Raw genomic sequence first — 144,179 nt, forward strand, 5'->3', positions numbered from 1 at the left:
ATTTCCAACACAGTGTTTTTGTTCAGAAGAGTACACGTATAGCGTCAGTCACAAGGTTTTGTCATTGAGACGATTCTAATAACCAGCGAACAAATAATCATTTAAAATCTGTATGGACGAATTATATTCGTCTGTTTTGTCCTGAAAGCACGAATGCATTCGTTCGTGAGTAAATATCAGGTTAACCCGCGCATGCTTTTGAGCACATCGTCAAAACGCACCATTACCTGAAAAGACTGGATCAACGATATCCCCTTATAAATAGAGGAGGGTCTATACAAATAAAGGTGTCCCGGATGAATATTAAGACTGAGCCAAGGCTTTGGATAAAATGTTTTCACTCCGGAAAATATGTTTGTAGTTTACTTATTTAATATACTGATATTGTTTACGTATGTTTGACACGTATCTCAAAGATTGACAATCTTTAAAGCCGTTTAATCTTTATCGCCAAAGCCCTTAGCTGTCAGTTTTTAGCGGATAAGTAAGAGCACAGTTGCGTCTGCCCGGTAGTATAGTCAATGTTGTTCTATGAACGGATTGTATGAATACTTTAACACTTGATAACCCACTATCTAAGTCGATGGGAACATACATACCTACACTCGTTGGTGCGGAGCAAGAAGTAAACAAGACCCGACTCGCGGCGTTCATTTCATTCAAAGTCAACCTTGGTTTTATTACTTTTTACTACAGTACTGCCTACACGTACCCCAGTGTCCGGGTAGAGTTCCTGATTGCAATACGTTATGTCGCGGGACAAATATCCTTCTTTTGTAGTCGTCTACGTTTGTCAGAGCGTGCTTTGAAACCGGCTGGTCCTGTAACTGTGAGCAGAGAACATGAATTGAAGGAAGCACCCTGTAAATCATCAAAACGTTTCATGGGGCCCATTTCACAAAGCGATCGTCGACTGTCGTAAGTCTATATTAAAGTATGAGAGTTACGATCATTTTAGCGCTTCGACTGTCGTGAGTCTATGTTAAAGTATGAGAGTTACGATCATTTTAGCGCTTCGACTGTCGTGAGTCTATGTTAAAGTATGAGAGTTACGATCATCTTAGCGCTACGACTGTCGTAAGTCTATGTTAAAGTATGAGAATTACGATCATCTTAGCACTACGACTGTCGTAAGTCTATGTTAAAGTATGGGAATGAGGGTCATCTTAGCATTACGATCGTTTTGTGGAACGGGGCCCTGGTCAAGTTTCTGTCGATTGTAAAATGCGTTTCTAAATCAATTAGTTTACCCAAAAGGAAGCATTGGGAGTAATACACGTGTAGATGATAAACACTGTACACATGTTTGTTTGTTGTTTAACGCCGCACTCAGAAATATTCCAGCTAAATGACAGCGGTCTGTAAATAATCGAGTCTAGAATAGATAATCGTGAGTGAGTGAGTGAGTGAGTGAGTGAGTATGGTTTTACGCCGCTTTTAGCAATATTCAAGCAATATCACGGCGGGGGACACCAGAAATGGGCTTCACACATTGTACCCATGTCGGGAATCGATCCCGGGTCTTCGGCGTGACGAGCGAACGCTTAAACCACTAGGCTACCCAATCGCCCCACCAGATAATCACGTGATTGACATCATGAGCAAGGATCAACGCAATTGGGATACGATGACATGCATCAACCAAATCACCAAATCAGCAAGCCTGACCACCCGATCCCGTTAGTCGCCTCTTACGACAAGCATAGTCGCCTTCTACGAGAAGCATGGGTTGCTGAGGACCGGGGCCTAGTCTACCCCGGATCTTCGCTGGTGTTGTACACATATAGATAAGACTTGAATCTGTATGCATAAGGGTCGAACATATGTATATGACAAGAGTTGTGTAGGTGTAGATGATAAGAGGTGTATACGTCTAGAAGAGAGCTGTATACGTCTAGACGAGACCTACATACGTCTAGACGAGACCTGTATACGTGTGGGCGATAAGAGTCACATACGTTGATGATAAGATGGATACGTGTATGCTTGATACTATGTTTACTTTCATTAAGAAGTGTAAACGCATGCACATAACCAGTGTCCATGTACGAGCGAATCAAATTATATCCCCTGGTACCATTGAATTCATCTGTGATAACGTTTAATTACAGTTGTATATGTAGAATTCTACTTCGGTGTTCAGTAATTAAAACGAAGCATTTTAACAGACTCCAGATACGCCACAGTCGCCTGCCATGGGCGAATACCTGAGTCAGCAATATTACCATGGTCTGATTTATCTTCCATTGGTGGACACTGGTCACCATTGGGATATAATGACACGTAGTCAAGACGATGACGTCCGGTCACATGGTCCCTGTCCAAGGTCAAAAGTCATAATTATCCCTCATGGTAACGGGAACCCGGGATACCATGGGAAGGCATATCATGTTCCTTAAGAGGTGTTCCCTTTCACGTTTTTTTTATTACATCGAGAACAAACAATCGATTTGGAGTTATGTTTTTTATTATCAAAAACGTTTCTACAAAGAGATGATCTACAAACAGAATACCCAACACGTGGAAACCCTATACAAGATCTGATTGCAGTAGTAGAAATGAGTATGTCACTGTTCTTGGTTTCGCAGTCACGTGGTGTTGAACAGGTAAATATCGGTCACAACAAAATGTATATGAAAATAATCAATGTAACATATGGAAATAACTGAAATGTTCCAAGTTTTAAAAAGAAGTCTGGAATTATCTAAGCAAAGTTTATTTGGTCATGCAATACTTGTTCCAGGAGAACCTGTGAAAATACAACACGGACAAAATCATAATAAGAACAAAAGGATTCATAACGTATCTTGAATAATCAAATTATAAACAAATCAATGTGTGACATAATATTAATATGCAAAAAACACGGGATATTATCCTTGATTTAAAAATAAGGACCACATGGTTTGAGGCTCAGTATTGATTCTTTGTTATTTTAAACGATCGCCTTGTTGGCAGGTGAAAATGGAACTGATTCAGAAATAACGCAGACAGAGCTTGGACATTAAACCAATAAACATGGTATGCCATTTTCGAAAACGTTCATACCTAATATGCATATATACTACTCAAGACAAGTTAAGAACACCCGATTTTATCACATAACTATAGTTAATCTGTTATGGCAAGACATACAAACTTTAGTAATATGAAAAAATCGGATAGCCCTTAACTTATTTTTAATAGTATATTACTGAAAATCATAAATGCTGAATAGTGAGTTGTGTTTTACGCCGCTTTTAGCAGAATTACATCCGTGTCAGGGCGCGGTCACCATGGACTTCTAACGCTGTACCCATTTGGGTATCGATCCTTGGGATTTGGCGAGTCCAGCCAACGTTTCAACAACTGAGCTACTCCATGGGCAATTGGCTGAAAGGATTTAGCTTTGTTATTGTAAGTAAACGTAACACAAACGTTTCATGTGAACACATGCATAGATGTTCCATTTGCACATAATCCAAAATACAAATCAAATTATTATCTCATTGTGCCAGTTATATCAATGACACCAACGTGCATTAATGCATTTTCAGCTGAGTCAAGGTCAAGGCCGTTTGAGATGAGAGATCAACGGGACATTTACAATGAAAATCAACTGGTCCTGGGTTTTATCTGAGCAGGTACATGACGCAATGTAGTATAATGCAGGTACAAAACATGATTTTCCGATGGTGTAAATTCAAAGACACCCTACCCACGTACAAAGTATTTGGTACTCGAGGTTGAAAAATATTGACAGACCCGCACAATATCGATGGAAGAAGCATTGCTTGTTATGTGGAAGAAGCATTGCTTGTTATGATGTTAGTCGAGCCATTCAGTGGCCGTGTTAACTTTCTACACTAGCTACAGGGAAACATTCAGTGATACTGGTAGGTCATGGAAGGTGAGCTACACGTGTAGAGGCTGCGTTTCGGCGATTTGGTCAGAAATGATTGTTTATGTTCATTGATATCATAATCTTCCATCATGGAGTTGTTGAGAACACAAGTTGAGGGACCTAGTCTTTAATATCCGTGACGTCGAAATGTCCTAAACCCTAAAAGCGATTACAATTTGGTAATTAGTTATGATGAACATTTGTTCTTGTCAATATTTTATTACTTCGCGCGAACGCACCTATACACGCTGTAATACTACCAGTGTATTGGAAGTCAAACGTGAATAGTAGCACCGTATCCACAAAATGGCAGCTGGATTTACATGATTTGAGCAAACAGTAAAAGACAATTCAGAAACACGCACAGACATAACAAAACGATAAATTTTCCAAGTCACTTAACAGACCAACCTTCACAATTTTAAAGGGGCTCATTTCTGCAGATAGAACCACAGCCTAAATGTGTTTAAAAAAATAATAATTCAAACGACTGCCATACCTTTTGCGAGGCATAAGATTAAAATCATAAACGAGACCCTTCTAAGATTACGCAAACCTATATGGCTATTGGTAAGCGATGCTCATTCTACTCGATGTTACGTATGTATGTACGTATGTGTGGTCAATACGTATATAAACTAGCTACTGTCATGGATATAAGTATCCAACCCTGTTAGAGCTTGACCTCAGCTGCCTAAACAAAATATTTAAAAAATAACCAGCTAAACAGGCCTTTCCTAAATGAAATGTTCTCAAAGAAAGCGTCAACTTGCAAAACCAGAAATGTTATGGCAGTATCAGCACACTAACAGAACACGTGAACACAATAACGCAGCCAGTACAGACCACTGGCTGACGGAATCCAAAAAATATGTTGTCTTTCCCTCTATTACACGTTCATAAAGATCTATAACTACAAAGGAGTTTGTGTGTTCACGTCAACCAGTGTGGCCGTTTTGTTCATATTTCAAGCAGCTGCCATTGAGAGAGAGGAAGTAAAGCGACACCTAGAGCAAAAAACCAGCGCCCTCTAGCGGTGACATTAACCGGAAGTACTGGTCCATCCAGCCACATAGAAATGCAAAATCTGCGCCCGACTCCACATCGAAATAAATTGACACAAATCCGTTGTGACGATTGTTTACATTTGTTTCGTTGTGGAATGAGGCAGTTAGGTGTCCAGGACCACATTTTGATTTCAGATATCCTCGATAAGGTGCACGTTGTTTACAGGCCCGGATGTAGGAAATGCCAGCCTTGTCTTCATGTCAAGGTCGGTTAAACTGACAGTAGGGGCAGTCACGTGACGGCCACTGACCCTCATCAATCAAAGACGTGTCCATCGTGTGTCCCAGGTGGTTATAGCATCATTATAGGGCATTTACAAACGGCTTTTCCTCCCTTCAATGCAATACACGATTGAGGTTAAGATCGCCCATACAGGGGCTGCGATGCCGAGCCAGAAGGACCAACTAAATATTTTTTTCACGTTATCGTGTTCGTCCCAACTGACAACAGCTTTAAAGTTTTGATCCGAGTGGGCGTTGATGCCGAATGTGACCACACCGCCTCCCATCGACAGAGCTGAAACACAAAAGAGCATTTAACATGTTTTGTTTGTCTAGACCAGACAATCCAGTGATTGACAACATGAGCATCGATACATGCAATTGGGATGCGATGACATGCATCAACCATGTCAGCGAGCCTGACCACCCGATCCCGTTAGTCGCCCCTTACGACAAGCACAGTCGCCCTTTACGGCAAGCATGGGTTGCTGAACGCCTATTCTATCCCGGATCTTCACGGGTCGATATTGCACGCACACACCGTAAACAGTGTAATGAGATATCCCTGTTCGTATAGCATGACGGCCATTCTGAAGACTTGTTATTCTCTACTTGACGTAACCACTAGATCAATACTATCAGTTTCATGACTGCTGTCAGATGGTGTTGTGTCATGTGATAGTCACGTGCACGCATTCCAGCTGGTCTTGGTTGAGGTCCTACTGGGCGAGAACAAGCCGCGTGGACACGTAAAAAGTCTAATTACTGGAGAGGTGCGCAACCCAGGCGCCACCTAACATACCACTTCTCAATGGAGCGGGTATTTCCTGAGCGAGTGAGGGTGACACGTTTCTTATGAACCTCTGATGACGTCACACTACAGTAACGGAAGGTTCTTCTAAATGTTGGTAAACTTCCAAGGCCGGCAATATCAACAATGAATACATCTCAATTGCAATACCTAGGTTTTACAATTAGCGTTTTATAAACGTGTCTCTTGATGATTGGTTAAAAGTTAAAAAACCTAATTTAACATGAAAATTCCATGACGTAAATCGAACATGCAACCTCACATATCGTATTATATTTTGTGACCCACTGAGCTTCCGAGGCAGGTGATGAAAAGTTGTTCAGTTTATCATGTTATGACTCCAGCTAGGCCATGCTGCACGTGGTTTTTCTCTTGCACGCTTTGAACAAATTCCTTCAATACCACGATACACTGTATTGTTTCACTGAAGGTATGTCGATGTCTTCTTAGTTTTTCTGGTACTTCTTGCATTTAGACGCTTCATAGGATGGATAAAGCATGCCTCCTAGGTTTTGGTTGAAAATTTTAAAAACCTGACCTCGGGAAAAGCCCGGCCCGGTTGCTTTTCCCTCGCTCGCGGTTTTACATTTTCAACCCAAACCTCTAAGGCGTGTCTCATCCTATACATACAGCCGTGGATACCCGAGGTCTGTGCAGATACCTACCAGCGAGGACTAGAAGTATGGAAACTGCAAGACTGGCGTTGCACCCTTTACATCCACAGCACAGTGCCATTGTCGCCAACATCAGTGACAGCAATCCCAACGCCAGACCACATGACATCAGGGCCTGAGTTGCTTTCCACCAAACTGAAAAATGCAAACGATCAATTAACATGGCGTTTATAAAACACATAGAGACCAAACGGCAACTGATACAAACCTAGGTACAACTACGACGGACAATCTAATGCGAAAGAAGTGGATCAACTAAAAAGATACTAATAAATTAATATAATTAAATCAACTATCGGTTTCACCTACTTAGGCTGTCTGTCCAGATTTGAAGATATCATGTCATGCCACGACGATGTCGTATTGGAAGTACCAGATATACAGCTAGACTAACATTTATTTTCTGAAATCTAATATTACACAATATCCTTCTTGACTCTAAAAAATAATAAATCCCTATGCTGATTTCAGAATAGAGCTAGCTTGAGCTGGCTAGACTTGGTTTTGTATGCATTTGTAGATTATTTTTTTTCTCATAAAATAAATCTATTTCACGGTCATGGTGCAGGACTAACATACAGTTGAATATTACTGAAAGGTGAGTATGCTCCAGTATGTATCCCTTGTGATGAGAGAATCACCGCTACGCATGTCGTACTGTGTTGATGTTTCCATGACAAGCGATACATATTTTTTTAAGTTTTGACTCTTAGGATCTTTTGAATGATATAAGCACTAATTTTTGAAAAAAGTTTTTTTTAAAAGAAGAAGAAAAGAAATACATTTTGATTTACAAAGTCAGCTAATATATAATTCGGAAGTATATACTTATATAGTGAGTGGTTGTGCCGTCGATGTGGGTTGAAGTAGTGTAAATCATAGTCCGCCTGAGGGGAATTATATGACCAAGTCATTCAGAGAATTTATTATATTGTCATAGTTGTAAAATTGGTCATGTTTTCCTCAATATTTATGTAATAGTTAACTGTGGTAATAGTCTTTATTGTGTTATATTAAGTTAAATGTAAGGTGCTGTTTTCAATCAGTCTCACATGTGAAGGTCGCAGCTATCTAGAAAATTACATAACATCCTTGGAGCATGGTCAGTATTATCTATCTGTACGTGTCTCAGCCTCTATTGCAATGAGCGCTTGTCACACGTTTGCTGATACGTCCAACTCATATCAATATTTTCGGACTACTTCATCAATTATTATTCAACTTATGTGGACATCACTTGGTCAAACTTCTTAGGCAAGCCTTAATCCCTATTCTCGGCGCACGAACTCAAATTTTCTTATCAAGCTGATAATTGAACATGCAGTAAATTCGTGACCATTCAAGGTGTCTAGAGTATATATACTGGCTAGCCCCGGGGGTACCTCACTGTCGAGAAATCCCCAATAAAGGAGCTGGCCATAGACACTTTGTTTGGTTTCTTTGAAGGTAAGTCATGTTCACCTTACTATTTCTCTAAAGTTATAAGTTAAATTGTTTTATAATTTGTATCGTATATGGAGCAATATTACCAGCTGTAAAGGTGTTTAATCTTATGTTATTGACCGTGTATAAGTGCAAATATATTAAGTGAGTTGTATCTATTTAACGGACTTATCTGTCAAATGTACGTGCGTTAGGTTTAGACAAAACTATCGTTTAAGTATTAACTCCACAGTATAGCATATATTGAATATCAAACATGTTCCGAGTCGGAAATAAGATGTTAACATTCGGGTGTCGTGGTAGCAAGCTGTGTATTTTATCTGCGTGTTGATATTTTAGTGTGATTCAGTTATTTTGTATATGTGAAAATGTCGCGTAAATGCAGACGAACTATTTCACTTTGATCAGACCTTTCATATCACACGAGGTATGTACATTATCTTTTAATGTAAGGATTCTATGATGAACCATACATTGCATGTATTACTTGTTCATAAACAGAATCCAGACTGTTTTAAATAATTTTTATATGAGTTATTTGATGGATCTAGCCTGGCAGAAAACGTTAATTTCTGTAGCTAATATATGATGTATTCACATCACAAATATTTATGCTAATAGCACAACTAAGCCAGAGCTAAAATCAGTAATAATATCCATGTAATCATTTAGCTAATCTGTTAGCGATGTACAAATAAGATAGGTAACTCTCTTGTACTTACATAGGGCTGAGCATAATACATTTGTAACACAGCTTCAGCAAACATGTCTACGTTACGAGCAATGCCTAAAATGTACATATATCCATATATTATACCATTCAGTAATGTGAATGGACATTTGTTAATGGGCCCGTTAACTCAGTGTATGTGGATGCTATCAGATATAGTTTGTTTGTTCCGGTAGTTTAGATGAATTATAGATATGGCCTTCAAGTATAACATATACCAGCATAAAACAATGAATGATATTTGCTCAGAAGTACAGCCAACGCATGTTGTTATTTATATTTAAATCTGCGTACATTCGATACCGATATTGGGTTTAACTAGGTTTATACGTAAATAAGACATACCTTATGGCAGTCCCATTTAGCAAGGCGTAATCATAATTAGGAGTGGCTGAAAATAAGTATCACATAAGATCATGTAAGCTTTGTTCACAGGTATCTTTGTAGACTGACTTTAATATTGTTATTTGTAATTGGTTGTTTTATCACTAAGCCCATGATACATTTGTATATCATGACATTTACATTCTTATATATAATCATTGTTTAATATCACGCACTATTGTGATAACTGCTTCTTTTATGGAAACTGTAAATGTTCTATATGACTTTGTACTTTATATGTAAAAATATTTCTTATTTTAAATGTGAAATGACTGTCGAGAAATTCCCAATAAAGGAGCTGGCCATAGACACTTTATTTGGTTTCTTTGAAGGTGGTGCCCGATCCCGAGCTAATTCCCCAAGGCTAATTCTAGATATTGTGACGGTTTGCATACGAAAGTGTCAAACCATCATAATATCTACTGTTTTATTAGTAAACTATCTTGATGTCTCTTGATGATTGGTTAAAAGTTAAAAGAGCTTTAACGTGAAAAGTCCATGAATCAAACATACAACCTCCTATATCGTATTATGTTTTTAACCAACTGTTTTCCCACTGAGCTTCCGGGGCAGGTGATGAAAAGTTGTTCAGTTTATCATGTTATGGCTCCAGCTAGTTGATGCTGCACGTGTCTTTTTCCTCTTGCACGCTTTGAACAAATTCCGCTAAAACCGCGATACACTATATTGTTTCACTTAAGGTATGTCGATATCTTCTTAGTTTTTCTGGTACTTCTTGCATTTAGACGCTTCATAGGATGGATAGAGCATGTCTCCTCTTTTTCTTTTATAATTTTCGGTTAGTTTGTTTATATTTAAATGTAGATGTTACCAGTTATTTTCCTGTCCTTTGATGCCAGACTTTTAGAAAATATAAATGCATTACTTTGTCTAGTCGCAATATGGCTGAAATATTTTCGACGTGACCATTAATTTTAACTCACTCATTATAGAGCTCTCGAAAACACCAATGTCCCCATGACCCTCATGCACAATACCAAAACTAGTATGACAGAAAAAATCCCATTCAAAAACAGGCATTTGTTACCAGTTACATTTGAGGGCCAGTGAAATTAAATAATTCGCGAAGCAATTACATGTATTGTCTTGTAATGTTACGCCTGTTGATGAATTGATCATGGTGTTGAGATGCGTTAACACGGACGTATGACCGGTCGCCGTAAAAATGTATTAGTGTTAGAAAGCTTCGAAAAGGCGAGATCCTCTCGATCCACGTATGTACTGAAAACAAGCAAATGAGGTTTCAGATTTTTCACAGATCCATTCAAAAATGGCATATCCGAGGCAGAAACATATTGAATAATAAAGTCTGTATAAAGTGACTATGGCAATTACGCTTTTCCATCTCTGGAAAAGATCACAGGTTACAAAGATGACGTTATTGGAGGCAGATGAGGCCATAGTTCTAAATGTGAGAGTTTTTGACGAGTCTTGTCAAAGCTATACGTTATCACTGTACCGTCCACGTCGTTGGCGACAAGGGAGTAATCCTGTGTTGGTATTAATAGTTCTCTGGATCATTTGACAGCTGCCATAGCTTGATTCTAATAATTACATCTGGCAAATTCGTGAAGGTGACGCAATCATAATTGCTTGTGCCTGGCAGAGGTCTAAATTGACAAGTCTGCTGAGAACGACATTTTGGCTTCATAGATCGTGACCCAATTCATAAATCGTGATTTTGATGTCCACAGTTCCGCCCCTTAGTCGCACCAGGATCCGCTGATCATGGGTTCAAAGTCCAGATTCGTACTGATACTGATTCATGATCTGCCAATGGTTTCACCAAGTGGTAAATGGGTAAAGAGGTAAAAATACCAAAATGACAATAATCGTAATCAAGTCAGGAATGCAAATGCCAAATCCACTGAATCATCCGTCACCTATTGACGGACTGCCGCTTTGAAATGGGAGAGACCCGTAGTCGCAAACACCAAAGAATCAGGTATTTGACGTTTACTACGTTTGTGAAGCCCAGCAGATTGGGTCGGGTGCTAGTTTACACATTCACGATTATATGCTGGTCGAGCCTGGATTCGAACTGCCACCATGCACCCTGGTGGTGGTGAATTGGCCACGTGACACGGCCACGTGATGGGGGCAATAATAAATCGCTCCGCCAGAACTGCCTTTCGAAATATAAAACTTTTAAAGCAGGTAGTTACGAACCCTAGTCTGTATAAAGCCTGAAACAAACATACCCAATACAGCCCATGCAAGTCTAGCTTACTGCAGTATCTGGAAATGACGAGAGTCTCCGGGCTCCTTTTTATTATATTTCATTACAATTATGTAACAACTGTTATAATCTGTAAAATATGGTCATTTTGAACAGAGACTATATGTTAGTCTACCGCAACCCTTTCTCGAACTGATACAACCGTTTTGACTTCACAAGGTACACGTTTAAGGTAATTTCCCTATGTTAATAATGTTTTTTTGTGGCAAGATCGACTTACGAATACAGGGTGGGTGGCTTCAATGTGTGATCCGGTTTCATAGAGCCAGATGCAGCGCTGTTCATTTTTTCCTGATCTGATTGTACACAGGTTAATTGCCGCTACGTAGCTGTAACCTGGTTATTGTGTAAAACAGCATTCACTCACTCACCCATCGCTTCCCTTAAAAGTGAGTGAGTGAGTTGGGTTTAACTCCGCTTTAAACAGTATTCCAGTTATATCGCGGCGTATCAGCTTAATGTGGGAGGAAAGCCCGAAGTGATGCAGGTCTCAGACGTTTACCACTTCGGTGAAACCAACGAGCATGGGTATGGTGCTGACAAACCTAGAAACATAATGGGGGCGAACCGGGATTCGAACCCACAATCATAGGTTTCTGGCGTGCCCAAGGGACGCAACTCTGCACAGCGAATTGCGGCGCCTTAGACGACTGGGCCACCCGTGCCCCCGCTTCCCTTAAAAGACGAATTCAACATTTCCATACTTTCTAGAACAACCAATGTCCAATCCCACTAACAATCAATCAAATTTTTGTTTAATATTGAACTCTAATAACAGTAAACTACGGTTATAACGAACACGCTTATAACGAACTGACCGAAATAACGAACTGATTTTTTAATCCCGGCCATTTGTTGTATATATGCTGTATATATGCTTATAACCAACTACGGTTATAACGAACTAAAATAAGTGGTCCCTTTGAGTTCGTTATAACCGTAGTTTACTGTAATGTCATCAGTAATGATTATGCGTCCAAAATATTCATACAACCGATGCGTAGTTCAGATGCAGCATACCACATACCACCATTACAGAATACCACGCCCCGATTATGCGTCTATGTTTGAGAGCACCACACCCGTGCTCGTGGGTTTCACCGAAGTAGTAAACGTAGACCTGCATCACTTCGGTCTTCCCTCCCACAGAAAGCAGACATATAACAGACGTGGTATAACTGGAATACTGTTCAAAGCGGTGTCAAAACGCATCTCACTAACTCTCATAATTGCTATGCGTGTGTGTGCTCGTGTCCGACGTTTCAATGCCCTGGCATTAATTTTTCCACAGGGGATGACGCCCGTTTGGCATTTAGAAATACGCCAGATATGAGGAGAGTAAAATAAGGAAAAATTCTCGTCGCGAAGCCTCCAAACATTAGTTGACATTTCTCTTGAGCGAGTTTTTGTTTTATCTAAGTGGTTGCTACCGGTTACCGATAATTACTTGACATAGCTTCTCATAAATGTCGGCAAAAACGTCGACATGTTTTGAAGAGCTTTCGAATTACACGTTTCCGACGGATTGAACTCCGCACTAGTTGGATAATTCATGATTTTAACATTTAAAATAATATGAGTACAACTTGTCAACCCACTGAACAATAAAGAATCCATTCCTCTGGTGTAAACAAGTCGTTATGTGTGATGGTCCGTATGTAGTAGTGCTGTGTGTGTGTGTGGATGTGTGTGTGTGTGTGTGTGTGTGTGTGTGTCACTGCGTGTGTGTGTGTGTCACTTTGTTCGCGCGCGCGTGTGTGTCACTGTGCGTGTGTGTCACTGTGTGTGTGTGTGTGTGTCACTGTGTTCGCGCGCGCGTGTGTCACTGTGTGTGTGTGTGTCACTGTGTGTGTGTGTGTGTGTGTGTGTGTGTGTGTGTGTGTGTGTGTGTGTGTGTGTGTGTTTGAACAAGTCCGGACTGATTCCGATTTATAGTGCCAGCCCACTAAGATACTTTGCCGCAGTTCAACATGAATACCCAACTCAGACACAGCATACTGACTCCGAGCCGACCAGTCCTTGTGTTAGCGCCTTAATGCCGAGCGCCTTTTACAACTTTGCTGAAACTCGCGAGCACGGGTATGATGCTTGCAAACCGAGAAACATAATCACGGCGACGCGGGGATGTGAAGCAAGGATGGTAAGTTTCAGGCCTGAGGGACGCACAGCGAATTACGGCCAGTTAGACGACTGGGACGTCTCTGTTCCCCTAATGACGGAGGTAAACGAGACACGGGTGTTGGGAACGTGTATGTGCGTTTAAATTGAAGATTAGACACGCCGCCTTTTGCTAGCAATAAACCATCATATCTATGTGGCGAGGATGGACCAATGTGGGAATCGATTTGGGTCTCATGTTTAACGGGCGAACACTTTCCCTCTGGGCTAACCTGAAGTGGTCAAGAATCGCCTTTTGAGTCTTCACAGGTGATCGATCCCATTATCTGCTTGGCTCCATGAACGTGAGGACCCGGATAAGAATAGATCCTCAAAACTCTATTGGGGGGTCTCCGCGTGGGTTAAGGATCGCCCCCACCCCCCCCACCAACACACAAAGCGCAATTGCTTGTTGTACGAGGCGATTATATTTTTGGATTCGTAGTCAGGTTCAGTGACTTGGTTTATGGCGGCTCATTGTGCGTCGACAGCGTGGAACGTTGATAATTATGTCAAACCATGGGTTTGTCTGTCCCGGCTCGATAATACACTGGATGGCGTGACTGCGGTGTAGAACAACAACGTAACATCTGTCCGCATATATCTAAATCATGAACAATACAAAACAAGTGATGCTTATCCGGTGACCTCACAGATAACGATGGGCGGTCGGGTAGCCTAGTTGTTAAAACGTTCGCTCGTCACGCCGAAAACCCGGGTTCGATTACCCACATGGGTACAATGTGTAAAGCCAATTTCTGGTGTCCCCCGCCGTGATATTGCTGGAATATTGCCCAATATTAAGCCATACTCACTCACTGATAACGAACAGAGTGAGAAAAGTGAGTTACGATCAGCGTAGTGAGTGAGCGAGTAGGGTTTTATGCCGCTTCACACATTGTGCCCATGTCGGGAATCGAACCCGGGTCTTCGGCGTGACGAGCAAACGCTTTAACCACTAGGCTACCCGACCGCCCCTACGATCAGCGGAACCAGGCAAAGCGAAGCTACTCAGTGGGTATCAAGTTGTTTTCATTTGGAGTTCGCCTGCATCGTCGCAACATCAATGACATCCACACGCAACATTCTGGAGGTCGTATCTGAGACAACCAAACCACACGCTGAATACAAGTCGACTTTTCAAAGTGCATACACCTCATCGAATGCTTTACTGAAACTCTCAATTCACAAAAGAATTATTTGGCACATGTCAAAGACAGTTAAAACAAACATTGCATTCATATGGCTATGCAATTAGCTCGCTTGGGCAACCCGGTTTAACATTCCTTTGAAGCATGTAATTATCATGCAAGCAAGTCGAGTTAAATGTTCAGAGAAATTTAAATAAGTTACTTTTAATTATTATGAATGAGGATATGATTTTCCCTTAGGAGCTAATCTACATTTACATAACCAATGTCCATTCTGTAGGATATCCCTGCGCACCAGGCCTCGAAGATTAAACGAACGCTTGACTTTAACAACCCAACAATTACCGTAATAGTTTTTGAGCTTTACTTTGATCGTGTTTTATAGGGTTTGCGTCCTTGATTGCAATTGCTTGCGACCAAATTTGAAGAAAGAATAGAAAAAGCTTCTAAACCCTGAAACATATTTCAATTTGGTTTGTCAACGCGCCATGTTTCAGATGAGTTCGTTATTAACCGCGAAGCAGTCAAAAACGTTTCTTAGGCTTTCAAAGACGTCTCTATTGTCCAAATAGAAAATTTTCTGTTGGTTAATATCTTTAAACACAGATACTTCAAGACTTATTTACTCATCCCGCGAGTCAGATTCGATCCTTAGTAAACTGACGACAAAAGAAACTGCTGACTTGGTTGAAGCAAGTCATCGAACCCAAATGCGTGGATCGATGCTCATGATATCAATCGCTGGATTGTCTGGACCAGCCTCGATTATTTACAGACCGCCGTCATATAGCTGGAATACTGCCGTGCCGAGTGCGACGTAAAACAAGAAACCAACCAACCAACCAATCAACCAACAAAAGAAACGTTAACATAGTTTTAAATCGCTCTAGTTTAAAAACCACAAAAGATGGACGAAGTAAAATGTATTGAAAACATCAACATCCCAACGAAATCAACATTGGGGGTGAGGTAAGGGTGAAACGATGCACCGATATTCCGATGCATGGCGATACTTGACCCACGATACGATATACGATAAACGTGGGCCCATTTATCGATACGCCACGATACGGAACGCAAATCTCAAGTACAGCGTTTCCTCGGTATTGTGCCTTTCAATAAACCGCTAACTTGGTTATAACGCGCGCTAACGCATGGCTCTCAAAAACGTACTTACATTTTTAATAATATTTGTTTAATAATATTAATATTTTTAATTTAGTGTTTGTAATATATTTTATTAATTTTATTCAAAATTTCATTTAATACTGTTTTCATTAAGTTATGTGAAATCGTGTGTGAAGAGATACAGCAACCACGGTAAGATTACTGCTTTTGACGCATTGAAACGAACTTCAGTTGCCCGAGAATGGATACATATATCAAAAATGCCATACTTTGACTCGTTAAAAGACATATTTGTGGCAATTTGGCTAATATATGTCAACATAACGTTATCGCAATCGAAATACATGTAGCACGGGAAGTCCCTCAGTACCAAAATGCTACACTTGTGGTTCTTATAATTATAAATATATAATTATAGAGTAAAAGCTGCAACTAAGGTAACACGATATTGGAATCAATTATTCCTGATAAAACAATAATTTCAGATACAATTTCTTCGACCATTGCATCAAAATTCTTTGAAGTTGTATCACTGGTGGAGTACATTAATTATTTTCTGGTGTTTGAACTTTGAATTGTTTTGAAGGAAAGTTGAACAACTTCTGTAGTCTTGTTATTATAAAATAATTTGGACTGTTCCAAAATCATGAAAGTTTCAATCTTTACATGCTTTAAGTCTTGTCTTTTTTATCATTGCGTATCGAGATACGTATCGTATCGTGACCAGAATATCGAGATGCGTATCGTATCGTGACCTCCCTGTATCGTTGCAGCCCTAGGGTGAGGTAGCAAAAACAAGCCGTCAAAGTAATGGACAGTGGGCACACACATGTAAAATGTCGCAAGTTGAATGACGACGATCAATGACATTGCAGGGGTGTTCTATGGGGGCCATGTCATCAAATTTCCGTTTACGATGACCGGTGGTGTTCTCTCCTGCCCATATATTCCTCCCCACACCACAGTACCCCATTTACCATACGGCGCGACCTTCTGAACGCAACATGCCGCCGTTTGTTCTCCCCTTCGGCGGTAAACACGCTGTTTTCCATTAGCTCTGAACAGACAAAACCGGCTTTCATTAGTGAATACGACCCTCTGCCATTCACGTCGCTGCCAACGAGGTACAGTCAATAACTGACCTATGTAAGGTTTGTAAGCCTTGAGTCACCTGGCCACTTTCTGTCGACTAACCATATGCCCTGAGGCATTCGTTGCTGAAGACGTCATTCTCAGAATTCGATTCCGGAGACGGAAAGTACGCAAGTATCGGTCTTCATTGGGCGTAGTTACCCTTGGTCTGTCTGTAGCGTTGCATCAGGTTAGTTACAGCAAAATGGGAGCAACCATATGTTCTAGCAATGCAGACACGGGTGGCTCCCATCTATATCCATACCCATGGCCCACTCACGTTGTTCCAGTGTCAGTCGTGACATTTCTGTGGTGTTTTTTTTTATGAGTGTTAGTATCTGAAATGCGTCCCGTTTCATTCATATAAGCTTCTTGCACGTGTAGTTTCGGCTCCTCAAGCGACACGTGTTTTTCACTTCAAGAAAAAACAAGAATGTCGTGAACATGTATCACTTTCTGCATAGAGCATTCTTGTGTTTGTACGATGTGTTTTGCATTGATTTAGTTGAACTTGCTTTTTAATTTTTTTGCAGTTTCATTTTAAAGTGTTAAATCTTCTTTTGGCCGTCAGTTTATATAACGATCTCTCCAAGGGTTTTGTATGGAGACTGGATATTTCTTCTTATTTTTAATTAACACTATGTGTCTAATATATACTTTTCAACATAGACTAATATAATTTTTTTAACAGTCTGAAACATTATTATCATTTTCAGGCATTTTATGTGACAGTTTTAGTCAGCTCTTACTAAAGCATGGCATACTGGTGACCTTATGCAGTCCTCACAGGGACATTCACTAACTGCCTATTCATTTGATTGAAATAGGGAACACACAAAATACAAGAAACTCATTGATACTTTTAAATTTCGGCTAATCCGAAATCCGAAGGTAGGTAACAGGAAGAGACTGGCGCACAACAATGCTGGCCTCATAGTACAGGAAAGTAATATATAAGAATACAGTACCCTGTTTGACTGGGTTGTTGGGTCTGAAACATATATCTTTGAGTGACTAGAGTTTGCTTCAATGAAAGGTTAGACATAGTATTTAGCTGAGGATTTCTTTGACATGTACTCCAGCTTCCCATGATTTGACTTCATGTTGAGGACCGATGTGTGCCTTTCGGTCCTATACTTCCGTCAGCCATTGTTAAAGATGGTTACTGTGAAGTCTAGATGGCGGATCCAGGCTGATATTTTTCGGGTTATTATAATAAGTGGCACCTTAGTCAGTATGCAACAGGAACATGTGTGGGCTGTCACTGGAGGTAGCAAAGAAAGAATATATTTGAGAACTGATGCCTTCTGGGTAACCGTAAGTAACTGCTGCGCATTTATTCCAGGTAACCGGAAGTGACTGCTGCGCACCTATTCAAGGTAACCGGAAGTGACCATATTTGCTAGTTTCTAGTTTTAACGCGTCAGGCAAGAAAAGTCCAATCTTATCACAGCTACCTGCAAATAATCTGGGCACGGCAAATCAAACAAAGGAACGACATTAATTCAAAACAACCATGAAATGTTCAACTGGCTGACCACCAGTCTTAGAAAAAGAAAACCAATTTTGATAAAACTCCCCACAAATATACCAACGTTGCGACGTGTCAGACAATCACGAGACACACCAGGCAAGGTATTCACGACCGATGTATTACAAAGTATAATTACGTATTCAGCATTTACTTCATATCATAAAATAATTGAATGATGGGTGGGCAAAAGGTCAGTTGCTTTATTAAGTGCTGATCCGGCAGAATATCAATGAAATACCATCACATTTGCGTTCAACGTACATGTAGTCCGCTGCATAATAACTTCGTCTAAATAAGAGGTTTGCTTTCATCGGATTTGGGGAGAATTTGAAACGTCAATAAACTGCACGAAATGGCTCGCAAATCTTGTTCGACTGCTAATTAATTATGTATAGCGCGACCCCCGGCTACTCTAACTGTAATTTAAAAACAGACATAAGCGTTGGATTATGACCCTTCTTCTCTCCGTTCGATTTTCTCAGAATGTCACCGTTTTCAGCTGTTAACAACATATTTGAATGAGAGCTAAGTGGTCCATACAGTGCGGTAGAGTGCGTCATTGGAATCATACAGTATTAAACAGAAGCGCTGTAGGGAGCTTGCGCGTTGCTTTGCGTTCGTCAACCTAACAACAGAGGCGCTCTGGAGACTTACTATTGGCTGAGTGTGAAAGTGGTTATTACTTCCAAGCTAGAAACACGACATAACGAACCTAAGTTTTAAGCAGCTAATAGTCGGAAAATGACTTCATCCGACCGGAATTAAGAGACAAGTGTTCACCTCAATACAATGGCATTATTAAATAAAGCTAAGTAAAAATGTATACTTCTTCTGTGGTATACATATCGCACAAGTAGCATCAATATGGGTGGTTGGAGGGGACATTTTGGGTGAGGTGAGGTGAGGTGAAGATTATTGCATTTATAGAGCGACGTTCATGCACGCGCTTGCTTGTACTAGCCCAGACTAATGTCGTCTTATAGTTCTAGTCCACTTATATATACCAAACAGCGGTTTTAATATGAATTCCCCTGACAGTATACTGACTCCGAACCGAGCAGTCCTTGTCCCCCCCCCCCCCCCCCCCCTCCCCGATGCCAAGTGCAAGACGGGGAACGTTTTTTTGGGGAGGATCGAACCACCAACCTTTCGCCCTCAGGGTAGACGCTCTATCCACTAGACAACGGTGGCGGTCGGCCATTTTGGGAGTGCTACACATTTTCTAAGGATGATCATTTATCTTTGGACACAATCTTTAACTCCTCCCTCATATTATCAGACAGTGAGGAAATTGTCAAGAGTCGCCAAGCATGTTTCGCCCTCCCAATACAAGCGGGGGTCTCTCAGACGCACTCCCCCGGCATCTCGACGCACTGTTACAGCGAAACAACCGGCACAACGCTGTTTCATATAGCTTGACCACGGCCCATGGTGTTGGGGCACGATGACACATCAGCCAGGTGACATTTAGACCAACCAATCCTCTTACGACAGAGGGGGCACGGGTGGCCCAGTTGACTAAGGCGCCGCGATTCGCTGTGCAGAGTTGCGTCCCTTGGGCACGCCAGAAACCTATGATTGTGGGTTCGAATCCCGGTTCGCCCCGATTATGTTTCTAGGTTTGTCAGCACCATACCCGTGCTCGTGGGTTTCACCGAAGTTGTAAACGTCTTAGACCTGCATCACTTCGGGCTTTCCTCCCACATTAAGCTGACACGCCGTGATATAACTGGAATAATGTTAAAAGCGGCGTTAAACCCAACTCACTCACTCACTCACTCTTACGACAGGCATGAGTCGCTGGGGGCTTTTCTGACCTAGGCCCACTTGCACAAAGCGATCTTAGCGCTAAGACTATTGTAAGCCTATGTTAAAATATGGGCGTTACAATCATCTTAGCGCTAAGATGGCTTTGTGTAAGTGGGCCCTGGAATTTCTTTTCTGCAAACGATATGACGGATCACCATTTTCGCTACAGAACGGCACATGACTACATTGGGTTATTATTTTACCTTTCGAACAGCCATTAATGTGAGTAGTGATATTGCACGATTTCACCGTTAACTGCAGTGCCAGCCGATCCCTCCGCATATAGTTCGTACAACGTAGCTTTTGATGATTAATAGAAATTAGGTGTGTAACCTGATATCGACCAACAGGTTTATAAGGGTCACGGCGATCTGATAGCCACGTGAATCAGTGAAACTAGTGAATACAGATCCAATATGGATTTCTCCTTCTAGGAACAAATACGAAGAACCGAGTTTTCGTGTTTTCCTACACAGCAAACAAACTCCTTAAAAGTATTAAAGTTTGTAATTTGTCGTCTCCGCCTTTTATACAAACGTGCTCATTTGACAGTTAATCTGATTTCTGAAGTTGAAGATTTCTTTGCTTTTAAAAGTTCCAGCCACAACGATTATTTTGATACAAAAAGATTGTTCAATTTCCTACTAGTCTCACGGGACTACGTTTCACAGCCCATCACGGCATGCTGACGTTTAGTCTGTGTTGGACGGATCTTCAAACAGACATAGGCGTCAGGTAAACCGATAACAACATTTACAGGAATAAATACACTACTAGCTGATTTGTGTGGAACCACATTCAACATCAACAATGTTTCAAAGACATCTGCGATACTTGGACCTTAACTGAAACGTCCATTGAAGCAAGCTAAAACAACAAAACACAAACAATAAAAAACAAACAACACAAATGATTGAAAAACCCTCGTCCCCTCCAAAGAATAGGTTCCGAATAACCATGATTAAGTTGATTCAAATGATGAGTAGGGGGTCAGAAGCTGCTGATGGCGGAACTTGGTGGGGCATGGGGATGGCCCAGTCGTACAAGGCGCCGCGATTCGCTGGGCATGCCGGAAATCTATGATTATGGGTTCGAATCCCAGTTCGCCCCGATTATGTTTTAAGGTTTGTCTGCACCATACCCATGCTCATGGCTTACACCAAAGTGGTAAACGTCTGAGACCTGCATCACTTCGTGCTTTCTTCCCGAATTAAGCTGACACGCCGTGATATAACTGGAATACTGTTAAAAGCGGCCTTAAAACCAACTCACTCACTCACTACTACAGCCGGGCCGCAATTTGTTGTTTAACGCTGCACTCTGCAATATTCCAGCTAAATGAGGCGGTCTGTAAATAATCTCGACCAGACAATCCAGTGATTGACATCTTGAGCATCGATCCTCGCAACTGGGAAACGATGACATGCATCAGCCAAGTCAGCGAGCCTGACCACCCGATCCCATTAGTCGCCTCTTACGACAAGCACAGTCGCTTCTTACGACAAGCATTGACTGCTGAAGACAAATTCTAACCTGGAATCTTCACGGGACCCAGGCCGCAGTATTCGAGATTTTAGCCATCATTGAAATATTTCTCCCCTGACTGCGTGCATCCCACTCGGCCCGACATGACCCAGGGTTTTGCTGCTGGCCGAGAAGGTATCCAACTTGTTAGAATATGCGTTTGTGCCTTGTGTCTTTTAAATCATTGATTCTGTACGAGAAAGACTCAGTCAGTTAGTATTTAATCGCGCCAGTTGTTGCAGAGAAGAAAGTTTAGAATATTCCCTTGACCCCAAAAAACCAAACCACAAACGCGGCGTGGAATTGTCATTGTTGGCAAAATCTTTTTATCGGCATTAACCTGAAATTATTAGCGAGCGAGTTTTCAGAAACGTGTCACTGCATGTTGAAAGCCCGAAATGTCATTTACCACTTCGGTGAAACTCACGAGCACATGTATGGTGCTGACAAACCAATTTGGCGAATTTTGGATTCAAACCCATGATACGAATCTGGCACTTTGGCGACTGGGCCATCCGTATCCTCTTTGAATTATACATCTAACTCCCCACATTAGGGAAACGAGTGAGTGAGTGAGTTGGGTTCAACGCCGCTTTTAACAGTATTCCAGTTATATCACGGCGTGTCAGCTTAATGTGGGAGGGAAGCCCGAAGTGATGCAGGTCTCAGACGTTTACCACTTTGGTGAATCCTACGAACACGGGTATGGTGCTGACAAACCTAAAAACATAATCGGGGCGAACCGGGATTCGAACCCACAATCAAATATTTCTGGCGTGCCCAGGGGACGCAACTCTGCACAGCGAATTGTGGCGCCTCAGACGACTGGGCCACCCGTGCCCCCTCATAAAGGAAAGGAACAGTGATATTATGTCCAATAGCAATTACCTTCAATATACTGTCAGTGATCATAATATCTCCAAATATCTATTCCAGGTAACAATTACTTTAAATAGTCTCTCCGCGGAACCTTCTCTGCCTACGCTCTGTTAAGAAAACACCAATAGCATCCCAAATGGAATTTATACTACTCAAAAGAAGTTAAAGAACACTCAATCTTTTCATATGCCTCTAGTTAATCTGTCATGGGTTGTGGGTATTGCAACACACAACCTTCCACTTGAGGGTGTTCTTCTACTTGTTTTGAGTAGTATACATATGTCAGAATTAGATCTAGAAGTATGTGACCCTTGAGATTCAACGAATCACTGTATGATGATCGTGGCTTCTCAGCTATTGTCAGATTCCGAGTGAAACTCGGGCACTGTTAAGCAATTTGTCTTCGTGAATCGCCTGGAGAGCTGTAGCGGGACCTCGTCAGTGATGCGCAACTGCCTCAGTTGAAACGCCAATCCCGCCATACACTAATGTAATATAGATAATTCTCTCGATCGGGGATCGGTCAGAACTGATTCCAACTACATTGCTATCCAGCAATTAGATACTTCTCTACCGATACTTTACAAGGCAATAAACCCTTGTTAAGGGCCCTGACTGGGAAAACCATCGCCCGGGTCGAGGCTACATTAAAAGTACTACCTCGGCCCAGTCGCCTTATCAGAAGGTTGGTAATAGGTGTTCTACAGAGCAATGTCTACTGTGAACTACATAATCTTGTAACCACAATCGCCCTTCGGGGACGCCCCAGTCCTTACCAAAATTGGAACACTGGATATGAAAAAGGGGGCATTTCCTTGACGTGCAGGAAGGATCCCTTCTGATAGACATATTTACGATCTATTATCATTCAGAATAAGTATAGTTTCTATTGCAAAATATGTGCTGAAGCTCAGTATGATGGATCCGACACTGTCTTGATATGTAACTTTGAAGGTCGTAACATCAGTTGGAATAGTTTAGTCACGAGTGAACTCCATTTTCTTGCTGTAGGTCCCGGGGGTCCTCCTTCACAAACTACATAAAAAGCCAAACTGCATGGCACATGGGTAAATATGACCGGCCCTTGATCTAGGTCATCATCAAGGTTGTTTAAAAAAACCCCAAAGGTTTGTTCTTGACTGTTAATTGTATTAATGAATAAGACTTTTCAATACAGAGTAGTTTGTGCCAGACGATGTAGGTTTGCAAGTACCAAATATCACCAGGAACAGTACCCATACCATACATCAGGGAAATGGAGAGACATCTTCATCCTCGCCCGCGCTGTGATCTGCAGCGTTCACGTCGCTATCGTCGGTGTTGGTATTGATCGCCGCGACCGGGCAAGTCACATCTGAGAGCTATCTTTGAGCGAACAGGGAGGGCAGTGAGCCTGGCATTAACTGCTATTAGCGATAACAGATTCCTCGTCATTTCATTACAGAATCGGTATGTTGAAACGTACACGAGAAGAGGGGTGTAGGTGTGAGTGGCCCTGACGCATATATGTTGTCAACAGTGACGAGGTGTAGGTGTGAGTGGCCCTGACGCATATATGTTGTCAACAGTGACGAGGTGTAGGTGTGAGTGGGCCTTGACGCATATATGTTGTCAACAGTGACAATGTGAAGGTGTGAGGGAGTGAGGTTTTACGCCGCTTTTAGCAATATTCCAGCAATATCACGACGCGGGACACCAGAAATGGGCTTCACACATTGTCCTCATGTCGGGAATCGAACCCGGGTCTTCGGCGTGACGAGCTAACGCTTTAACCACTAGGCTACCCGACCGCCCTGTGAAGGTGTGTGTGGGCCTTGACGCATATATGTCAACATCACGGTGTCTCTGCTTGATGCATGAGGAAGGACCGAAAGTGGTGCAATAACTTCGGAGCACAATGAGCACAGTGACACTGCCCACAAACCTAGGATCACAATTAGGACGAAGCATGGTTCCAGCTCACAGTCAAGGATTCTGGCAGGACTGATTGTCGCAAATACCACCCTGACCTTGAGCGTTTGTCAGTATGTCTTTCCGTGATATAAGGTTTTCGTTGACAATCAACGGCCGACAAAAAGGGGTAGAGGTAACTGTTTGCAAGCGGACATCTTCTTGATCACGTAACCAAAACAACGTGGACTCCAGGATCATGATTTCCGTTTTACTTGCATGAAGCAGCTGTGATATATCTAACCAATCGGATTAACTGTTGGTAGTCGCTTTGAGCACTTCCGGTTAATAGTGTCATTCGGAGCAACTCGGTCGAATAAGAACAACGCACGGGAAGACACGAGTGGCGACGAATGACGACGACGGCGGAGGCTCCATCTCAGTTTGAAGTGGGGAACAATCCCAATATTAAAACGGAATTGCGATCAAACACTGCAGGATTGCGTTCCTCGGAACAAGACATCTCTGATAAACCAAGTCAATATTTGCATTTTGTTTGATTAAGGCCCTGCTTGTTCAAACGTCGTTGAATTCAAGCACAGAAAAGAGACAAGTACATTCTAGTCGAAAATCCATAGAACCTGCCACAGCGACTGATACGCCGCATTAGTGTCGGTTACTATGGAGGAACTAAACCAGGAAAAATCCCCATGCGGTCATTTGGGAATATGTCGTGTTTCTAATAAAAGCGGTAAAATTATTATAAGGGAAAAAGTGCGCAGGGCTCGCTAATACCCCCGACTTGACTCCAACATATTTCTAACATGAAATAATCATTTTTCTTCTTCAGAAAATACACATATCAAAATCAAACTTTGCAATGCCCCTCTCCGATAGGTAGAGAAACTGTACCTCCAATTGGAAACGAATCCATGACATTGTTCCCGAGTTGTACGTCGCACAAATATTGAAGATTTTTTTTTGAAAGTTCAAAAAATGAAACAAAACATATTTTAAAAAGACAATACACTTATCAAAATAAAAAATTGCACTGCACCTCTTCTATTAGTATAGAACTTCCCTAACTTTGAAAGAATCCTTACAGTAGATTTCAACTTATTTCGCACAAATGTTGATTTGAACAAAATCTAAGAAAAATAATTTTAAATGAAAAAATCTGTAAAATACGCATATCAAATCAAACTTTGCAATGCACCTCTCCTATTGGTATAGAAAGTGTTCAAGTTTGAAAAGTATCTATTTTGCAAATATTAAGTTATTAATACTCAGAAGGACGGAAGGAATTCCTTGTATAACTATAAACCCGCCCTTATAAGTACACTATGCATACAATGGGGACTAAATGAGTTGTGTTTACGCCGCATTTAGCACTGCTCCAGCAGCACAACAGTGGGGACTACCAGGACGGGCTTTGTAACCATGTGGAGAATCGCAACCGGATCATGATGAACGAGAAGCACTTAAATAAATGCGTTACCCCACCATCCATTGTTTAAACAGGGAAGTAAATATGCCAGCAAAATAACCCGGAAAAAGCACAGCCACAACCACAAAATCAGAAATGTTGCAGTCAGAGTAATGATTCTGAACATGCAATGTGGGCACTCTTCAAGAAGGTGCCATGTGTTTTACTCTCTGAAAATAAATTCGTAAATTTGTCTTATAATGTATAGGAGCCTTGAGAACCGCTTCGATTTCAGATACAGAAGAAATCGCGATTTGCCCAACTATATAGATTTGAAGGGATTGTTAATTTTTGTTGTTGTTTTGATTTGGTGTCTGTGTGAGAGGTAAGGGACCGAGTACATACATTTCGTCAAATATTCTGGAAGCAAGGCGTCTTAGAAAAAAACCTTCGTGGTGATTCCAGGGCAGAATGAATTGAACCATGAGGATCCGGCGGTTGCATCTCCACGTTCTCCTGCCAGCAACCGACCCGTGAAGATCCGGGTTAGAATAGGTCTTCAGCAACCCGTGCTTGCCGTAAAGGGCGACTATGCTTGTCGTAAGAGGCGACTAACGAGGTTGGGGGGGTCAGGCTCGCTGACTTGGTTGATGCATGTCATCGATCCCAATTGCATGGATCGATGGTCATGTTGTCAATCACTGGATTTTCTGGTCCAGACTCGATTACTTACCGACCGCCATCATATAGCTGTAATATTGCTGAGTGCGGCGTTAAACAACAAACAAACAAACAAACAAACAAACAAATCATGCCAGCAACCACTGGTTGACCTGGCTCAGGCAATACGTACAGACCGCCTTGACATAGCTAGAATATCACTCACTACGCCACAAAACAATATTTACATTCAGAAAACAGTTTGATAAGGATAACCCACTTACCACAGATTTATAGAAGATATTTGACTGGAATGAATCACGAACTATACATGAACGTGCTCTTGAATAAAATAGAAGGTAAACGTTGATACATGACTAATGCCTTGCCAGAACGCCATTACCTACAGTACGGTGTAAGCAGTCAGTTTCCCACCACAGCGTGTAATTAGCGTTCACCTTCCGTGTATCTATCTTTGACTTATGTTAAACCTACATGGTGATAGACGACTAGGCAGAAACTGCCAAAAAACCACGAAAACATATTTACGGGAAGAACTTCGTTAACTCTTTTGAAAAGAACACTGGGTCGGTTGTCTGGGGTGGGCTTGCTCAGTCTCTAAAGTAAGAGAGCTAAGGGCAACAGCTACTTTAGCTGAAGACCGAACTGCAGGACAAGATTGACATACATGAAACCATGGTGTGGATTGGTTGGACAAAATGTGTGCTTTGAATGTAGGCGGAATGTAGATGGTTGATAAAACTCTTGAATTTGGTCGCAGGACCGGTCACTGGTCTTTTCTGCGGGCATATATGCTTGGGTTAATTTGCATTCTAAGTTTGATTCAAGCATTTGAGCAACTTCGACAATGAAATTTCTTATTACACAGACATGTCAGGTCCTGAAATAAATATATTCAATAGAGTCCATGTAAGTCTATTTATAGTTGGCAAGTCTAGATTACTGCTGTTTCCGAACAATGAAGAGTCTCTGGTCTCGTGGTTATAATATTTCATAAAAATATTTGAACATCTGCATCTTTTGTTTCAACTATTTTCTTTCGGGTCTAGATGTCTCCATTATTGCAACGTCTGGACCTGGGTCGTTGATTATCACGGAAAGACATGGCACCAGATAGTGGACGGGACTACACTGCATTATGCATACACAACCTACCATGACACTTTCTCTACGCATAAAAGGCCGTGTCTGAGTCGTGTCTAATCGTATTCCGTCCCCGAGGTTCTGACAACCTGGTATGACTTTGATACTGCACTGACAGAAGACGCCGACGATAACGTGGCTGGGGAAAAGAATATACACTTTAGCTATCGGCTTTCAGCTTTAGCCAGAATCGCAAGACAACTTCTAAAATACATGCACTCTGGAGGCTCATCTCCTGTCTTGTACAATTTTATCCAAACAGTTTTAAATATGTTGTGATGTTGAACACATGGCAGGCATTCCAGACATCAAAGCAATACAGAGTGAGTGAGTGAGTGGAGGGTGAGTGAGTTGAGTTATAAGGCCTCCTTGCGAGTATTTCATGGCGTGGAAGTTCAGTTGGTGGGTAAACGAAACTGACGAAACTGAAGGTCGCAGACGTAATCGGATCCTGGCGGACAAGGGACACAACTGCCTATACGGTAACATATGTGGTCCAAAAGTTGAAAGTAAAAAATCACTTCATATATGCAAACACCGCCTCCGTGGTCTTGTGGTGGAGCGTCAGACCGGAGAACGGGAGGTCCGGGGTCTGATCCCCGGTCACGTCATACCAAAAGACGTTAAAAGTGTACTTGTTGTTACCCTGTCTGGCGCTCGGGGCTAAAACAAGGACTGGTCGGCTCGGAGTCAGTATACTGTGTCTGAGTGGGGTATTCATGTTAAACTGCGGCATGGTATCTCAGTGGGCTGGCACTATTAAACTGCCATTAGTCCGGACTAGCACAAGCACATGCACGCGCGTACATACGTGCATGCACGTCGCTACATCAGTGCAATAATCTTGTACGCGATGTAAAACCCCATTTCACCTCACCTCATATATGCAAACCTATAGAATAGAAGTTTTGACAAACGATGTTCAAGTTTGCAGAATCTTTTTAAGTCAGCATCAAAGGCTAACAGATTTTGTTCTGTTTGGAGCCGTTCAATTCCCCATGACACATAATGACAGAACGAGCCATTTGGAACAATGAAAGTTTATGAGTCTGAAATTGATAAATGTTAATGCTAAGACCTGCCTTCAGAGATCAGAGACAAAATCAGTTAAATGAGGAAGTGGAAAGGATTGTCGTGTTTTTCACGGAATTTTACATTGAAATATCTCTGATATGACCTGACCTCTAGCGGCTCTTGCTGACTAACGCCGAATGGAGAGAGCCGCAATTACTTCCCTGGAATATTCGATATTTACACAAAGTTGAAAATCAAACCGTACAGTGACATCAATTAGTGCGGGAAAAATAACGAGTGATATCATCTGCTCCCAAGCAATCTAAATACCGATTTCACAATGACACATTAATGGACGTTCTGTTTTTTAAAGATATAACAAACATCAACGCAACATTTACGCTGGGGCGAAACATCAAAGGGGGCGTTAATTAGCAGGCCGTTGTAACAATTCCTCTCCATCACTTTCGGATGGTGAGCGTGGACATAATTCAAAACTGTAATCTTAATCACTCAAACATAAAAAAATATTTCTTCATAACGGAACTTGATTGTTTGTTGGATGATGAGTCTTACAGGCACTGCCTAATGAGCCCCGTGGTGCATCTCACAACATTCGTGTGTGTGTGTGTGTGTGTGTGAGAGAGAGAGAGAGAGAGAGAGAGAGAGAGAGAGAGAGAGAGAGAGAGAGAGAGAGAGAGAGAGAGAGAGAGAGAGAGAGAGAGAGAGAGAGAGAGAGAGAGAGAGAGAGAGAGAGAGAGAGGAGAGAGAGAGGGAGAGAGAGAGGGAGTGAGAAAGAGGGAGAGAGAGAGAGAGGGAGATAGAGAGGGAGAGAGAGAGAGAGAGGGAGAGAGAGGGGGGAGAGAGAGAGGGAGAGAGAGAGAGAGAGGGAGGGAGAGAGGGAGAGAGAGAGAGGGAGAGAGAGGGAGAGAGAGAGAGGGGGAGAGAGAGAGGGAGAGAGAGAGAGAGGGAGAGAGAGAGGGAGAGGATTGAGAGAGAGAGAGAGAGAGAGAGAGAGAGAGAGAGAGAGAGAGAGAGAGAGAGAGAGAGTAACATGTGTATCTATCTTTCATGCATGTTTTGACAATCCTCTTCACGGAAACATTGGCATCAGACGCTGAAAGCGTGCATGATACACGGTTGAGATAGCGATTCGTCAGACAGTGTAAACAGGAGAACGGCCACATTGTTTTTGTGACGCCTACATAGTGAGTTCGCGGTTGGTTGTCTTGGAAAACGAAGAAAAAGACCAACCATCTATATAACACGAAAGCATGTATCTGCAGCTGATTTCAAAACACCAACACCAGAGAATAGCCAGTGTCGAATATCTGCCGAAACACATCCCATGGCGTAACAAGAAAAATAGTGCTGCAAATCCTATGAATGGATCACTGAAAATAAGAGAGGACACCAGGTATTCTTGAAAAGGGAAAACACACTTCCTTTGTAAGCTTTGAATTGATATAAGTTTGTCCTTGGTTAACACGTAATCAGGTAATCCTGGTAGTATAGTTCCCCACCCGGGTTGGGCTAGATCTCAAGGCCCCATGCTGGTACTTGGAACCCGGATTACGTCTCCAATACTAATTCTACCACCATATTTTAGAACCCTGAATTCTGATTGGTTCGCCATTTACCCTATAGAATCTGCGTTAACCAAGATTTAGACGATGACCGCATCAAGGCGGGAAAATATTTATTTGAAAGCAGTCAACTCACAAACCAGAACGATATACAAATAATGATTTTACTTAATCAATGCTTCGAAATATGTTGTTGTTGGTCTCAGAATATATTAAACAAGCGACATTCAAACATTAAAACAGACGAACTTGTTTTACGAAATTCAGTGATATCAACACAACTTTGAATTTGGTGCCACTCGATCACGTGCTGTGAAATGCTCACAGTGCATGAGTTGGTACTCGAGACGGACAAGGTCCAAAGTTCTTAATGTTGATGGCCCGTGGACACCCATCTTCCCGAGGCAAAGGAGTTAACTCTGGCTCTTGAATTGATTCATTCGTGACCAACTCGTGTTATTCCGGGACTCGTGGCCGTTTTTGAGACTAGGTTCCGTCTTAGCGCAAACGGGCATACCTAAAACAATTGTCAACTCGTTGCGTAATGGTTCACATATATTTCGCCATATATTATATATATTTTAGATGCAATTTAAAGGACACCGGGACGTGCGGAATTATACAGTATGATTGAACACATTTAACTGTGTCTTTGGTATATTTTTAGATGCAAGACATAAGTAAAATAAAAAAATATTTCTGAGGGATTATTTGACAAAGAACTAGAAATTATACGCGCATTCTGATTGGTGTGTCGTATTTTCGCACATACCATTCATCGAGAGGGGGGCGAGTCTTCTTGCAGGTTACGGAAAGGGGCTAGTGGTGACGAATGGCATTGATTGTTCATACAAGAATAGTAAGTAAGGAACAGCAGCTGGGACTCCGCCCCCTCAGAGATTCCCTTGTGTCAGCCACTATGTCCACAAAGATGCAGCGCTTCTACTATCGCCAGTACATGGGTCCTAATTGCTTTATGGAATTAGCCTGGATGCAGCTGATGTAGGACATCGGTTAAAGCCTGCTACGTTTATTCAACATCAGATGTACACTGGACACGGAATTCAGATGGAGACTTTTCACACATAGCATGTATTTCAAATCTGACAAAAAGGTTACAAAAATACTCTGATAGGACATGCCTTACGTTTTCCGAAGCGCCCCGATGAAGCTTCAGCAATAACCTGAATTCATTCTTCACCGATTTCACACGGCCGTTTATTCCACAATAAATGCAAATTTAATGCAACGCGTGTGCAAAATTACCTTAAACACGCTGATTATGATTGGCTAAGTTGATGCGCCAGCTTTAAAGTAGCGTTAAGAGTGGAGTATTTGCATTATTCAACAACTCCGCCGTCGCAGTGGTCGCTTGCACTTGTAGTTGATGCACCGTGGAGCCCCGGGGAGGGAGGGTTCGGGGTCATAATAATAATCATCTTAAGCTGGTCGTAAGAGAGGATTTTGTGAATCGGGAGGCCAGGCTAAATGATTGGTCGATGGGCATGGAACGTTGGTAGATCAATCACTGGATTGTCTGGTCCTTACAATCATGCAAACAAACTATGTACTGATTGACAAACCACGTAGACTTACTTCCTGCGCCAACAATATAATGGCCAAGCAGGAAAAGCAACAGTAGGAAGTCAATAGTACCCAGTAGTAACGGAAACGACATTCATTGTTCACAGCTGTAGCAAGCATTCCCCGGATCACCATTATCGCCCAGGGCGTGCCAGGTAGTCACGAGACTAGGTCACGTGGCATAGGGTTCAACGCTGCGTTCAAAATTGAGACGTTTATGTACGTGTGTGTGTGGCTGTTTGTACTTGTCCGTACTGGTTTTATCGTGCTAGCCCACTGATATACAATGCCACAGTTTAACATGTTATACTAAAACCGCCAAGCTTTGTTTTATTTTTATTCCCTTAATACCGAGCGCCAGGCAGTTTAACATCAAGTTCAATCTTTTAACGTCTTTTGGTATGTCGCGGCCGGGGGATCGAACACCGAATACCGATTCACCCCGATTATGTTTCTAGGTTTGTCAGGACCATAGCCGTGCTCTTGGGTTTCACCGAAGTGGTAAACGTCGGAGACCTGCATCACTTCGGGCTTTCCTCCCACATTAAGCTGACACGCCGTGATATGACGGGAATACTGTTGGAAGAGGCGTTAAACACAGCAGACTCACTTACTCAATGTAGTCCTGCACAATGATTGTAGAATATACATATTATTTGAATAAAACCTCAACAATCTAGATATGTATAGAAAAGCAAGTCTAGCCAGCTCTAGCTAGATCTATTCCAGAGCATCAGGAAAATTACTTGTTTAATTTTAGGGGAGAGAAGAGTATTGTGTAATATAAGATTTCAAAGACTACATAAATATTCGTCTAATCTCACTGCTATTACTAGCGACTCAATGGTCTTGTGGTACAGCGTCCGCCCGGAGAGCGGAAAGTCCGAGGCTCGATCCCCGGCCGCGTCATACCAAAAGACGTTTCAATAGGGTGCTTTTTGTTACACTGCCTGGCGCTCGGCATTGAGGGGATAAAACAAGGATTGCTTGGCTCGGAGTCACCATAATGAGTGTAATCTCACTGCTTTTGCCATCGTATGCGTCCGATCTAACTGTTGTTGCATCATATGATATCATTTCTGAGATGGCTTGGATATCAATGCTCTGTTTGGTCTCCATGTGGCTTGGGTCTCACTGCTTTGGTCTCCATGTGGCTTGGGTCTCACTGCTTTGGTCTCCATGTGGCTTGGGTCTCACTGCTTTGGTCTCCATGTGGCTTGGGTCTCACTGCTTTGGTCTCCATGTGGCTTGGGTCTCACTGCTTTGGTCTCCATGTGGCTTGGGTCTCACTGCTTTGGTCTTCATTTGGCTTTGGTCTCACTGCTTTGGTCTCCATGTGGCTTGGGTCTCACTGCTTTGGTCTCCATGTGGCTTGGGTCTCACTGCTTTGGTCTCCATGTGGCTTGGGTCTCACTACTTTGGTCTCCATGTGGCTTGGGTCTCACTGCGTTTGTTACCATATGTTTGTGATCGTGTGACTATGTTTTTTGCGCATGAAGGTTTAACAGTGATAACAGAATGCCATCTCCTAAATACCCCCGTCATGGTCAACACTTCATATGATAAAAGTCTTAAAACAAAAATATCAGTGGACTAGCATCTCTCATTTCTGAAAACCTGCTTGACCAGGGTAATTCCGTATTCGGCAGCCGGAGTTAAATTCCTGTGTAATCAACCTGACCACATTAACAGGATTCGTCTAGACAGATTGGTATTAATGAGATCTCGCCCCCGACTGACGTGGCCAGTCCCCTGTCTGTCCGCCGTGTGCACCCTGCAGGTGGGTTACACGGAGCGCGTGTCGCTACAAGCCTCATCTGCGTCGAACCCCGTGGCACATGTATACCATTGCGACAGACTGCGATTACTCAGGAACAAACGATTATATAAACCAGTCATCGGAGATTTGCAACTTATTTGGTGTTAATAAGATTATTGTAAATCAATACTCCTTTCCTATCACGTCAGCCTCTGGTAACGTAGTTACGGTTTATTATTTCTTCGTCAAATGTAATTAGACACGTAGCAAGCGTGTTCAAGTCGATAAATATGGCCTCGGCAGGAAGCGATCGATTGTTTTATTAAATGGCAGATTAGATTTATCATATGCATATTTCACTGCTTGAAAGAATCAATGCAAATTGAATACATAGAGCAATATATAGGAACTTGTGCCAATACCTCGTTAATCCAGTCGGCGTGGACGAAAATCAGCGACTGGTCTGCCCACGGAGTTACACTGATGCTGGTCTCATACAAAAGATGGCCGTGGACAATGCTACGTTACAAGGGGTCATACAATAGCTGGCAGTGGATAGTTCTACGTTACAAGGGGTCATACAATAGCTGGAAGTGGATAGTTCTAAGTTACAAGGGCCTTATACAATAGCTGGAAGTGGATAGTTCTACGTTACAAGGAGTCATACAAAAGCTGGCAGGGGATAGTTCTATGTTACAAGGGGTCATACAAAATATGGCCGTGGATAGTTCTACTATTGTTCCCAGAAGGACTGACAAGAAGTATGAACATCAACAAATACAAGGTAGTCGAACATATCAAGTGTTAACTACCTGTCAGTTGCATTTTTTGAATGCCGAACTACAACGTGTATATATGGTGTTACATAGGCTTTACCGACATGTACTTCACTACGTGAGAAATGTCAATCATTGAAGCTTTTCGGGTGGCTCAAATTACAAATTAGGCACACACGTTCATGGCAATTTCAACTCACAAAAATAGAATCCTCGACACATGTTTCCAAAGGTGCTATGAATGTACGGTTATGTTGTCATGGTGTAGATAACTCCACTAATACACTGTAAAGTAGATAGGCTATAAATACCACTGTGACGAATCACTGGGAGATCGGTTTAGAGAATGTCTAATCACCTAGGTGAGTTTACTGAGTGGGTTAGCTCGGAGTGGTTTAAACAGAACCGGCTCATAAAGGGGTCGGTACACTGAGAGAGTTGCGCCGATCAGTTTGGACAGAGTCGTGACACAGAGGTCGTTTAGACAGAGTCGGCTCACTGAGAGGTCGTACAGACAGAGTCGGCTCATTGAGAGGTCGTATAGACAGAGTCGGCTCACTGAGAGGTCGTATAGACAGAGTCGGCTCACTGAGAGGTCGTTAAGACAGAGTCGGCTCACTGAGAGGTCATATAGACAGAGTCTGCTCACTGAGAGGTCGTTTAGACAGAGTCGGCTCACTGAGAGGTCGTATAGACAAGAGTCGGCTCATTGAGAGGTCGTTTAGACAGAGTCGGCTCACTGAGAGGTCGTATAGACAAGAGTCGGCTCATTGAGAGGTCGTTTAGACAGAGTCGGCTCACTGAGAGGTCGTATAGACAGAGTCGGCTCACTGAGAGGTCGTATAGACAAGAGTCGGCTCACTGAGAGGTCGTATAGACAGAGTCGGCTCATTGAGAGGTCGTATAGACAAGAGTCGGCTCACTGAGAGGTCGTATAGACAGAGTCGGCTCACTGAGAGGTCGTATAGACAGAGTCGGCTCACTGAGAGGTCGTTTAGACAGAGTCGGCTCATTGAGAGGTCGTATAGACAGAGTCGGCTCACTGAGAGGTCGTATAGACAGAGTCGGCTCATCGAGAGGTCGTTTAGACAGAAACGGATCACTGAGAGTTCGTTTAGACAGAGTCAGCTCATTGAGAGGTCGTTTAGACAGAGTCGGCTCACTGAGAGGTCGTATAGACAGAGTCGGCTCATTGAGAGGTCGTTTAGACAGAAACGGATCACTGAGAGTTCGTTTAGACAGAGTCAGCTCATTGAGAGGTCGTATAGACAGAGTCGGCTCACTGAGAGGTCCTATAGACAGAGTCGGCTCATTGAGAGGTCGTTTAGACAGAAACGGATCACTGAGAGGTCGTTTAGACAGAGTCGGCTCACTGAGAGGTCCTATAGACAGAGTCGGCTCATTGAGAGGTCAATTAGACAGAAACGGATCACTGAGAGGTCGTTTAGACAGAGTCGGCTCACTGAAAGGTCGTTTAGACAGAGTCGGCTCACTGAAAGGTCGTTTAGACAGAGTCGGCTCACTGAGAGGTCGTATAGACAGAGTCGGCTCACTGAGAGGTCGTTTAGACAGAGTCGGCTCATTGAGAGGTCGTATAGACAGAGTCGGCTCACTGAGAGGTCGTTTAGACAGAGGTCGTTAAGACAGAGTCGGCTCACTGAGAGGTCGTTTAATTTAATGCAATCGGCCAAAAATGCAGTCGTCCTGAAGCTTGGTTTCTCTGAATCTTCGCAAGTCTTGACATAACGCCAGTATCGATATAAAAATGTTGGATCAACGTTTTGGGGGAGCCTATAGGTAACCTATACCTAACAAGTATGCCACAAGACGTGCTACTCCATGTATTACTCCGTAATGTCATATACTGAATTGAATAAAAAATATCTAAAAACAAAAAACAAAAACGTTTTGAGGGAGCCGTTTATCAGACACAAGGAAACGCAAGTGCATTTTGATTTTCACGGAAAGCTTTCGGGACCTAATACCTTCGTCGTTTGTTACGATGCGTTTTGGCGACCCACATATCCATATTTGTGGCATGTTTTGGTCGTTAACATTAAATTTGGAAACGGACTAATGTCAAAAACGAGGTACCTTAAAAATGGGCAACTTTCATCAATTATTTCCACGAAGTGACGTTTCTTTTGCGGTTCAGGCTATGTTAGGCAGCTAACGGGAGGTGCCGCACTTTGAGGAGTCGAGGTTTCATAGTAATACTAACGTCTGTCTTCCAGGGTCGACTGTTTTTTACATCTACCGTAGTGTAATGTCTGCAAGGCTATAAAATCTCGAAGAATCTGGATGACTCATGTTCCAACAAAATAGTCCCCCGCATCACAACCTCCCCATAGACTGTGTTATCCATTGTGCTAGGATTACGACCTCTTGAATACATCGTTAGTTACGCTACATCCCCACTACGAAGGCGCAGCTGTTGGGAACATCTCCAGGCTGTTCGCCAGCATAACCGACAGTCCCACCTCCAGACAGTGTAACAAACAGTCCAACCTCCAGACAGTGTAACCAACAGTCTTACGTTCAGACAGTGTAACCAACAGTCCCACCTCCAGACAGTGTAACCAACAGTCTTACGTCCAGACAGTGTAACCAACAGTCCCACCTCCAGACAGTGTAACCAACAGTCTTACGTCCAGACAGTGTAACCAACAGTCCCATCTCCAGACAGTGTAACCGACAGTCTTACGTCCAGACAGTGTAACCGACAGTCTTACGTCCAGACAGTGTAACCGACAGTCTTACGTCCAGACAGTGTAACCGACAGTCCCACCTCCAGACGGTGTAACCGACAGTCCCACCTCCAGACAGTGTAACCAACAGTCTTACGTTTAGACAGTGTAACCAACAGTCTTACGTCCAGACAGTGTAACCGACAGTCCCACCTCGGGACAGTGTAACCGACAGTCCCACCTCCAGACAGTGTAACCAACAGTCCCACCTCCAGACAGTGTAACCAACAGTCTTACGTCCAGACAGTGTAACCAACAGTCCCACCTCCAGACAGTGTAACCAACAGTCTTACGTCCAGACAGTGTAACCAACAGTCCCACCTCCAGACAGTGTAACCGACAGTCTTACGTCCAGACAGTGTAACCGACAGTCCCACCTCCAGACAGTGTAACCGACAGTCTTATGTCCAGACAGTGTAACCGACAGTCTTACGTCCAGACAGTGTAACCGACAGTCCCACCTCCAGACAGTGTAACCAACAGTCTTACGTCCAGACAGTGTAACCAACAGTCCCACCTCCAGACAGTGTAACCAACAGTCTTACGTCCAGACAGTGTAACCGACAGTCCCACCTCCAGACAGTGTAACCGACAGTCTTATGTCCAGACAGTGTAACCGACAGTCTTACGTCCAGACAGTGTAACCGACAGTCCCACCTCCAGACAGTGTAACCGACAGTCCCACCTCCAGACAGTGTAACCAACAGTCCCACCGACAGTCTTACGTCCAGACAGTGTTACCAACAGTCCCACCTCCAGACAGTGTAACCGACAGTCGTACTTCCAGACAGTGTAACCAACAGTCGTACCTCCGGACAGTGTAAACGACAGTTGTACTTCCAGACAGTGTAACCAACATACCTGCCGTCAGTATTCTCACTTTGTGTGTCTGTGTGCGAGTTCGTGCGCGTGTGTTTGAGTGTGTAAATCGTCACACATCTGTGTGTCTACTCATCGCCTCCACTGCCGGGTTGGATGGAGCGAATGGAGGAAGGAGATCACTTGACTGACAAGACACGCGGATATCTCTGCACTTGGACGCTCTATCTGATAACCTACTCGCCTCTCGTCAAAACAGGTCAGCGAGTAGACACATCAAATTAGCTCAACTGTCAAAGATAATGTGTTCTCCTTCTGGGACGGACTCAAACGCCCTGAATAGCCCATGGTGCTGCTAAAAAAGCCCGTCAGCTTTTTGTAGGGGTAAAACCAGTCGGGACACAGATCAAAGTTAACTGCCACTTTCAAGAAAGCACGGGTCTACTCTGACAAGCCAAGGGTTCGTTTACGGCGAATCTGGGATTCGAACACGCGAGAGAGGTATGATTAGAAAAAAGATCTGGTCAACCAGTTGCAGCTGCTTATGCCCAAGGGCCAATCCGTCAACTGTTTCGTGTGAACCCCGGTTTCGTGTTCTCGTGATATCACGCTTTATCTCGCGCTAGGCACGCCTTGCGTCTCCACCTGTTGGGTGTTATTGAGGCTGCCGTGTTTATAACGAATGTAAATGTTCCAGTTTCCATCATCTCTCTGAGCGTATCAACGCAAATAAACATATGTTAAATCACAATCTCGGCCCACGGCACCTTTCAGTTCTTCAAAACAAATATCAAGAGACAAAACTCCGAGTGATGTGTTAATGTGTTTGGCGTCTGCAAGTTGAGATTCCCACCTACATACCTGACTGTATGTCAGTTCTGTATAGCCCGTGGATATAGCACGTCATCTCTTATATATACTACTCAAAACACGTTAAGGATCACGCGATTCCTTCATATTACTATAGTGTATCTGTCATGCTACGACAAATTAACTATAGTAATATGAAAGAATCTCGTGGTCCTCAACTTGTTTTGAATAGTATAGTTTTGATGTTTCCCAGACTTGCTAGAAGTGCCTGTCCTATATACATGTATGTGAAAGTATCTTGTATTCTAATTTTGCTGATTTGCATTTGAGCATACGGGTCCTCTCGCGTTTGAAGAATGCCTCACCCGTATGGGACCGGATTCACAAAACGATCTTTGTGCCTTACCATTCGTAAATCCTACACTTTCCATAGAATTACATTATCCGTTGCGCAAAGAAGGGTTTGTGGACCAGCGCCCGGAGAAATACGTGAATAGCGGTTTTGCATAGCATAACTAAAGCGATTGCAACTATTCGTTATCGTATCTGAACATCGCAATTGACCCTCACAGCGACCCAATATTTGCATTTCTGCCCCGGAAGAACTAAATACACAGCTAAACGTGTGGTTCCTGCAAAACATAATCAACTTTCTTTCCTGTTTCAAAAACACGCCCAAAGGGACGCATCATGCCCGGTCAGTCAAACCAAATTTCCGATCAACTCGACCAGTACAAACACGGACCTTTCCTGGGCACCACGAACCGAGATGCACCGAAATCAATATACGTGGCACACAATGTGACCGTGTCTACTCGCACGTGCACATCGTTTGTGAGTTGGAGCCAGGAAAGAAAAGTATATGGCTTGAGAGTGCTCACTAGGTCAATTGCATGGAAGTAAGGATTCCTAGAGATACGAAAAATCGATATCTATATCTTCAGTGGACACCGGGACGTCGTTAGCTACAGATATTTCTACATTCATCCCTAATTAAAGTTCATCATCCCTTGATCCGATGGACGCTGCACTTACGGGTCGGGATATGAGGTTTGTCCAACTATAGGACCTATTTTATAGTTGCTTAATAGCTGTCATCAGAGGTAGTCACACCATAAAGGAGTTATTACTGCAGCTGCTAAATTGCTCGGCGAGATTCGTCCAACGTTCTGGTTCGCTTATAGCTGTGCAGCGAGGACCATTCACATTGTCCCTTACTAGGCGGACATATTGTTCCTGTTTTCAGATGGCGAACAGGCTCACTTACGAGCAACACATGTTCAACGAAAGTAAATAGAGAACAACTGACAATTCACGATAATTGAACACTAAAAGCCCTTAAAAGTGTGAAGGATCACCAGAATGTGACAGGTTTATGGTTACAGAATTTACTGATTATATGTGAACATGGGATTTTCATGTTGTATGATAGTCAACGTTGTCACTTGGTAGGGCTAGGAATACAACGGCCAAGGACCATTTAGATTGTGAAAACAAACGCTGCGACGAAAAGGTCAGTCGTTCATTGTTGCGGAAGTTTGACATGATTGGCCCAAGTTCAAGAGGGAGTCTCGATGTCTCTGTAATGGACGTGTCAGTGACAGCTCCTCTGAGGACAGTTTCCTGGGGTTACTCATCGTCTCTGTTACCGCAATTACTGGAGTACATCTAAGGGCCTTCATATCATTTCTAATGAAGGAGGACCGCCTCCGTGGTCTAGTGGTAGAGCGTCCGCCGGTTTTATCCCGACTGCGTCATACCAAAAGACGATAAAAGATGGTACTTGTTGTTACCCTGTCTGGCGCTCGGTATTAAGGGGCTAAAAGAAGGACTCTTCGGCTTGGAGTCAGTATACTGTGTCTGAGTGGGGTATTCATGTTAAACTGCGGCATGGTATCTCAGTAGGCTAGCACTATAAATCGGCATCAGTCCGGACTAGTACAAGCAGCCACACACACACACACACACACACACACACACGTGCATGTACGTCGCTATATAAGCGCAATAATCTTGGACGCGACGTTAAACCCCATTCCGCCCAACCTCACCTCGAATGAAGGATTCTGGCTATATAAATGTGCAAGATTTAACAACGTTGAAATGAATACACATGGAACATCCCAATCAAGGTCAAAATAATCAAAATGTCATAACTGCACGCAAACCCAAGTCAAAGAGCCGAGGTCAGGCTCTTAGAGAGCACGGATACAACACGTTATTATCTTATAAAAAAAAAATCCATCACCTTTTTTTTTATTCTCTCAAATTTCTTCAGGATCATATGACCTTATCAATACACAATTCGCCTAAATCCTCGATTTCCAACAAGGGTTATTCGTTACAAGGTTCATCATGAATTCAAATTCCTCAAAGGCCTGCCGCACCTAAGGACCACGTAAGGTGAGGGCCTTCTTTCAAAGCCCACAGACCAACCAATCATCTTTGTACAAGAAGCCCGCAGGCCAACCAATCAACGATGTACAAGAAGCCTGCAGACCAACCAATCAACGATGTACAAGAAGCCTGCAGACCAACCAATCATCGATGTGCAAGAAGCCCGCACATCAAAACATTATCGACATACAAGAAGGCCGATCTACCTACCACACCCTATCTTCCCGAGGCAAGGGAGTTAACTGACTATAAAAGTCCAGTTTCCACCCTTGCCGAACTAGGCTGCAATTATGGAGTCATATTTTTGCTAGACTAACGAGTTCATGCACATGGACGTCCAATCAAATCGCGCAGCGAAATCAACATCAAATTCGTAAACTGCTGTGCAGCTTTCGGTCGATTGCAGCAAAGACGTCTATGTCTTCGATTGCAGGATTTTCAAAGCATGTGTACTGTCAACTTAAGATTCAAAATATATTTTCGAAATCTATTCATGTTTTTAATCAAAATGGTAACGTGATTTGATGCACTTCGCGAAGTAAGAATCGTTTTTATTACATATAGATCTTGATTATCGATCAGATAGTCTTGACTGGGCGCCGCCATTTTGTTTGAAGCAAATGCAAGTTATATGAGAGGTGGAATCTGATTGGTTAAAAGGAGGATCATAGAAGGGACACAACTCACAATATCCACTGGTGGCGCTACGATCGAACCCAGAAATTCCAGGCTAGTTCGGCAAGGGTGGAAACTTGAGTTTTACAGTCAGTTAACTCCCTTGCCTCGGGAAGATGTGCCACACCTCAATTTCTGACACATAAAGACAGGGTGAATACTCTCGGCATGGACTATCCGGATTTCAGATTACTGGAAAAGAACAATAGCATCAGTTGCGGTGGTTAATGTATCAGTTGTGGCGGAAGTAGTAGCTTTGGCGTTTCCAGCTGTACCCCAGCGGCCTGTGTGTATTAACAGGTGCAGTAAGAGGGGCAACCTGTTATATATCACCTTGGGTCGCACATCTGTGTATATATTGTATGGACTGTCAAGCTGGTATATATTGTATGTAATTCGAATTGACAGGCTGGTATATATTGTGTTGAATTGTATTGTCAGGTTGGTATATATTGTATTGTCTTAAGATGATATATATAATATTTAAGCTGGACGACTGGTAGTATCAAGCTGGTATATATGGAATTGTATTAAACTGTCAAGTTGGTGTATTGTATTTAATGTGTTGGGTCAAGTTGGTACGGATTGTTTCGTAGTGGTAGCGAAAAGCTAGAAATGCCTTTTAGCAGTCGAGTGCCATCGCAGAGCACGCTTAAAGAAGCCATTGCACACGAGTGCTTGTGTTTCATTAGATCTTGGACCGAGCGACGCAGGCAATATCTTCCGCTGTAATAAACGCCAGTGTTTGAAGCCTTACAAGTCAAACTACCGGAATCTGCGCGAGTATGTAAATCACCGATCAACCTACAACGAGACGCAGGCTGGTTTTGTAAGTTAATACTTCTTGTCCCCCTTTGTGACCAACCGAGCCAGACTCGAGCTTTATTCCATCGGATGGCTGATCAGATCACTTTTTGCAACATTCTGAAATTATTCCATAAAGTTGCATTCTATTCGAAGATTACTTTTTCGGAAGGACGTCAAAAGGTTGTTTGTCGTAAAGAGAACGCTCTTCGCAATTTCACAGTCTGCATTTCTTTCGATTCTTGTGTCAGCTGACCGACTTATAAATGCATGAGTATTACCCAACGCAGTCTTTGTAACCAGCGATATATTTTCTCCCCAAACCCCTGCGTGCCACAATTCTACACCCAATAACCCCCACACTTCGTGGGGGTTGGTTTCGATGAATGTGTGACGTGTGTGTGTGTGGTTTGTGTGCTTGTGAGTGTGTCAGTTAGTGAGTTGTGATGCTGGTGCGAGTGTGTCTTGACGGGTGAGGGCTTGGATGGGGTAGGTGATGCAATGGGCATTATACGATACTCACTGAGACGGGGTAAACCCGTAGACCTTGACATGAAACCACGCAAGGCTGGTAGACTGTATAATGCCAAATATTGAAACAGGCCCTGTGGTTCCACAACGATGAAACATATCCGACAATTCGTACCACTGTCACGGAACAAACACGTTTGTATTATGAGGGTTTCTGGTCAGATGACAAACTCTTCAGTCATCATGATTATCGCTAACTGCTACATCCATGATCTGTTGTTTTGTATGGAAGTCCCGCGGGTAAAGCGCTCCAATGTCAGCTGACTTCCAGACAGCGTTATCACTGAAGCAGTGCCGCCATCTTTTTCTGTTTGTTGTTTAACGCCGCACTCAGCAATATTCCGGCTATGTGACGGCGGTCTGTAAAAAATCGGGTTGGGACCAGTCATTGACATCATGTGCATGGATCTACGCAATTTGGATACGATGAATCAACCAAGTCAAGGAAGCCTGACCACTGTGATCCCGTCAGTCGCCTCTTACGGCAAGCATGGGTTGCTGAAGACCTATTCTAACCCGGATCTTCACGGGTAGTGTAAGGCCCACAGTTCAATACCACTCGCTGGTATATGTAAATTGATATTGAAGGGCTAAAATGCAACTGTGAGACACGCTTTCAGACAATCAGATACAGTAAAATACGGTTACGACGAACTCAAAGGGACCACTAGATTTAGTTCTTTAAATGCATATGTACAGCAAACGGACAGGACCAAAGAATAGTTCGTTATATCCACCAGTTCGTTGCATGTTCGTTATAAACGTAGTTTACTGGCTTGTAATTGTGGAAATGGTTGTAAATGGACACATTACCCTTTAATAAAAGTTTGTTGCCTTCATGTTCAGTAAAAGTGTGTTTATTTCATGTTCAGTAAAAGTGTGTCTATTTCATGTTCAGTAAAAGTGTGTCTATTTCATGTTCAGTAAAAGTGTGTCTATTTCATGTTCAGTAAAAGTGTGTCTATTTCATGTTCAGTGAATGTCTCTATCTCTCTCCCCCCCCCCCCCCCCCCCCACACACACACACACACACACACACGAAAAACAAAACAAAATCAAACCCACCATGACCGATTGCATTACAATGAATGTTGTTTTTTTCTACAAAATGTCTTTAAAAGTGTGGAAATACGCCATGGATCGTCTACATGTACGTATGTGAGTATTTGGTATAGCCAATTGAGGCATTTCGTTTTGAAATTTTCGCTTTGGGCGAGTTGGTCACAAATTTCTGAAACATGTCGCCCAAACGCCACCTTAAACGTTCCACGTGCAAATAATGGCTACTGGCTCTACTTCGCTATAAAAAGAAAACATCAATCCACCAATTTGTTGTATGGTTTTGCAATTTTGAACGAATATATCTATACCACGACTTGACTTGCAATATCGCCATAGGCCGAGTCTTAGACATCAGTTGCCCGTCGTCTAAATGTCACCCAGGGTACAATTCCACGTCTTTGTACGATTTTAACATTCTGGGTCAACCAATGACCCGTCCACGTTCCGGCCGACCTCGAGTCACTTCACCCGCCAAAGGTCGGTACTTCCTGTTGGTGCATCAACGTGGACGAACTGTCACGGCCGAAAATACAGCTGCCAACTGTACGGAATCGTCTTCGCCAGCAGACGTTATTTGGCTACGTCTTACGACGTCATCACCACCTTCAGCGCGTTCGTTGGTGTACTAACGTTCGGATCTGGCCTCTGCGACATTGGAGACGAATAAGGTTTAGTGATGAATCACGTTTTCTCTTACAAAGACGTGATGGTCAATGCATGTGCACAGACGTGTGAAGGAACGTTTTTCCCGTAATTATGTACGTCAAGTGAACAGATTTGGTGGAGGAAGTGTCGTGATGTGTGTGTGTGTGTGTGTGTGTGTGTGTGTGTGAGTGTGAGTGTGTGTGTGTGTGTGTGTGTTTTACAAGCAACGTACAAATCTTGTTCACGGGGTAATCTGACAGCTTTACTTGGACAAAATGTTCCAGCAACACCCCCTTCATGCGATTGACGTCCAACGTGATATTTTCCAACATGGTAACGCCAGGCCGCACACGGCACGCGTCAATGGAGCCTTTCTGGCCAATAACAACGTAAATGCGCTACCGTGGCCATCCATATCATCAGATTTGAACCCAAATGAACATCTTTGGGATGAACCCGGCCGACGTCTTCGACAACGTCCACCACAGCCTGCAACACTTCACGAACTAGCTCCAACACTGCAAAAAGGATGGAGAAGGATTCCCCAGGCCAGAATTCAGAGACTAATAGTCAATGTCAAGACGTTGCCGTGCGGTTATGCTAACACGTGGTGATCATAACAGATATTGAACTTGACTTCGACACTGACCATCTGTACGACATTCGTGCGTTTTGAAATCCTGAACATGATATAGACAATCTTTGTTGCTCCAATTATGTAAAATTTCATGTTAGACAGAACTGTTGCTCATTCCCGATCATGCTTTGAAATAAACCCATTGACGGTTGAATTGTTCAGCTATGCGTTTCCTCGTTTTTGAGTGTATATGTCTCTAATGTCTCATCGTGTTCAGTAAATGTGTCTCTATCTTCATATTCAGTGATTGTCTCTTTGTCTTCTTATTCAGTAAATGTCTCTCAATCTTCATATTCAGTAAATGTCTCTCTATCTTCATATTCAGTAGGGGCGGTCGGGTAGCCTAGTGGTTAAAGCGTTATCTCGTCACGCCGAAGACCCGGGTTCGATTCCTGACATGGGTACAATGTGTGAAGCCCATTTCTGGTGTCCCCCGCCGTGATATTGCTGGAATATTGCTAAAAGCGGCGTAAAACCTCACTCACTCATATTCAGTAAATGTCTCTCTGTCTTCTAATTGAGTAAATGTCTCTCTATCCTCATATTCAGTAATGTCTATCTATCTTCATAGTCAGTACAAATGTCTATCTATCATCATATTCAGTAAAAATGTCTCTCTATCGTCATATTCAGTAATGTCTATCTATCTTCATATCCAGGAAATGTCTCTCTATCGTCATATTCAGTAAACCTGTCTCTATATTCATGTTCAAGCGTGTGTGGTTCCTCATTAACGACCCAGGGGAAGTCGATGTATGTGTGTCGTTTGACAAGAAAGTCAACATCAGCCAGGATAGACACCTATAACCAATACGCCGAGCTTCAAAACCAGTTCATTTAAACACAGGCTTAAATACACATATGATAGCCAATGTTTTTTAATTTTATGCAACGCTGGTTGTACACAGCTGTGTACGACGTGGATGACATTTACACCATCATCGCAGCCCGACCTCGTCCTCTGGTTCGAGCGTTTCCACACAACACAGATTACCCTGACTTGCAGCATCGCTGACATTTGGTGACGTAGTACGACACAGATAAACGTTTATTACCGATATATCATCGCGAGCTGACGCTGAAGTCGCGTGTGGCATGCTCTATATATGCCCTTCGGTGTCCGGCAAATTTAGTCAATTTGATCAAGATTTGTAGGAACAAATAGTCAATAGTTGTTGACCTAATTTGCAACTGTTAGTGAGTACTGCTGTTAAGGGGGCGGTCTAGAGCCAAACAGCCCTCGACTTCCGGATAAATTGCACGATGGTATCGTAGGTTTTAATGTCGTTGTCCCGCAACCTGTGACCTATGACCTGACCATCATGTATAGGCCTATCCTTGCTGTACTGGTTATATTCCTACTGCCTGTGAGTTGAGCGGCAATTATCGTGCCAGTTTAAACATTATTGAGATGGAACTGGCGATAGTAATGCTGGTGTCTCTGTCAAAAGACTAATGCCCTTCCACTGTTTGTAACTCAGTTTCAGTTCAGTTTTTTGTATATATACAACACATAATATACAATGCAGATCAAGATGGTAACAAGCCTCAATAAAACAAATATAAAAAAAATATATATATATATATATATATATATATATATATATATATATATATATATATATATATATATATATAAATAAATAAATATAATTAGGCACCTTAACGTAATAATGTGTTCAAATGTACGATGAATCTGGACAAATGTTTCAAAGTGGATATATGTTTAGATGATAACATTTTACGCAATTTACACATATTTGGCCAGATATAACGATTCTTTGGGATGTAAAGAAGTCGTTGTTGGAGAAGTGCTTCACACCTAAAAAGATTTTCCGTCACTGAAAAGTGAAATTCGTCTCCAACAGCAGATGAATTGCAGAGTGTGCAGACAAGGTCTTCTAATCTAATCTAATCTCATTAAAATCACATCTTAGTTCTCGCTACCGCTACACAAAGATCTGAGGACGTCACACGTCAGACAGATCTTCCGCGAACTTTCATCGACCAATGGATTGACCAATCAGAAGGGAGCTTTCTCGTGCTTTACGGCACTAATTTCAAATTGGCGACTACGCTTCGAAACATATTTTAACAAATTTTCGATTAAAAATTTGAAACCTGAACAAAATAACATTCTGGAATGGCTAAAAGATGGTCTAGATTGTATGGATTCAGTCGTTAAACCCGTAACTGTCCTTCAGTATACCCCGTGTTAAAGTTTTCGAGGTTGTATGATTAGAAATCAAATTACGACTGTCACTTTCATAATCTGGTAAGCGATGCTCTGATAAGTCGGATGAAAGGTCGTTCTGACGTTACCCTTAATGGAATGTCTTCAGATCTTTGTTTTGCGGTAGCGAGAACTAAGGTATGATTTTAATGAGATTGCTAATCTTTGAATGCGATGGCAACACTGTTTGATTGTAATTGTGATATTTGAATGTGTGGCAACACTTTTGAATGTAATTGTGATATTTGAATGTGTGGCAACACTGTTTGAATGTAATTGTGATATTTGAATATGTGGCAACACTGTTGAATGAAATTGTGATATTTGAATGTGTGGCAACACTGTTTGAATGTAATTGTGATATTTATATGTGTGACAACACTATTGAATGTAATTGTGATATTTGAATGTGTGGCAACACTATTGAATGTAATTGTGATATTCAAATGTGATGGCAACACTGTTTGAATATAATTGTGATATTTAATATGTGGCAACACTGTTGAATGAAATTGTGATATTTGAATGTGTGGCATCACTGTTTGAATGTAATTGTGATATTTATATGAGTGGCAACACTATTGAATGTAATTGTGATATTTGAATGTGTGGCAACACTATTGAATGTAATTGTGATATTTGAATGTGATGGCAACACTGTTGAATGTAATTGTGATATTTGAATGTGTGGCAACACTATTGATTGTAATTGTGATATTTGAATGTGATGGCAACACTGTTGAATGTAATTGTGATATTTGAATGTGTGGCAACACTATTGAATGTAATTGTGATATTTGAATGAAATTGTGATATTTGAATGTTTGGCAACACTGTTTGAATGTAATTGTGATATTTATATGTGTGGCAACACTATTGAATGTAATTGTGATATTTGAATGTGTGGCAACACTATTGAATGTAATTGTGATATTTAAATGTGATGGCAACACTGTTTGAATATAATTGTGATATTTAATATGTGGCAACACTGTTGAATGAAATTGTGATATTTGAATGTGTGGCATCACTGTTTGAATGTAATTGTGATATTTATATGAGTGGCAACACTATTGAATGTAATTGTGATATTTGAATGTGTGGCAACACTATTGAATGTAATTGTGATATTTGAATGTGATGGCAACACTGTTGAATGTAATTGTGATATTTGAATGTGTGGCAACACTGTTGAATTTAATTGTGATATTTGAATGTAATTGTGATATTTGAATGTGTGGCAACACTATTGAATGTAATTGTGATATTTGAATGTGTGGCAACACTGTTGAACGAAATTGTGATATTTGAATGTGTGGCAACACTGTTTGAATGTAATTGTGATATCTGAATGTGTGGCAACACTGTTGAATATAATTGTGATATTTGAATGTAATTCAACACTGTTTGCATGTAATTGTGATATTTCAATGCTTGATTATTCATAATTTCTTAAATTTATAATTTATCATCCTACTAGAAATGACATAGCTATAAACATCTCCGACCATAACACTGAAATATAACATGAAAGCGCTTTCATAAATTCCACTGATGGGCAGATTCAGCACCGCTAAGCTCGGGTCAACGTGTAACCTGACAAGACAATCTACGTTTCTTTTTCCTCACACGACCCACTTAGAATCCGTAATAAACATCGAGTAATATCGGCCTGTCTGGTGTGATGTGACGTACACGGGCTATAAAGACATTCACCGGTACCGCGGAGATTCCTCCCAGTGTCTGACGAGCTTCCGAACTCTCCTAAATAACGCCAGTTCCTAATGTTTCAGTTCTGATGGCCACTTGGACCACGACCACGTGACGGCTTATGTTGATGTTTTTCTTCGGCTCACACTTTCCGCGAATGTTAGTAGTGATGATACCATGGGGGCAAGGACAATGTTAGCCTGACAACAGACTCACCATTCAAGCAACCAAGCGGCCAAACGCGCTGCAATTCGACGAGTTGCGACCCTTAGCCCTACATAGATCTGCCGATTCTGGGTCAGAACACCAGATTTCTACCGGCAAACGTCTTCGCTTTTCTGTGCATTCCTCCCGTATAAAGTTGTGATATGACTAAAGCAGCGTTAAAAACAACCTTCCGTGTAGAATATTGATTAAGTGTATGTAGGAACATACAGTTTTAAATACAATACATCCATTTCCGGTATAAGATAAGATGTATATAAATATTGCTGCACCAAATAAATATATCAAAGGGGGTTACTGCAACAAATGTTGGACAGCATCACTTGGTGGACTTGAGCACGTCGATTTTGATCTGCAATCCTCAATACGGGCCATGTGATCTGTCGGTACAGCCCTAACGGAAAACTATTAGGAGAGTTAATACTGTTCGGCGTGCTTTTATTAGGTTACGCCTGTTTGAGCGGTCAAATAGACTTGGACAAACTATAAGCATGAACCATTTATGCCTCTCTCAGCTAGAGAGACTTTATAGAACATTTATGTGATCAGTTATGGCTCTAAAAGCGAAGCAGTCACTAGGCTGTTCTCCGATTCCCAGTAATTTGCCTCCCTCCCACTGTCAATTACGTCTAGCCCACGTTGGGGTACGCCTTTTGTACGTTCAATTACGTCTCTCCATCACTGTATCGCTAACATGGCGAGGAAGGTATTTCATATCCTACTTTCTGGTGCGTGACTTCAACATATGTGCAGCGTAAGCAATTACTATCTAGCAATTGCTTCTAACCCAGTCTCGAGCTATGGATGGGTGAAATCTCGGGCCAAATCACGTAGCTTCCAAACTCTCGTCAATAGATCTCGTCAATCGCGAACCAGCGACCACCCAACCACTAGGAACACTGATTACTCAATAGATAACTCCCACGACGCTAGACACTGACATAATCGGGGGTGTTTGTCTTGCTCAGTCGCGATAGGTGATGTCTGTACTAACAGGAAAAATAACAAATAGCAAACAGTAAAATGAGATTGTGTTTCACCATTAAACATTTACCCATCGTTTTGAACAACGACTAACATACATGTATACATACACAAACATGCTCTTAGAGACGCACGGTGCTGGTAGGCGATTGTAGGTGGGGAGTGGGTCTGTGTCCTTGGGGGTTGGGGACAAGGGTAGGCGGAGAAAACGGCTGGGTGGTTGAAAGGTGTCAGTATGTGGATGGTATGGATAGATGACTACATTCTGCGTGCGGTACGCAAATGAATTCGACAATGTTTCTGAAGGTCCCCAGATACCAAGGGTGTGGCTGTGAGCCTGCGGTAGGGGAGAGGGTGTGGGTTTGGTAGGAGGCTAGGTTGTAATGTAGTGTAGTGTAGTGTAGTGTAGTGTAGTGTAGTGTAGTGTTGTGTTGTGTAGTGTGGTGCAGTGTAGTGCAGTGTAGTGTGGTGTGGTGTGGTGTGGTGTGGTGTAGTGCAGTGTTGTGTAGTGTTGTGTAGTGTTGTGCAGTGTGGTGTAGTGTTGTGTAGTGTGGTGCGGTGAGGTGTTGTGTAGTGTAGTGTAGTGCAGTGTAGTGTAGTGTAGTGTAGTGCCGTGTTGTGTAGTGTAGTGTAGTGCCGTGTTGTGTAGTGTTGTGTAGTGTGGTGCAGTGTAGTGTAGTGCCGTGTTGTGTAGTGAAGTGTTGTGTAGTGTTGTGTAGTGTAGTGCCGTGTTGTGTAGTGTAGTGTAGTGTAGTGCCGTGTTGTGTAGTGTAGTGCCGTGTAGTGTAGTGTAGTGTAGTGTTGTGCAGTGTAGTGCCGTGTTGTGTAGTGCCGTGTTTTGTAGTGTAGTGCCGTGTTGTGTAGTGTTGTGCAGTGTAGTGTTGTGTAGTACAGTACAGTGTAGTGTAGTGCCGTGTTGTGTAGTGTAAAGGAGTGTAGTGTAGTGTAGTGTAGTATAGTGTGGTGCAGTGTTGTGTAGTGTAGTGTAGTGTAGTGTAGTGTAGTGTAGTGTAGTGCCGTGTTGTGTAGTGTAGTGTAGTGTAGTGTAGTGTAGTGTAGTGTAGTGTAGTGTAGTGTAGCGTAGTGTAGTGTAGTGCCGTGTGTGAGGGGTCCTTGGGGTGGCAGGCGACTGACAGAGCGGATATGCATAGGGTTTGAGTTGGGGATGTGTTTTTCTGATGTTTTGATGCCGTTATTGATGACAGGGGCGTCTGTGTGGGGGTTGATAAGAACACGAATCTCCCGAGAGTCGAGATTATATCAACGTACATCTGCGATGAAAGAATAGCAGAAAAAATGAAAGGGGAGCGGAAGAAAGGCTGACGCTTATTGATGTCACAATGAGTGGGAGGGTGTCTTCTCTGTTCTAGATCTGGGGTTTATGCAGAACTAAGTATGCCTGTGGGCGACATGTTTTGTACAGCGGATGGTGAGCGGAAACCGCATTTTTAAATAAAAGCCATTCTTGTCGATACAACTTATGCTCGAAAACACATGAATTTGATTGCAGGTCATTCATAAAAATCCATTGCATTCTGTCTGATTTCGACACGGGATTCGACTTATATTTGTGGTGACAGAAACTGTCTGATTGTGATAACGGCAATTGGCTGAGTGAGGTCATGGCAATTGACTGATTATGATAACGGCAATTGACTGATTGTGATAACGGCAATTGACTGATTGTGATAACGGCAATTGACTGAGTGAGGTCATGGCAATTGACTGATTATGATAACGGCAATTGACTGATTGTGATAACGGCAATTGACTGATTGTGATAACGGCAATCGACTGATTGTGATAACGGCAACTGACTGAGTGAGGTCATGGCAACTGGGTCACTGTGATAACGGCCATTGACTGATTGTGATATCGGCAACTGACTGATTTTGATAATGGCAACTGACTGATTGTGATAACGGCAATTGACTGATTGTGATATCGGCAATTGACTGATTTCGATAACGGCAACTGACTGAGTGAGGTCATGATAACTGAGTGACTGTGATAACGGCAATTGACTGATTGTGATATCGGCAACTGACTGATTTTGATAACGGCAAATGACTGAGTGAGGTCATTGCAACTGACTGATTGTGATAACGGCAATTGACTGAGTGAGGTCATGGCAACTGAGTGACTGTGATAACGGCAATTGACTGAGTGAAGTCATGGCAACTGAGTGACTGTGATAACGGCAATTGACTGAGTGAAGTCATGGCAACTGAGTGATTGTGATAACGGCAATTGACTGAGTGAAGTCATGGAACCTGACTGATTGTAACAACGGCAAATGACTGAGTGAAGTCATGGAACCTGACTGATTGTAACAACGGCAATTGACTGAGTGAAGTCATGGAACCTGACTGATTGTAACAACGGCAAATGACTGAGTGAAGTCATGGAACCTGACTGATTGTAACAACGGCAATTGACTGAGTGAAGTCATGGAACCTGACTGATTGTAACAACGGCAAATGACTGATTGTGATAACGGCAAATGACTGATTGTGATAACGGCAAATGACTGATTGTGATAACGGCAAATGACTGATTGTGATAACGGCAAATGACTGATTGTGATAACGGCAAATGACTGATTGTGACCGACTTCAGCCAGTTGTTTCACGCACCGTGATCAACGTTTCAATCAACAGTAGGACAGGACGTAACAACGGCTTTGGGTTGCTGCGCAAGTCACACAGAAGTGCTTCCCAAAGGATGTATACTTATTTTACCCTTGCTTCCTGGCATGGACATGGCAACTCGGCTCTCTCAGTCTAATATAATACAGAACACGAATTTCCGTCGTCTCAAAATGAATCACTTCCTTAGTTAGCTCATTTCGGAAACGTCCTGAGCATAAATAAGTATGGCCTAATTTTAGCAGCGAACCTCTTTTAAAATTACTTAAACGCACACTGACCATTTCCACTTCCATATTTAGATTGCGATGCCTTCATTCCCATCTCATAACCAAGCTAAACGGATAAGAAACTACTGAGCTCATTTTTATACTTTTTTGATGATCAAGTTCCGTTCTGTTCTGTCTCCCACCCATCCCTCATCTCGAGGGGAGTCACAATGTGAAAGCACTCATATAACTTGGTGAGTGGACATATGCCTGTGGATGTCCTGTATGCACGTGTTGAAGGCTGGCAATCGACGTCTGGAAAGTTGTTAGATAATATGACAGCACGTTCTGGCGCTTTTCATGGTGGCGTGTGATGTACGACTCACAATTTGACGCCCTTGATCCAATTCCCGCCCAACTGTTTATTTCTCTGATTCCCTCAGACGCGGCGTTTATTCAAAACAGGCGTTTAAATGAGGCTGTGCATACCAAATGTGACCTCCTAGAATCATGACTATTACCGGGGCGAACTGGCTCTCAGACAGCATGCAATAATACCAATTTTGGCATCCATTTTATTCCAACGTTTATTCATAGCTTTCCCTCGCTTGTGATAAGAAGCGGCGAGTTCTTGATCTCTGATTATTTTGTGAATCCCCGTCTTTAGGCATGCAACTTTAGATGAATTATGCATTCCAAATGCACTGCGTTTCACATGGTGTGGTGGGATAACGGTTCTACAAACGGTATAGTGTGTCGAACTTACACATTTGTTATCGAATACATCTTCATGCTGCGTAAAAGATTAACATAATATCTTTATTTATCTTCCCCACAATCCGAAAAGAAATGTGTTAACGGAGATTGCGCGTTAATCACAAAACAAAAAAATGACTATATTCCCGACAAAAAATTGTATTTAATATTTGTGACGGTTGTCGACTCAAATATCAAGTCTGTCCTCGGGAAATAAAATTAAAGGCACGTGATGCCGTCTTTTTCCTTTACAAAACCCAACCTGTACAATATAAGGCTTTAGTTTTATTTTCACATTCCGTATCCGCAACTTCCTTTGTTTAACTTAATTATAATCCAAAAACGAAATATGAGTCATTTGACTGACGGACCCTTCCCGTCGGCTACACTGGATTCACTCCACCCCTTCGACAATTTGACATCACCAGCATCATGAACAACATAATCTATGGCACTATAAAGGTTGCAATGGACCGGAATTGATCAAACAGTATTTTTATTGAAAAACATGTCATTCCGGTCTGAAACCCATTTCCAACCCAACCTATCAATTTCCAGGCAATAGGAATACATTTTTCAACATTGATTAAATCATCACACCACGACTGTGCTTCACACCACGACTGTGTTTCATTATAACCAAAACTAATAAATACGCTATTTCATACATCACTTCGTGTACAAAAGAGATCTACACGTGACAATACTGAACATAACGGAATCGATCACTCGGCGAACTGTTTATTATAACCCCGATAGGAGCGGCAGCAGGCCAATGACTTATATAGATGGTTATGCATAATTACATATATTTATATTCCTGGGACAATAAAAGGTAATACCTGTATAAAATACATCTGATTTCGTCCAGGTCTCCGATCTGCGTCAATTTAGGAATTTGTCCCTAATAAAGGTGACAGGTGAGCTACCTGGCCTACTGAAACCCGTGAAGATCCGGGGTAGAATAGGTATTCAGCAACTCATGCTTGTTGATTGTCGTAACAGGCGACTATGCTTGTCGACTAACGGGATCGGGTGGTCAGGCTCGCCGATTTGGTTGATGCATAGCATCGATCCCATCGAACTTCTCGCCCATGTGGTGCTGGTGTAGCCTAGGGTTCACAACCAACCGCCCATGTGGCGCTGGGGTACCCTGGTATCAAAACCGTACCCGCCCATGTCGCGCTGGCGTAGCCTGGGGGTCAAAACGCCCGCTCGTCTCGTCGACAACCCCCGTTCGATTCCCAAAGTGGGTGCAATATGATGAACCCACCCCTCCGCGTTATGGCTTGAATAGTGATGGAAATCGAATAAAAATCCAGACCATCCACTCACATGCTGAAGATACGAAACAATCCCCATCCCCCATCCCTCCGGTGCACAGATCCATGTGACCATACCCCTAGCTATACTTTCTAATTTCTTGTAAAGACACAAGACGCATGTCATACCGGTCATGTTTTCCCAGTGGGACAGACGAAGGCCTCGCCTGCAAAACTCATCTTTATTGCATGCCCAATGGTATTACGGTATCTGTTCCACAAATAATAAAGACGCTCAAGCTCACGCGGAGATTCAAATCTGATGCAATATTTTTTCCAGTGAACGAAAGGCAGTCGATAATATGTTTTTTACCTTCCACGGGAGTGTTTTCAGTTGATAAAAGCGTGACATTGATGTATTGTTAACAAGCAATGTCCACCGCCTCGAGAAAATCAAATATTTCAAAATCCCCATTGTAGAAGCGCCGTTCACCATCCAAGTTGGAGTCTCTAGGAGACACCACACAACAATCACAGTGCTCATATTTATTCAAAAGCGCTGTGATGATATTGTAAAATATTAAAAATATATATTTGATAACCACTGAGAATGAGGTAAGGCAACTTCCCTCAAACAACATTAAGCTGACACGCCGTGGTATAACTGGAATACTGAGGGGCGTTAAACCCAACTCACTCACTCACTCCAACTGACTAACCCCCACTCAGCTGTCCATACTCCATCAGAGGCGGTGGAGTAGTCCAGTGGTTAAAGCGTTTGCTCGTCACACCGTAGACCTAGGTTGGATTTCCCACATGGGTACAATGTGTGAAGCCCATTTCTGGTGTCCCCCGCCGTGAAAATGCTGGAATATTGCTAAAAAAAAAGGCGTAAAACCATACTCACTCACTCACTCAATTTGTTTTCAAAGTCCCGGCACCTGTAATTAACGGACCCCATGCCTTGACTGATTGCTACCCGTTTCCAACACTATGCGCTCAACTTTAACTACAGTCTATGTATATATATATCATCCCGTGATGCTTCCGGGTAGGCACATGGGTCCCAGATGATGGTCGTAAGAGGCGACAAGATTGGATCGGGTTGTCAGGCTCATTGACTTGGTTGATGAAGCTAAACGCCGTAATATATCCGAAATACAGAGGGTTCAAAGCGGGGTTACATCAGCCTCATTCACTCACTTCCCCATGAAGACCCAGTTAAAATTGGTCTTAAGCAGCCCATGCTTCTTAAGAGGCGACTAACGGGATCGGGTGGTCAGGCTCGCTGACTTGGTTGATGCATGTAATCGTATCCCAACTGCGTGGATCGTTGCTTATGTCAATCTCGTTCAGACTCGATAATATACAGACCGTCATCATAATGCTGGGATATTGCTGAGTGTGGCAAAAACAAAGAAGAAATCATTTATGAATGATTATTTATGTTCGAACGTTTCCGCAAAGGAACACGACAGCACTATAGAGGCGGTATTGACATTGGTTGTTTATCTAACACCTTACACTTCCGAAACATAATTATTTTTTTACAGTTAATCTCATTAAACTGCGTGGATCAATGCTCATGATATCAATCACTGGATTGTCTGGTCCAGACTAGATTATTGTCCCGCAGTAATCGCCGTCATATAGCTTCAGCAACCCATACTTGCCGTAATTAGCGACTATGTTTGTTGTAAGAGGCGACTCACGGGATCGGGTGGTCAGGCTCGCTGACTAAGTTGATGCATGTCATTGTATTCCAATTGCGTGGATCGATGCTCTCGATGTCAATCACTGGATTGTCTGGTCCAGACTCGATTATTTACAGAACAGTTGGAATATTGCTAATGCGGCGTAAAACAACAAACCAATCAACCATTAAACTGCAAAAGCCCAAATTCAGCCGTGGGCCGTTCATTAAGTTCATCGAGATAAGCTTCAATGGATTTTAAAATCACCATGATGTCCCGGAAGTGACATCATTTCCCAAAATCTTCGCCGGAAGTCCTGTCTGATAGCCAATCAATAGAGTCGGCACATCGAGGGCGCCCTGATAATGACTAAGCATCACGGATATGTGATATCAGTCAACTCGACGTCATATGTTCAAGTACAAGATATGTAGCCTACATATAACTTACTCCCCGTTTATTAGTTTTGGTTCTGGTAAACGAAAAGAGCCTGACAGCTCCAATCCTGTTAGAGTAATAAGCGATAATATTTGGTATGTGATAAGAAGACGTCCATAAATATAGGTTAAACATGTGGTGAGATCCTCCTAAAAGCATCTCAGAGGATCGTGGAAGATACGAAAATAGCTAAACTGCTAAAACAGATCCCGCAGAACCAAAAGCAGAAAAAACATACAAAGTCGTATCGGTTAGACTGTAACAGAACTATAGTTGGATTTAACACTTCTTCATTGCGATTGTTTAGTGTACACTTGTGTCGTTGGCGCGGGGGAAGTTTGGTTACTTTGGTAAGTGCTAAAGATGGTAACCTGTTACCTTACTCAACTGATACTATTTTGTTTCTTTGTCGTTTAACGCCGCACTCAGCCATATTCCAGCTATATAACGGCGGTTTGTAAATAATCGAGTCTGAACCAGACAATCCAGTGATTGAACGCATGAGCATCGATCCAATCAGTTGGGATCGACGACATGCTTCAACCAAGTCAGCGAGCCTGACCACCCGGTCCCGTTAGTCGCCCCTTACGACAACCATAATCGCCAAGCATGGTTTCCTGAAGACCTATTCTACCCCAGGTCCAACTGACACTAAAGCAAAGGTAACTACATATATTACTGCGTGGACGATACCAATCGTCTCAACAAAATACAGAGGTCAGTCTACACAGTGATGCATGTATTCTCAACCATGAACACCCACACCAACCCTCGCCAGATGGCACCAAACACATCACTGTTCATCACCCAGAGTCTTGTCTCCCAGACCCTAGAAAGAATACAACTCAAGTCTGGAATATTTGGCAAGTCTAGATTCCCCGAGTCCTTCAATTAAGCATTACTCTAGGCTCCATTTGTATTTTATTTTGTAGATACATAATGATAAATGAGAGAACGTTACTTCTGGGACTAAAGGTCAGTCTTATCACCCATATCACATTCCCACAGAGACATCCACATCAAACGGGATTCGTATTCCTGAGACATAACCTGCACGGTCACAAGGCACACACAGCACACTCTCAGTACACAGCTCGTCCGTTTTTTGTATTTTGTCAAGAAAGGCATCTGCATCAGAAGGGGATTTATTTGTTTTTTTCTGAACACAAACTGACAGGCGACGAGTGTCTGCCAGCAGGGTGCATGAGAGTGCCAGGGTGTCGTATATACAGCTTATCTTACACCTCCTTCTACTTCTAGTGAGGTGTGTAATACACGTCTAGTCAGATTATGGAGCAAAACAGTTAGTAATCTACTGATGACGGAATAGTTCTTGCTCCTGTCTGCCGTACAGATAAATACATAGGCCATATCAGATTTCTCCATGTATTCTACACAATATCCTGTTTTCCAAATGAAGTTAAAGTTATGTCGTATATGCCTCTAGCAAGAGACATAGTCTAGGTCCAGGTCAGGCACTGCGGCCTTATAATTAGTGGCGGTACTGCTTGTTTATTCTAGTTACCATTCATCTTAGAGCTACAAGTGCCTTCGTCAGGTTACCCCCATCTTAGTAGAGGCACTATTGACCATCATCTTTGTAAAGGTATGGCTGTCTTAGTCAGTTACCGACCGACTCCGTGGTCTAGTTGTCGAGCCCGGAGAGCGGAAGGTCCGGAGTTCGAACCCCGGTCGCGTCATACCAAAAGACGTTATTGGATGGTACTTGTTGTTACCCTGTCTGGCGCCCGGCATTAAGGCGCTATTACAAGAACTGGTCGGCTCGGAGTCAGTCTACTGTGTCTGAGTGGGATATTCATGTTAAACTGCGGCATGGTATCACAGTGGGCAAGCAGTGGACTAGTACAAGCAGCCACACACACACAGACACACACGTGCATGCACGTCGCTTTATGAGTACAATAATCTTGGAAGCGACGTTAAACCCCATTTCACCCTCGCCACCTTATTCATGGTTCCATCATCTTTGAGGAACAGCTGCTTTCGTCGCAATTATGTTAGCTAAGATAACTACTTAGTAAAGGCACACTTATCCTAGTCTTTGCTAGTCACTTTACATGTGATTGTTTTGTAGACGTCCACCTGAACAGTGGCCGTGACGACCCGTGAGGATCCGGGGTAGAATATGTCTTCAGCAACCCATGCTTGCCATAAAAGGCAACTATGCTTGCCGTAAGAGGCGACTAACGGGATCGGGTGGTCAGGCCCGCTGACTTGGTTGATGCATGTCATCGTATCCCATTTGCGTGGATCGATGCTCATGATGTCAATCACTGGATTTACTGGTCCAAACTCGATTATTAACAGCCCGTCGTCATTTACCTGGAATGCGGCGATAAACAACAAACAAATAAACAAACAAACAAAGTGGCCGTGTCTCCGCTTGAGGCATGCGAGTCCGATCACGTGGACTTGATTTGCTCGGAACGCCAGGCAACAGGTGGCTGTACTTCATTGTGGAATGCATATCGATTGTCGCAAAGCATCCTTACAATATGCCATCATAATATGTTACAGTAACTCACTCAATGGTCGCTTCAAAGTTTGACAAAGGCGCACTGTCACTTTAGAACTAATGAATGCTTGTCGACTATACCACTAAAACAAATATATATGTGTATCATAATCTATCACAGCAATGTTACCCTCTGTAAGGAAATACAACACACATCACAATGACCCATAAAGTGCACGTGATCAACGCTTAAAATCGTCTGGGTTGGGTGACCCTAGTCCTGCACCATGACCGTGGAATATATTTATTTTATGAAAAAATAATAATCTAGAAATGTATACAAAAGCAAGTCTAGCCAGCTCAAGCTAACTCTATTCTGAAATCAGCAAAGGGATTTTTTTTCATTTTTAGAGCCAAGAATATTGTGTAATATAAGATTTCAGAGACTAAATGTTAGTCTAGGGTGACCCATGCAGCAGACCTGGGCCCACTTGCACAAAACGATCTTAGCGCTAAGACTGTTGTAAGCCTATGCTAAAGTATGGGAGTTACAATCATCTTAGCGATAAGATCGCTTTGTGCAAGTGGGCCCAGGTGACAATTGGTCTTTGTTGGTCTGCATCGCATTTGATGTTTTTTTGTTGTTTAACGCCGCACTCAGGAATATTCCAGCGGTCTGTAAATAATCGAGCCTGGAACAGACAATCCAGTGATTGACATCATGAGCATCGATCCACGCAATTTGGATACGATGGCTTAGTCAGCGAGCCTGACCACCCGATCCCGTGAGTCGCCTCTTACGACAAGCATGGGTTGCTGAAAACCTGTTCTAACTAGGATCTTCACGGGTCCTGCATCTCACTTAATCAACGCTCAGCCACCATTTTGCCCACCGGTTCCCCGTATCAGACGTCTGCAACAAGCCTGGATATTCTGGTACCTTTCCTGACCCGACTCTAAATGTGTAATGGCGATGTATAAATTACAACTAACTTTTAGAATTTGTTTCGTGCATGTGATAAGATTAGTATAATATACACAACGCGAGGTGTGGTTGAGCTGAACCAATTCAATCAGATATCACCATTTACATGTGACATGACGTCGGTACCCCCATCTCCATGGGACCCGTGAAGATCCGGGGTAGAACAGGTCTTCGGTAACCCATGCTTGCCAATACAGGCGTAAGAGGCGACTAACGAGAACGGGTGGTCAGGTTCGCTGACTTGGTTGATGAATGTCATCATATCCCAATTGCGTGGATCGATGCTCATGATGTCAATCACTGGATTGTCTGGTACAGACTCGATTATTTTACAGAACGCCGTCATATAGCTGGAATATTGCTGAGTGCGGCTTTAAACAACAAACAAACGCTATCCCCATGGAACTGGGCACCCCAAACCGTCCGACAAATATGACTGTGCAGACACCATTTAACAAGTACTTTCTGTTTCTAATATCCTCATCGGCCCATTAATAACGACGTCAGGATTGAAGTCGTATGTTGATCATTACCAAAAGGCAAAGAAGCAGTCACCGAGCCAAACTAAAGATAAACAAGCCTTCACCCGAGGACAACATACGGGGTTTGGTGATGAACGCCATCTGTCGGGAGTTTATACTAAGTGGTAGTATAATGGAATATAAATACACATACTTTGATAATCAACATTCAGCGATGAAAGAGGAGTCACTGTGGTTTTACTGTTGACATAGTACATTGAAATAGAGGGTTCTTCTGTATCATCCTCATTAACGCCACCATCAACCCACTAGGCTGGATGCAGCTGCGTACAAACATGCTGCGCGTAAGAGGATGAAAACCAGTTGGTGTAAATGTTACGCTCGTGTTGCCTGCTATACATTACACCAGACTGGGTGTATGTTGTAAAGACGAGGGTAATCGTGATTGCTAATGACAACGGGCTCCTCAATGCCAAAATACGTATACAACATACATGTACAGTTGACCCCAAGCTGATGACTGCATGCAACATGGTGCCGCCATAAGGTCACACGCCAACTGGGCGATTACGTCCCTCACTACGGGTGATGAAGCCATTTTGCGCACAGCTACTGTCATGTAATACCTTCAAAACATGTGGATGAATATTTCTATGATTTTTTTGTTCTTTGGATTGCGGGTGTTAAACTATTCTTAAAATGCCATACACACCCATGGCAAAATTAAAACCTTTAAAATAATGATTTGAGATATTTGGGTAATATTATTTGCTCCATTGAAATGCGGGATAAACCCGGATAGGCCATCCCGCATTTCAATGCAGCAAATTATTTAGTCCAAAAATTTATTCGACAGTTCATTGCATATAAAAAGTATTTAAAAGTGACAGAAATCAAATTCAGAAAACTCTAAGTGATGTTCTTTGGTCTATACCAGTCAGTGAAACCAACGAGCATAGGTATGGTGCTGACAAATCTAGAAACAAATTAATCTGACAGTGAATTATGTCGTCTTTGATTGTACCATTCTTGTCCACCTAATTATAGTACACGCTTCTGTTTCCGCAAAAATGGATTCCTCTTTCGAAGCTTGATACACGCAAATGTTCTGTAGGGTAGCCAAGTGGTTAAAGCGTTGGCTCGTCCCGTTCAGGGCCCGGGTTCGATGTTGACGTGACATCGCTGGATTATTGCAAAAAGCGGTGTTCAAGCATATTCACAAACTCCCCGTTGTACAATAACGGGAACACCAAGAAAGGGGCGTCACGTTCTTCTCATTTGGGGAATTGAACCCGTAGGTCGAACTGTATTTCAGTTAATAACGGAGTGTCAAGTTAATGTGGGCATGGTGGGAACGCTGCAAACATACCTATACCATTTTTGTGAAACCCAATAGCACGTCAGTGTGCTGACAAACCAAGAAATATAATTTGAACAAACCGGGATTCGAACCCCGGATATAGGTTTTCGACGCAACTCCGCACAGCGACGTGCCTCGCCTTTACCGATTGTGTCGTTGCTGTTCGGCGTCAGATTCAACAAGATATAAGAAAGGACATGTGACTTACTTGCGTCGCTTGTGCGGTCGTAATTCCTCTGGAAGATCCACATACACTCTCTGTAGTCACAGTAGGCCCATAGCCCTCGGTGGGCGGGCTGTTGGTAGACGAGATCGTCTTCCTTGATTTCGAGCCAGTATGGCGTCGCAAAAGATATTATTATACAAAGGTTTGTTACCACAAGTAAAACCAGTCCCAAAATGGCGCAACACGTGGTCATCATGGCTACGGGTAGTTATATCCGGGTGCTGATGTCAACCAAGAAGCGTGTGGTTCTGAACACAGTGGTAGGTGATGGGCACGTAATCCCAAGTATCCCGCGTGCAAAGGGTCCGCTGAAAACGACGACGGAAAAATGTGTAAGTGAAGTTATGGTTATCCTACCGCTATGTATAGAAGTGTGTACACTATGTATGGTAGATGAACGTATCAGCATAATGAGGAAGTACCCATCCTTGTCGCTTTATATACATATATGTACGATGTAACAATCATTTATGAACAAAAATATCTGCTACAATTTAAATTTGGACCACATTAACATGAGGAAGTTAACAAAAAAGACAAAAAAAACTCGCAGGTGTCAAGTTATGTACCATATGTTTGAGTGAAACTATGGAGAAAACTACAATCGTGGTTTAAGCAGTTGGCACTGCTGCACATTAACGTTCGTGGAATATGAAGAGACTCACACTGCTGACAACACGTCACGGAATACTGGCAAACGTGAAGGTCCTCTCAACTCTGCACCAAGATGAATGGTGCAGGAAGCAGACACTAGCAGCTTGTAGATAAATCCAGGTTTTGGTGCAGCTAAACGCCCACCGCACAGCAAACGTGCCTCAGACTGACGGGTTACGTCGCCGTTCTAAGTTGATGTCATAGGCTTCACGGAATCCTTGTAACTGCCAGCTCAGTAACCGAGCGATGCCACTAATATCAACCTTGGGGGCTTCCCGCTAACGCGCCGTACACTATGGTATTTGAGACAATTGCACACACTACTCGAAATCCCGCCGCGTACTATTGGCTCTTAATCGAGCGCTGTGAAGTTGTTATCGGGGAACGCCAAGAGAGAGCTTCCTACAGTATATCCGCCAGAGAAGTGTGCATTCACAGGGCTATGCACTGGTTCCCGCTCTCCCAAGTAGGTCAGCGCGCCAGTATGTCGTTCCCACACGCCTCAGTTGCAGTATCTGTCTTGTTGGCAATGGCGACTCATAAAGCAGCGGAGAATAACACGGACATGGATGCGATACTGAACGCAGCTCTCCTCTACAAGATGGGCTCTTCTTACCCCCACCAAATGCTGTAAACTGATCCTCGTGCACGCGCGGCATTACACGTCACGTGACTCAATGGCAGAGTCTTCCATGGGCTTCCCTCACGGTGCCTTCCAACTATTAATAGATTTGATTTTTGAACGATTCCAAGCGTTTAAAGTCAAGATCACCTGGTTGTACTGGTTATAGAACGCGTTGTGGAGTGTGAACTATGTTATAGGGGCCTGTGTTTTGACAGAGTTTAATGCGGGTTCCGCGACACGGCGCGACCCGGCATGCATGTGTTTATGGAATGTCATAAACCTGGGGCTGTCGCAGCGGTCGATATGTTCTGTGAGAAACGAAATACGGGCGAGGCGATTTTCGTGTGGTCGGAAAACACATTCGGTAATTCCAGCATCTGAGAAATTTGTTACGAAACGTTTCTTAACGTGTGAAGTAAATATGTGAGTAAGCGATTTAACATTTAGGCAAACTGTGTCTATTTTGGTACGTTTAAAACCCTTTTTTCCGAGTCTGTAATCCTGACCAACCCTTGGCTAATTATTGCTGTGCAGGGTAATAAACATATCAAGGGTGGTGATTTCTAACCAAATATTCCGTAGCTGTCAGAACTTATGTGTATCACCTCTCCAAATTAGTTGTAACTTTAACGTCAAGAAGTTTTTCTTTTCTCTTGTTTGCGTTGCTGCCTGTACCCAGTTCTTACATACCGAATCTCTGATGACTTTAAACATTTTTATTGCATATTCCATATGCATATGCACATTTAATATTATTACATATTCCTTTAAAATTATTTATATCTTTACAGTGAAACACAACAATAAAGGACAGGATAGTTCTTATGATGATGATGATGATGATGTTAATACACTGACGTTGATGTTAATTATGAGTAGTGATTTGGGTTTAACGCCGCTTGTAACAGTATTCCAGTTACATCACGGCGTGTCAGCTAAACGTGGGAGGAAAGCCCGAAGTGATGCCGGTCTCAGACGTTTACGACTTCGGTGAAACCCACGAGCACGGATATGGTGCTGACAAATCTAGAAACATAATCGGGGCTAACCGCGATTTGAACCCACAATCATAGGTTTCTGGTGTGCCCAAGGAACGGAACTCTGCACAGCTAATTGCGGCGCTTTAGACGACTGGGCCACCCGTGACCCGGTTAATTATGATAATAATGACGATGCTATGATGTTGAGGATGAAGGTGGTGTTTAAGATGTAGGTTATGAAAAAGATAGGTTTGATCGAGATGCTGATGTCGTGGAGGTGATATGAGTGAGAGTGTTAACTGCTGTTGGCAATATTCGAGCTATATTCCATCTTGGCTTGGCGGAAGAGATGAAAAACATCATCATTACCCTTCTGTATGATTATTCAATTTTGTTGTCATGATCATGATTATTATATCTTTTTAAGATTTTCGGCGGCAATCTAAATAAGAAAAACATTCGAACACTAACAGTATGCGTAACCGCCATCACGCTGCGGTGCTGGAACTGTGGGAATATCGTATGACCGATAATGATGAGGACGTTGTTGGTTTACATTTGCTTAAACTGTTGACCGACCGACGCCGATTGCCGTGGAATGATAGTGGTTGTTTAGGTGACAATATAAGTTGCATCAACATCACTTGGGGTGTATATATGGCTTTATGCGTCCCGTGTTAGTTTGTTTTATACCACGAGCTGGACGGACGTATAAAACTACATCTACCCACAGTAATACTGCTACGACGAATTTGTCAAGCATAACAAGCATAAGAAATTGATAGAAAACAACTGTTCGATTCATCCGAGGTAAACGTGTGTTGCGTCACCTGACTTTCATTGACAAGTAAACTGTTGGTTTGTAGGTGCACGAGATTTATTCTACCCCTATCCACATGCAGTCTGTTTTCGTCGTTGCGGGGTATACATGATTTATTCTTCCGCTTATTAAATGATTTCCCTTCCAGACGGGATGAGTGGTATTTTATCAAGATCACGTGAACCAGAGACCAATAAGATCTCAACACTCTGACATGGAGGTAAGATAAGGGGTTCTATCTTGATTGTGATGTATATGCTGCGGCTGCTGCTGAGGTGATGATGCTACTGTCATCACGGCGTGATGGCATTGTTGATAAAACGAAACTTCTGTTGCTGAAAGGAAAGTTATATGGGCTTGATGATGATAATGTGATGGGAATGCGATGCTGAGAGTTAAATGGCGTGGTGTTGCTGGGATGATTTTATTAGTCTGGGGTCCAGTCGTTTTAGGCGACTAGTCACGATATGGCTGAAACAATGCCGATGTGACTTTAAATATTAACTCACTCACTCTTAGGCGACTGACTTTGCTATGCAGAGTTGTGGCCCTTGGCAAGCCAGAAACCATTGATCCTGGGTTGAAGTATCAGATTCGCCTTGGTTAGTCTTGTTGGTGTTTCAGCACTGTACTCATGACAAAATTTAACATCTAAGACCTGCATCACTTCAGGCTTTCCTCCGCAATCAAGATGGCGTTAAACCTAACTCACTCACTCACTCAGGCGACGGGACGATAGGGCAGCAAACGAGTTTAATGTTTAATGACCCACATGTATTTTTTTGAGAATATCTTGCTGTTATGATATTATGTTGGTGATGTTGCAGTAGTGTGGTTTGGGGATGGCGTTGGAAGTGTTGTAGTAGCGTGGTGATGATGTTGGTGATGTTGCAGTAGCAGGGTGTTGCGATGATGTTGTTGGTGATGATGAGATAGCACGACGTGAGTGAGTATTTACACCGATTTTAGCCATATCCCAGCATTACGGGAACGCAGAAAATGGGCTGCTTGGAGTGTAATCATGTGTGGAATTCTATCGTAAATTATTTTGCTAACGATTATTAGATGAGCATCTCCAAAAGAAGCATTAGAGCCGGCCTCCCGGCAATCATCCCAGCATGCAGCATGGGGTGTCGGGGGGCTCGACCTCTCAGGGGACAACACAGAGTTCTAGCATTTGAGATATAAAAGTCACTGCTTGCAAATGAGTGTGTTCACTCATCAGGGCCTGAAATGAATTCATTATTGGACGGAGTTCTTTCTGAATGTTATTGATGTATTTATGTAAATATATGATCCATAGATGAATAAATGATATTCAACTTTTATAGATGAAAAGCATTATTGCTTAATTGCCGTATTAACGAGATAATAGCAATATATTATTAGATGCATTATCATGTAGGGTTTTAACAGGTTGTATGTTCATTTAGAGCTAGTTTATATGTAGAGGTAACTAACGGCTGAATTGAAAACATAATTATATATATATATATATATATATATATATATATATATATATATATATATATATATATATATATATATATATATATCCATTCTACCATGACAAAACAAAACGCAAACTGTTTTGTGTTTGCCATGATATTGATCATGGGTTAGGTCCTGTACCTTTAATGTTTTAAATAAATAAATTAATAAAACAACCACATTTTCACAGATTTTCTGAAAACAGTTACATAAAATGAAAGTAATTATTCAAATGAAAAAAATGGGTAAAAAAGCGAATACAGCATGAATTGCGTATTCTTGTGCAAAATGTTCAGTGGGGTGGGGTGGGGTGGGGTGGGGTGGGGTGGGGTGACAATCAAATCTAACTTGTTCTGCCAGATATTGATATTAAATACTTCATAAACGTAGTAAAAGGTACAGCACACACGCCCATTCGTTTTTCAGTCATAAATAAAATTAGCAGAGAAGTAGTATCATCATCAACGTCGTCGTCGTCACCATCATCATCTTTATCACCACAGTAGCTGCATAGTAGTAGTGACCTTATTAGTAGCGACGCCATTAGCAGTAGTAGTGACGTCATTAGTAGAGGAACCATTAGCAGGAGAAGTGTCAACATTAGTAGCGGCGCCATTAGCAGTAGTAGTGATGTCATTAGTAGAGGAACCATTAGCAGGAGTAGTGTCATCATTACAAGCGGCACCATTAGCAGTAGTAGAGACGTCATTAGTAGCGAGACCATTAGCAGCAGTAGTGTCGTCATTAGTAGCGGAACCAATTGCAGCAGTAGTGACGTAATTAGTAGGTAGCGGCAGCATTAGCAGCAGTAGTGACGTCATTAGTAGCGGAACCATTATCAGTAGTAGTGACATCATTAGTAGCGGCGCCATTATCAGTAGTTGTGATGTTATTAGTAGCGGCGCCATTAGCAGTAGTAGTGACGTCATTAGTAGCGGAACCATTAGCAGGAGTAGTGTCATCATTAGTAGCGGCGCCATTAGCTGTAGTAGTGACGTCAATAGTAGCGGAACCATTAGCAGGAGTAGTGTCATCATTAGTAGCGGCGCCATTAGCAGTAGTAGCGTCCTCATTAGTAGCGGAACCATTAGCAGTAGTAGTTTCATGTTTAATAAAGTATTCACATCACCATATAGCCCAACGAGGGGTCCACACATTATGTGCCGTGCTTGGCGTTCGAATGTGTGTACAGTTATTTAAACTTCGTGTGCGATGCTGCCTCTGAATCAAGAATACATATGTTATGTATATTCATTCACCCCTTTCCCACCAGCTATAGCTTTAAGAATGAAAATGTGTTCATGAATGAGTGTGGCAGAAGTTGTCTCCCCTAAAATGTGATTAGCCTGTAAAAATCATTTGGACCAAGGTGGCAGTGTTGTCTTTCAAGGGTTGAAAAGGGAGTGAGTGGAAATTGTTTAGCCTGCAGTAGCAATGGCATTCCCGGGTACACGCACGCACGCACGCACGCACGCACGCACATAGATAACATTGTCTATATATTTTACGCGGCCTGTGATATTCAGGTAGACAATAATAAGTGCTTGAAGTAACATACAAAAGCGATTTGTTATAAGTAAGTTCATGAGGTCTGTCCATTTCAAAATAGGGTGGGCAGGTATTGCTGATTGGCTTGATTATATATCTTAGTGACCTACTTTGTCATACCTTTGTCCTTAACTGAACTCTTCCTCTTGCTTTACATGCTCTGTGTGACGCGAAGTGTCGGAAGTTATGAAAAGGCGTTTATTTAAAGCCACATTTGTAATCGTTTGATACAAATTTAAAATATACATAACCGAAAATAAATCTAAGTACATACTACACAGCTGTACGTATATAGTATATTTGCGTGAGAGTCCTGGTTGTAATCCTTACATGTAATATAGTAAAGCCTCCATTTCTAAATTCTGCGCTCTATCCGCGCTTGAAAGTATACCTTATCTCCATATATCCAACGTTAGTTAACGCCGCTCTCAGCAGTATTCCAGTGATATATGACGGCGGTCTGTTGTATAAGACATAAATGCAAATTGAATCTTGAATTTTGAAAGTTGTAACTTTTCCGCAAATAAGTATTCCATTTATTTACAGTATATCAACTGTAATATACTGTATGCAACATGCAGTATACAGTGGGTCGCGAGCTCTGCGCTGGACTGGAGCACACATTCCCTACCCATCTCCCTTCGGCAAACACCTCATGGGGGGTGTAACGAGGTCACAGGTTAGGCGTGCACTTGTCAGTTGTCTGATACGGTCAAGAGTAAGATCTTCCGGACGACCACTGCACTAGAGGTATTTGGATTGTTCATGAGGGGCTACGTGTTTGGATCTGGGCGTTAAACACTAAACACTTTGTCGTTTTTAGCTGCTTGCATGGGCGGCCACTCGTTTAAAAAATACAAAGTTGAAATAAAGGACAAAAGTAGGCACTAATAGTCAAATATGAGACCGTATACCGTCAGTAAAATCCATCCTGAATTTCCAACACCCACCTCACATATTTCACATGAAAATTCTGGTACAGAAATTCGTTATTCGACACTGTTTTGTGTTTTAATATCATTAATTTTTATGTGCAAGGACGTTCATGTTCTTTGGATCACGTTCGTGACTTTAATAAGATTATATAAAGTTAAAATTATCAACAAGGTTTTGCCTCTGAGGTTTGAAGAGTTGTCTCCCTTTGACCCTTAACGTCTTAGGTTGTAAGTAAAGTTTTGAGTTAATATGGTCTATGACATGATATGTGCGACAAATATACCAAATAGTGTAAACTTTTCGGCATAATAAATTCGATATGACGCCTCGCCTAATATTTTTGTCTGCTAACCTAATATGACACCGTTTACGGCAACTAAAGACACCATAACTAATAATATACCCGTAATTTGTCATGGCCCGAGTTGGAGTGTGCTGGACGGTGCTTCTAGTTTATCTAGTTTTATCAAACTATTTGTATTTTGTTTCAATATATTAAGATTACCGGGAACCATCTGTCAACTTGAATGTTTGGATGGAGAGTTTCATCAAGGAAACTTCGCAGCAACCGAGTCCTACCGGTCGCTACAAGGAGCTCGTACCACGTGACGAGTAACTGCGGAAGTGACACCATTAACATCACCATTTATAGTGATACTCTGGTACAGCCTACTGACTGTGTGACGAATAATCTGGAGACTGAATAGAAATTGGAATACTGCGGTGTTTCATTGCTAACCTTCTCCGCACACAGTCTGACAAAGAGGTGGTGAAACAGTTATATCAGGTACGTTTATCCCTTGGGGGTTGTTCGGGAACTTTAGTAGGGGCCCAGCTAACACACTACGTTTTCACAACGTTGTGGTAAAGTTGTGAATTGGTAACGTAGTGATACAACGTTGTCACAACGTTATTATTACGTCACTGTGCAACGTCGTTTCACAACGTAATAACAACGTTGCATTTTTACGTTGTGAAAACGTTGTTCATCGAATATTTCCCAACGTCTTGTTACATCTTTCCTGAAACGTTGGTGCGACGTCAACTGTCGCCTTAACAAAAATTGTATGAACAAAAGTTTTACATACAAATCGACACAATTTCTGCCGAAAACAAGGCAGTAATTCATTATTTACCTAAATCTTCGGAATCAGGATTTCCATCTCGTAAATAAACTAAAGTCTGTGTAAACACCTTATTATCACGTCACTCCAACGTTATGTGACAACGTAATCACAACGTAGCAAAATTACGTTGTGGAAACGTTGTCAGCGGGCGCCATGCAACGTTATGATGACAACGTTTCTGATACGTTGGTGCGACGTCACATAGTCTTCATCGCGGAAAGCGTAAAAACAAAGGTGTTTACTCGAAATACACTACATTTTGGCAGAAAATTACAATAATGTTAGATTTGGTTTTCACTTTTCAGCAACCCGTGCTTGTCGTAAGAGGCGATTAAACAACAAACAATGACAATAACATTTTCGCCATACATGCATGATTCGCACTTCCATCGTTGTTGAAAGGTTGTGGATTGGTAACGTCGTGATATAACGTTGTCACAACGTTATTTTAACGTCGACCTGCAACGTTATTTCACAACGTAATAACAACGTTGCACATTCACGTTGTGAAAACGTTGTGCAATGGACATCACACAACGTTTTGTAACTACGTTTCTGAAACGTCGGTGAAACGTTATTGAGTTTGCTTCTCGATAGTCATAAAGGAATAGAACTGCTTTATCAAAATCAACATGAATTTGTCAGAATACCAAGGCAGTAATGCATTACCTTTCTATATATTCGGCATTTGAATTTTCATCTCTTAATACTAATATTTCGAGAACGTAATTGCGTATATCTGTGACAACGTTACAACAACGTTGCAAATTAACGTTGTGATAACGTTGTGCTTTGGACATTACAGCACTTTTTGTAAAAGATGTTTAGGAAACCACTTGTAGATCTACCATCTCTTAGTGTTATTTTTTTTAAACATATATATCTATTAACGAAGTTATCTGTCTACTAAATGTTGTCACAAGGAATATTACAGTTAAAAACAATTGGCGCGTATTTTTCGTGGCTTGAGAGCGACTGCAGAAAAGTTTAGCCTGTTGCCTCGTGAAGTGACGTCAGAATGACGTCACATTGTCGCGGAAGATTTGTTGTCACCAGCCATCTTAGCTCAAACTCACTCTGGACATAATATATTACAAGCAAGTGATTGTGAAGCAACTGGAACTGGACAGATGATCTGTGAATTCGAATGAGGTAAGTTAATTTTTCAAAAATAGTCTCCGCTTGTTGATATGTTTCTGTGCATGAAGTGCGTCAAATGATTTAAATGTATCGTATTATTCAGAAGTGGCAGGGTCTAGAATGCAGTTTGCCGGTCATTTTCACTGAGCGTCAGTGTTGATATTAATATGATACAGAGAACTTGATGATAGAGGTGAAGGGGGCCCAAGACTTTTTTCCATATTATTATTTTATGGATACCAAGGGTAATTGCCAAGGGCAAGCGGTATATTTTTGACCAGAATTCAATCTGGTGGCGTTTTGTGGCCGTCATATAATGTTCGGGTTTCGATCGTAAGCGTGTAGATTTGTAATAGGCCTAACTTATGCATCGCCTACTGACCGCACTGACAGTAATCGCCATTTCTCTCGTGTTATTTCTGAAATCATTACTATTTAAAGTTTACATGTACTAATCTTCTGACTGATTTTTGTGCAACAATGTGGCTCATCGAGGCCATGGGAAAGGTTAAGTAGATTTCTCTTATACAGCTAAAAGAGGGAATCAAAACAATTGAAGTATTCAGATCGACTCTCCGTAGGCTGCTAGTTATAGCCCTAGTCTAAAGCGCTCAATGATGTTATGAAAAAAATCGTATTTTCGGGAAGAGACAGAAACATACTTGTTGTTTCCGAAAAGGCCTAATTAGCACTGACTGAAGTAGCCTAAATGTGGATCATCAGGTTGTTGCTGCTGTCTGTAAAGTTTATCATAGCAAGGTGCTTATCATGTGTATTTTTATTATTTCCGAAAAAAGAATCAATTCATCATTTTCCGATAACTAGATCTATGTCCGACTCCTTTCTAATGAAAACGAGCAAAAGTAAAACGAGTCTCTCGTCGCGCTGTAACGGGGTGTTTGCGGTATTGTCCTCGCTGGTGATGATAAGCTAGTCGATAGTCAAAAGTTAAATATCACCGTATATTGTCAGTGAGTTGGTCATCGTTTGTTGATTATTAAAGTGAGATAGGTGTAGCCAATGTGCACCAATGAAAAATACAATGGAATTGATAGCAACCATATTCGTTCGGTTTTCGATCTCCATATATTGCCAGGTAGGCTACCATACTACAGAATTATATTTAACGATATTCAACTGTATTAGATCTATGTTAATAAACGTAGTGACAAATAAATTTCAATAAATATTTAGAGCTGTTTCAACTTCGTCTGGTATTGTATAAGCTATTGCATTTTGTTTATTTCCCCATGTTTCTAATCTTTGTAAATGTTAGAACATATATAACTATCCTGGCATATTAATATGGAAAATATTAAGGTAGATCTAAGTATTAAAAAAAAATCACAGTTTTAATTAGGATAAATACCCCAAAGTGTTAACACTTTTATCACTTATTGGTGGGCCAATTCATAATTCATATTCAACATTCTTGCTTCAAATATGGGAACTATTTATTTTATTTGGCAATATATATTTTTCATTTATGTACATATTTTTCAAATAAGGTTTTAGAAACTTGGCCAACATATTCACTTGAATCACTAGTTTGTGATGTACAGCAGAAAGGTAAAGTTACTGCTTTTGAATAACTACAGTTGATCTATTGACTGATAAAACTATTTGCCAATATTACCATCAGTTACATCATACTCTATTAGTCTAAGTAAATGGGATTTATCTATACAGTACTGGTTTATTTAAGAATGTGATACTTTGTGGTTTTTGTTTTTTTTTTCAGGTGGAGAAAACAGTATTGTGGGAGCGTATTTGTTTAAAGTACATCACTGACAGAAAGGTATGTCTGATGCAATAATATATACAAACATCTTCAAGAATTAAAACTTAGATGATTCTTATTTAATTATACCCACAATCTAAAAGGGCGGGGGTATAAAGTTACACCAATGATTCAGTGCTAAAAGCTTTTCTGCTTATGTATGATCCAAGAGCATCATGGTATTAGTGTCAGCGCCTTCGCACTTTCAGCAGTTTTTAACAGTTTAAAGACTGACATCAGACATCAAAACATTATTTTGGGGAATGCAACCGTTATTTTGTTATGTCAGAAATATGTCCCTTGCCTTGCCATTTTATAACATTTGTGTCATTTTTTATTCAGTTACCAAGGCATAAGGAGAGACTGAGGATACAGTTGAAGATCATCCCTGTGACTTTTCATTTGAGGACTGAAAAGGCTCCCCAGCAACTCAGCCTGTGTTCTGACTTGTCATTTAACAAATAAATAAAGGTCACCTCAACCAGAATTCTATTGTCATTTCGTTTACTGGGAAATGGATCTTAGGAAATCAGATGCATAGACTATTCTGTTTGTCACAGTGTTGCTCTCAATGCTGAATGTATGAGGTAAGGCCAAGAAAATGTAAATGTTTCAATTTGTGCAGGGCTTATTGTTTGATGGTTTTTAATTTGCAAATTCGTGGGAAAATCAAATATCTTTTAATTGTGTTGAAACATTTGTGAACATTTTGCACATAGCCTTGAAAATTGTTTTGGAAAATAAATATTATATTACCAAATTGTACATGTAATTTAAAACATTTAGATTTTTATCTTGGCCGTATTTCAAACTCTGCCAAAAGAGAGTGCATTTCATTGACTTGCTGTTTCATGGATAGGGTTAAAGTGAATTCAGTTTGCAGAATGTATTTCTTGGTACCTGACGTCTTAACTTGATTGGTACAAACTTTTCAGGCTGCCTTGGAGGTATTGAGGAATAAAACAGGCGTTAATCTACATGGACATTGCAACAACGTGCTGCAATGGCTGTAGTGTCGCCATATGTAAACAGTATGCGATACCTACGTTGTCGCGACGTAAAAAATGGACGTTGTGACAACGTCTTGATTTGGTTGTATTTTGGTTTACGCACAACGTTGTAGCAACCAATCTGGGAGTCTACAGAATTACGTTGTGACAACGTAACATCACAACGTTGTAGCAACGAAAAGTAAACGTTGTCACAACGTTGTAACAACGTAGAATTGTTTGCTGGGGGATTCCCCTTTCACAGTCGTTGAGACGTTGCGCTTTCAAAACTTCAGCGAGATGATTAATCTGTGACCATGAATTTCTTTCTGAGTTAGCTGGAAATTGGTAGGTAATATTTATTGAGTACTTTGTACAGGCCACCTGCCTATAAAATAATATGCTCAAGACTTTTTTGATTTTCCAACACATATGGTGATCATGTCGAACTTTGTCACTACTGTCTTTAGGCAGCTAAATTCAGTATCATAATTAGGACTGTGCGGAAATTACTTGCCACCCAAGTGAACAAACCGTACATGTTATTACATTTTAGTTTTCTGTCAGGCAAGCATTCACTGTAATATTTTCCTCAGCTGCCATTGGTGGGTCACAGTGGGGTGAGACTCGTCAGAACTGTCATGGCAGGTCAACTACAGGTTACACACAACCAAATGTTTTCCCATAGACTTCTATAGTAACGTTATGATTTTTTTTTAAATAACTAAGCATTCAACAGCTATTACCTGTACGTGTGTGCACAGTTTGGCCTTAGAGCAGCAATAAAAAAAATAAAAATGACTAGCTTAGTCAGCTCCTTTTCCGAGTACCGGAAGCTAAACACACCACCCCCAGTTTCGCACCAAATGTCACCTACTTGAAAATAGCTGTGGTCACATTCAGCATAAGTCATCATGTTGAAAAAGACAGTACTAAATATAGAAAAACATGGTCAGTTTTAATAACTGGATGGATGTACATTTGAAAGACATAAAAATCTTACAGAATATCCTCCAATCACAGCCTGCAGATATCTCTCGATCTGCACTGAAGGCTCCCTACGAAAACCGCACTCTCCAAACTGGTACTGATTTGGTGTAGTAGAACCTATAGGCCCTGAATATAGCCTAACTGCAGTGCAGTATTTGGGTCCCTGTCTTCGTCAGTTTCTGTATAGATGTGTCTGCCTTTGCCCAATTCCCTTAAGATGCATTTTACAGGTAGAACAATGTTAACATTAGGCCTGGGGGGGGTTATTCGGGTACTAGGGTCGGGTGAGGTTGGGGTGTGGGGGGGAGGGTGTGTGTTGGTGTGGTGTGTCCTGAGTCTGTACCCACAATACTTCTAGTTCTGGGAACCATGGTTAGTCATGTGATATATTCTTTAATGACAAAAACTCACTATAGCTCAGTGGTTACGCTTCAAGTGGCTGATGGTCACATTTCTTTCTGATGATGCACACATTCTTTTTGACTTGCATATGTTTGAGTAATGATAAAGCTTGAGTCAACCTCAGTATACGCATGATCTGATTGTTTGATACATGTAGTATTTGCCAGGTCTGCAGTAAAACAATTTCAAATCAGACGTTATGTTCCCAACTCTTGAGACCTACAGTGGGTACCGGGGTAGGGTCAGGTAATAGGGGGGTCAGTACCTAGGTAGTAAATTTTGACTCGTCCCAGCTTGTTTTAATATTAAAACAAGCATGAAAAGAATGGTCTTAAACTCAGCCCTTGTGAGGGCTGAGAGTTTATGGTCGGAACTGGAACACCTTTAGAATACAGTACCACAACTTCTCCTGAGGATGATCTCTACCGTAGGTCACATGTCTCAAAGACAAACAACCAGTTTTTGTGAGAAACCGTGGGACGCGAACTCATGACCTTTCGGATGTTAAGCTCAACTATTGTAAATCTTGAAATTAACGAAAGAGTCAATTAATTGTGTAAAATTGAGTGATCTTGCTTGTATTAATTTAACTTTGCGTTTATGTCTCGAAAATGACTATCAACAATAAGACTTCCTCACTGCACACTTTGGATAGCGGAAATACCCACTTGAATATAAACACAAACATGGTTTATTGAGCAGCAGTTGTAACAAGTACATAACAATGTCATTAAAAAATAGAATTACACAATGGGCATCCGGTTAGTTATCACCTCTGAGGTCAAAAGTTTTACCCACTTGTGTCAAACTAGGCATCATTGAACATATTGTAAAGAAGGGATTGGTAGTGCTGACTGAGTCTATAAATAGAGGGAATGGGTATTATATAGTTGGTATTGTGGCACAAAAAACTAATTTTTCATGATGTCAAGCAGGACAATCAATTGTCTTTAGCTAGTTCTCTAGTTGTGTGACAGTGGTGTGGGGAGTCTGAACGAGTACTGCTGACCAGAAGGGTTCTCTCTGTACTTTGGAAGTTGGGATGACCAAATGTTACCCAGTTGATAAGAAGTACTATCAGACTCTTCATCATATCATCTTCATACACAATAAATAAATTAAAAAAACAGGTAACAGAAATCCATCTGAACACCAGTTGTGTTCACCTGAGAAGATCCGGGGTAGATTAGGTCTTCACCAACCCATGCTTGCCCTGAAAGGCAACGAAGCTTGTCATAAGAAGCGACTAAAGGGATCAGGGGGTCAAGCTCACGGACTTGGTTCATGCATATCATCGTATCCCAGTTGCATAGATTGATCATCATCCCAGGAACCCTGATTGTTGTTGTCTAAAGTGGACCTGCTTGTGATGCATGTTTCATCAATGTTTTCCAGGGTAACAATGTTCGACTACGACTTCTCTATAGACCCTGAGGAGCTGGAGCCGTGTCCATATGACAAGGCGCACATGGTTCGTCGCAAACGTATGCAGTACCATCTCATGAAATGCAGAAAGGTATGGATGAGAAGCAATCACTAGGTATAAGTGTACTTGACTGGTACCTCACCCATGCAGATCCTGGTTAGAATTGGTCCCCAGCAACCAATGCTTGTTGTAGGATGACCCTGTGCAGATCCTGGTTAGAATTGGTCCCCACTAACCTATGCTTGTTGTAAGATGACCCCTTGCAGATTCTGGTTAGAATTGGTCCCCAGCAACCTATGCTTGTTGTAAGATGACCCTGTGCAGATCCTGGTTAGAATTGGTCCCCAGCAACCAATGCTTGTTGTAAGATGACCCTGTGCAGATATTGGTTAGAATTGGTCCCCACCAACCTATGCTTGTTGTAGGATGACCCTGTGCAGATCCTGGTTAGAATTGGTCCCCACTAACCTATGCTTGTTGTAAGATGACCCTGTGCAGATCCTGGTTAGAATTGGTCCTCAGCAACCAATGCTTGTTGTAAGATGACCCCGTGCAGATCCTGGTTAGAATTGGTCCTCAGCAACCAATGCTTGTTGTAAGATTACCCTGTGCAGATCCTGGTTAGAATTGGTCCTCAGCAACCTATGCTTGTTGTAAGATGACCCTGTGCAGATCCTGGTTAGAATTGGTCCCCACTAACCAATGCTTGTTGTAAGATGACCAAATGGATCATCTGAATATTGTTACCTGCAATGTTTGATTATGTATCAAGCTTTCACCTTGACGTACAAAAGTGGGTTTCCTGGGGACCTTCAATAATCAATTTTGAGGGACTTTGCAGACAATATGAGGGTCCTGTAAAGTAATGAAATGGTGTCGTGTACTGTACTTTTGGATAATTACTTGAGCATCTGTAATGAATCACTGATCATGTGGACAGTGGTCATGATTGATGGATGAAATATCAGTTCGGATAACTGCTCATGATTCGTTGTAGGTACAGTAAATATTATTGTGAGTCATGCAGGATGCAGAGTTTTCTTTTTCAACGTCCATTTTCTACATGTGTGCATGGTAGACGTTCACTTTTGTGTAGCGTAAATACTGGTGTCTCTAGGTTTATCAGCACCATACCGTGCTAGTGAGTTTCTCCGAAGTGGTAAAGGCCAGGACCCTGTTCCTCAAAGCGATCTTAGAGCTACGATGATCGTAAGCCTATGTTAAAATATGGGAGTTACGATCACTGTAGCGCTAAGATCGCTTCATGAAACGGAGCCCTGGGTCCTGCATCACTTCGGGCCTTCGTCCCTGGTTATGGTCAGATGCCATGATATGACTGGAATATTGTTCTGAGTGGGGTTAAGCCCAACTCACTCACTCATATTGGATACAATTCAGAATCATACAGCTAAGGATTTTGCGACCTGTCCATTTAATGCCACCCATGAGATGCCTCGACCAGAGCTGAGGTTCCACATCGCAACATGTCCAAACAAAGCTGTCCTTGAGAGGGAGATTGCACATGGTATGTTTCTCTAACTTGTCAGGTACTGTATTCTGTAAACAAGAACCTTTTCTTGATCATTCTAATTTCTGTAGAGTCATGGATGGCCCAGTCGTCTAAGGCGCCACGATTCGCTGTGCAGGGTTGCGTCCCTTGGGCATGCCAGAAACCTATGATTGTGGGTTCGAATCCCGGTTCGCCCCGATTATGTTTCTAGGTTTGTCAACACCATACCCGTGTGTGTGGGTTTTGCCAAAGTGGTATACGTCTGAGATCTGCATCACGATATGACTGGAATACTGTTAAAAGCAGCGTTGAACCTAACTCACTCACTCTAATTTCTGTCTATTTGGTGTGTTCTCTGTGTCCTCTTGGATGGTGTGGAGATTTTATGATGGATGATAGGTCATTATTGGATTGTTTTAACTAATTACTGTTTATAATCAGTTGTAAATCAAAATGATAAGAATCTTATTTCCAGAGCTCAAGAAAACTTTTTGAGCATTTGAGTTTTTACTCGAAGGTGTCTGTATTAATTGGGTTATTACATTTTCATTGGTAACCAATATTTTTTCACTCATCTATTCATCACTCTAATAAACGAAAATTTTAAGATTTTGAAAAAATGAAATAATGTTTTAGATGTGAATAACTGTTCTTAATATATATAGGCCTGACTTGGAAAGTAATTTAGCTCGTAATTGTGTTTCGGAAATTAACTCCTTTGTACATGTTGTATGCATGCTGAAAAAGCTTCATTGTGTATTTACGAGAGATTTTTTTTATACATTTGAGTTTTTCATTTAATGCATGCATTTCTGTACGCAAGTTATTTAAAAGTAATTGGGTTTTGAATATTTTTGGGATGTATTTTACGCCAATCTGCTCCTTATCTGTAGGTCTGTATTTCATCAATGAAAATATGTGATTAGTTGCATATTAATGAACATGATGAATGTGATGGTTAGTGGTTATTACTGATGAAAGGATTGATTGAACATTATTAATAGAAATTTGATATTAAAACTGATTTTTCTCCATAATTGATGATAATATCTGATTGATTATGTTGACAGTTACTGTTACCATCAATCATTGCATCAGTTCAGGGTAACCATGGTAACTGATTGAGAGTAACATCTTTAGCGAGCACTGGAGTGTTAACAGCATGATTTGTTTTTTCAGACCATGAGTTGCAAAGTGATGAAGTGGGCACTTTCAAAGGCTGCACTGATGTCCCAGCCTACAATCAGTATGAAATAACTTGCACAGAAAGCTGGGATGAGGGTATGTGCCTGGGATAGAGCAAGACATTTGCAACCACAGACTTAAGTTTGTTGTTTAGGGGTCCTGCTACAAGCCTGACTGCGTGGCACACTGGTTAACACTCTTGTCTCCCTCGTTTATCTGGTGTGTTATGTCTCCATTTTATTTTGATAAATACCCATACCAGAGCATTTTGATTTTGGTTTTGTTTGTTTGATTATTTACAGAACGCTGTCATACAGCTGGAATATTTTTAAGTGTGGCGGTTTAACGTTCTGTAAATAATCTGGACCAGACATACTGAGCATCAATCAATGCAATTGGGATACGATGATATGCATCAACTACGTCAGCGAGCTTGACCACCTGATCCCATTAGTCGCCTCTTATGACAAGCTTCATCGCCTTTTAGGGCAAGCATGGGTTGGTGAAGACCTATTCTACCCCATATCTTCACAGGTCTCATTTGAGCCTGATTTGAGCAACATGCTAGAAATAGTCATCTAATCCAATTAGTCTCCCAAGTGTTGGACATCCTGATCCAAGTTGGAGGTAGTGGCGATTGTAGTGGTGACGTCTCTCCAAGAGAATCTACGCCACAAAGCTGTGGTAGCGATTGGGTTCATTGTATTCATCATAATAGATTAGAGATACCATGCACTGTATAGCCAAACGTGTGTTCGTGAAAATGCTCAGTCCCTCCCCCACCCATTCATTCACACAGGGTCCAGTCACAATTTTCTCTTTCTTTCAGAATATTTATCTTTGGTTTGAGATGAAGCTGCTGCAAATAGATATTTAACCCCTGAAGCAAAGTGAAATGTTATTTCCTTGCACTAAAAATAGCCAATGGGAAACCCTGGTGAAAAAAGATTTCGTTTGAAAAGAATACTTTATTGAATATTGCTAATGTTTTGTTCAACAAAGAAGGTTGATAAGGTACTTTATTTGCCGGTCAACAGGGACTGACAGTCACATGAATTGCTGACCCAAGCCTAATTTTACTGGTAAAATCGGTAAACAGGAACACTGAAAGCTGCACTCTACTTGCTGTGTGGTCAACTTTGTGGGTTCTACCCCAACTTACCTCCTTCAAAGGGGGTCAAGGTTTGATCCCCCCCCCCCCCCCCCCCCTCTTCTCCCACGCCTTGGCTGGATGTCTGGCAAACAGGGAATAAGTTTGATCTGCAATGACAATGAATTTCAGAAGATCTATCAATCAGACAATACCCATTTATCTTGCAGAGGTGAATCCCCATCCAAGAATAGGTGTCAACCCAGAATTCCTGGATAAAGTCAAGTTCAAGAACATCACAGGGTAATGGTTGGCTCGTAATGGCATGGGTGTTTCTTTGGAGTCCCAGTTATGAATACAAAAAGCATTTTATACAAATAGGAACATTGTTGAGCAAATATTTCATTGTCGGACAGTTTTATTATATCATATGGCAAACTTATCCAATAGAGTAAAGTTGGTCTGCTTTGTTCCCATTGCCTAGCTATTGAATCATGTCACGATTCTATTTCTTTCTTAATTAACAATGTCAACCCATCAGAGAATGTTCACTGAATTCAGCCTATTGTTCAGATGACTTAATGTTATCCAAGTCTGATGTCATATCACCTCAACTAACCAATCGGCCCTTAGAATAGCTAAAGGGCATGTATATAAATATTGGAAAGTTATTACACTTAGTCCTTATGACCCTTTCAGTAACATAGTGTAAATATTTAAGCTTATCCAATCTAACACTATGCATTTTTTCCTCCTTTCGATCCGTCTGTGGAAACATGCTTGAGCAAAGTTTCCAGCTTCTAAAAACATTCACCCGAACACATCCCAGGATCACCATGGTCACCACCCAAACAGAGGGTTCACACACTGTAATCCTGTGCATACACAATATGATCACTTGACTTCCCTTCCACATCCTTCCCTTTCTTTGTGCTGACAGGCTGGTGTAACTGTGATGTGGGGAAGAAATGCATAGTCTTAGATGGGATAAGTATATAAATATACAATTCAGTTTAAAATTTACATTTGTTATTCAGAATGACTCCAGCTGAGAAGCGGTCCTTTCACAAGTACCTGAATCCAGAACATATAGAGTGAGTACTCTGCACTTCTCAGTTTTCAACTCCACCATAAAAGGGATGTACGCCGGTCTTTATTAAGTGCATACTCGGTGAATATCTATCAATGTAAGCTATGTAACAAGTGGCTGTAATCTGGAAGTTTGCCAGGGGCACGGCTGGCCCTATCGTTCAAGGTGCTGCCATTCGTTGCGCAGAGTTGCGTCCCTTTGGCACACCAGAAACCTATGATTGTGGGTTGGAATCCCGGTTTGCCTCGATTATTTTTCTAGGTTTGTCAGCACCATATCCATGCTCATGGGTTTCACCGAAGTGAAAACGTCTCAGGCTTGCCTCACTTCGGGCTTTCCTCCCACATTTAGCTTACAATCTCAACCATATATTAGACATTCTGGAATGTGTCCACATATTTTTCAAGCATAGTTTGAAATGGAAGTCGCCAGGTTGAAACAAATGCTGCAAAGCTCGAGAAAGCTGCTTTCTTATTGGCTGATGTCAACTTCTTGTTAGTCATTTCAGTGGTCGGTCAAAGTTCGTGAAAAGTTGTTCTGACCTGTAATGGGATGTCTTCAGACTTTTGTTTAGTGGCAGCGAGAACTTAGATCTCATTGTAATGAGATTGACATTAAGCTGAGTAGCCGCGATATAACTGGAATACTGTCAAACCCGACTCATTCACTCACTCACTGAAAGTTTGCTCAACCCTTGAGATTGAAAACATCCTATTCAACTTCTGGATTTCCAGGTTTATTTTAAAATGATTGTTTGCATTATGTTCATGTTTCCATGGTTACATGTTCGTACAGATTACTTTGACGAAAGGACATTTATCTCCAACTTTGCTTAATATGAAATATGAAGTATGACATGTAGTGGCTTTTGGCACTGGTTGGTCAAGTCTTTAAACCAAAACAGTGATGATGTGTAGTGGTGTTGTTTGAATATTGCTGACTGTAGTGATGTTGTTTGAATATTGCTGACTGTAATATTATTGGAATATTGCTGACTGTGGTGATATTGGAATATTGCCGACTGTGGTGATGTTGGAATACTGCTGCCTGTAGTGATGTAGGAATACTGCTGCCTGTGGTGATGTAGGAATACTGCTGCCTGTGGTGATGTAGGAATATTGCTGCCTGAGGTGATATTGGAATATTGCTGACTGTAGTGATATTGTTGGAATATTGCCGACTGTGGTGATGTTGGAATACTGCTGCCTGTGGTGATGTAGGAATACTGATGCCTGTGGTGATATTGGAATATTGCTGACTGTAGTGATGTAGGAATACTGCTGCCTGTAGTGATGTAGGAATATTGCTGCCTGTAGTGATGTAGGAATATTGCTGCCTGTAGTGATGTAGGAATACTGCTGCCTGTGGTGATGTTGGAATATTGCTGCCTGTAGTGATGTAGGAATGCTGCTGCCTGTAGTGATGTAGGAATACTGCTGCCTGTAGTGATGTTGGAATATTGCTGCCTGTGGTGATATTGGAATATTGCTGACTGTAGTGATATTGTTGGAATATTGCCGACTGTGGTGATGTTGGAATACTGCTGCCTGTGGTGATGTAGGAATACTGCTGCCTGTAGTGATGTAGGAATATTGCTGCCTGTAGTGATGTAGGAATATTGCTGCCTGTGGTGATGTAGGAATACTGCTGCCTGTAGTGATGTAGGAATATTGCTGCCTGTAGTGATGTAGGAATACTGCTGCCTGTGGTGATGTTGGAATATTGCTGCCTGTAGTGATGTAGGAATACTGCTGCCTGTGGTGATGTTGGAATATTGCTGCCTGTAGTGATGTAGGAATACTGCTGCCTGTAGTGATGTTGGAATATTGCTGCCTGTGGTGATGTCGGAATATTGCTGACTGTAGTGGTGTTGTTGGAATATTGCTGCCTGTGGTGTTGTTGGAAATTGCTGCCTGTAGTGTTGTTGGAATATTGCTGCCTGTGGTGTTGTTGGAATATTGCTGCCTGTGGTGTTGTTGGAATATTGCTGACTGTGGTGATGTTGGAATATTGCTGCCTGTGGTGATGTTGGAATACTGCTGCCTGTGGTGATGTTGGGATATTGCTGCCTGTGGTAATGTTGGAATATTGCTGACTGTAATGTTGTTGGAATATTGCTGACTGTGGTAATGTTGGAATATTGCTGCCTGTGGTTTTGTTGGAATACTGCTGCCTGTGGTGATGTTGGAATATTGCCGACTGGTGATGTTGGAATATTGCTGCCTGTGGTGATGTTGGAATATTGCTGACTGTAGTGTTGAAAAATTGCTGCCTGTAGTAATGTTGTTTGAATACTGCTGCCTGTGGTGATGTTGTTGGAATATTGCTGCCTGTGGTGATGTTTGAATACTGCTGCCTGTGATGTTGTTGTTGGAATATTGCTGCCTGTGGTGATGTTTGAATACTGCTGCCTGTGGTGATGTTGTTGGAATATTGCTGCCTGTGGTAATGTTGGAATACTCCTGCCTGTGGTAATGTTGGAATACTGCTGCATGTGGTTTTGTTGGAATACTGCTGCCTGTGGTGATGTTGGAATATTGCTGCCTGTGGTAATGTTGGAATATTGCTGCCTGTGGTGATGTTGGAATATAGCTGCCTTTGGTGATGATGGAATATTGCTGCCTGTGGTAATGTTGGAATATTGCTGACTGTAATGTTGTTGGAATATTCCTGACTGTAATGTTGTTGTTGGAATATTGCTGCCTGTGGTAATGTTGGAATATTGCTGACTGTAATGTTGTTGTTGGAATATTGCTGCCTGTGGTGATGTTGGAATATTGCTGTTGACAGGCCAGAAGTTCCCGCCCAGCAGAACAAGGAAAACCAGACACCCAACCCCGATGGCAAGCTCCGCCTCCCCAACAACAAGCCTCAAGCATTCAGCATGTACCAGTCGGCACCCCCAGCACCCACACAGCAGATGCCCTCTGCAGTCTTTGCCTACTCCCTGGCTCAGTGCGGACTAGGGCGGGGCATGGGTATGTATGCCATGCAGTTTCGAACTACTAATAGAGAAATTGTAAATTGTGATAATTTGAGGGTTAATATGCCTTTAATTACGAAATAAATGACAAGCGAGAATTGTTTATCATACAATAACACACAGCAGGGAGAATAAACCATAAGGGGGCCTGCGTGGTTTATCCAGCTGCGGCAGTAAACAATGACCACTCATTGTTTATTTCTTAAATGTGATATCAATATTATGTACAGCCTCTTTAAGGATGTTAATAATAAGTACAAGCTTTCAAAATATTTACCTGTATTTATCATAATTTTGTGTGATGATGATTCCCTGAATAGACTTCAACCTCGGCAATGTTGGACAAATCCTTTTAATGAACAGAAGAGTTAAATTTGGTCTTTCTCACAATATTCATGTCGATTATCTGTACCTATTCTTGCAATACCGATTGTCATATCTACCCCACCATTGGATCATTTATCTATGATGCCCAGTTAAATCTAGGGGGAACAGGGCGGTGGGGTAGCCTAGTTGTTAAGACCCTAGTTTGATTCCTCACAGGGTACTTTTTTTTAGCCCTTTTTTGGGAGGGTCCCCCGCCGTGATATGGCAGCGTAAAACTAGACTCACTCACTCTATGGGAGCAACTCATTCAACACTTCCGTCTCAAAAATAACGTTGTCCAGTTTACAACGTCACCAAGTTCGAATCTCCAGAAATGTTTTATCTTGAAATGAACCATACTTTATTCTTCATTGTTCATTGCGATTTATTGCTTAGCTATCATATATTGGGCTAAAAAAAACAATGGTCTTGGTTCTCAGGCACCGCCTGCATCATCCTAAAGTTCGCCGCACGTTTCGTTTTTATTTCCCTTTTTAACAAAAATAAAATCCTTAAATGTTTCAAGTGCAATGGTAGTCAAAAACTGTATTCCAGTATTTTACTCATCAAGGAATACATTTATGTAGGGATGCCCTGTCCCAGTTTGATTGTACACAACTGTTTATTTGGTTACATACTAGTTTGAACAACCCCCCAAAAACGCCCCCAAAACCACTGCCTGGCTGCACTATATTTTCAAAAGCCTTTGGGAGTGGTTGGGTAGCCTAGTGGTTAAAGCGTTTGCTCGTCACGCCGGAGACCTGGGTTCGATTCCCTACATGGGTACATTGTGTGAAGCCAATCTCTGGCGTCCCCCACCGTGATTTTGCTGGAATATTGCTAAAAGCGGCGTAAAACCATACTCAATCACTCACTCAAAAGCCATTGCCTAAGAACCAAATCTTTTATTTTTTTAAGCCTTGGATATTAATTGTAAGTCGAGGCAATGTGTGTGGTATGGTGAGTGTAGTCCCATATTATTGAACATTTCCAAACTTGCTACTGCTGTGTTGCATCCTGCCATTATATCAAGCAGATTCTGTTGGAGAAGGGAGTAACATCACTGGTTGTGATTGTTATTATGGCTTATGGGTTTTAGCATGGTAAGGATGATTGAAGTTTAGCAGGGGTCATATCCTGTAGGGTGGGATGGATGGCAATATAGTTTGAGTTGCAACCCTTAGCCGTGTAAGGATCTGGGCCAGTAGTGAATAGTGTCTCAGAATGTTCTTTGAATGTTCTTAATTTGCAGTTATGTTGTTACCCTGTCTGTCGCTCGGCATTAAGGGGCTAAAACAAGGTCTGGTCGGCTCGGAGTCAGTATACTGTGTCTTGGTATTCATGTTATACTGCTGCATGGTATCTCAGTGAGCTAGTACTATAAATCGGCATCCGTCAGGACTAGTACAAGCAGCCACACACACACACATGTGCATGCTCGTCACTATATAAGTGGAATAATCTTGGCCGCTATGTTAAACCCAATTTCACCTCACCTCACCCAATTTGCAGTTAGGAATGTCGTTATTATAAAAAGCAACTTTTAGCTGAGGACAGAGTGAATTCTCTTGAGAGAATTCTTACCCTTTTTTTACACTTGTGGGGCAACATTTAATTCTGAGAATGTGTAAATGTGCTGCCCCTGTTGTGTGCAGGTTTGAATTTGAAATAAGTATTCTCCCTGAATTCTGTCCTTGGCTTTTCCGTTCTCATGTTGGTGGGTTTCACCAAAGTAATGCAAGTCATAGACATGTGGCTTTTCCCCCATGATTAAGCTGACATGCCATGACTTTCCCTGAATACTGTTCTCCGCCTCCGTGGTCTAGTGGTAGAGCGTCCGCCCGGAGAGTGGAAGGTCCGGGGTTCGATCCCCGGCCGCGTCATACCAAAATACGTTAAAAGATGGTACTTGTTGTTACCCTGTCTGGCACTCGGCATTAAGGGGTTAAAGCAAGGACTGGTCGGCTCGTAGTCAGTATACTGTGTCTGAGTGGGGTATTCATGTTAAACTGCAGCATGGTATCTCAGTGGGCCAGCACTATAAATCGGCATCAGTCCATTCTAGTACAAGCAGCCACACACACACACACACACACACACACACGTGCATGCACGTCGCTATATAAGTGCAATAATCTTGGGTGCGACGTTAAACCCAATTTCACCTCACCTCACCCCGAATACTGTTCCAAGACATTAAACCCAAATGACTCCCTTTTGTTGCAAATGTAGAGCTCATATATTTTCAGAATGGTCAGTGCATGATTATTCCTATTTTTCCACTCAGGAGCTAAAGGTGGCAATGCCCCTCGTCCAGGCACCACAGGCTTGTCCATGGGAAGAGGTAGGGGTGTTGTCAACAAGACCCAACAGCCAGTCAGACCATCTGCTCAGCCAGCTCCTCGCACTCACAAACCTGTTGCCCAAGTCGTCTCAGCGGCAACCCAGCGACCAGAACATCCCTACGAAGAAATCCCAGCCTGTCAGCCAGCTCCACAACAATCAATCAACATTCAAGCTCCGGTTGGGGTGTTCCCTGACCAGACACGGGTCAAGCCTGTGGGGCGGGGGAGGAGCGTCGGCGCCCCGCCTCCTGCAGCCGGCTATGCTGGTTTGGGTGGCGGTGACTCTCCACTGCCTGGTGGCCCTGATGGCAAGACGAGGGGGAGTTCAGCAAAGGCCAGTAACTCTGGTCAGCTTTGTGACTGGTCAGCCTTGAACCTTGGAGGCAAGAGTAACGGAGCGTCGTTTGGCACTGGTCATGGCAGAGGATCACCCAGAGGTGGTGTCATAGTCTTCAATCATATAGTTTCAATGACCTTAAGAATTACCAATGATAATGATAATTATGATGGCAAAGACTATCATAGTGAGTTAACAAAAAGGCCAACAGTTGAGTTGACATCTTCTCAATAATGGTGATGAAAATGATAAGATTAACAATAATTTTACCTTATCTGTTCTCATACTAGTTGTTAATCTCATCTCATTCGGAAAAGGCTGTGGAAACTCCTGTGCTGTGTTCCCAAGAACAGATCCTCCTCCCCCACCCCACCCCTACCCCTGCACTGGAAGCACTTGTCAAAGTGATATATTCGTTTCGGAATGAGGTAAGATAAGCAATTAGTATAAGTCAGGATAAGTATAAATGATATTTTTACCCTAAAAAGTACATTATCTTCAATATTGTTATTTGTAACTTCCTCATAATAGCACATATGTGGATAAACTGATGAGTTTACATAAGGTGTCAATTGCTATCCCGCTGTTTTCCTTCTCAATAATTTTCTTTTCCATGTAAACATTTCTCTTATGTTCAATGCTTTCAGCAGGTGTGAATCCCGCCTTTGTTGTGCTGAAAGTAACTGCGCACAGTGGCAATGGGAAGATGCCTGCCAAGGACTGGTTTGGTGTGTGGTCTTACCTTTTACTTGACAGTTGGACTGTTAGTTGAATAAAGAAACCATTTTCTGTTGCTGCTAGAATTATTTGTACCTACTTCACTGGATCAAAAATTGCTGCTGTTTTGGCATTCTCAGTGGAACATAGGTAAAACATTTTGTTTGTGGAGGAATAATGGAGGCACTCGCTTTGAATTTTTTTAATACTTTCAAGCATGTTAGTTTACAGGTTTCTGCCCAAGAACTGGTTGTATTTGTTTAGTCAAATGTTTGAATATGTTTGTAGACTCAGCTGGTGGCAGCTCCAGGTCTGGGACTGAAACACAGGCTGGTACTGTAAGTGACCTTTATCATCACACTGATAGTTGTCATGGCACTAGTGTCAACAGTCTTTATCATCACACTGATAGTTGTCATGGCCCTATTGTCAACAGTCTTTATCATCACACTGATGGTTGTCATGGCACTAGTGTCAACAGTCTCTATCATCACACTGATAGTTGTCATGGCACTAGTGTCAACAGTCTTTATCATCACACTGATAGTTGTCATGGCACTAGTGTCAACAGTCTCTATCATCACACTGATAGTTGTCGTGGCACTAATGTCAACAATCTTTGGCACAAAACCTTCTCTTTAGTACAAGGTGGCTTCGATGGCCCAGTCGTCTAAGGTGCTGTAATCTTTTGTGCAAAGGCTCATCTCTTAGCCATGCCAGAAATGTTCGAGAGTTCATCAAAGCTCATCAGCTTCAATATTCCAGCAATATGCTCTCTAAGATTAGTTTATGAAATTCCAATCTATTTTCAAACATTGTCAACTTTTCTGCCTCCTACCTACTAAAACTTGACAGTTACCATACAGTATGTATGTGCCTTAAATGGACTCACAGACATTGAAATGTTCATTCCTGACAGATGTGTGTGATGTGTACTGTTTTCACTTGCAGCACGGAATCGAAGATGCTAAGAAAAAGAAACAGTTAATGAAGAAAATTCGCCAGATTGAAGCTCTGGAAATTAAGATGAAGGCTGGGCAAACCCTCAGCACTGATGAGGTAATATTCTGCATGCTTGGCTGTAGCTCCAGATTGACATGTCTGGTCAGGAGAGTTTGCATATGTACAGATCCTTCTCCATGGTATAGTATACAGAATGTCTGCCCGGAAAGCAGAAGGTCGGTAGTTCGATCTCTGGCTGCGTCATTCTGAATGACGTTTAAGGATGGTACTTTTTGTTACCCTGCCTTGTGCTTGGCATCAAGAGGATAAAACAAGGACTTGTTGGCTCAGGGCCAGTAAACGGTCTGAGTGAGGTATCCATGTTAAACTGTGGCATGGTGTTTCAGTGGATGAGCACTGTAAAACTGGCAATATTCTTGGCTAGTTACAAATATAAAAAAAAAAGCTTACCGTATTCAACGCTTTAAGCGCCCAGCTCTAATAAGCTAATATATTGGCAAGTGAACAATCCCAAATAGCACCCTTCCGACTGATCAATGTACACAATTATTCATGTATAATACACACTCGTGTGTTATATGCACCCTTAATTACGGGCAATTAAATCCTGGAAAAATATATCTGTCATGTATAATACGCACAAACTTTTCTTTTGTATCATTTCAGGCTGTAAGCATAAGCAACAAAATTTACGATCTTTCAACTCTTTCACCAAAATTATATTCTAAAAAGAGCCCCCAATTTCTAATTTTGAGAGCCCCCTGGGTGCTTAATACGTCAAATAGGGCATGTCTGAAAATTACTTGTTATCTTTGAGGAATTCAAGAATATCTCATCATGAGAGATAAGGATGAGGGACAAGGGTGGCACAGGCTTTTAAGTGTCCGCAATTCGCTTGCAGAGTTGCATCCCTTGGGCAGGCCAGACACCTATGATCATCTGTTTGAGGCCCGATTCTCCCAGGTTATGTTTATAGGTTTGTCAGCACCATATCTGTGTATGTGGGTTTCACCGAAGTGGTAAAATTTTAGGACCTGAATCACTTCAGGCTTTTCTCCCACATCAAGCTGACACGCTGTGATATAACTCAAATATTGTCCAAAGTGGTGTTAAACCCAACTCACTCAATCATCCTACCAGGTATCCATTCACTGCTGGGTGAACAGAGGCAAATTTTGAAAAAGTTACATGCCTAAGGAGACATATAGCATTTGTTGCTGTTTGTGACAGGATCGAAACTCTCAGGAGTTGTTTGCTGAACACGTTGCACACTGATGATACCCACAATGCAACAGTACCACTGCTAGCTTCATGCACATTGAGATGTAACAATGTATGTGTTGTCATGCAGAACTTGGGGTGGTCAGGTAGCCAAGTGGTTAAAGCATTTGCTTGTCACGCCGAAGGCCCGGGTTCCAATCCCTACATGGGTACAATGTGTGAAGGCCATTTCCCCCGCCGTGATATTGCTGGAATATTGCTAAAAGCAGCGTAAAGCCATACTCACATATGCAGAACTTTGATATAAACAAATGTTATATCAGTTGTATTGTCTGACCTTACAGGAGGTCAAGGTCGCCAAGAAAGAAGAGCTTGAAGAACAACTGCTGGCGCTGAGGTAAGTAAGGATAAGATTTATGGATGAACAACTTCATTATTTCAATTAAGAGCGACGTTTCAGTGTAGGTTCTTACACTGTTATCAAGCAAGTGATATAGAGAGTATGGTTGACAAGTATATATACAGGTAGGAGGCAATGTTTATACTCTAGAGTAGACATCAGATGTAGTTATACTGGATTGGAGAAGACGATTATGTTCACAAAAGTGGTAGTTAAGACATTACCGCCGAAGTCAGTAACATGAACAAGGGAGTGAAGCCAGTAACATAATGACGAGTTGATGGTAAGCTGGGGGATATGTAACAGCCTTGGCAACAGTTGTTTGACGGTTGGAGTCTTTTGATGTTGATGGCTTCATGTAGTTTTCTGATTTTGAGTCTTTGAGGTTTGTGGTGAGGGCTTTGACTTCCTCCCGCTGAATGCTGTGGCTTGGGTTGTCACGGATTTGGTCTGATAGGACTGAATTAGTACTGATGTAAGTTGCAGGATTCTTGTGGATGACGCAAGCTGGAATTGATTGGTTAACAGAATGTTTGCAAACAGATACATTTATTTTAGCTTTTAACATTGGCACTTTGATTTGTTTGGTTGTCCTAAGATAGTCTTCACGGATTGCACACGGCATGTAAAAGCCAAGGTCAGGAAAGTGTGAGGGAAATTTGCTGATTAGGAAGAATGTTTTTAGTTTCAATCATTAGTGTAATAAACTGGCCAATAGCACCAGTATCTGCTGCGAGCTCAGTTGATGGTGACTGTCAGTGATGTCGGCTACAACCAACATTCAGCATTTGGTCTTTGGTCAAGATTCTGCATGGGTGCCACAATACACTCTGCTGCTGCTGCAGAGTTGCTTCCCTTTGGCCTTCCCCAAACCTATGACTGTTTGTTTGAACCCCAGATTGGCCCTGATTATGTTTTAGGTTTGACACCATACCCTTGCTTGTGGGTACCACTTTAATTTACGTATTTAGCAGACATGCTGTGATATAACTGAAATACTGTCGTAATCTAGACTTGTGAAGATCCAGGGAAGAATAGGTCTTCAGCAACCCATGCTTGCCGTAAAAGGCGACTATGCTTCTGGTAAGAGGCGACTAACGGGATGGGTGGTCAGCCTCGCTGACCAGGTTGATGCATGCCATCGTATCCAAATTGCGTGGATCAATGCTCATGATTTCAATCACTGTACTGTCTGATCCAGTCTCGATTCTTTACAGACCGCTGTCATATAGCTGGAATATTGCGGCATTAAACAACAATCCAACCAATCTGATTAGCATTAAACCCAACTCAATCACTCACACCCCTGTTGGTGCTCATCACTAGGAGCCTAAAAAATAACCACTGTAATGTTTGCATATGATGATTGATCTCTGTAATGTTGATATATGATGATTGATCTCTGTAATTTTGGTATATGATGATTGATCTCTGTAATGTTGGTATATGATGATTGATCTCTGTAATGTTGGTATATGATGATTGATCTCTGTAATGTTGGTATATGATGATTGATCTCCGTAATGTTGGTATATGATGATTGATCTCTGTAATGGTGGTATATGATGATTGATCTCCGTAATGTTGGTATATGATGATTGATCTCTGTAATGGTGGTATATGATGATTGATCTCTGTTATGGTGGTATATAATTGATCTCTCTAATGGTGGTTTGTGATAATTGATTACAGTAATATTGGTATTCAATTATTGATTACAGTAATGTTGGTACAGGATGATTGATCTCAGTAATGATGGTATGTGATGATTGATCTCAGTAATGATGGTATGTGATGATTGATAGTTGTCATGGCACTAATGTCAACAACCTTTGGCACAAAACCTTCTCTTTAGTACAAGGTGGCTTCAATGGCCCAGTCGTCTAAGGTGCTGTAATCTTTTGTGCAAAGGTTCATCTCTTAGCCATGCCAGAAATGTTCGAGAGTTCATCAAAGCTCATCAGTTTTCAATATTCCAGCAATAGGCTCTCTAAGATTAGTTTATAAATTCCAATCTATTTTCAAACGTTGTCAACTTTTCTGCCTCCTACCTACTAAAACTTGACAGTTACCATACAGTATGTATGTGCCTTAAATGGACTCACAGACATTGAAATGTTTAATCCTGACAGATGTGTGTGATGTGTACTGTTTTCACTTGCAGCACGGAATCGAAGATGCTAAGAAAAAGAAACAGTTAATGAAGAAAATTCGCCAGATTGAAGCTCTGGAAATTAAGATGAAGGCTGGGCAGACCATCAGCACGGATGAGGTAATATTCTGCATGCTTGACTGTAGCTCCAGATCGACGTCTGGTCAGGAGAGTTTGCATATGTACAGATCCTTCTCCATGGTATAGTATACATAATGTCTGCCCAGAAAGCAGAAGGTCAGTGTTTCGATCTCTAGCTGCGTCATTCTGAATGACGTTTAAGGATGGTACTTTTTGTTACCCTGCCTTGTGCTTGGCATCAAGAGGATAAAACAAGGACTTGTTGGCTCAGGGCCAGTAAACGGTCTGAGTGAGGTATCCATGTTAAACTGTGGCATGGTGTTTCAGTGGATGAGCACTGTAAAACTGGCAATATTCTGGGCTAGTTACAAATATAAAAAAAAAAAGCTTACCGTATTCAACGCTATAAGCGCCCAGCTCTAATAAGCTAATATATTGGCAAGTGAACAATCCCAAATAGCACCCTTCCGACTGATCAATGTACACAATTATTCATGTATAATACACACTCGTGTGTTATATGCACCCTTAATTACGGGCAATTAAATCCTGGAAAAATATATCTGTCATGTATAATACGCACAAACTTTTCTTTTGTATCATTTCAGGCTGTAAGCATAAACAACAAAATTTACAATCTTTCAACTCTTTCACCAAAATTATATTCTAAAAAGAGCTCCCAATTTCTAATTTTGAGAGCCCCCTGGGTGCTTAATACGTCGAATACGGTATGTCTGAAAATTACTTGTTATCTTTGAGGAATTCAAGAATATCTCATCATGAGAGCTAAGGACGAGGGACAAGGGTGGCACAGGCATTTAAGTGTCCGCAATTCGCTTGCAGAGTTGCATCCCTTGGACAGGCCAGACACCTATGATCATCTGTTTGAGGCCCGATTCTCCCAGGTTATGTTTATAGGTTTGTCAGCACCATATCTGTGTATGTGGGTTTCACCGAAGTGGTAAAATTTTAGGACCTGAATCACTTCAGGCTTTTCTCCCACATCAAGCTGACACGCTGTGATATAACTCAAATATTGTGGTGTTAAACCCAACTCACTCAATCATCCTACCAGGTATCCATTCACTGCTGGGTGAACAGAGGCAAATTTTGAAAAAGTTACATGCCTAAGGAGACATATAGCATTTGTTGCTGTGTGTGACAGGATTGAAACTCTCAGGAGTTTGCTGAACACGTTGCACACTGATGATACCCACAATGCAACAGTACCACTGCTAGCTTCATGCACTTTGAGATGTAACAATGTATGTGTTGTCATGCAGAACTTGGGGTGGTCAGGTAGCCAAGTGGTTAAAGCATTTGCTTGTCACGCCGAAGGCCCGGGTTCCAATCCCTACATGGGTACAATGTGTGAAGGCCATTTCCCCCGCCGTGATATTGCTGGAATATTGCTAAAAGCAGCGTAAAGCCATACTCACATATGCAGAACTTTGATATAAACAAATGTTATATCAGTTGTATTGTCTGACCTTACAGGAGGTCAAGGTCGCCAAGAAAGAAGAGCTTGAAGAACAACTGCTGGCGCTGAGGTAAGTAAGGATAAGATTTATGGATGAACAACTTCATTATTTCAATTAAGAGCGACGTTTCAGTGTAGGTTCTTATACTGTTATCAAGCAAGTGATATAGAGAGTATGGTTGACAAGTATATATACAGGTAGGAGGCAATGTTTATACTCTAGAGTAGACATCAGATGTAGTTATACTGGATTGGAGAAGACGATTATGTTCACAAAAGTGGTAGTTAAGACATTACCGCCGAAGTCAGTAACATGAACAAGGGAGTGAAGCCAGTAACATAATGACGAGTTGATGGTAAGCTTGGGGATATGTAACAGCCTTGGCAACGGTTGTTTGACGGTTGGAGTCTTTTGATGTTGATGGCTTCATGTAGTTTTCTGATTTTGAGTCTTTGAGGTTTGTGGTGAGGGCTTTGACTTCCTCCCGCTGAATGCTGTGGCTTGGGTTGTCACGGATTTGGTCTGATAGGACTGAATTAGTACTGATGTAAGTTGCAGGATTCTTGTGGATGACGCAAGCTGGAATTGATTGGTTAACAGAATGTTCGCAAACGGATACATTTATTTTAGCTTTTAACATTGGCACTTTGATTTGTTTGGTTGTCCTAAGATAGTCTTCACGGATTGCACACGGCATGTAAAAGCCAAGGTCAGGAAAGTGTGAGGGAAATTTGCTGATTAGGAAGAATGTTTTTAGTTTCAATCATTAGTGTAATAAACTGGCCAATAGCACCAGTATCTGCTGCGAGCTCAGTTGATGGTGACTGTCAGTGATGTCGGCTACAACCAACTTTCAGCATTTGGTCTTTGGTCAAGATTCTGCATGGGTGCCACAATACACTCTGCTGCTGCTGCAGAGTTGCTTCCCTTTGGCCTTCCCCAAACCTATGACTGTTTGTTTGAACCCCAGATTGGCCCTGATTATGTTTTAGGTTTGACACCATACCCGTGCTTGTGGGTACCACTTTAATTTACGTATTTAGCAGACATGCTGTGATATAACTGAAATACTGTCGTAATCTAGACTTGTGAAGATCCAGGGAAGAATAGGTCTTCAGCAACCCATGCTTGCCGTAAAAGGCGACTATGCTTCTGGTAAGAGGCGACTAACGGGATGGGTGGTCAGCCTCGCTGACCAGGTTGATGCATGCCATCGTATCCAAATTGCGTGGATCGTTGCTCATGATTTCAATCACTGGACTGTCTGATCCAGTCTCGATTCTTTACAGACCGCTGTCATATAGCTGGAATATTGCGGCATTAAACAACAATCCAACCAATCTGATTAGCATTAAACCCAACTCAATCACTCACACCCCTGTTGGTGCTCATCACTAGGAGCCTAAAAAATAACCACTGTAATGTTTGCATATGATGATTGATCTCTGTAATGTTGATATATGATGATTGATCTCCGTAATTTTGGTATATGATGATTGATCTCTGTAATGTTGGTATATGATGATTGATCTCTGTAATGTTGGTATATGATGATTGATCTCTGTAATGTTGGTATATGATGATTGGTCTCTGTAATGTTGGTATATGATTGATCTCTGTAATGTTGGTATATGATGATTGATCTCTGTAATGTTGGTATATGATGATTGATCTCTGTAATGTTGGTATATGATTGATCTCTGTAATGTTGGTATATGATGATTGATCTCCGTAATTTGGTATATGATGATTGATCTCTGTAATGGTGGTATATGATGATTGATCTCTGTAATGGTGGTATATGATGATTGATCTCTGTTATGGTGGTATATAATTGATCTCTCTAATGGTGGTTTGTGATAATTGATTACAGTAATGTTGGTATTCAATTATTGATTACAGTAATGTTGGTACAGGATGATTGATCTCAGTAATGATGGTATGTGATGATTGATCTCAGTAATGATGGTATGTGATGATTGATCTCAGTAATATTTGTATGTGATGATTGATTACAGTAATGTTGGTACATGATGATTGATCTCAGTAATGATGGTATGTGATGATTGATCTCAGTAATATTTGTATGTGATGATTGATTACAGTAATGTTGGTATACATGGTATGAGATGTTTGATCAATGTAATAATCGTATATGTTGCTTGGTCGTAGTACTGATGAGTATATAATTATTGATCATTCTGGGTAGTCAAATTTTATGATGGGCTACATTATAAAAAGAAGTAGTTTGCTAGCTAATCATTCAGGTTATCACCAGGTTTTAAGATGTAACATTCTGTTTTATTCTTATTCAGCATTTGAAGCCAGACTGGGAAGACTAGCCCGATGACTCCCACCAATTTGTGTGCCATTTACAGAAGATTTACCTGCTATATTGTCACATTTAATACCATACATAGTACTATTAGCTGTTTTATCAGTTTATTATTTACTTGTATTTAGCTTTCTGTGATGCTACCAACATATTTTATCATATTTACCATGTATTAACTATACTGGGATAAGATATCCAGTTATTTTAAGACATACCTATCATGTATACATAGGTCTTTGTCAGGATTAGATATCCAGTTTTTAGGACCTACCTCTCATATATACATAGGTCTTTGTCAGGATTAGATATCCAGTTTTTAGGACCTACCTCTCATATATACATAGGTCTTTGTCAGGATTAGATATCCAGTTTTTAGGACCTACCTATCATATATACATAGGTCTTTGTCATGATTAGATATCCAGTTTTTAGGACCTACCTATCATATATACATAGGTCTTTGTCAGGATTAGATATCCAGTTTTTAAGACCTACCTATCATATATACATAGGTCTTTGCCAGGATTAGATATGATGTGATTACTTCTGGCAAAAGGCCTTGGTTATTTTCTTTTTTACAAACGTCCCTGTTTTATTGACACCAGGAAGCTGCCGTTTTCCATGTGTTGCTGAATTGGGGTACCAGAGTAGTGGGTTTTTAAATGTTTCAGTATGTACTTTGTATCCTATTAGCTGCTGGACAGGTGTATTTTAACCATGGCGCAAAGTGCTTTGTTATGTATGTGCATGCTATTATCTTTACATACAAAATATTATGGTCGAAATAAACATTTATATCTTAAATTGAGGTGTTGCTTGTTACAGTTCATTAAGTGTAGTCAGTTTTTTGGGTCTGTGGCAGCTTTTCTAAGGAAGCCTTATAGGGCCATTTGTTGTTTTTTATTTATTTCTTGAAATTAGAAGATCCTTAGTTGAGATTATAACTTATTGTCTTGAAATTTCAACATAATATCTTAAAAGTTCAACTAAGTATGTTGAAATTTCAAGAAATAAATAAAAAACAACAAATGGCCCTAAAAGGCTTCCTTACATGCACACTGCACAAATTCCTGTCAACCTTGTCGCTGTAGCTGACATGCATATTCAAACCGAATAATGAGATGGCACACCCAGAATGTTGCTGAAATGTCACAGCCATTATAGTGCAGTAATGATCAGTACGACTTCCAGATGAGGTCAAATTGTGGAGCATGTATTTGTAGGCTGTATTGGCCTAGCCATGTTAACATCTGCCATGAGTCTGTTTTAAGTGTTGTGTTCAGCCTCGCCTTCATTTATACCTCTGCAACGTAGAATGGAACCGATTCCAAGTAACAAAATGAACCTTTTCAGATTTTCCTGATATTGGATAACTTTTGTTTGTTTATTGTTTATTGTCGCAAGATTCCCGCTATATTACGTCTGTCTAAATAATCGAATCTGGACCAGACAATCCAGTAATTTACATCCTAAGCACCGATCTACGCAGTTGGACAAACGTCAACCGAGTCACCAAGTCTGACCTACCGATCCCGTCGGTCGCCTCTTACGATAAGCATTGGTTGATAAATTCTAACCTGGATCTTCACAGGTATGCGATATGGTATCTCCGTAGGATAGCACTATAAAATGGTTACACACATGCACATCTTTATATAAGTGCAATGATCTTGAACGCAAAATTGATCCCCATTTCAACTCACCTCTTCAGCTGCAGATAAGAGATAATTATATTCAGGTGTGAAACTGTTCAAGTTGAGAATAGGTCCCAAACAACCTATGTTGGTCGTAAGATACGAGTTAGTGGATCGGATGGTCAGATTCGGAGGCTTGGTTGATTGCCTTTCCTCATACCCCGACAGCCTGGATCAATGCTCACAATATTGATCGCAGGATGCCTTGATCCAGATTCGATTATTTACATGAGGACTTTGTTTCCAGTGCAAAGAAATGCTTCTTAGAGGTAATAGGCCTTGGTCCAAAGTGCTAAGTGCAAAGTGCAAAGTCAAGATCAATATTTGATATATACATATGTTCAGTCCCACTGCCAACAACAGATGTACGAAGTCTTACACTTTGTACACAAATACCTGAGAAATGGCCATAACAGGGTTTTCACTATGTCTGCTCGTAGGCAAAATTGAAAATCAGATTCGAACATCTACCACAAGCCTCCCCCCCCCCCCCCCCCCCCTCCCCAACACACACACACACACAACTTAACACACCTTGTATGTACGCTGTTAAACGTATAATGTATAAAAACTCAACCTACTAATTCAGAAACAGACTACGACACACTCGATCTTGAAACATTGTATTTTTGAGCCCTTAAAAATAAATACAGTAAACTACGGTTATAACGAACTGACGGATATAACGAATGTATTTTTTGGTCCCGGCCATTGCTGTATATATTCTGTAAATATGCTTTTAACAAACTACGGTTATAACGAACTAAAATTAGCAGTCCCTTTGAGTTCGTTTTAACCGTAGTTTACTGTATTTAAATGGGGTGTACACGTATCTAGGGTTGATTAAATCTATGATTAAACTGACAGTTTTAGCACAACTCCAAGTCAAGATGCACATGCAAGTAATTTTATTCGAGAAAAGTTGGTACACAAAGGGAAGAGGAGTATCTCTCAGCCATATAGCGACGAGAGGAATGGTAATGAGGTCGCGAGACGTAACCTCGTGGAAGGGCAGCCCATGCATGAATGCAGTGCGGACATCTACTGCCTGAGTTTCCTGAAGACGATCTCGCCCACCAGGACCACAACAGCCAGGATAGCACCTATCAGCAGCAGCAGGAACGGTGCTGCAAGTTTCCGAATCGTTACTTGAGAAGCCGTGATGATTTGTTGCCGTTTGTTCGCAACACGAGCCACTGGACACCTCCCCATTAATGTCCACCATTTTTGCTGCATCTTTGCTATTATTCCATCTTCTTTCATTCTGAGCAGTGCGGTATTTATTTCCCGCTTTAGACCTGACCCTTGTTTTGTGATAAGACCCAAGCCCATACTGAAATGACCTTTGCCGTATACCATAACATCACAGGGCAACTGCTGGGCAATGTAGTCTGCTCTCAATGACTCCATCACCATTACAAAGTCTCCACCACCGCCTCTAACCCTTTCAAGTCCTTCTTCAGAGGTGCTCACAAACGAGTCCTGCATTTCAACATAGTCTGCCAGACGATTATAGATGTCTATTGTGCTCGTCCTGAAAGTTTGAAACGAACTTCCACCTCTCACCATTCCTACTTGCACTGTCCTGTCACGAACAATGTCCTCAATATCTTCAAAAGGCATTGATGGCATGTTCTGTCCCGCCAACATGAAGGCCGTGGCTGCTCCAATGTAGGCCACCACCATGAAGAAGACGAAGATGAACCAGGACACCGCCAACACGCGACCTGCCAGAGACCGGGGAGTCTCTCGGTAACCTGCAACACGGATTGTACTACCATCCAGAAACAGTGAGTATTGCTAGTACTTCGAACAAGATCAAGGAACGGTAAAGACACATGCAAATATAAAGTTTACTCATGAAACTATACTATGCTATTGGGAATGGTAAGTACGCCTCAGACATAGAACATAACATAATCATGTTTTAAAAAACCTGAACACTGACGAAATTTTGACTGATCATGACCAAAACCTTTCTAAAGGTGAGGTGAAATAAGGTTTAACGTCGCGTCCATTTCTAAAGCAGGGCCTCACTGCTGGCAAAGTAAAAGTAAAGTAAAGCAAAGTATTTACCAATATTATGATAAAATGCATCAATTTGTTTTGAGAAAGTGTAACTTAAAAGGTTTGAATGAGGTTTTTCCTTCTTATCTCGTGGTATTCTATTACATTGCCCAGAAGATCAAGGTTAGAATAGGTCTCCGTAAAAGGCGACTATGCTTGTCGAAAGAGGCGACTAACGGGATCGGGTGGTCAGGCTCGCTGACTTGGTTCATGCATGTCATCGATCCCAAATGCGTGGATCGATGCTCATGTTGTCAATCACTGGATTGTCTGGTCACGACTCGATTATTTACAGACCGCCGTCATATAGCTGGAATATTGCTGAGTCCGGCGTTAAACAACAAACAAACAAACAAACATTGCCAGAATAACCCCTAATATAGAAAGTCTTTGTGCAGTAGACAATAAATAAAATTGATTGCCAGCGGCGATATAATTCCAACGAACATTAACACGCGGCTTTCAATTTCAAATGTACCTTGTCCTCAACCGTATTCATTTTATTCCTGAGAGGTTTTATATTGTGGAGAAAGACTTACTGAGAGAGAAAAGTTTGGATTTTGAGGATCAGTACTTGAAAGGATTCAATTTATTACCTTGAAGTGTGATGGTGCTGAACACAAACATGAAACTCTCCCTCAGACCAAAGCTGTGCCTTGCGCCTCTGGGGTCTTTGTCCGATGCCACGTGCCTCCATTCAAACGGGTTGAACCGACCAATGACGACGAACAGGATTGCCACAAGAAGAAGTGCAATCAGGATATAAAACCAAAGCTCCACCGTGAACGGTTTTAGTAGGAAGCCAAGGCCAGGGTCATATCTCACAGGTTTCTTACCCAGAAGACGTAGCGACTGGGATAGATATGGTTTGGAAAAGTCCACATCCCTCTTTCTCATACTTGTGATAGTGATATCTCCCAGACCGATGTCTGCTTCCTTGAAATGGGAACGGAAATATCTCCATTTAATTTGGGTGATTCACATCAAACATTGTCAAGAACCAACTCTATTAGAAAATATTGTTTCAACAGCGAATAAAAAGACTCTTTGCGAATCATCTTCACTGCATGTGACCTTGTTTTTGTCATTCACGACTTTTTCCGATTTCGGACCTAACCTAAGGATGAGATGCTCTGAGTTTCATTGACATAAACAGTCAGTGGTACTCGAGTTAAATGGTTTCTGATCCCTGAAGATCCACGATGTCGGTCACTGGATTGTATGGTCCAGACTCGACTATTTACAGTCAGCCATCACATAGCCGAGTACGGCGTTAAACAAAAAAACAAACAAACAAACAACTGTTTCTTCTGTCTATAATCTAGACACTACAATGTCCAAGTACAGTTTGGTTTCAAAAACTAAGTGCGGCGTCAATACTTAAATACATTCTATATATGTTAGGCCTAACCGCGGTACATGTAGAGATGTGGCTACAGACACAAAAGCTGAGTGCATGCATGCTGCTATTTAGGGTAGATGGGTATACCTACACCTCTTACGACCTCTCCAACCATGCCAGTCCATCGTCCATCAACAAGAGAGCCATAATTTCCATCTTTAACGAGTTGAATGTTGTATTTGAACCCCGCCTGTTCAGAGATTTTGTTGAGCAAATCAACCAGGAATCCCTCGTATCCGCCGCCATGTTTCTTCATGACGTAGGGGTTCGACTGTGGAACAAAAGGAGATCGGCCATTTCTCATTCTTACAGATCACATGCCAGCGGTACATATTCCTCTCCCAGAAAGGTAGGGAATATACAAAAACAACAGAATTATATAGGAAGGACTCGGTGTATCATGACAATCAACGGATGGTGTTTTGTAAGGGTGCAAACAGCCAAGAAAGACGACAGGGGTGATTAGTTAAAAAATAATGAGATTTTGAGATGACACAACAACCCACCCCATCCAACATTGGTCAAACACGCCGTTTTACGCCGTTTTTAGCAATATTTCAGCAATATCACGGCGAGAGACACAAGAAATGGGCTTCACACATTGTACCCATGTCGGGAATCGAACCCGTGTCTTCGGCGTGGCGGGCGAACGTTTTAACCACTAGGCTACCCGACCGCCCCCATTCAGGTTAAGACGTGGGATGGTGCAAATCAATCTCCCAATGACAGTTTGGGGAAGTCTTGTCCACTCCGATGGCAGCTCTGTTTGACTGAAGTATCAGGTGGCCTTTCACGTACATCTATACTCATCTGTAATTGTCGAGTATTCCCTACTGCTGTGGGTGAGTAAAGAACATGATTGTTAAATTGGTTGTTAAATAACTGTCAACAGGTTTTTAGAAATACACAGCGGAATGTTTGTAACAGAAACGAGGGATGAAGAAATTCTGTTTCTTTAACCACTGATCTTCTTGACCCGAATACTTACAGACCGCGCTCATCCTCGCATATCAGGGGTATTACATCTCCATCCGCTTTTGATATGTACCCTTGACCCATTTGACACTATAGTTTTGTACCGGAAGTGACGTCACGTTCGACCCCTCTTACCACTAACTTAGCACAACATTTGTATCGTTCAAGAGCGTTATTTGATTGGACGGCGATTTGTTTTAGCGTCGTTCGATTCGAATCTGGATGAACACGAGACTATGGTGGCGAATTGGTCCAGGGTGTTTAATATTAAATATTGCATTTATAGCGACGTGCATGCACGTGTTTGTGTGGCTGCTATGCCGATTTATAGTGCTACCTCACTGATATACCATGACGCAGTTTAAGATGAATACCACACTCAGAAACACCATACTGACTCCAAGCCAACCAGTCCTTGTTTTAACACCTTTATGCCGAGCGCCAGACAGGGTAACAAGTACCATATTTTAACGTCTTTTGGTATGACGCGGTCGGGGATGGAACCCCGGACCTTCCGCTCTCCGGGGGGACGCTCTACCACTAGACCACGGAGGCGGTCGTAATAGATAGGCTGAAATAACACGCGTCACCAAGTCTCCGCCGAGTGATCACTCATCCTAAACTGATCGACTGGTGTTTAACTTTATGATCGTACTGAGCGGCCAATGATATTAAGGCTATTTGCAGAGAATAGTGACTTCATATACAGTGACCATGACGTCACTCCAATTGTGTGACGTCATAATGCAACATTTCCAAGACCGGAAGTGGCGAAGTAGGTCGAACATGAACACGTATATATCATGTGCACAACACAACTTTGATGCGAGACATCACACGGCGGCCAAAAAAGTCTATACAATAACATGATTTTCCCAGGCATGTGTAAAACAAAATGAACACTATGTTTCAATTCTTTCCCTGTTTGACAACTCATGCCATGTTTTTGAAAATTACACGACGATACCCCTTACAAAGTGATTTGATAAACAATGCCTCATTCGTGACCAACTCGTGTTATTCCGGGACAGGTGACGAATGTCGTAAATGAACGCAGTCGTCAAACTAAATTCAGACCGGAACTAGGTCCAACCGTATTCCGTTTGTGAAGAACCGGCACGTCAGCACTAGCTCCCTCTCACTATTGCGGTTAACATATTTTCAGCCTGGTTCCCTGGGTATGATGCGCTGGAGCGCCTGCGCAGCATACCCAGTGAAGGTTCTACTACACCAAATCAGAACCAGTTTGGACAGTGCGGTTTTCGTAGGAGCCTTCAGTGCAGATCGAGAGATATCTGCAGTCTGTGATTGAAGGATATTCTGTAAGATTTTTATGTCTTTCAAATGTACATCCATCCAGTTATTAAAACTGACCATGTTTTTCTATATTTAGTACTGTCTTTTTCAACATGATGACTTATGCTGAATGTGACCACAGCTATTTTCAAGTAGGTGACATTTGGTGCGAATCTGGGGTTGGTGTGTTTAGCTTCCGGTACTCGGAAAAGGAGCTGACTAAGCTAGTCATTTTATATTTTTTATTGCCGCTCTAAGGCCAAACTGTGCACACACGTTTAGGTTATAGCTGTTGAATGCTTAGTCCTTTAAAAACAATATAGCGTTACTATAGAAATCTATGGGAAAACATTTGGTTGTGTGTAACAGGCTGACATATTTAATGCATTTTAGGATTTAATAATAGTAAAAATAAACAACTACAACATGTCACGAATTGTAAAAAACAAGTAGACATGACATTTCGGAAACTGGGATTTGACGCGATGGAGAAATATGCGCACAGTACGCCAAAATGTATAGAATGGACGCACAATAATATTCAGTCTACCAAATACTTGACAAGAAATATAAAGGTCCTGTAATTAAAGTAATTTTTTCAATCTTATGGCCGCCGACGAGTGAGATGCACGTATTATTCAAGGACTTGTTGGGCGAAGGAGTAACCTGAAGGTTAAGGGGTTTGTGTAAGATTCGGGTTCGACTCCCCATATCCATTCCTAATATTGCTAAATGCAAAGTACAACCGCACTTACACATATGTATGAAGTTAAGTATCGTCTGTTGAATCAACTTACCAGAACCGCGGTGACATTGTAGACACTACCAGTAGAATCCATCTTGAACAGAACTTTAAAGACTAAGACTGTGACACTGAAACAGAAACTGAATTATAACAATGCATATCATGAAGTCGTCTTATAAACCAGTGCACCAAGGTACAAAGCGACTATGCTTGTCTTTACAGGCGACTAACGGGATCGGGTGGTCAGGCTCGCGGTTTGATGCATGCCATCGTATCCCAATTGCATGGATCGATGTTCATGATGCCAATCACTGAATTGTCTGGTTCAGACTCGATTATTTACAGAGCGCAGTCAGCCGGAATATTGCTGAGTGCGGCGTTAAACAACAAACAAACAAACAAACAAACAAACAAACAACCAAGGTACAGTGTAGGTTTGCCCTGAACTAGTAGAGTTCAAGCACGAGGACGCTAGCTTGTAATGGACAAGGTTAGAGAAACCATTTCACTGAAAGATGTGCCACCTTGCTTAACAGAAATGGAAGAATGGTGTTGCCAAGGATACGTTAGATCACGGGGGAGGTAATTTGAACAGCGCCACGACATCACACTCCATTATGACATAATTCAAAAGGCGTACAGTCAGCACTTTGATCTTTAGGCAAAGCATCTTTGAAAACATGTAACATGTGTGTGTGGACATAGTTATGAATGATACATTCAGTAGATTTGGAGAAGAAGACATTTATTTTTTCAGAAGCGCCACGTCACTGTAGTCACCTGGATTGTAGTATATAATGTTATCAAAGATGGTCACTTGATAGATATTCCTGTTGACATTCCATGCTAAAAGACGTTAAAAGATGGTACTTGTTTTCACCCTGTCTGGTGCTCGACATTAAGTGGCTAAAACAAGGACTGGTCGGCTCGGAGTTAGTATAATGCATCTGAGTGGGGTATTCATGTTAAACTGCGGCATGGTATCTTAGCGTGGTAGAATTAAAAAATCGGTATCAGTCCGGACTAGTACAAGCAGCCACACACACACACGCGCACGCACGCACGCACGCACGCACGTACGCACCCACGCACGCACGCACGCACGCACGCACACACACACACACGTGCATGCATGTCGCTGTATAAGTGCAATAATCTTGGACGCGACGTTAAACCCAATTTAACCTCACCTCATCAAAACGCTGTGATTGAAAAATAGCAAACTCGAACCTTGTCAGGTTCTTCTAAAGAGATTGCCCTATTGGCAAGAATTTTGAGTTCTGGGTCTTTCTCCTGTAACTTAATAAACTGCTCCCATCCCAGAGCTGGTCCCTTAAGTGCCAAATTGTGAGTACTCTCCCTTGAAACGTTAAAGAGGTCAAGAGCACGCTACACTCCGAGCCGACAATCTCTTGTTTTAGCCCTTTAATGCCTCGCGCCAGAGAGAGAGAGAGAGAGAGAGAGAGAGAGAGAGAGAGAGAGAGAGAGAGAGAGAGAGAGAGAGAGAGAGAGAGAGAGCACTCTGTAATTCAATTTATTTCAGCTTAATTTCTGTATTAGCATCCCACTGCTTAATTCGAAATTCTAGTCTCTTCTTTTTCTTTCTCGGCTTCAATTTCGATTCTCAGCCAACATTCCTCAAGCGGTTAAGCTTTCAAGTCCTTCTTGACCTCGGATTACTTGATTTGATGTCATGTTTGGCCAATTCGACCTTTTCAGACTTTTTGAGCATAGACATGGTTCAACCAGTAAACCATACGCAAAAGAAATTAAATGTGAAGCCAACAACCAAGAAAGAAATGTATACAAGTAACTACTGTATTCCAAAAAATATTTAGGTTTACAAATCAATACAAATTACTGCAAGGTAATCACAATAGCAGAACACACTAGAGTGACAGTGCAACATTCATTTGCAGTGTACATTATAATAGCATTGGCAAAATCAATACAGTCAGTGATGATAATATTCGTCAAGCACTGTCAGTGGTCAAGCTTCCAAAATAGTCCTAGGTTGGATATCCAGTGTGAAAACTTGATCTTCACACAACCGCTAGTGTTGATGTAATGTGCTATGAGAGAGTCACGCTTTTGCCCGCTATTCTATAGTCTAAATAACCTTCTAGAATGTTTCATACCATGCTGGATTAGTCTATAGCCGTTTCTGGAAAATTCCAATTTGCAATTGAGTCAAAAGCATCTAAATATAGTAACTCACATACAACGTCTTACATTACACAGTAATAAATTCCCGACAACTAATTATTGTTAAAACACAATGTTATGAACTTCGACTGAATCTTAACAGAAACAGAGAAAAAGAATTACAAATTGTTCAACAATGAATTACACATCGATATGACAGTATAAACAGTTTTATCTTACCCCAGTGTTCCGCGCCCAGTGCTTTTGCTTAAACGAGAGACCGCCGCCGCATGGATTCTGACATGGGTTCCAGAAATATCAACCGGTCTGAATCACGCTCCCGAGCCACAAACGTTGAGTGCTGGAAATGCCAAATGGCCAATAAGCTCGTATCTAGTGTGCCTGGGACAGAATAAACGTATTGCCATAACTGTGACAGATTATATTTGTAAGCTGAGCGTACTACCTCTGACGACAAGCAGGAGTCTTCCATGTTTGATGATTTGTTAAATTTGATGGCTTTTGGCATGACAGTTTGATGTGAGAATTAGTTTAATAATGCGAATATAACTATGAAATGTTCACGCGATGGCACTGTATACATGTAGAAAACAAATTTCGTGGCCAACTTCGTTGATAAATTTTGTATTTCTGGGTAAGGAATCCTAATCACGTCCTTCATAAACTGCGCACGTTAGTAGATGTTGATCAGTTAACTGTTTGTTGCTTAACACTGAACTCATCACTATACCAAATATATGACGGAGGTCTGTAAATAATCGAGTCAATACCAGACAATCCAGCGAATGACACGAGCATCGACGGACATGTAATCAACAATGTCACCGAGCCTGACCACTTAATCTTTTAGTCTTCTCTTCTTTGCAATCTTATATATATATATATTACTGATTTAGAAGGATTGGTGGGGTGGTGCTTTTGTATGGAATATGTCTTGTGTAGGATTACTCGCACACTATATAAACTGTCTTTACAAGGAACGCAGCATTGAGGGGTAATCTACTAATCCAACATATAAAGCGAGTCCTTGATCTGAAAAGGAATATACAACAATCATGAAAATATTTCTACAATCCAGTCATTGATATGAGCATCGATCCACGCAATTGGGATCGATGACATGCATCAATCAAGTCAGCGAGCCTGACCACCCGATCCCGTTAGTCGCCTCTTACGACAAGCATAGTCGCCTTTTACGGTAAACATGGGTTGCTGAACACCTATTATAAGAATCATTCTAAAAAGAGATATATTGCTGGGTTCCGCAATATGCCACCTAATCCGTGTCAAAACTACTAACGATATTTCTGACAACAATCAAGCAAGGCCTAATTAAATACTGAGACAAGTGGAATTAATCACTTGTGGATCATGAAAGTTATACGATCTAAAATAATTGAAATAGAAACTTCATTCTGTTATCAATAGGACCTTGGTTTCCAAGAATGTCATCGTGGAAATATACGTTTATTGCACTTTTTAACGGACGCGGTATTTCTGAATGTATTTCCATATGAATAGATGGACTTCCTGATTGACCATTATGTCTTGTCAATATTTGGGATTGAATATTTAGACAAATAGGAGGTTTCCCAGCGGTTACTACTTGAACCTCTCGTAACTGATCTGCTTTTTGTTGCATTCGAATCTTCTTACTACTTTATTTGTCACTTTAGTTAAATCAAACACGTTGTCCAAAAGGTCCCTAGTTTCTTTCAGCAATGATAAGATGAGTATCTTGACCCCATCTATGCATCAGAGATGGAAATCCACTAAAACCATATCACACGTCATCAAAATGATGGCAACATCAGCACCAAGCTGTACGATTTCGCTCTTCGTTCTCCAGCATGTCGAACATTACCATCAGCTCCAGCTTATGTCGTCGGTATTCTCATTCGGTTAGTTCCTTGTACATTTTTGTAAAATCATATTCAAAGACACAAACTGCTTACAACTAAGCTTCACAGTGAACGTTTCAGCATTAAAGGCATTGCAGGCATTTTATGAAATCAAGTTCTCGATTGGTTTGACTGGGCAGCGCTTCCTGGGAGAAGTCCCATTGGCTGCGTGTAGAGGGGACAAAGGCCCTGAGCTGATGATGAGCCTAACCAGCCTGACTGTGCTAGGATCACCCAAACCCTTTTTGCTGCATTTTTCCTTTTAATCTGTAAATAATAATAATGATGATGATGATGATGATGTTGATGATGATGATGATGACGATAATAATAATTTCTGAGAGAAATTGGAAATGTATTTTATTAATGCAGCAGTTATTTCCAAAGATTCGGCACCAAAGGCTTTAAGTTAAGTGTGGATGACCAGCTGAAGTTTGTCACCAGACCGTAAGTTCCTAAATGGCTGGTACACATGGACATGGTCGTTGAGATAAGATGGATCTGTTCCGTTTACAAACTTGTACGTAAGGGTTTGAAATCATCTCTCATCACATCATCATAACTTAAAATTATCTTTGACAATGGAGGGATCTTAACACTAGACATATGTTTGTTCTTACAGGTGACTGTGTTACAATCCCTGCCGCAGTGTTCTGAATCTCCTGGCCCCACTTGCACAAAGCGATACACCTAGCACTACAACTATTGTAAGCTGATGTTAAAGTATGGGAGTTACAATCATCTTATCGCTAAGATCGCTTTATGCAAGTGGGCCCTTGAGCCTGATGATGTTTTCATTGGATATTCCTAGCAGAATCAATAGTCAGGCCTGGATCAGACTAGTGACCGTTCTTGAACACCTGGTGTCATTACTGATTTATCAGTGGTCCATTCATGTCATTTTCACCGCTATTTTTCCCGATGGGAGAGACTAAATATCCTCTGGCGTTGACGTTTTGATTTAAGAGGATAAATGATCTGAGCAAGAGTTGTATGACGCTCTTTGATGCTCGATTGTACCCCCAAAAGTTGTGAAATGCAGACACCAAGAGCTGGAGCTGCGGGAATATTGCTCAACATAAACTCTCCCCACGAATAAGATTTATAACGATTTACTGTATCTGATAAAAAAAAGAAATCATCCTGAATGACGAAATATATTCCATGCAAAATGACGTTGTGAAATACTTCTGACCTATATTCCATACAAACTCTCCTCTGCATAGCATTTTATGTGACGCATTATGTTAATATTTCTCATACAAACCCTTATGCAAAAATGTAGTCCGTTTTGATGCCTTGTACATATATTTTTAAGTAATAAAATGTTATCAAATACAAGTCATATTGTGTATAAGTCCATCCCGAACCTTCTTTTGACCAAAAATCAAAATTGATACCTACACTCTGATCTTGGCTTTGATAATGTTACCCTGAAGTCACGGTCAGTGTAAGTTGAAAACCATTAAAAACTCCATATGTATATTGGATGTGGAAATGCCGTTCTTGACAAATCCTATAAGATCCTATTCAAAGGTAAAATATGATTGTTTTGTGTCAACATTAGGTGTTTGGTGAAATTGATTGAACAGTTAAAAACGTGTTAAAGACAGGACTGTAAATAATTGTCACAGTTTATTCTGCTGCCTAAATAACAGACCAAATCTAATACAAGTATATAAGAAACTGCTTAAGGTTACATGCATACACAAAAATGTTCTCCAGTGCCATTTAAGATACATAAATAAAAGGGACAAAATTAATTCCATAATCATCAGAATTATATCAGCAGGATGTGTGAGGAAAGCCCGATGTGATGGAAGTCTAAGATGCTTACCACTTTGCCGAAACCCACATGGGTATGGTTGCGACAAATCAGGGTGAACTTCAGACTCGAACCCAAGATTATCTTAGCATAATCAACGAAACATGTAGGGCGAATCTGGGGTTCGAACCACGATCATAGGGTTCCAGTACATCCTAGGAACATAATCTGTTAAGCGAATTCCGGCGCCCACGACTACTTGGCCAGCCAAAATAATCACACATCCTGAATGCGAACCGCAGAAATGAACATCTGCCACAAAGGTACAAAATATAAATAATGTTAGAAAAACATGCAGTTTTTTTTCTGAATGAACAATAAGTCTATATTTTTTTCACTTTTTCATAACTATAAACCTACCAACTGAATCTGCATGCATGCGCTTCACAACTAACCATCTACCAGGCAGAGATCGTAAAGCACACGTTCGATAAAGTAAATGTTTATATAGGGTCTCCATGGATCTAGACATACATAAGTCCATGATTACATTGTGACACGGTGCCAACAGTCAACACAACACCTAATTAAGATGCACATGGTGTGGATACTAAAAGCAATGAGGAATGGTAAATAGTGAGTTAACGTCACATCGGCAGTATCCTGGCAGTATATAGCCATAGAGTGACGAGAGGAGTGGTAACCTCGTGGAAGGGCAGCCCATGCATGAATGAAGTGCGGACATCTACTGCCTGAGTTTCCTGAAGACGATCTCGCCCACCAGGACCACAACAGCCAGGATAGCACCTATCAGCAGCAGCAGGAACGGTGCTGCAAGTTTCCGAATCGTTACTTGAGAAGCCGTGATGGTTTGTTGCCGTTTGTTAGCAACAGGAGCCACTGGACACCTCCCCATTAATGTCCACCACTTTTGCTGCAGCATGTGTATTGTGCCATCTTCCCTCAATCTTAGCAGTGCATCATCGATTTTCTGCTTGAGACCAGATCCTTGATTTGTGAACAGACCCAAGCCCATGCTGAAATGACTATTGCCATACACCATAAGATCACAGGGCAACTGCTGGGCAATGTAGTCTGCTCTCAATGACTCCATCAACAGTACAAAATGTCCAGCTCTGCCTCTTACCCTTTCAAGTCCTTCTTTCGTGCTGTTTACAAACGAGTCCTGCATTTCAACATAGTCGGCCACACGCTGATAGATGCCTATCTTGCTGTCCTTGAGTTTTTGAAACGAACTTCCACCTCGCACCATTCCGATTTGGATTTGTTTGTGATCGACAATGTCCTCAAGATCTTCGAAAGGCATTGATGGCATGCTCTGTCCCGCCAACATGAAGGCCGTGACTGCTCCTATGTAGGCCACCACCATGAAGAAGACGAAGATGAACCAGGACACCGCCAACACGCGACCTGCCAGAGACCGGGGAGTCTCTCGGTAACCTGCAACACACGTTATACATCTGGAAACATTGATTTCTAATCACAGTAAATTGTATTCATATAAACATACAATGTCATTGAGAAAGTGGTCAAATGTAACACAAGTTATGTTTGGGATAACACTTTCTTAGTAAAGTTACAGATTCTCGTATTTTTGAGGGGATGAGTTGCTTTCGGGATTCGAACCCAAATTGCCAGAGTGAGGCACCTAATCGGTGGAAACCTCGGAGGCTGAATGGATTAAAACGCTGACTTTGTGTGCTGGTGATAAGGTGCCTCACTTTGAGAAAGTGTCATCCCAAATATAACATTTGTTACATTGTATTCATATAATTATATTTTAAAAGTGTGTTGGTATCAACAGCAAACAACTCATTCTGGAGAGGCTTTATTAGATGTGCATTTTAACGGATCAAGCTTCAAATTACTGTGGAAATATAATGACTAAAAGGCGAATTGAAATACGTATTGAAAAGAAAAAATATGGAATGTGAGAGTCATTGCCTGAAATTTAATGTATTACCTTGAAGTGTGATGGTGCTGAACACAAACATGAAACTTTCTCTCAGACCAAAGCTGTGCCTTGCACCTCTGGGGTCTTTGTCCGATGCCACTTGCCTCCATTCAAATGGGTTGAACCGACCGATGACGACGAACAGGATTGCCACAAGAAGAAGTGCAAACAGGATAGAAAGCCAAATCTCCGTCGAGAATGGATCTAGCAGGAAGCCAAGGCTGGTGGGATGCCACAAAGGCTTTTTCACCAGAAGACGTAGTGTCTGGGATTGGTATGGTTTGGAGAAATCCACAACTCGTTCTCTTTCTCTGGTAATGGTAACGTCTCCTAGACCTATGCTTGCCTCCTGGTCAAGGAAACGAAGATTGGAGTTAATCACGATGTCTCGGACTAAACTGTTAATACTATTCGTCACATTAGGCTAATTTTCTCTTGGTATTGTGCTTTCAGAGAAGTTATAGACATATTTCGTTTTTCGCTTTATATATTTAAAACAGTACTATATATATATATATATATATATATATATATATATATATATATATATATATATATATATATATATTGAATGTAATAAATATGTCCTAAATGAGTCATGGAATTGAAAAAAAACCCCAGAGTTACGAACAAACAAAAACACTGATACAAAGTATAAAAGCGGCAATATTAAAAAAGTATCTCCTGAGAGAAGAGTCTGTTGTAGACAAAAAGATACAAAAACACGAAATACACGATTAATAAGTCTATATGCATACCCTTCGCACCACCTCTCCAATCATGCCATTCCAGTTTCCATTGCTATAAGATCCGTACTTGCCGTCTTTGGAGAGCCGAATGTTGTATTTGAACCCCACCTCCTCAGCGACTTTTTCGAGTAACTCAACGAGGAATCCCTTGTAGCCACCGCCATCTTTGTTCATGACGTAGGGGCTGGACTGGAATATATAGACGGAATCGTATTGCTAAAAATTGGAAAATCTAATTCAAGACCCATTTGATTGTACACATGCTCTTCAAATCGTGCAATTGACCGAAATCTACACGGCAGTTGCCGTGTTGTTTATGGACCGGATGCCTATTTTGCTCGACAATGCATTGGCTCGTTACTCCAGCCAAAATGTAACTCCGGAATTCCAGCCTAGTTCCGCAAGGGTGGAACTGGACTTTTATAGTGTTATTACTCTTCAATAAAAGAAACGCAAAGCCAGATTTGTGTGTGGTAGGAAAATACATTTATGCGAGGAACCGTACAAGGTATCGAGCCAAATTGTTGTGGAGAGAACCCTTGGTGATTGTAGTCATCTCAGTTATCGGTTCATAGGAAATGTCCAAGGTGAAGTGTTTGACGTTGGCGTAGCCGTCTATCCAATTCATCCCACAGGTGCTCTATCGGGTTCCAATCCAGGGATCTGGAGGGCCAGGGGAAAACATCAGCGTTCTTGATGTGGTGACAGGCTCTTGTGATTCGTGTTGTATGCGGTCGAGCGTTGTCCTATTGGAATACACTGTTGCCGTTTGCTGCAATTTGGGAGGACGTGTGGTATGAGAATTTCGTTGATGTATCGTTGAGCCGTAAGATTGCCCTGGGATATGGCCCAAACCTGTCCTGCCATGATGAGAGATATCCGCCCTCATCAAAACGCTACCCCCACCAAACCTGTCCACTTCCTGTACACAGTTTCCGGCGCAACGTTCTCCCCGACGTCTGTAGACCCGTGCTCTTCCTTCCCCTCGACGGAAGAGAAATCTTGATTCGTCGCTGAACCAGACATCTCTCCATCCGAGTTGAGGCCTGCTTTGACGACACGAATGCAGTCGTTATTGACGATGTTGATGGCTCAATAGTCGAACAGGTCGTCCTGGGCAGGGGTGGTTACTCGTGGTCGCCCCGACCTTGGCCGATCACGTGTTGACCCATGCTGTTAAACCGGCCCCATAGCCTGATGGTGCTGGGCGTTACATTGAAAACTCTTGCTACAGCTGACGTGGCAATCTGTCTCTCCCGGTCTGCTGCAACTGTCGACCACATACATATATACGACCACAGCCACCTCAACCGCATCCCAAATACCCGGAACAATTCTCAAAATAGTAACAAGATCTTCAGCATTGGAAAGGTCTGTCTCACTCAATCCAAGGTACTTCCTTTGACATTAGAACAGACATCACCGCAGGGCGCTGTTCTAAGTACCTTTCCACTATGTCATAGCTGCTGTTCCACCGAGCGGACACATCCTGTATCACAGAATGTTTGGGAAGCAGTAACATCAACTGCTTTTCTCTGAGAAGGGTAGTGGCTGTGGAGCTACCATGGAAAACACCCACAATCCGTCTAAATTTATTTAGAAGTCTGTTCACGTTGTCAAGTTTACGGGCCTCCTGGGAAGCCAGATTCACAGGTGTGCAAAGCATTTTACCTGCCTATATCCAGCATTCGTCAGTGCCACTGTCATATTTGCTGCATTCTTAGTAACACATGCCACTGGCATATTCCTTCCAACTTTCCATTCAACTACAGCTGAAGAGAGAACTTGGCCCACATTGGCACCAGTATGGGATTCATAGATAGGTCTTGTCTGGAGCACATTGTTAACAATTTTCCATTCTGAGGAGATGTACATGTAGTGAGATGTTATAGTAATAGTAATATAACTCTGAGTGGGCCTTGACGTCCAACCATCACTGGTTATGGCAATAGCTGGGGCTGTCTGTAAACCATCCTCAACTTCTGCTCTTTTTTCCTTTGAAGAGTTCTGGGGCCCGTTCCACAAAGCGTTCGTAGCGCTAAGATGATCGTAACTCCCATTCTTTAGCATAGGCTTGCGACAGTCGTAGCTCTAAGATCGCTTTGTGGAACGGGGCCCAGGAAAGATTTTGGAGGTGAAATACGTCCTGTCTGGAATATCATATTTTAGCTCTTGTGTTTGGACAAGTGAAATAAAAGTCTGATTTTCAACAGTGGAAATGGTTTTAAATCTTGTGCAATGGAGCCTGTAACCTCGGGGTATCGCGATACTTGTTATGTTCGCTAAACGGAACAAAGTGCACTCACTAATCTTTATGATTATTCGTGTTCTCTATTCCAGGTGTCATTTATTGTATCTAACTATGACTATTTTACTGATAAAAGTTCATTATTTATATTAGTATAGTGTCGAGTAAAAGCCGGGCCTCGTGCTGTTTGACGAGGGAGAGAACTTCATCGTATCGCGGCACAGGGGAGAGTTGTGGATGGAGGTCCGAACTGGGCCAAAACAGCACATAATTCTACCAACCACTAAGTATGATGATGTCAGACCTTAGTGGTTTGTGAAGAAACGTGCATAGACAGCACAAATAAAGTATTGAGTGTGTTATCGGTTATAGGTATCCAATGCATATTTACCGAAAAATAAGGAAAAATATTTTAAACAATCAACAAAATATCAGAAAGGATATTGAAGATTTTTGTTTAAAAAATTTGATGACAATCATTTGTCCAAAAAATGTTTAAATGTTAAAAGTTAAAAATAAATATCTAAAGCACTCCTGGTATGCCAAAAAGTATGTATTTATCATTTGGCTACTTGCGAAGATTAATGTATTTCTAAGTTTGGCATTATTGCCCTTATGATACCCAAATAGATTCTGGCCACAGGGCGGGAACAAAATGTGCGGACTACGTAACTTCCGTTACCTTATTAGTCCCCATGAATAGGCAGATGATCTAGTTCAGGTCGAAAGAGAAGTTTACTTGGGAAACTGCGGGCTATATCGTTGTCCATTGATAGATGGGGTAAGGCAATAATAAAAAAAGATGCCAGAAGTAAGTATCAACGCTTTAATAACTCCTTACCTACAGAAGACGGAACATTTCGAGGAATTTGAAATTGTTTATGAAGCGAGCACTTCCTGGTTAGTGATTTACCGCTAAGAGGCGTGACCCGCGTGAACCAGCGGAAATCACAAATGCCGCGATACCATGAGTGCCGCGGTACAACGGGTTCCGAATATGCATTGCAATATGTCTAGTGATGAGTTGATAACGATCACAATTCGATGAAAGCTTGGTGTTAGAACCCAAAGCGCTTTGGCCACTGTGTTCAAGAGGCCTTTTGCATGTTTTCCACTTGTTCGCAACAGTTCCACCAGTCGAGTTGTTTTGGCTTGAATAAAACACGGCAGAAGGATGGTGACGGATCAAGTGCCTGTTCATGTTAGCTGTACAATCAGTGTGTGATATGTGAGCTTTGCAAATAACACATACTGTCATTTCCCTGCAGACTTTCCTCATGCCAACTGCGTTGTACACGGGAAACTTAAAATGTTTCCAAACTGGCGACATGAATTTGCTGGGCGGATTCTCGAATTCGGTTTCCGCGAACTCCATGATTGATGCTACTACTAAGCGTTTGTGTAAGTAACCGAAGACTCGGGTGTCCAGTCATCGTTGACTTACTGTATCAGCCTGGTTCCCTGGGTATGCTGCGCTGGCGCTACACTGACCCAGGCAATGACTGCACAATGGCCGCCTCCACTAGACGAACAAACATGGCGGAAACGCCATGTATTTACTATAGAAAACGGGTGGGTAAATTGTTTCCTTAGCATTTTCATGAATGCTCTTGCAATGCATATGTCACGAAAATAACGTCCGCTGTTACCTTTAGTGAAGGAAAACATTATTTAAGCTGTTTCGAGACTCGAAAGTGGTCGTCACATCGGTGAAAAGTAAAGAATGACACACACCCCATTTTCAACAGTGATATGTGCCTTAATATTTCGTGTCAGATCACTGTTATCACGAAATCGCATACATAATGCATGGAATTAAAAAACCACGTCAATGAAATACCATTGGCATCTTTATTTTAGCAAATTTGATGAAGTAAATGTTATCCGATTATGCCACATTTTCTCCCATTGTGAAATTGTGGTTTAGCGGAATTATTGAACGCCCAGTATCCTTAATAATTGTGTTTAATGATAGGGTCTGTCATTGGTTGCGATATTTGGCCTCTGGATTTTATTCACATGAAAAGCCATTTATTTGGCATTTTTTTCTTATTACACAATGAAATTAATCATAAATATATCTCATAATTTTGGAAACAGATTGGATTAATTCAAATCTGGTGTTTCTGAAGTAGATCTATATGTGTGCTTGTTAAAATGACAGGTCTGAATGGAATAGTAATAAAGAATATGATCATAATTAATTTGGTACAGTGGCATAGTATGAGTATTCTATATGATGCAATATAGCCACTGTGGAATCCGTGTACAGAACAACATAAAGAAGTGTGCATACCATTATTATTGAAAAATAGTTTAAAATTTGATTATAATCATCATGTTAGATGCAATAAATCTGTGTACGAAATTATCTACAAATAAACTTCTCAATAAAAGAAGTCAAGTTACATTATTGTTCAAGCAAAGGAAAAAACCCCAGCATGATCATGATGGTAATACAGAACATTAAAAGTGCACAGAAATTGCAATATTTGAGGATGAAAGCTGGAGACATGTGTACATTCCACTATTTATTTGTGAACTGTTTAACTAGGGGTGATGATTACCGGAACAAATGAAACCTGCCTTGACTATGAGTACTATAGTTTTGGGGGCTTAAAGCCAGAATCAAAGCACATACTGACATCATTCAGAGCATGATATACATGTAGATCTGACAGAAGTAATAAATCACATACATGTAATATGATGTCATCATTTAATTTATTCAACCAGTTGATAAAATGATGCATTGCTTCACATTCTTATGCTTTAACAGTACTGCTTACATACTTGGATCAACACACAATTAGTGATTTTGCTTTGAATTCATGTAGAATTCACACTGAACATGTTGACCGATTTTGCATGGTAAATTACCTACTAACAAGTTCAAAAACAGATTATGTTAATTTTTGTTTTGGCTTTTATTCAGGACATCATGTTCATCAGCTTTGAATGTTTTTAGATTGTTCAATTTGTAATAAAAAACAAAATGCAATTTTTCTCAGATGTCTGATTGATGAAAACCCTTTGGGGTTAATGTAGATTGGTCAGTAGATACGTGTTAAATTACAATTATACTAATTTGCTTGAAAGTTATGGTAATTTGTGATTTGCATGTGTGTTCCATAGAATGCATTATTTGAATTTTGATAATAAATAATATGTAAGATCATAACTTGGTGACAACCCCCACTCCCCCACCCCAAATATCATGTTATGACAATAGACAGATGGAAACATTATTACATTTTAACAACTGCTTAGCTTTTTACCAAATATGTCTTTGATAAACTACAGCCCTTGAATGTGTGTGTCTCACACATAGTTTCCTCTGGTTTTCTTGACAAAATCAGTGGCCACTTTCAGGACAAACTGTTTGGGTGTCTGGATCTCAAACATGGCATTGGTATCTAGTATAATTTCATGGCATAGTGATTTTCCATATCAACTAGAAAACCTGCTAATGGTGTAATTAATAATAAAGAGTTTTTTTGACCTCATGCTTAAGTGTCTTCAGTTGATTAATTGACACATCATGACTATTGTTACATTTTTATTTTTTTCATCATCTGAAAAAGAGAATATGGGTGTGTATGCCGCTGTACCACATTAATTCAAAATAATTAACATATTCTTTATCGTGCCATTCACACCCGACATTTGTATAAGCAAACACACAGTTAAAAAACACTAGATTGGAATTAATCAATTATTTTTCCAAAATTATCAGATATAGAATAAAATCCAGAGGCCAAATATCGGAACCAGTGACAGACCCTATCATTAAACACAATTATTAAGGATACTGGGCGTTCAATAATTCCGCTAAACCACCGTTTCACAATGGGAGAAAACGGGGCATAATAGGCGACATTTACTTCATCAAATTTGCTAAAATAAAGATGCCAATGGTATTTCATTGACGTGGTTGTTTAATTCCATGCATTATGTATACGATTTCGTGATAACAGTGATCTGACACGAAATATTAAGGCACATATCACTGTTGAAAATGGGGTGTGTGTCATTCTTTACATTTCACCGATGTGACGACCACTTTCGAGTCTCGAAACAGCTCAAATAATGTTTTCCTTCACTAAAGGTCACAACGGACGTTATTCTCGTGACATATGCATTGCAAGAGCATTCATGAAAATGCAAAGAAAGATTTTAACCACCCGTTCTAGAGTTTTCTGTAGTAAATACATGGCGATTCCGCCATGTTTATTCGTCCAGTGGAGGCGGCCATTGTGCAGTCATTGCCTGGCAAGCTCATTCCCAGCGCGTGACACCTTCGTTTTACTCTCTGTAACATCGCTGCAACCAGTGTGGGCGCGGCCATTACAAGAATCTTGAAATTTGCCCTCTTACCCCAAATGTAGCAACGTTTATACTTTTGTTTATGTCTTTGGGGATGCCATTATATTTCATTTTGAAAAGGTTTACGACTGACCATGTTTTCCAGATGAATTTACTTTGTTGTTTGTATAATCAGATTGGTTCGATATTGCAGACTAACGGAAAATTAACCAACTTCTCCCTTACATTCTTACTGTATCAATTACATGATAGTTTTAATAAAATAGGGGGCGGTCGGGGAGCCTAGTTGTTAAAGCGTTCGCTCGCCACGCCGAAAACCCGGGTTCGAATCCTGACATGGCTACAATGTGTGAAGCCCATTTTTGGTTTCCCCCGCCGTGATATTGCTGGAATATTGCTAAAAGCGGCGTAAAACCATACTCATTCACTTTTATAAAATAGAAATTCAAATTGACAAACAAATGAAGTAATTTACTAGCAGTAAGTGTATTCGGCGTCACGAAAGTCGTCACCTGTGTTCGGTTGCGAGTTAAACTCCAAGCATGGTTGGGGCCACCTATCACAGTGGGGAGTTTTAACTGGTGGCAGCGATAGTATAGAGAGCTCCGCGAACGGACTATCGCTGTGAGGAGCTTGCATTGCCTCGGTCAGTGTAGCGCCAGCGCAGCATACCGAGGGAACCAGGCTGGGCTGTATTATGATAAGCAGCAAGGAAAAAGCTAGTCGGTTTAGTTATCGGGCCGGTTTCGTATCTAAAAGACGACCTTTTATCATGTTTATGAGGGAAGAAAATGATTTTGTACTCGATATCGTCGCGAAATCAACATCGATATGGGGATAAATGTGAATCGATCCCAAATTAAGTGTATCGGGTATCGTATCTTGCAAAGTCTGCCGATGATACACCGGTGTATCGGTGAATCGCGACATCACTAAATACTAGATACATATAACTGCCAGGCAAAAGTAAGCATACCACATGGAAATGGGATTTGACCAAAAAACGTTATAAAAAAAATTACTGGACTGAAAACAGTCGCCGAAACACTCCAAACTTGAGGTCCAAAACACAGCTGTGAAACCCGTATCAAATACATCACCACCGAATAACCATTTCTTGTTTGTGTCATTTTTAGCCACCATCAAACATGGGAGTAGAATCTATACTTTATTTTGAGCAGTTCATTTTACAATAATACTGATGAAGTAATTTTTCGATAAAAATAATTTGTTGTCAATTATTTTAAAAGATATTTTCACTGGATATGCTGGATTTCCTGAAGACAAATATCCCAAAAATAATTGACTTGGTCCCCTCTTTCAGTCAATAATGTTGAATGTGACAGACACAATAGCACACTCGGACACTTCCCGATATAGGAAAAAAGAGCGTGTTAACAGGCTTATGCGTGTCTATGTGTGGTCCAGAAAATATAGTTGTTTTGAAAATAAAGGAAAGATTGAAAAAAATAACTTACTAGTATCGAGGTAACAGTGTAGTTTGGAGCAGTCATCTTGGTTTGTCGAGCTGTTCTGAAACAGAATATAAAAGTACGAAACAGATCTTAACAGCTTAGCTGGAATCCAGTTTGCCCTTAAATATTCATTGTGCAACAAGCTCAATTAGGATGGATAAGCCACAACTGAACCTTGCGAAGTATATATATATATATATATATATATATATATATATATATATATATATATATATATATATATATATATATATATATATAATTTTTTAATTTGAAGTTTACACGATATACGGCTTTTCCATTGGACGAGAGATCCGTCACATGACCGCGAAATTGACGTTCAGAAGTGTATGAACGACACAATTTGACGTTCATACTTTTGCCACGAGACCGTGTTCTTGAAATGACGTAAACACTGACGGACTACTTCCACATTCCTGGAGAAACCCCTTGGAATTCCCTGGCCCGAAAACATACATAAGCGTTCTTTCTGATTATTTAGAACCTTTATTCTTGGTCTCAGCGTTTCAGTATACATTGAGAAATGTCAGAGAGCGTGAATGCATGATTGTTCACGAATATCCTCGCTCCGGCCCATCCTAATGAACAAACGATGAAATGGACATCTAAACTATAGTGGTATCGACTCGATCCGTGCCTAAGCTGACATTGACCGTCTCCAGGAACCAGGAATCTATGAATTTACCCTAGTGTCTGTTTGACACATCTTTATTCACCTTTCAATGATCGGCCAGTTGATCAATGATGACTAACACATGTACCCGCCACAGGTTCATTAACAGCTTCGGAAATCTCTCCCGTCACGTTTAAGGTGTCGGCCATTTTGACGTCTTGTACTTGATGTAAATGTATTACGACGCGATGTCATTGTGACTGACTTACTGAAGTAGTTCTTTACAGACCTTTCTCATCTAATGAGGATATGATTTGAACTCATGTGCTGCGTAAGATGTTTCTGAAGAGCAAGTTGTACATCCATACGCCCATGTCACCTCTCTTTTTGAGGAACTATTTTACTCCGCGATATAGCTGGTTGTTCTATGGCTGTCAGTGTAAACATGAAGTCACACGTACTAAATAAAACTGTGTTTAGATCTTGACCTACATCCTTTGAGGTAAGAAATTGTGATAAAAAAATTGTAAGAATTGACTTTCACTTTGTGTGAGTTCATTGGAGTATGAACTTCAAAGAGTGAGGGCCAAACATTGGAGCTTGCGACGACGTTCATACAGTTTGACCCTCACTCTTTGAAGGTTCATACTCCAATGAAGTCACACAAAGTGAAGGTCAATTCTTAAATATATATGGTTGTGTTGTATCTGTTTAATATTGTATTAATATTTTTGTATTTTTTGTATTCAACTTGTATTCAATCTTCCAGATTAGTTGTGATGTGACATATATCTCGCTGGTATAGTAACTGTGTGGTACACGGACACAACGCTTCACGAGCTGTTTGTCCACCATCGGTGACGAGAGACCCAACGTTAACATTCATCAAATGTGTTCAGTTATGTCTTTTGACAATCGATAAAGGTTAATTTGAATACTAATATCAAGATTACAAAGCATATGGACCTGCACGGTTTATCTTTAGGGATTACCTACCCCACCGCTCATACAAGTTAAGTTTAGTTTGTCTAACTCCGTACTCCGCTTTTGACGGCGGTCTGTAAATAATCGAGTCTGGACCAGACAATCCAGTCGCATCGATCCACGCATTTGGGATACGACGACATCCACCAACCAAATAAGCGAGCCTGACCACCCGATCCCGTAAGTCGCCTCTTCCTACAAGAATGGGTTGCTGAATTCTAACTCGGACATTCACGAGGCTTACATGCAAGTAATACTTATATAATGGCCAGGCCTGAGAGGGGACCACTTAAGCCATTTATATTTTTCCTGCAATTATATAAAAAATGTAATCGCATCCGTTAACATTAAGGTAACTGGGGCGAGTGGAATCATAGCCGGATAGCCCCGTGGTGATGTGGTGTGGTGTGGTGTGGTGTGGTGTGGTGTGGTGTGGTGTGGTGTGGTGTGGTGTGGTGTGGTGTGGTGTGGTGTGGTGTGGTGTGGTGTGGTGTGGTTGTGTGTGTGTGTGTGTGGTTGTGTGTGTGTGTGTGTGTGTGTGTGTGTGAATGTGTGTGTGGTGTGTATTAGTGTGTGTGTGTGTGTGTGGTATGCCTGAGTGTGTGTGTATGTGTGTGTTAGTATGTGTGCGTGGTGTGTATGTGTGTGATATATGGGTGAGTTGTGTTTGATCTTTTTATTTCAAAGTGGGAATTGATAAACTAATCAATGTTAGTTTATCAATGGGTGACCTAATCATTCAATAGCACTGGTAAAGAGCATGGGCCACCACTACCTTCGGATGACCTAATCATTATATGGCACTGGTGAGGAGCATAGGCCACCACTACCTTCGGATGACCAAATCATTATATGGCACTGGTGAAGAGCATGGGCCACCACTACCTTCGGATGACCTAATCATTATATGGCACTGGTGAAGAGCATGGACCACCACTACCTTCGGATGACCTAATCATTATATGGCACTGGTGAAGAGCATGGGCCACCACTACCTTCGGATGACCTAATCATTATATGGCACTGGTGTAGAGCATAGGCCACCACTACCTTCGGATGACCTAATCATTATCTGGCACTGGTGTAGAGCATAGGCCATTGCTACCATGGGATGACTTAATCATTCAACAGTACTAGTAAAGAGCATGGACTTTCATGGCCATTGGATGACCAACATTATGTGTTTGGTGAAATTAATTGAACAGTTAAATGTAATAATATTGTCACCCAACACGTGTATAATGGTTCTTCGTGTAGGACCTAAAGAATGACCATTTTTGGCACCCGTACCTGTTTATTAAAAGCGTGTAAAAGACAGGACTTTGAATAATTGTCACGGTTTATTCCGCTTCCTAAATAACATACCAAATCTAATACAAGTATATAAGTAACTGCTTAAGGTTACATGTGCATGCATACACAAAAAATGTTCTCCAGTGCAATTTAAGAGGCATAAATAAAAGGGACGAAATTCATTCCATAGTCATAAGAATTATATCGGCAGGATGCGTAAGGAAAGCCCGATGTGATGGAAGTCTAAGACGCTTACCACTTTGCCGAAACCCACATGGGTATGGTTGTGACAAACCAAGGATAATCAGGGCGAACCTCAGGCTCGAACCCAAGATTATCTTAGCATAATCAACGAAACATATAGGGCGAATCTAGGGTTCGAACCCACGATCATAGGGTTCCAGCACATCCTAGGAACACAATCTGTTAAGCGAATTCCGGCGCCCACGACTACTTGACCAGCCGAAACAATCACACATCCTGAGTGCGAACCGCTGAAATGAACATCTGCCACAAAGGTCAAAAATATAAATCATGTTAGAAAAACATGCAGTTATTTTCTGAAGGAACGATAATTTATGTTTTTCACTTTTTCATAACTATAAACCTACCAACTGAATCTGCATGCATACATTACACAACTAATCATCTACTAGGAAGAGATCGTAAAGCACACGTTCGATAAAGTAAATGTTTATATAGGGTCTCCATGGATCTAGACATACATAAGTCCATGATTACATTGTGACACGGTGCCAACAGTCAACACAACACCTAATTAAGATGCACATGGTGTGGATACTAAAAGCAATGAGGAATGGTAAATAGTGAGTTAACGTCACATCGGCAGTATCTCTGGCAGTATATATAGCCACAGTGACGAGAGGAGTGGTAATGAGGTCGCGAGACGTAACCTCGTGGAAGGACAGCCCATGGATGAATGCAGTGCGGACATCTACTGCCTGAGTTTCCTGAAGACGATCTCGCCCACCAGGACCACAACAGCCAGGATAGCACCTATCAGCAGCAGCAGGAACGGGGCTGCAAGTTTCCGAAGTGTTGTTTGAGAAGCCGTGATGGTTTGTTGCCGTTTTTCCGCAACATTCACTGGAGCACAGATACCCTTTTCCCACCATCTTTGCTGCAGCATGTGTATTGTGCCATCTTCCCTCAATCTTAGCAGTGCATCATCGATTTTCTGCTTGAGACCAGATCCTTGATTTGTGAACAGACCCAAGCCCATGCTGAAATAACTATTGCCATACACCATTACATCACAGGGCAACTGCTGGGCAATGTAGTCTGCTCTCAATGACTCCATCAACATTACAAAATGTCCAGCTCTGCCTCTAACCTTTTCAAGTCCTTCTTTCGTGCTGTTTACAAACGAGTCCTGCATTTCAACGTAGTCAGCCACACGCTGATAGATGCCTATCTTGCTGTCCTTGAACTTTTGAAACGAACTTCCACCTCGCACCATTCCGATTTGGATTTCTTTTTGATCGATAATGTCCTCAAGATCTTCAAAAGGCATTGATGGCATGCTCTGTCCCGCCAACATGAAGGCCGTGGCTGCTCCAATGTAAGCCACCACCATGAAGAAGACGAAGATGAACCAGGACACCGCCAACACGCGACCTGCCAGAGACCGGGGAGTCTCTCGGTAACCTGCAACACACGTTATACATCTGGAAACATTGATTTCTAATCACAGTAAATTGTATTTATATAAACATACAATGTCATTTAGAAAGTGGTCAAATGTAACACATGTTATGTTTGGGACAACACTTTCTTAGTAAAGTTACAGATTCTCGTATTTTTGGGGGGATGAGTTGCTTTCGGGATTCGAACCCAAATTGCCAGAGTGAGGCACCTAATCGGTGGAAACCTCGGAGGCTGAGTGGGTTAGATCGCTGACTTTGTGTGCTGGTGATTAGGTGCCATACTCTGAGAAAGTGTTATCCCAAATATAACATTTGTTACATTGTATTCATATAATTATATTTTAAACGTAGGTTGGTATCAAAAGCACACAACTCATCCTTGAGAGGCTTTATTATATGTGCATTTTAACGGACCAAGTTTCAAATTACTGTGGAAATAAAATGACTAAAAGGCATACGAATTGAAATACGTATTGAAAAGAAAAAGTATAAAATGTGAGAGTCATTTCTTGAAAGGATTCAATTTATTACCTTGAAGTGTGATAGTGCTGAACACAAACATGAAACTTTCTCTCAGACCAAAGCTGTGCCTTGCGCCTCTGGGGTCTTTGTCCGATGCCACTTGCCTCCATTCAAACGGGTTGAACCGACCGATGACGACGAACAGGATTGCCACAAGAAGAAGTGCAAACAGGATAGAAAGCCAAATCTCCGAAGAGAATGGATCTAGTAGGAAGCCAAGGCCGGGGGGATGCCAAGAAGGCTTTTTCACCAGAAGACGTAGTGTCTGGGATTGGTATGGTTTGGAGAAATCCACAACTCGATCTCTTTCTCTGGTAATGGTAACGTCTCCTAGACCTATGCTTGCCTCCTGGTCAAGGAAACGAAGATGGAAGTTGGTCACGATGCCTCGGACTTAAAACTTTTGTTACTGGTCGTCACATTAGGCTAATTTTCTCTTGGTGTTGTGCTTTCAAAGAAGTTCTGAACATATTTTGATTTTCGGTTTATATATTGAAAACAGTACTATATATATATATATATATATATATATATATATATATATATATATATATATATATATATATATATATATATATATACTGAATGTAATAAATATGTCCTAAAGGAGTTATGGAAAAAAGCCCAAAGTTACGAACAAACAATAACAATGTTACAAAGTATAAAAGCGACAAAACACTTTCAATATAAAAAAGTATCTGCTAAAAGCAGAGTCTGTTGTAGACCAAAAGATACAAAAACACACGAAATACACGATTAGTAAGTCTGTATGCATACCCTTCGCACCACCTCTCCAATCATGCCATTCCAGTATCCATTGCTATAAGATCCGTACTTGCCGTCTTTGCAGAGCCGAATGTTGTATTTGAACCCCACCTCCTCAGCGACTTTTTCGAGTAAATCAACGAGGAATCCCTTGTAGCCACCACCATCTTTCTTCATGACGTAGGGACTGGACTGGAATATATAGACGGAATCGTATTGCTATTATATGAAGACAAAAACACATAAAGAGAATTGAACACATACCTTTGTGTGATAGGGGTGTCATGCCGTCCATGTGACGTATTGGAATGTGAGCAACAATGACTTCAGTTTCAACACTTGCCGAACTGAGCTTAAATTTCGTAGTTCGATCGTAGCGCCACCAGTGGCTTTTTCGAGTTATGTCCCTTCTTTTGACCGGTCAGATTCTTCCACAACACTTACATCATTGTGCTTCAAACACGGTGCCCAGTCAAGACGATATAATCGTTAATCAAGATCTGTATTGTAATACAACGAGTCTTATTAAGCAAAGTGCATCAAATCACTTGAGCACCTTGATTAAAAGAAGAAAATAATTGGAAAATCAATGTCAAGAGCGAGTTGACGGTATACATGCTCTGCAAATCGTGAAATCGGCCGAAATCTGCACGGCAGTCGCTATGTTGTTCATGAACCGGATGTCCATTTTGTTCGGCGATTTTGATTTGACTATGCATTGACTCGTCAGTCCAGCCAAAATGTAACACCGGAATTCAAGCCTGGTTCGGCAAGGGAGAAACTAGACTTTTATGGTGTTATTACTCTGAAAAAAAGAAACGCGAAGGCAAATTTGTGAGAGGTAGGAAAATACATTTATGCGAAGAACTGTACAAGGTATTGAGCCAAAATCTTGTGGAGAGAACCAGACATCTCTCAAATGAGGCCATACCCTGTGTTGACGACACCGTTGCAGTCGTGGTTGACGATGTTGTTTCTGAGATTCTGCGCAGTCCGGGTATTTGGGAAGTGGTTCAGGTGGCTGTGGTCGTCCTTTCACGTAGGTGGCGCAGTAGCGATCATGGGCGGAGGTGGTTACTCTTGGTCGTCCCGACCTGGTCGGATATTCTGCGCAGTCCGGGTATTTGGGAAGTGGTTCAGGTGGCTGTGGTCGTCCTTTCACGAAGGTGGCGCAGTAGCGATCATGGGCGGAGGTGGTTACTCTTGGTCGTACCGACCTGGTCGGATATTCTGCGCAGTCCGGGTATTTAGGAAGTGGTTCAGGTGGCTGTGGTCGTCCTTTCACGAAGGTGGCGCAGTAGCGATCATGGGCGGAGGTGGTTACTCTTGGTCGTCCCGACCTGGTCGGATATTCTGCGCAGTCCGGGTATTTGGGAAGTGGTTCAGGTGGCTGTGGTCGTCCTTTCACGAAGGTGGCGCAGTAGCGATCATGGGCGGAGGTGGTTACTCTTGGTCGTCCCGACCATGGCGGATCACGTGTTGACCCATGCTGTTGAAACCGATCCCATAGCCTTGTGATGGTGCTGGGGGCTACATTGAAAACCCTGGTTACAGCTGGTCGGGATTCCTCTGCCTGCAAGCGCCTATGACGTTGTTTCTTTGCACTTCCGTTAATCTTGGCATGTTGTCGAACTGTCACCATTCGATTGTCGCTGCACTTTAACACCGTTCATGGTGCTGCTGCACGTGCAGATCGTGCAGCTCCATGGCCTTTTTCTGAATGCACTGGGTGCGTTTTTCCTAATCGAACTTCTATCCCAAATAATGGTTTTAATGTCCTTGTTGTGATCATTTTGATCCGGGAAATTTATCACAGACACTATAACACAATAAACTTCTTCATTTTGCACCTCTCTGGTCCGCTAATTTTGTTTTTATGGCAAGAAATATCCGTGGTGCGTTTCTTTTTTTGAAAAGTTTATATGGCAGTGTAGTTAATGGTTAAAAAAGGATTGTAACTGTATTACATTGTTTCTGTTGAGATTCAGTAGAAGTTCATTTTTTTTTCTCGATAAAATCTGTGATGATACCAGGTGAGCATATCCTGCCTCACGGGTGGGGACACATCCACAAAAACCTTCCAGCCCCACCCTTTCCCCCCATCCATGATAAATGGGGACAATGGAGGTCATGTTAAGACACATAAAACTGCCAGGCAAAAGTAAGCATACCACATGGAAATTACATTTGATAAAAAAAAGTTATCAAAACTTTACAGGGCTGAAAACAGTCGCCGAAACATTGCAAACTTTAGGTCCAAAAACACTGCTGTGAAACCCATATCAAATACATCACCATCGAATAACCATTTCTTGTTTTATTCATTTTTAGCCACCATGAAACAGAAGTGTCTACTTTCTTTTGACCGGCAGTTCATATTACAATACAACTGATGACGTATTTCTTCGATAAGAAATCATTTGTTGTCAACATTTAAAAAAAAGAAAAATTCCCTGGATATGCTGAAAACAAATATCCCCAAAATAATTAACTTGGTCCCCTCTTATAGTCAATAATGTTGAATGTGACAGACACAATAGAACAGTTGGACACTTCCCGATATAGGGAAAAAGAGCGTGTTAACAGGCTTATGAGTATCTATGTGTGGTCTAGAAAATAAAGGAAAGATTAAAAAAATAACTTACTAGTATCGAGGTAACAGTGTAGTTTGGAGCAGTCATCTTGGTTTGTCGAGCTGTTCTGAAACAGAATATAAAAGTACGAAACAGATCTTAACAGCTTAGCTGGAATCCATTTTGCTATTTAATATTCATTGTGCAACACGCTCAATATGGACGTGTATTCCACATTTAGGATGGAGAAGCCACAGCTGAACCTTGCGAAGTCTTGCAAAGTTGTATATTTTCTTGGTTGTGTTTTTCAGTTTAATATTTTATTTACCATCAGTTTTTATTTTTTTAATTTTTTAAATTTTTTTGTATTCAACTTGTATTCAATCTTCCAGATAAATATACGAGTTTAAGCGATACACTTAGTTGTGATGTGACATGTATCTCGCTGGTATAGTAACTGCATTGTACACTGACACAACGCTTCATGAGCTGTTGGTCCACCATCGGTGACGAGAGACCCAACGGTAACATTCATCAAATGAATGTTCTATAACTAATGTGTTCAGTTATGTCTTTTGACAATCGATTAATTTGAATACTAGTATCATGATTACAAAGCATATGCATGTGCAACGGTTCATCTTCAGGGATTACCAACCCCACCGCTTATACAAGTAATTGCTAGCATCGATCCACGCATTTGGGATACGACGACATCCATCAACCAATGAAGCGAGCCTGACCACCCGATCCCGTTAGTCGCCTCTTACTACAAGAATGGTTAGCTGAATTCTAACTCGAACCTTGCGAAGTCTTTGTGTGTGTGTATATATATATATCAACTAACATTGGCTTATGATGATCAACACATATCCATTGTCTTGTATTTCCACATTTTACGTTGTTCTGACAACGCATGCCTCCTTATTCTCAGTTCTCAGTCAATACAGCTACATAGAGTTTCATTTTGTACAAAATTTATCACATACACATCTATTATTTGCTTATGTTTGATATTGTGTCAGTAACAATTGTGAAAATGTGGCATCCGTATCATGTACATGACACAATATCCTTTAATGTTTCCTTGAGTCATCAAATGAATATTCTGTAACACAACTTACATGTTCAGTTATGTCTTTTGACAATCGATTAAGGTTAATGTGAATATCATCATTACAAGCATAATTTTTATGCAACGGTTTATCTTCGGCGATTAACTGGCCCTCGTACAAGTTTTGTTTGTTTGTTTGTTGTTTAACTCCGCATTCCGCATTATTCCAGCTATTGACGGCGGTCTGTAAATGGTCGAGTCTGGACAAGACAACCCAGTAGTTGCTAGCATCGGTCCATGCATTAGAGATACGACTGACACACATCAACCAATTAAGCGAGCCTGACCACCCGATCCCGTTAGTCGCCTCTTACTACAAGAGGATGCTGAATTCTAATCCGCCCGGATATTCAAGAGGCAAACGTGCAACTAATACGTATACCATACATTCCATTGTGTACGGATGCAGGAAATATGTTATCATTTATTATAATGATATTCTTAGATAAAGAAACTGTTTGGTGTTTCCAATCATGCTTATTGTTTTGGTTTTAACGGCGCTTTGAACTAATTTACAGTGTGCCAGTTATATCACGGCGTGTCAGCTTGATGTGGGAGGAGAGCTTAGAGTAATGCTGACCTCAGATGTTAACTACTCTGGTTAAACCAACGAACGCGGGTATGGTGCTGTTAAACCTGGGATAATAATCAGGGCGAACATGAGATTCAAACCTATGATTCATAGGTTTCTGGCGTGCCCAAGGGACGCAACTCCCCACAATGACCCGCGGCGTCTCAGATGACAGAGCCACCCGCGCCACACTTAAATAAATGTTAGAATTATCTTTCATAGACAGACAAAATGGACTTACCTCAATAACATTCGGTTCCACAATCTCTCCTCCAGGCACAGAATGTACTCTGTATTAAGTAACGACCTTGACACGGAACTGCCGCTCCACAATAATAAGCCAGTTAAATTCCGTGTTGCTTGTTATCGATATTATCGTTATATGTCCCTATGAGCTGATACAGCATAATAGATCAACCTTTCCGAATAAGTGATTTATAATTGCGGGGCCTGAAAGGGGACCACTTAAGCCATTTATATTTTTCCTGCAATTATATCAAAATTGTGATCGCATCCGTTAACATTAAGGTAGCCGGGGCGAGTGGAATCATAGCCGGATAGCCGAGTCTAACAGTGTCTGTCTTATGGAATATCATGACGATGTTAATATCATCCAGTCTGATGCATAAACGTGTCATTATGGATGTGGTGTATGTGTGTGTGTGTGTGTGTGTGTGTGTGTTAGTGTATGTGTGTGTGTAAGTGTCTGCCTGTGTGTGTATGTTAGGTGTGTGAGTGTGTTAGTATGTGTGTATGTGTATGTGTCTGTGTGTGTATGTTAGGTGTGTGAGTGTGTTTATATTTTAACGTCTGTATTTTGAACTGACCTGTGTAATGTCTTTATAATGTTGTGAAAGTTCTATTGCTTCAGAAACAAGTAATGCTCTAACAATGTGCTTCAATGATTTGTCCACTGTCCATTGTACGATTCCGGCAATATAATAAGTTGGTGTTTATTCATCACTAGCAAATAGTTCTGGTAACAGGTATTCGTGAACCGCATGTGGTTGTCGTTTTGGTATTGAACAGATTTTCCAAACAAGACTTTGAATGCTTACTTTTATTATCGTTTGTCCTGTCACAGTAAAATATTGATGAAATAAACACCAAGTTAGCCATTCCAACTACAAATTTAAAGTGAGTGATAGAGTGAATATGGTTTACGCCGCTTTTAGCACTATTCCAGCAACATCCCGGCGGGTACACCAGTAATGGGCTTCACACATTGTACCTATATAGACTCGAACCAGGGTCTTTGGCGTGACGAGCGGGGGCTTTAACCAGTACACTACCCTACCACACCTCCAAACTTAAACAAGACGATAACAACATGTATTCAAACAAACAAAAGCTGTATATTGAAATGAAATAAAAGGTCATTTAGGATACAATAGTACAAAGGCCACCAGAACTAAAATCAGCAAAAATCACTTTAAAAAACCGAAAGTGAACAAATTAAACACACAAGCAAAACGTTACACAGCTAAATACGGAACGTTATATTGTGGATAACTAAGCAGAAACATGAAAAGAAGAAAATTATAAACATGATCCGGGTGAACGCTGTCCTTAGTATTGACCAAATACAAACTGACTCTTTATTAGATGTCACTTTTGACATTGGTTTATGTATATATGTGATCTTTTATGTCAAAGTCAGCTTTGCTAAATTAATCTATGTTGATGTTGAAAACAGTGATGCTGTCGTGGGTGGGGTTGCAGCAGTGGAAGATCGTTCTGACGACCCCGTCTGCAGGAACACGGATGCTGTTGATACACTTGGCCTCTGGGTTGTGGTACCTGGAAACAGGGAGGCTGTTGTCATGGCACCTGATGTCCCGCCTGTTGTCATTGTAGCACTGCTTCCAGATGTACCGCCTGTCGTCATGGTAGCACTGCTTCCAGATGTGCCACCTGTCGTCATGGTAGCACTGCTTCCAGATGTGCCGCCTGTCGTCATGGTAGCACTGCTTCCAGATGTGCCGCCTGTCGTCATGGTAGCACTGCTTCCAGATGTGCCGCCTGTCGTCATGGTAGCACTGCTTCCAGATGTGCCGCCTGTCGTCATGGTAGCACTGCTTCCAGATGTGCCACCTGTCAGTGATGCTGTCGTGGGTGGGGTTGCAGCAGTGGAAGATCGTTCTGACGACCCCGTCTGCAGGAACACGGATGCTGTTGATACACTTGGCCTCTGGGTTGTGGTACCTGGAAACAGGGAGGCTGTTGTCATGGCACCTGATGTCCCGCCTGTCGTCATGGTAGCACTGCTTCCAGATGTGCCACCTGTCGTCATGGTAGCACTGCTTCCAGATGTGCCGCCTGTCGTCATGGTAGCACTGCTTCCAGATGTGCCACCTGTCGTCATGGTAGCACTACTTCCAGATGTGCCGCCTGTTGTCATGGTAGCACTGCTTCCAGATGTGCCACCTGTCAGTGATGCTGTCGTGGGTGGGGTTGCAGCAGTGGAAGATCGTTCTGACGACCCCGTCTGCAGGAACACGGATGCTGTTGATACACTTGGCCTCTGGGTTGTGGTACCTGGAAACAGGGAGGCTGTTGTCATGGCACCTGATGTCCCGCCTGTTGTCATAGTAGCACTGCTTCCAGATGTACCACCTGTCGTCATGGTAGCACTGCTTCCAGATGTGCCGCCTGTCGTCATGGTAGCACTGCTTCCAGATGTGCCACCTGTCGTCATGGTTGCACTGCTTCCAGATGTGCCTCCTGTCGTCATGGTAGCACTGCTTCCAGATGTGCCTCCTGTTGTCATGGTAGCACTGCTTCCAGATGTGCCACCTGTCGTCATGGTTGCACTGCTTCCAGATGTGCCACCTGTCGTCATGGTTGCACTGCTTCCAGTTGTGCCGCCTGTCGTCATGGTAGCACTGCTTCCAGATGTGCCGCCTGTCGTCATGGTTACACTACTTCCAGATGTGCCGCCTGTTGTCATGGTTGCACTGCTTCCAGATGTGCCACCTGTCGTCATGGTTGCACTGCTTCCAGTTGTGCCGCCTGTCGTCATGGTAACACTACTTCCAGATGTGCCGCCTGTTGTCATGGTAGCACTGCTTCCAGATGTGCCACCTGTCGTCATAGTAGCACTGCTTCCAGATGTATCACCTGTCGTCATGGTTACACTACTTCCAGATGTCCCGCCTGTTGTCATAGTAGCACTGCTTCCAGATGTGCCGCCTGTCGTCATTGTAGTACTGCTTCCAGATGTACCGCCTGTTGTCATGGTGGCACTACTTCCAGATGTGCCGCCTGTTGTCATGGTAGCACTGCTTCCAGATGTGCCGCCTGTCGTCATGGTTGCACTGCTTCCAGATGTGCCGCCTGTTGTCATGGTAGCACTGCTTTCAGATGTGCCACCTGTTGTCATGGTTGCTCTGCTTCCAGATGCCCCCACTGTTGTCATGGTAGCACTGGAGCCACTTGTACCCCCTGTCGTCAATGTAGCGCTTGAGCCAGATGTGCCGCCTGAGGTAAATGTAGGTGCAGTGGCAGATGTTTCTGTGATACTTGAACCTGTGATGTCAGTGACTGAGGACTTGCAGGTGGCACAGCAGAATTCGTTGGCTAGAGTCTGGTTGACGCAAAAGAAGGGTTGGCAGACTAGACCTGGATCATCACCTGCCGGACAGTTTGCTGTAAACAAGTATGAATGTCCATTTAGTAAAATGGCAGGGGTTGAAAACCCTTATGAACACTTGAAAAGTCAGTTCCATGTAAACAAAGGCTGTTTATCAATTTATCAATTGAATGCGTTTGTTTATCTTGTAGGTTTACCATATAAATATATATAACAGTAAACGTTAGTCAATATTGTTTGACAATATAACATACATAGTGCGAATGCAGAGGGAAGTTCCGTCCCTCACTATGTTCGATTTTATAGGCTTTTGACCCTGCAAGGATGATACACTAAATCCAGTAAACGGTGTCTACTCGGGTTTCAGCCTCAGGAAAGTATGCCTAGTTGTGGGATGTTGTTACTTCAGCCTTACTGTAGAACGGAGTAGTGGAAATAGTCTTCCTATATTCTACAAACGTACAGGTTAAGAGCACAGGCCACCACTACCATTGGACGACTTAATCATTCAACAGTACTGGTGAAGAGCACAGGCCACCACTACCATTGGACGACTTAATCATTCAACAGTACTGGTGAAGAGCACGGGCCACCACTACCATTGGACGAGTTAATCATTCAACAGTACTGGTGAAGAGCACGGGCCACCACTACCATTGGACGACTTAATCATTCAACAGTACTGGTGAAGAGCACGGGCCACCACTACCATTGGACGACTTAATCATTCAACAGTACTGGTAAAGAGCACGGGCCACCACTACCATTGGACGACTTAATCATTCAACAGTACTGGCGAAGAGCACAGGCCACCACTACAATTGGACGACTTAATCATTCAACAGTACTGGTAAAAAGCACAGGCCACTACTACAATTGGACGACTTAATCATTCAACAGTACTGGTAAAGTGCACGGGCCACCACTACAATTGGACGACTTAATCATTCAACAGTACTGGTAAAAAGCATGGGCCACTACTACAATTGGACGACTTAATCATTCAACAGTACCGATAAAGAGCACGGGCCACCACTAAGTTTCGATGACTTAATCATTCAACATCACTGGTAAAGAGCACTGGCCATCATGACCATTGGATGACCTAATCATTCAACAGTACTGGTAGAGATCATTGGCTATCATTACCTTTAGCTGACATATTCTTTCAACAGTATGTATATTTAGTTAATTACAGTGGAGAAATATGATGCCTAGACCCGTATCATGTGATGTTGCAAAGAAGCTACCAGTTCAGTTGAATCTGGTCTAAGTTCTTTACCACACCGACTGAATAGATGTTGTCAGTGAGATGAATATGTTGGCTAAATTAGTCATATGTATTTGGGACAAAATCAATAATAGAAAGAACTATGACATATGACAATAATAGTTTATTATCTTTGATCTGTCGTTACAAAGCAAAATGACTATTATCTGACAAAATATGCTGAATGAATTTATATAACCAGAGTATAGACACAGAAACTACAGAAGTATAACAGAATTGTTATAGAAACGTGATGGTAAATTGTCTCATGAGACAAATAACAACATAGTGAAAATAATTAGTCTTTAAAAATCAAGTATGATATAACTGTAGTATGATGGCGCCTGGAAAGATACTAAAATGATATTTGATATTTTAAAGGTTTGCATTAAGTCATTAAGTGAGCGTCTTACTCCTTCACATTGTTTAGTAAAGGAAAACAATACCAAAGTGAAATCATACAGAACTATCTCCTCCAAAATGACAAGGACATTATAAATCCTGATATCGCATACAGCATTTTGTAATTTGTATCAGGTGTTGTTATGACTGAATAAATATTTCCTAGACTAGCTACCGTCTTGTTCCATGTAGTGACGCTGTGGTTAAAGGCCTGTTTGTCTCTGATTAGTTCTTAAAAAACACCGACCCGGTTGTGGCAGAAACCAATGTTGTCTTTTGAAATCACGTAGCTGAAGAAGTCGGTGATGCAGATGACGCCATTTTCTGAAATATTGAAGCAGTCGATGCTACAAATACATCTGTTGTCGATTCTGTTCGTTTTGTTGACGCCGTATCCTCAAATGCGGAGGCAGTTGATGCTGCAGGTATATTCGTTGTTGATTCTGTTCGTTTTGTTGACACCGTACTCCCAGTAACTGAGGATGTTGGTGTACCTGATGTTCCTCCAGTATCTGTGGGCGGTAGTGTATCTGATGTTCCTCCAGTAATTGTGGGAGTTGTTGTTCTTTTTGTTGACGCCGTATCCTCAAATGCGGAGGCAGTTGATGCTGCAGGTATATTCGTTGTTGATTCTGTTCGTTTTGTTGACGCCGTACTCCCAGTAACTGAGGATGTTGGTGTACCTGATGTTCCTCCAGTATCTTTGGGCGGTAGTGTATCTGATGTTCCTCCAGTAATTGTGGGAGTTGTTGTTCTTTTTGTTGACGCCGTATCCTCAAATGCGGAGGCAGTTGATGCTGCAGGTATATTCGTTGTTGATTCTGTTCGTTTTGTTGACGCCGTACTCCCAGTAACTGAGGATGTTGGTGTACCTGATGTTCCTCCAGTATCTTTGGGCGGTAGTGTATCTGATGTTCTTCCAGTAATTGTGGGAGTTGTTGTTCTTTTTGTTGACGCCGTATCCTCAAATGCAGAGGCAGTTGATGCTGCAGGTATATTCGTTGTTGATTCTGTTCGTTTTGCTGACGCCGTACTCCCAGTAACTGAGGATGTTGGTGTACCTGATGTTCCTCCAGTATCTTTGGGCGGTAGTGTATCTGATGTTCCTCCAGTAATTGTGGGAGTTGTTGTTCTTTTTGTTGACGCCGTATCCTCAAATGCAGAGGCAGTTGATGCTGCAGGTATATTCGTTGTTGATTCTGTTCGTTTTGTTGACGCCGTACTCCCAGTAACTGAGGATGTTGGTGTACCTGATGTTCCTCCAGTATCTTTGGGCGGTAGTGTATCTGATGTTCCTCCAGTAATTGTGGGAGTTGTTGTTCTTTTTGTTGACGCCGTATCCTCAAATGCAGAGGCAGTTGATGCTGCAGGTATATTCGTTGTTGATTCTGTTCGTTTTGTTGACGCCGTACTCCCAGTAACTGAGGATGTTGGTGTATCTGATGTTCCTCCAGTAATTGTGGGAGTTGGTGTATCTGATGTTTCTCCAGTAATTGTGGGAGTTGGTATTCGTTTTGTTGACGCCGTATCCTCAAATGCGGAGGCAGTTGATGCGGCAGGTATATTCGTTGTTGATTCTGTTCGTTTTGTTGACGCCGTACTCCCAGTAACTGAGGATGTTGGTGCATCTGATGTTCCTCCACTTACTGTGGGCTGCGTGTCTGACGTTCCTCCAGTAACTGTGGGCGGTGGAGTATCTGAAGTTCCTCCAGTATCTGTGGGAGTTGGTGTACCTGATGTTCCTCCAGTATTTGTCGGAGTTGGTGTTCGTTTTGTTGACGCCGTATCCTCAAATGCGGAGGCAGTTGATGCTGCAGGTATATTCGTTGTTGATTCTGTTCGTTTTGTTGACGCCATACTCCCAGTAACTGAGGATGTTGGTGTATATGATGTTCCTCCACTTACTGTGGGTTGCGTGTCTGACGCTCCTCCAGTAACTGTGGGAGTTGGTGTACCTGATGTTCCTCCACTAACTGTGGGCTGAGTGTCTGACGTTCCTCCCGTAACTGTGGGAGTTGGTGTAGCTGATGTTCCTCCAGTAACTGTGGGCGGTGGTGTACCTGATGTTCCTCCACTTACTGTGGGTTGCGTGTCTGACGTTCCTCCAGTAAGTGTGGGAGTTGGTGTATCTGATGTTCCTCCAGGACTGGAGGGCGGTGGAGAATCTGAAGTTCTTCCAGTAACTGTGGGAGTTGGTATTCGTTTTGTTGACGCCGTATCCTCAAATGCGGAGGCAGTTGATGCTGCAGGTATATTCGTTGTTGATTCTGTTCGTTTTGTTGACGCCGTACTCCCAGTAACTGAGGATGTTGGTGTACCTGATGTTCCTCCAGTATCTGTGGGCGGTGGTGTATCTGATGTTCCTCCAGTAACTGTGGGCGGTGGAGTATCTGAAGTTCCTCCACTAACTGTGGGAGTTGGTGTATCTGATGTTCCTCCAGTATCTATGGGCGGTGGTGTACCTGATGTTCCTCCACTTACTGTGGGTTGCGTGTCTGACGCTCCTCCAGTAACTGTGGGAGTTGGTGTATCTGATGTTCCTCCAGTAACTGTGGGCGGTGGAGTATCTGAAGTTCCTCCAGTACCTGTGGGCGGTGAAGTATCTGAAGTTCCTCCAGTAACTGTGGGCGGTGGTGTACCTGATGTTCCTCCAGTACCTGTGGGTGGTGGAGTATCTGGAGTTCCTCTAGTAACTGTGGGAGTTGGTGTATCTGATGTTCCTCCAGTATCTATGGGCGGTGGTGTACCTGATGTTCCTCCACTTACTGTGGGTTGCGTGTCTGACGCTCCTCCAGTAACTGTGGGAGTTGGTGTATCTGATGTTCCTCCAGTATCTGAGGGTGGTGGAGTATCTGATGTTCCTCCAGTGACTGTGGGCGGTGGAGTATCTGAAGTTCCTCCAGTTCCTGTGGGCGGTGGTGTACCTGATGTTCCTCCACTTACTGTGGGCTGAGTGTCTGACGTTCCTCCCGTAACTGTGGGAGTTGGTGTATCTGATGTTCCTCCAGTAACTGTGGGCGTTGGTGCACCTGATGTTCCTCCACTTACTGTGGGTTGCGTGTCTGACGTTCCTCCAGTAATTGTGGGAGTTGGTGTATCTGATGTTCCTCCAGTATCTGAGGGCGGTGGAGTATCTGAAGTTCTTCCAGTAACTGTGGGAGTTGGTGTATCTGATGTTGCTCCAGTAACTGTGGGCGGTGGTGTACCTGATGTTCCTCCACTTACTGTGGGTTGCGTGTCTGACGTTCCTCCAGTAAGTGTGGGAGTTGGTGTATCTGATGTTCCTCCAGGACTGGAGGGCGGTGAAGAATCTGAAGTTCTTCCAGTAACTGTGGGAGTTGGTATTCGTTTTGTTGACGCCGTATCCTCAAATGCGGAGGCAGTTGAAGCTGCAGGTATATTCGTTGTTGATTCTGTTCGTTTTGTTGACGCCGTACTCCCAGTAACTGAGGATGTTGGTGTACCTGATGTTCCTCCAGTATCTGTGGGCGGTAGTGTATCTGATGTTCCTCCATTTACTGTGAGCGGTGGTGTACCTGATGTTTCACCAGGAACCGTGGGCGCCGGAGTATCTGACGTTCCTGCAGTAACTGTGGGAGTTGGTGTACCTGATGTTCCTCCAGTATCTATGGACGGTAGTGTACCTGATGTTCCTCCACTTACTGTGGGTTGCGTGTCTGACGCTCCTCCAGTAACTGTGGGAGTTGGTGTATCTGATGTTCCTCCAGTAACTGTGGGCGGTGGAGTATCTGAAGTTCCTCCAATACCTGTGGGCGGTGAAGTATCTGAAGTTCCTCCAGTAACTGTGGGAGTTGGTGTACCTGATGTTCCTCCAGTAACTGTGGGCGGTGGTGTACCTGATGTTCCTCCAGTACCTGTGGGTGGTGGAGTATCTGAAGTTCCTCCAGTAACTGTGGGAGTTGGTGTATCTGATGTTCCTCCAGTAACTGTGGGCGGTGGTGTACCTGATGTTCCTCCACTTACTGTGGGTTGCGTGTCTGACGCTCCTCCAGTAACTGTGGGAGTTGGTGTATCTGATGTTCCTCCAGTATCTGAGGGTGGTGGAGTATCTGTTGTTCCTCCAGTAACTGTGGGCGGTGGAGTATCTGAAGTTCCTCCAGTACCTGTAGGCGGTGGTGTACCTGATGTTCCTCCACTTACTGTGGGCTGAGTGTCTGACGTTCCTCCCGTAACTGTGGGAGTTGGTGTATCTGATGTTCCTCCAGTATCTGTGGGCGGTGGAGTATCTGAAGTTCTTCCAGTAACTGTGGGAGTTGGTGTATCTGATGTTGCTCCAGTAACTGTGGGCGGTGGTGTACCTGATGTTCCTCCACTTACTGTGGGTTGCGTGTCTGACGTTCCTCCAGTAAGTGTGGGAGTTGGTGTATCTGATGTTCCTCCAGGACTGGAGGGCGGTGGAGAATCTGAAGTTCTTCCAGTAACTGTGGGAGTTGGTATTCGTTTTGTTGACGCCGTATCCTCAAATGCGGAGGCAGTTGATGCTGCAGGTATATTCGTTGTTGATTCTGTTCGTTTTGTTGACGCCGTACTCCCAGTAACTGAGGATGTTGGTGTACCTGATGTTCCTCCAGTATCTGTGGGCGGTGGTGTATCTGATGTTCCTCCAGTAACTGTGGGCGGTGGAGTATCTGAAGTTCCTCCAGTACCTGTGGGCGGTGAAGTATCTGAAGTTCCTCCAGTAACTGTGGGAGTTGGTGTACCTGATGTTCCTCCAGTAACTGTGGGCGGTGGTGTACCTGATGTTCCTCCAGTACCTGTGGGTGGTGGAGTATCTGATGTTGCTCCAGTAATTGTGGGAGTTGGTGTATCTGATGTTCCTCCAGTAACTGTGAGCGGTGGTGTACCTGATGTTCCTCCACTTACTGTGGGTTGCGTGTCTGAAGCTCCTCCAGTAACTGTGGAAGTTGGTGTATCTGATGTTCCTCCAGTATCTGAGGGTGGTGGAGTATCTGATGTTCCTCCAGTGACTGTGGGCGGTGGAGTATCTGAAGTTCCTCCAGTAACTGTGGGCGGTGGTGTACCTGATGTTCCTTCAGTACCTGTGGGTGGTGGAGTATCTGATGTTCCTCCAGTAACTGTGGGAGTTGGTGTATCTGATGTTCCTCCAGTATCTGAGGGTGGTGGAGTATCTGATGTTCCTCCACTTGCTGTGGATTGCGTGTCTGACGCTCCTCCAGTAATTGTGGGAGTTGGTGTACCTGATGTTTCTCCAGTAACTGTGAACGGTGGTGTACCTGATGTTCCTCGAGTAACTGTGGGCGATGGTGTACCCGATGTTCCTCCAGTAACTGTGGGCGATGGTGTCACTGTTGTTCCTCCAGTAACTGTGATCAGTGGTGTACCCGATGTTCCTCCTGTAATT

The 144,179-nt window shown here is 41.9% G+C and overlaps 6 protein-coding genes across 6 annotated transcripts; 1 reads left to right on the plus strand and 5 right to left on the minus strand.

The window, feature by feature from the left end:
• Positions 1 to 2,464: 2,464 nt before the first annotated feature.
• LOC139475302 (transmembrane protein 47-like) lies at positions 2,465 to 64,770 on the minus strand. Its single transcript, XM_071258534.1, has 4 exons — positions 64,127 to 64,770; positions 63,444 to 63,769; positions 6,649 to 6,792; positions 2,465 to 5,467 (listed from the first exon to the last, which is right to left on the minus strand). Exons 2-4 carry the CDS (start codon positions 63,655 to 63,657, stop codon positions 5,265 to 5,267), a joined length of 561 nt encoding a protein of 186 aa, XP_071114635.1. The 5' UTR covers positions 63,658 to 63,769; positions 64,127 to 64,770; the 3' UTR covers positions 2,465 to 5,264.
• Positions 64,771 to 71,145: 6,375 nt separating this feature from the next.
• Positions 71,146 to 99,401, plus strand: LOC139475323 (uncharacterized). Its single transcript, XM_071258552.1, has 15 exons — positions 71,146 to 71,302; positions 78,339 to 78,459; positions 79,768 to 79,894; positions 81,059 to 81,160; positions 82,385 to 82,457; positions 83,192 to 83,248; positions 86,035 to 86,222; positions 88,881 to 89,375; positions 89,923 to 90,003; positions 90,281 to 90,330; positions 90,944 to 91,051; positions 92,521 to 92,573; positions 94,741 to 94,848; positions 96,307 to 96,359; positions 98,606 to 99,401. Exons 2-13 carry the CDS (start codon positions 78,346 to 78,348, stop codon positions 94,775 to 94,777), a joined length of 1,485 nt encoding a protein of 494 aa, XP_071114653.1. The 5' UTR covers positions 71,146 to 71,302; positions 78,339 to 78,345; the 3' UTR covers positions 94,778 to 94,848; positions 96,307 to 96,359; positions 98,606 to 99,401.
• A 1,819-nt stretch (positions 99,402 to 101,220) lies between these two features.
• Positions 101,221 to 109,301, minus strand: LOC139462538 (glutamate receptor 2-like). Its single transcript, XM_071244339.1, has 5 exons — positions 109,190 to 109,301; positions 106,857 to 106,932; positions 103,880 to 104,059; positions 102,983 to 103,322; positions 101,221 to 102,076 (listed from the first exon to the last, which is right to left on the minus strand). Exons 2-5 carry the CDS (start codon positions 106,896 to 106,898, stop codon positions 101,361 to 101,363), a joined length of 1,278 nt encoding a protein of 425 aa, XP_071100440.1. The 5' UTR covers positions 106,899 to 106,932; positions 109,190 to 109,301; the 3' UTR covers positions 101,221 to 101,360.
• Positions 109,302 to 112,494: 3,193 nt separating this feature from the next.
• Positions 112,495 to 123,471, minus strand: LOC139462542 (glutamate receptor 1-like). Its single transcript, XM_071244352.1, has 4 exons — positions 123,413 to 123,471; positions 115,370 to 115,549; positions 114,621 to 114,960; positions 112,495 to 114,097 (listed from the first exon to the last, which is right to left on the minus strand). The coding sequence occupies exons 1-4, from the start codon at positions 123,446 to 123,448 to the stop codon at positions 113,382 to 113,384; spliced, it is 1,272 nt and encodes a 423-aa protein (XP_071100453.1). The 5' UTR covers positions 123,449 to 123,471; the 3' UTR covers positions 112,495 to 113,381.
• Positions 123,472 to 126,316: 2,845 nt separating this feature from the next.
• Positions 126,317 to 133,880, minus strand: LOC139462550 (glutamate receptor 4-like). Its single transcript, XM_071244363.1, has 5 exons — positions 133,774 to 133,880; positions 131,920 to 131,974; positions 129,287 to 129,466; positions 128,519 to 128,858; positions 126,317 to 127,988 (listed from the first exon to the last, which is right to left on the minus strand). Exons 1-5 carry the CDS (start codon positions 133,782 to 133,784, stop codon positions 127,276 to 127,278), a joined length of 1,299 nt encoding a protein of 432 aa, XP_071100464.1. The 5' UTR covers positions 133,785 to 133,880; the 3' UTR covers positions 126,317 to 127,275.
• A 1,327-nt stretch (positions 133,881 to 135,207) lies between these two features.
• LOC139455048 (uncharacterized) lies at positions 135,208 to 135,933 on the minus strand. The gene has a single exon (XM_071236633.1). The coding sequence runs from the start codon at positions 135,931 to 135,933 to the stop codon at positions 135,208 to 135,210; it is 726 nt and encodes a 241-aa protein (XP_071092734.1).
• Positions 135,934 to 144,179: the final 8,246 nt, after the last annotated feature.

This window comes from Haliotis cracherodii, unplaced genomic scaffold, assembly GCF_022045235.1.
Source record: "Haliotis cracherodii isolate W230 unplaced genomic scaffold, xgHalCrac1.p SCAF_1, whole genome shotgun sequence".
In the NCBI taxonomy this organism is placed as follows: domain Eukaryota; kingdom Metazoa; phylum Mollusca; class Gastropoda; order Lepetellida; family Haliotidae; genus Haliotis; species Haliotis cracherodii.

What these genes read in the sequence shown, in the direction of transcription:
- LOC139475302 (XM_071258534.1), bottom strand. Translation starts at nt 63,657, where the DNA reads ATGATGACCACGTGTTGCGCCATTTTGGGACTGGTTTTACTTGTGGTA. An exon ending in CGACCGCACAAGCGACGCAA is followed by an intron (nt 6,793 to 63,443) that starts GTAAGTCACATG and finishes TGCATTTTTCAG; the next exon opens with TTTGGTGGAAAGCAACTCAG. An exon ending in CATACTTCTAGTCCTCGCTG is followed by an intron (nt 5,468 to 6,648) that starts GTAGGTATCTGC and finishes TTTGTGTTTCAG; the next exon opens with CTCTGTCGATGGGAGGCGGT.
- LOC139475323 (XM_071258552.1), top strand. Translation starts at nt 78,346, where the DNA reads ATGTTCGACTACGACTTCTCTATAGACCCTGAGGAGCTGGAGCCGTGT. An exon ending in AAGTTCAAGAACATCACAGG is followed by an intron (nt 82,458 to 83,191) that starts GTAATGGTTGGC and finishes TTTGTTATTCAG; the next exon opens with AATGACTCCAGCTGAGAAGC. An exon ending in CTGAATCCAGAACATATAGA is followed by an intron (nt 83,249 to 86,034) that starts GTGAGTACTCTG and finishes TGCTGTTGACAG; the next exon opens with GCCAGAAGTTCCCGCCCAGC.
- LOC139462538 (XM_071244339.1), bottom strand. Translation starts at nt 106,898, where the DNA reads ATGGATTCTACTGGTAGTGTCTACAATGTCACCGCGGTTCTG. An exon ending in TTGGAGAGGTCGTAAGAGGT is followed by an intron (nt 103,323 to 103,879) that starts GTAGGTATACCC and finishes TCCCATTTCAAG; the next exon opens with GAAGCAGACATCGGTCTGGG. An exon ending in CAGCACCATCACACTTCAAG is followed by an intron (nt 102,077 to 102,982) that starts GTAATAAATTGA and finishes TCCGTGTTGCAG; the next exon opens with GTTACCGAGAGACTCCCCGG.
- LOC139462542 (XM_071244352.1), bottom strand. Translation starts at nt 123,448, where the DNA reads ATGACTGCTCCAAACTACACTGTTACCTCGATACTA. An exon ending in TTGGAGAGGTGGTGCGAAGG is followed by an intron (nt 114,961 to 115,369) that starts GTATGCATATAG and finishes TTCCTTGACCAG; the next exon opens with GAGGCAAGCATAGGTCTAGG. An exon ending in CAGCACCATCACACTTCAAG is followed by an intron (nt 114,098 to 114,620) that starts GTAATACATTAA and finishes CGTGTGTTGCAG; the next exon opens with GTTACCGAGAGACTCCCCGG.
- LOC139462550 (XM_071244363.1), bottom strand. An exon ending in ACACTGTTACCTCGATACTA is followed by an intron (nt 129,467 to 131,919) that starts GTAAGTTATTTT and finishes TATATATTCCAG; the next exon opens with TCCAGTCCCTACGTCATGAA. An exon ending in TTGGAGAGGTGGTGCGAAGG is followed by an intron (nt 128,859 to 129,286) that starts GTATGCATACAG and finishes TTCCTTGACCAG; the next exon opens with GAGGCAAGCATAGGTCTAGG.
- LOC139455048 (XM_071236633.1), bottom strand. Translation starts at nt 135,933, where the DNA reads ATGACAACAGGCGGCACATCTGGAAGTAGTGCTACCATGACGACAGGT.